This window comes from Lampetra fluviatilis, chromosome 42, assembly GCF_964198595.1.
Source record: "Lampetra fluviatilis chromosome 42, kcLamFluv1.1, whole genome shotgun sequence".
NCBI lineage: Eukaryota > Metazoa > Chordata > Hyperoartia > Petromyzontiformes > Petromyzontidae > Lampetra > Lampetra fluviatilis.
The window spans coordinates 3,344,205-3,466,975 of record NC_136316.1 but is presented as its reverse complement, the minus strand read 5'-3'; the positions used below and the strand labels follow the sequence as shown (position 1 = coordinate 3,466,975).

General features: G+C 50.4%; 2 protein-coding genes across 2 annotated transcripts; both read left to right on the top strand.

The window, feature by feature from the left end:
* Positions 1–28,620: 28,620 nt before the first annotated feature.
* Positions 28,621–37,138, top strand: LOC144946725 (RNA-binding protein Raly-like). The gene is made up of 3 exons (XM_078875854.1): positions 28,621–28,807; positions 31,627–31,789; positions 37,104–37,138. Exons 1-3 carry the CDS (start codon positions 28,703–28,705, stop codon positions 37,136–37,138), a joined length of 303 nt encoding a protein of 100 aa, XP_078731980.1. The 5' UTR covers positions 28,621–28,702.
* Positions 37,139–54,354: 17,216 nt separating this feature from the next.
* LOC144946654 (RNA-binding Raly-like protein) lies at positions 54,355–122,308 on the top strand. The gene is made up of 8 exons (XM_078875718.1): positions 54,355–54,560; positions 86,189–86,267; positions 94,987–95,037; positions 106,129–106,313; positions 107,722–107,835; positions 118,728–118,906; positions 119,430–119,483; positions 120,924–122,308. Exons 1-7 carry the CDS (start codon positions 54,524–54,526, stop codon positions 119,466–119,468), a joined length of 684 nt encoding a protein of 227 aa, XP_078731844.1. The 5' UTR covers positions 54,355–54,523; the 3' UTR covers positions 119,469–119,483; positions 120,924–122,308.
* The last annotated feature ends 463 nt before the right edge of the window (positions 122,309–122,771 follow it).

Sequence of the window (122,771 nt, the reverse complement as noted above, 5' to 3'; positions counted from 1 at the left end):
AACCGGTAATCTGGGTAAGTCGGAGAGAACACGTGGTTAGCACGCTCGGCTAGGACCCAGTCACACGAGTTCACGGCCAACACCGGTGGCGATTATCTGAACCGGTCCTGGGGCCTCCCCTAGGTCGGACTCAGCCTCAAACGAGTACCTGGGTGCGATGTGTAAATATCGCCACAAGGAAGGACAAAGGCGGCCGGGCGTGGGTGTTGGCCACTCCCTCCCCGCTCGTGTGCCGTGCCGGCCTTCGTAGGTGCTACTCGCTAACGGCACTTGCCCCTACAGTCTGCTACAGGCTATACGGGGGGATCTTTGTCCTTGGTTCGTGTTTTCGGCTGTGTGCTCGAGAAGCTCCCAAAGGGTGGTGGAGCGTAACGTCGGACATCGTGCGGTACAACACCCCCCCCCCCCTCACCTCCTCCCCCCACCACGAATTAAAAAAAAAACTCTTCGGATTTGTCACGGTAACTCCCGTGCATACGCTCCAAGATGAACGGACGCTCTGATGTCAATAGTCGTGTTGCTGTTTAGGAAGGGAGTAGGGGTGGGGAGTGGTGGGCTCAGCTGTCAGAGAAATGCGGCCAAATTGATCATCATCGAGCTCCCCCAAAGAGACTTGGCAATGGACGAACTGGCACTGCGAACGATTCAACCTGGCGGCCTGAGCTGATGACGTCACCGGCGTCTGTGACGTCGTCCCGCGACGTCACGCGTCCGCCTCCCAGCGTGTACGAGGATCGAATCAGCATCGGGATATTTGTATATTCTGGAGGAATCCGATGAGCTACGAAGCTTTTAATGTTTTTTTTTATTTTTACAGATGACCAGCGTGCTGATTGGAACGCCTCCTTGTCCTCTCGCGAGTCGAATTTGAATGCTTCAGACGCCGAAGGCGCTTTGCTGGAGAGCGTCTCGGACTCTGTTGCGTACGCACGATCTTTCTTGCCGTTTCAAATAAGAGAGAAGGTGAACATTCATTCCGAAGGACGCTCCTTCCACGGGGGTGGAGGGGGGGGGTGGACGAGTAAGTGTTGGGAGCGCGCGCAGTGAGTGGTTGAGTTAGTGAATGAGTGGGTGAGTGAGTTTTTATTTGGGAGTGAGCCAGTGGACGATTAGCTGAGTGCGTGAGTCTATTAGTGAGCTTGCGAATGAATGAGTGGGTGGGTGAGTGTGTGTGTGAGTTGCGTGGACGAGTGTGGGAGTGAGTGTGTGAGTGACCCAGCTGGTCAGTGAGTTAATGGTTAAGTGAGTGAGCAAGGTGAGCGGTTGAGTTAGTGAATGAGTGCGTGAGTGAGTTTGTTGGGGAGTGAACCAGTGTTGAGGTGCGTGAGTCGATTAGTGAGCTTGTGAATGAATGATTGGTGATGTGGGTGAGTGAGCCTGAATGATCATTGGAGCGGAGACATCACTGTTTCTTTTAAAAAAAATATCCACTTTTAACGCCGGCTGGCGGCTAGCGGTGGTGAAAAGTGGAGGTCTCCCCGTTTGCTCCGAGCGATCCCGTTCGCTATCTCTCAGCTCACTCTCCGCTCTCCACGCAAGCCTCTCCCTTCCCCACGATCACCACAATCCATGGGCAGATCGCCCCGTCTCGTCATTCGTTACCGCTGTACTTCCTGTCTTGCAGTGCCAATATGCTCGAGTCGCGGCCGCATCTTTGTGGCACCAATCTCTTACGATGTCGTCGTCACGCCATCCCCTGTTGGGTCTGTCTCTCTTTCCAGTTCCTTCCGTTTTTTTTTTCCCGAACGCTCCCTTTTCTCACAGCCGCACAAATTCGTAACACTTTCCTCCGCTCCTGCCCATCATTTCCACCTCTTGTCAGGCGCATTCATAAAAGTGTCATACTCCCAGCATAAATCATCGATATTACACATTTAAATTTCATGTCCCCATGGGAATATTCGGTCCCCCCCCCCACCTGCCCCCTTCCCCTTTCTGATGCTGTCAGGAATGCTGGGTGTGTGAAGACTGTGTGTGTGTGTCGACAGTGTGTGTGGTGTACACAGTGTGTGTGTGTACACGATGTGTGTGTGTACACTGTGTGTGTACACAGTGTGTGTGTGTACACTGTGTGTGTGTACACAGTGTGTGTGTGTGTGTACACAGTGTGTGTGCGTACACAGTGTGTGGGCGTACACAGTGTGTGTACACAGTGTGTGTGTGTACACTGTGTGTGTGTACACAGTGTGTGTGCGTACACAGTGTGTGTACACAGTGTGTGTGTACACTGTGTGTGTGTGTACACTGTGTGTGTACACAATGTGTGTGTACACTGTGTGCGTGTGTACACAGTGTGTGTGTACACAGTGTGTGTGTGTGTACACTGTGTATGTGTGTGTGTACACAAGGGCATGATGAAGCCTTCCCAGTGTCTCTCCGGTGCCGCCCATGTTCGAGCTTGTGCCCGCACGGCTCTCCGTGGCTGTCTCCGGATGGCACCGCGACTTGTTCGGCAACCGCGTCATACGTTTCGCGCCCACCGCCCTGGATAGCTTGTTCAGTTTCCCCCACGGAAGCTAGCTTGCGCATCAAGCATTCCCGTTCCCCGAAGAAGCTGGCCGTGGCAACGGGGCGAAACGTCGGCCGTCTCAACCCGATATTTGCACACAGCGGAGTTTTTTTTTCTGGAAGATTTGCTGGTTTATTTCAGGATGTTTCTGTTGCGCGTCGTCGCTTTAAGATGTTCTCTGTTCATATTTTGTTTGTTGCGGTTGCACCCGACTCAAGAGCCGCATGGCTCACAGGGCTATACCTAATAAATTACACTTGAAACTTGAAATTCTAGATTTGAAGCTTTCGTGACTGCAAGGATTCATATTCTTAGGGGGTTTTTTTCGGTAAAGTCACGTAGATAAGAAATTAAAATTAATAAAAGTAAAATAAAAAATTAAATAAAAATCACGACGTTTCGGAGGCAACACAAGCTTCCGTCTTCAGGTGGAACCGTCACAGCACGATAGCTGTATCAAGTGATACACTTGATACAGCTATCGTGCTGTGACTGTGATACACTTGATACAGCTATCGTGCTGTGACTGTTCCACCTGAAGACGGAAGCTTGTGTTGCCTCCGAAACGTCGTTATTTTTATTTTATTTTTATTTTACTTTTATTAATTTTAATTTCTTACCTACGTGACTTTATCGAAAAAAAAACCTAAGAATTTGAAATTTGAAACCCGAATGGGCGCCCGGTTTCGTCAGGACGTTAACTGCTCTTGCCCCGACAGTCTGCGAAAGGCTACTCGGGGGATCTTCGCCTTTGTTAACGCGCGCAGAAGCCATGAATTATGGCGTGTGAGGGAGGCTGGGGTGGGTGACGGGGTGAGAGAGGCGAGGCGAGGCGGTGGGAGTAAACAGAGAGACAGACGGACGGACAGACCGCGTGCTCTACAAGGCAAAGGTCAGCGGAGCCAGGTGCGTGGCTGGGAGCTGGCTGGGCCGATACGACCCCTCCCGGGCGGGAGACACGGGGAGTTCTTCACATCACAGAGCCCATCGGCGGACGTTAAGGGGGGTTGGGGGTTGACGGGGATGGGGGGGGGGCTCAGCCCAGAGAGTTGAGCGGCTCAGCTCCAAATCCTCGGCGCAGCCAATTATCCAAATGTGGAGATGCTCGGAGGAGGGAAAAAACGAAAAACTAAAAAGTTTGGAAGGAGATATTTTTTTTCCTTTTTTGTGTTAAAGGAAGAGAGGAATAAATTTCGTAAAGGATGTGACACAAAGAGGGAGAGGCAGAGAGTGATAGAGAAAGGACCGGTCGTGATTGTGAGCTCATGTCCCGAGTGTATACTCATCCGGTGCGTGCAAATAATTTAACTTAATGTTTTTTTTACTTTCTCTTTTTGTTTGTTTGTTTGTGTGGGTTAAGTGGAGTTTGGGTGGTGAACAAAAAAACTAAATGAATCCGCGGCCACGCGGGGTAAATATTTAAGAGCGGTTTATTGCTGGAAACGACGTCGTGTCGGAGGCGGTTTGAGTGAGTTAGCGCGATTGATTCTGACGCCTCACGTGGTGGCGTTGTGGTGCACGCGGTTCGTTTTTTTTTTGCGTGACTGGGATCGCTGGCGGAAGGAATCGTCGGAGGTTTATGAAGACGTGGCCGTTTTATTGCAAACCTCACGCGTTCGATGATTCATTTTAACGTGCACGCGCGCACACGCACGCGCGCACGTACAGGCGCGCACACGCACGCGCGCACGTACAGGCGCGCACACACGCACACACGCGCGCACAAACACGTGGTCAAAAGTGTTTGGCTGCTGCTCTACATTTCCACGCGCTAGGCCCACTTCGTTGGGTCATCATTTGTGATAGCCGGCTCGCTTCTGACAAAAAGGACAATAAAAGCTACAATTTTGCTCAGTTGGGGCTTCACCTGGTAAAAGAAACAAAGGTTGTTTAGTGATAATAATAATTACCGGGAAGGAGAGCCGTGGGGAAGGTTGCGGATCACAGCCAAGGAGGTCTTTGTCCGTTCACTGGAGAGCATTCGCATGCGCGGCGGCGCATGAGCAACCGCCTAGGAAATCCAGGCACGTAGCGGCCAGATGGATAAACAACTCAGGTGCTGCCAATTACCTTAAATTGAACACCCTTCAGCAGTACGTTGACTTTTGCGGTGTGAAGTATAAATTCGATGGCTGGCTGGCATGGGTGTACTACACAGGCGTGTGCATGTTTTATTTAGTTTAAAAGCGCAGTGTGGCGTGTTTTAAAATTCACAAGTTTATTGCTTCCATGTGCCGCCCCCACCCCTCCCAATTAAAATAAAATAAAAGCAGCAGCAGCACCTCCGATTAGCACGGTTGGTTACGTACAAGTGCCAAGTTCGACATACATACACATATACCTACTACACTTTACACTACATACTACACTACACTATTATACACTACACTATACACTACATACTACACTACACTATTGTACACTACACTATACACTACATACTTACACTACACTATTGTACACTATACACTACATACTACACTACACTATTATACACTACACTATACACTACATACTACACTACACTTATACACTACACTATACACTACATACTACACTACACTAGTATACACTACACTATACACTACATACTACACTACACTATTTTACACTACACTATACACTGCATACATGTATAGCTCAGTGGGCCTTGCCTGTTTACAATAAAAACTAATAGTTTAAGTTTGCGTTGTGTTCTGTCGAGTGAAATCCGGCTTCGTGGTCTCAGCAGCTCGCAATGTTGATCGTTGCGAAGTCAAATCTTGCTTGGGGGTTGACCCAAGCCCATCATCCCTCCGTTGGTGACTAAATCGAGAACCACTTCGTGCGGAAGTCAAGGGTTCTTGTTCAAATAAGAAGAAGTTTTACCCTTTCTGGCAATAAAACACGAGGTGTTAAGATGGTCAACACCAAATAGAAACATTTTGCATGGAATAAGCCAAAGTGCTCTGATAATATCTGCATTGTTTTTGAAACTGATGGGTTTACACCAGAGACGGCAGCCTGCTTCAGAGCCTAGTCTCACCACCAGTGTCAGACCAGAGGACGCCAAAATGCGAACAGCGCAAGGGCAATGCACAATCACAACATTTACAACTCGGTATGAGCAGCTACAAACTGGGACCCTTTTTTGCCAGTATCACAGTATAAACAAATACGAATAGGTTTTACCCTTTCTGGCAATAAAACAGGTGCGTTAAGGTGGTGTTCAAACACCAAATAGAAGAAACCTTTTCCAAATAATAAAGTTACTGCATTAAACACGCACGGTAGTTGTGGTGAACATGCAAACAAAACATGCTCTGATAAGATATGCGATGTTTGAGACAAAAGGTTGTTCAATGGGTAAACTCGCCTCCCCCACAGCGGAATAGCAGAATGTCAACCGCTGGTTGGAAGGCAGAAAATCACTTTGACTTTTTATTCTTGTCAGGCAAGTGGAAACTGGCTTTATTAATGGCAGCTGTGAAAATTTTATCCGATGTTTTATTTTATTTTGTTTCAATTACCTTGGTGATGGCGAGATTTATTGCAGGGCTACCCTGCTGTTCGACCACACCATGAGTGAGTGAGTGGGTGAGTGGGCAAGTGAGTGAGCGAGTGAGCGACTGAGTGAGGGACTGAGTGAGAAAGTGAGTGAACGAATGAGTGCGTACGTGTGGGTAAATCGGTTAACGAGTGAGCGTATGGGTGAGTGGGCAAATGAATGTTTGAGTATGTGAGTGAATCAATGAATTAATGCGTGAGCCAGTTTGTCAGGGAGTGAGCCAACGGGCGATTGGGCCAGTGAATGAGTGGATGGGTGGGTGAGCAAGTGGGTGGGTGGATGAATGAGTGGACGGATAGGCGAGTTAGTTAGATGTTTCTTGTTCATGTCTTATTGTTGTTATTGTTTGACTTGCATCCCACTGGGATTTTTGCACACAGCATTGATATACGGTGCTTTTTCTGGAAGACGTTGCTGTTTTTTTCCTGGATTTTGCTGTTTGCGCGTTGTCACTTTAAGATGTTTCTTGTTCATGTTTTTGTTTGTTGCGGTTGCACCCGATTCAAGAGCCACATGGCCCACAGGGCAATACTTAATAAATGAAATGAAATGAATTGAAGTTGACGGGAGTGATTGTGAATGAGTGAGTGGGTGGGTGGGTGAGTTAGTTGATGGGAGTGATTATGAATGAGTGAGTGAGTGGGTGGGTGAGTTAGTTGATGGGAGTGATTATGAATGAGTGAGTGGGTGGGTGGGTGAGTTAGTTGATGGGAGTGATTGTGAATGAGTGAGTGGGTGGGTGAGTGAGTTAGTTGATGGGAGTGATTGTGAGTGAGTGAATGGGTGTGTGGGTGGGTGAGTTAGTTGACGGGAGTGATTGTGAATGAGTGAGTGAGTGGGTGAGTTAGTTGACGGGAGTGATTGTGAATGAGTGAGTGGGTGGGTGGGTGAGTTAGTTGACGGGAGTGATTGTGAATGAGTGAGTGGGTGGGTGGGTGAGTTAGTTGATGGGAGTGATTGTGAATGAGTGAGTGGGTGGGTGGGTGAGTTAGTTGACGGGAGTGATTGTGAATGAGTGAGTGAGTGGGTGGGTGAGTTAGTTGATGAGAGTGATTGTGAATGAGTGGGTGGGTGGGTGAGTTGATGGGAGTGATTGTGAATGAGTGAGTGAGTGGGTGGGTAAACACCTCATCGTTATTCCAGAGGCGGCGTGTGCGTGGTAAACACCACGCACACCTGTCGCATTGCGTGCGCGTAAACCACAGCAACGAGCGAATCAGTGGGGGGGGGGGGGTGTTGGAGTTGACGGGGGAGGGAGGGAGGTGAGTGCAATTTACGACTTCAAGCAGACGCACCGTAAATGTTCACGCAATCGTTAAAATCGGGTGGCAAATGGGCCGAAACTCTATTTAACAAAAACAGACCTCCCCCCAAAGGAAAGCATTTACTGAAACAAAATATCGACGCTTATCCACTTTTGTTTTTTTGTTTTTTTTTTCTTTGCCGTGAGATGTCACAACAATAATTTGTTCAACATGTCCGGGAAGGCCTCCTCGATCTATGTTCTTACTTCTGTAGAGGAGGAGAGGAGAGTGGTGGCGTCGCGTGCGCTGTCCGGTGCGGTGACATCACGGGACGTGGGGTCGCGCGCGCTGGGCAGTGCACGTGACGTCACCCCTCCTAGGGTATTTAAAGGAGACCCCGTGACGTAAACGGGGTCACTGGAGGAACGGGGATAGTAGAAGGGGCAAAGAGGGAACCAGGGATAGTGAAATGTGTTAATAAACCCTGGCGGAAGCCCCTAACTCACCTCCGTCTCCGAGTACCTCCGTCTACTACTCAACAACTACTCAACACTTCCTTAAAAAAAAAACAGCACCTTGGAAGTGAAGACGCGTTGGCTATGATCGCTTTAATCTCCCCGACATTCCGTTCGCTTGGCCCCGATGTTGATTGTGTGGGGAAACAGCTGCCGTGCCACATTGAGGTGGATGAGCCAGATGATTGCATTTGGAGTAGCAGAGGGCATCGCTGCTGTGACGATGCCTCCTCCTTCGTATTTGTGTGCAGTAAAACCTTGGATTGCGAGCATAATTCGTTCCGGAAACGTGTTTGTAATCCAAAGCACTCGTATATCAAAGCACTCGTATATCAGTTGTGATCACGTGACGCTTGGCAGACAAAGCGTAAACACGTACTACTCGTATTGCAAGACCTCGCTCGTTTATCAAACTAATATTTTTTTTTTAAATTGCTCGTCTTGCAAAACACTCGCAGACCAAGTTACTCGCAATCCAAGGTTTCACTGTGCTTTGGTTTTGCTGCGCTTACCCCGCACCTCCGATTAGCGCGGTTGGCAATGCACGGTGCGAAAGAAGTTCAACATAGGTACATACTGCCCTTAGACTCAACACTGCTCATAGACTCAACACTGCTCATAGACTAACACTGCCCATAGACTCAACACTGCCCATAGACTCAACACTGCCCATAGACTCAACACTGCCCATAGACTCAACACTGCCCATAGACTCAACACTGCCCATAGACTCAACACTGCCCATAGACTCAACACTGTTCATAGACTAACACTGCCCATAGACTCAACACTGCCCTTAGACTCAACACTGCTCATAGACTCAACACTGTTCATAGACTAACACTGCCCATAGACTCAACACTGCCCATAGACTCATCACTACCCATAGACTCAACACTGCTCATAGACTAACACTGCCCATAGACTCAACACTGCCCATAGACTCAACACTGCTCATAGACTCAACACTGTTCATAGACTAACACTGCCCATAGACTCAACACTGCCCATAGACTAACACTACCCATAGACTCAACACTGCTCATAGACTAACACTGCCCATAGACTCAACACTGCCCATAGACTCAACACTGCCCATAGACTCAACACTACCCATAGACTCATCACTACCCATAGACTCAACACTGCCCATAGACTCAACACTACCCATAGACTAACACTACCCATAGACTCAACACTGCTCATAGACTAACACTGCCCATAAACTCAACACTGTCCATAGACTCAACACTGTCCATAGACTCAACACTGCTCATAGACTAACACTGCCCATAGACTCAACACTGTCCATAGACTCAACACTGCTCATAGACTAACACTGCCCATAGACTCAACACTACCCATAGACTCAACACTGCTCATAGACTAACATTGCCCATAGACTCAACACTGCCCATAGACTCAACACTGCCCATAGACTCAACACTGCCCATAGACTAACACTGCCCATAGACTCAACACTGCTCATAGACTAACACTGCCCATAGACTCAACACTGCCCATAGACTCAACACTGCTCATAGACTAACACTGCCCATAGACTCAACACTGCCCATAGACTCAACACTGCCCATAGACTCAACACTGCCCATAGACTCAACACTACCCATAGACTCAACACTACCCATAGACTCAACACTGCCCATAGACTCATCACTACCCATAGACTCAACACTGCTCATAGACTAACACTACCCATAGACTCAACACTACCCATAGACTCATCACTACCCATAGACTCAACACTACCCATAGACTAACACTACCCATAGACTCAACACTGCTCATAGACTAACACTGCCCATAAACTCAACACTGTCCATAGACTCAACACTGTCCATAGACTCAACACTGCTCATAGCCTAACACTGCCCATAGACTCAACACTGTCCATAGACTCAACACTGCTCATAGACTAACACTGCCCATAGACTCAACACTACCCATAGACTCAACACTGCTCATAGACTAACACTGCCCATAGACTCAACACTGCCCATAGACTCAACACTGCCCATAGACTCAACACTGCCCATAGACTCAACACTGCCCATAGACTAACACTGCCCATAGACTCAACACTGCTCATAGACTAACACTGCCCATAGACTCAACACTGCCCATAGACTCAACACTGTCCATAGACTCAACACTACCAATAGACTCAACACTGTCCATAGACTCAACACTGTCCATAGACTCAACACTACCAACAGACTCAACACTGTCCATAGACTCAACACTGCCCATAGACTCAACACTGCCCATAGACTCAACACTGCCCATAGACTCAACACTACCCATAGACTCAACACTGCCCATAGACTCCACACTACCCATAGACTCAACACTACTCATAGACTAACACTGCCCATAGACTCAACACTGTCCATAGACTCAACACTGCCCATAGACTCAACACTGCCCATAGACTCAACACTGCCCATAGACTCAACACTGCCCATAGACTCAACACTGCCCATAGACTCAACACTACCCATAGACTCAACACTGCCCATAGATTCAACACTACCCATAGACTCAACACTACCCATAGACTCAACACTGTCCATAGACTCAACACTGTCCATAGACTCAACACTACCCATAGACTCAACACTGTCCATAGACTCAACACTGCCCATAGACTCAACACTGTCCATAGACTCAACACTACCCATAGACTCAACACTGTCCATAGACTCAACACTGCCCATAGACTCAACACTGTCCATAGACTCAACACTACCCATTGACTCAACACTGCCCATAGACTCAACACTGTCCATAGACTCAACACTGTCCATAGACTCAACACTGTCCATAGACTCAACACTACCCATAGACTCAACACTGTCCATAGACTCAACACTGCCGATAGACTCAACACTGTCCATAGACTCAACACTGCCCATAGACCGAACACTACCCATAGACTCAACACTGCCCATAGACTCAACACTGCCCATAGACTCAACACTACTCATAGACTCAACACTGCCCATAGACTCAACACTACCCATAGACTCAACACTACTCATAGACTCAACACTGCCCATAGACTCAACACTACCCATAGACTCAACACTGTCCATAGACTCAACACTGTCCATAGACTCAACACTGTCCATAGACTCAACACTACCCATAGACTCAACACTACCCATAGACTCAACACTGTCCATAGACTCAACACTACCCATAGACTCAACACTGCCCATAGACTCAACACTACCCATAGACTCAACACTACTCATAGACTCAACACTACCCATAGACTCAACACTGCCCATAGACTCAACACTACCCATAGACTCAACACTACCCAAAGACTCAACACTGCCTATAGTCTCAACACTGTCCATAGACTCAACACTACCCATTGACTCAACACTGCCCATAGACTCAACACTGTCCATAGACTCAACACTGTCCATAGACTCAACACTGTCCATAGACTCAACACTACCCATAGACTCAACACTGTCCATAGACTCAACACTGCCGATAGACTCAACACTGTCCATAGACTCAACACTGCCCATAGACCGAACACTACCCATAGACTCAACACTGCCCATAGACTCAACACTGCCCATAGACTCAACACTACTCATAGACTCAACACTGCCCATAGACTCAACACTACCCATAGACTCAACACTACTCATAGACTCAACACTGCCCATAGACTCAACACTACCCATAGACTCAACACTGTCCATAGACTCAACACTGTCCATAGACTCAACACTGTCCATAGACTCAACACTACCCATAGACTCAACACTACCCATAGACTCAACACTGTCCATAGACTCAACACTACCCATAGACTCAACACTGCCCATAGACTCAACACTACCCATAGACTCAACACTACTCATAGACTCAACACTACCCATAGACTCAACACTGCCCATAGACTCAACACTACCCATAGACTCAACACTACCCAAAGACTCAACACTGCCTATAGTCTCAACACTAAACATCCGATAAACACGGTTGGCTACGTACGACGCGAAAGAAGTTCAACATACAGAGCTTTTAGCAGGCAAATATAGAATTGTCTGACGTTTCGAGCAATGGCTCTTCTTCAGAGCAGAGAGAAAATGTCAGTGGGAATCTGTATTTCCCCGCTCACTCCACTCTGATGAAGACCACTGCCGGATACATGAGATGAATATAAACGCCTCCTATTGTTAGTGAGTTCTGACAAACTTGGTACGCGCGTTTTATTTTTAAATCCTTTATATTAAGTTCACTTGCTTGCTTGCGCGCTTATGACCGTGCAAATCTTTTTGTCGTTTTTTAACCAACTTCCCGTGATCCAATCGAGCTGACATTTTGCACACAGACTCGTTATGCGTGACAATTTATTTTCGGGAATTTTTTTTTCCTAAATTTTCCACTTTTAAGGAAAAAAAAATTCATATTTAATTACCAATTGCTTAATGGTGGCAGGCAATCATCTGACCCATAGGTGGCAGCCATCTCAAGCCAGAGGACGAGAGGACTCTAGCCGCCACGCATATAAAGGATTTATAGTGAAAAACTTTTTTTTACGGGTTAATTTTTTATACATACGTATTTGAGAACCTGGCCTGATCGAGGCGTCGTATGTTCGACGCTCTGGTCTGCTTGACTTTGTTCTACTTATTTTTACTTTGACGTTTGTACGTTGAAGTTCGCTTGCACCGTACGTAGCCAAGCCTGCTGATCGGAGGTGCGGCGGGAGAAGGACCACAAACTCAGCACGACAATCACTGATGAAGATCTACTTCTACTTCGGCATCCAGCAGAGCCACGCCAAGTCGCACGACACCTTATTGGGAGGGTCCCGTTGTCACACGTGGGTTTTAATTCTATTTGTAAGATGTTTTCAGCCAATTAATGATCAGTCATTATTATTCCCCACGTGGGGAGAAAACTGGAGACACGCGGAGACATCCCCACGCGTTGTGCGAGGGGACAACGCTCGATCCCTGTACGAATGCAACGGACAGATGACGGTCGGCCCATTTGCCGTACTGCCCTTCTCCTGGCGAGCCAGGGAATTACAGCAACGCCTCGACGCTCACGGGCAGCGAGTTCCACGACATCCGTGTGTGATCCACCAACCATGGCTGCTGCCTCCACAATTGCTGGATATTAGACAGTCACGTGCAGCGCAGTGCTGGGGTAGAGGCCATGCAGAATTAATAAAGGTGCAGCCCTGCAATTGACTGCTCACGTCACTGCTGGCGGAAGGGGCCTCCTCTCGAAGGGAGCTCGAGAGAGCCCCTCTTTTAGAGGGTATCTGGCCTACTCTACCACAATATGGAACACTTGACGCCATCACGACATCTCTGTGTGGTCCACCAACCCTCGTTGCTTCCACACTACTGGATTACAGGCAACCACGTGCATAGCCTCCCCGCCCGGCTTCAATGAGGTGAGGGTTGATTGATTGCTCTGTATTGATTAATCGATCAGTATTGACTCTTACGTGCACGATACATGCATCGAAATGCATTTGTAAGAATCGATATATTTCCGTTTGTCTCTCTTGTTAATGGGGTTCACGTGACCCCTGCAGGCACTGGAGGCGCTACCATTCGCGGAAATGTTCATCGCGTCAATCGACTCTTGAATTGAATTGCAACCTCTATTGATGAGTGTTAGGTAAATGTGTGTGTGTGTGTGGCCACCCACTCCCACGTGTTCCGTGCCGGCCTTCAAAGACGCTCGCTAACAGCACTTACCCCACAAAGACGGTCAAGGTTACACGAGGGATCTTTGTCTTTGTCATCGTGTGGATGCCGTCGTGCGGTTACTGGCTATCACGCTGGAGATGTGGCAAGTTTCTTTAAACCCACCCATCACTGCCTCTGTCCACCCGGCAGTATTGAGTGGGTGTAACCACGGTTAAGTCCGCGTGGAAGAGTAGACCAAAGGCCCTCTACTGAACATCTGAAGAGCTCAGGCGCGCCCCGTAGCGGAGGTCCTTCCAACGGCAATTGCGTGAGCCAACAATTGCAGGGCTTTTCGATTTAAAGCTTTCGTGACTGCAGGGATTCATCTTCTTCTAGATTTGAAGCTTTCGTGACTGCAAGGATTCATATTCTTAGGTTTTTTCGGTAAAGTCACGTAGGTAAAAACATTAAAATTAATAAAAGTAAATTAAAATAACAATTACGACGTTTCCTTGATACAGCTGTCGTGGCTGTGACGGTTCCATCTGAAGACGGAAGCTTGTGTTGCCTCCGAAACGTCGTGATTTTTATTTTATTTTACTTTTATTAATGTTAATGTTTTTACCTACGTGACTTTACCGAAAAAACCTAAGAATATGAATATTCATCTTCTTGGTTCTTTCGGTAAAGTCACGTAGAAGGGAAATAATAAAATAATAAAAATAAAACATAATAAGATAATATTCTCACGACGTTTCGGTCACAACGCAAGCAGCCGTCCTCAGGTGGAGTGCTGTCTTTCCGACAGCTCTGTTTCTTCACCTGAGGACGGCTGTTTGTGTTGTGGCCGAAAACGTCGTGATAATTGTATTTTATTGTTTTATTTTTATTATTTTATTATTTCCCTTATACGTGACTTTACCGAAAGAACCAAGAAGATGAATTGCAGGGCTCTGCGCCTGTATCAGCTTTATAACGTCTCAGTAAAAATGCAAACGTTCACCCAACGTTATCCCAACGTTGGGCAAACATCGTTCTAGGTTTACTTCGGGTGCGTGTTGCAAAGACTCATATTCAAGAGGCTCCTGCTTTTTTGGGTGGGGGGGGGGGTGGTGGGGAGTGGGATTATTTGGCCGTTCCGTAATTTCTGCAGCTCGGCCCGGTTTGGGAATTCGCTGCAGCTATTGCACAATCATCATCATCATTAAGCAGCAAGCAAAACGATGGAAACAGCCTTCCGGCGACTGTGCGTGACGATGTGGTGGGTGGTCGCGTTTACGCATATTGCTTGCTTCCAGCAGCAGCAGCGGCAGCAACAGCAGCAGCAGCAGCTGCATCAGCAACAGCAGCAGTAGCAGCAGCAGCATCCCTGCCGTCGGAGCCTGCGGCGTGAACACGAATCGGTCCATCACTGTCATAAAAAAACCCACACGCGCGCCTCGCGAGAGGACGTCGTACGGAGTAGCATGCGTGATTTACAAGGTCCATTAAAGACTTTGAGGATGAGGAGGGGGCTGGGGCCATGGCGGGAGGGAGGGGGGCAGTGTTAGTGGGTAACGGGGCATGGTCGCTTAAAATCACAGCGCAGGTTTGTTTTGTCGGCTGCGATCGTAAATCAGTTGCGCGTTGCGGACCCACGGCCGCACACTTGGATCAAGTCAAGGAGCTGATGGCTCTTGAGCCACGTGGGTTGACCCGAAACAAACTGTGGTGAAATAAATAAAAATCGCCGGCAAGAATTACAGGAGGAGGTGTTAGGATGTGGAGAGATGTAATGTTATCTGCCTCGCCTGGTGTACAGGAGGCCGTGGGTCTGATCGCAATCCTGACGCCCGTTGTATATTTGGAGTTTGCATGACGGTGGCGTTGATGGTTCTGGTAGCGGTGACGGTGGTGGTGGCGGTGGTAGTGTAGCGGTTAGCGCGCTGCGCTACGAACCCGGCGACCCGAGCTCGATTCCCGCTCATGGCAAACACCGGTGACGATTATCTGAAACGGTCGTGGGTCTCCCCTAGGTCGACTCAGCCTCAAATTGGTACCTGGTGCGATGTGTAAACATCGGCACTGGAGAGACAAAGGCGGCCGGACGTGGTGTTGGCCACCCACCCCCTAGTGTGTCATGCCGGCCAGTGACGCTGACGGTGGCAGTGACGGTGGTGGTGGTGGTGGCGGTGATGGTGGTGGTAGTGACTGCGGTGGTGGTGACTGCGGTGGTAGCGGTGGTGGTGACGGCGGTGACGGTGGTGGCGGTGGTGGTGGTGGCGGTGGTGGTGGCGGTGGTGGCGGTGGTGGTGGCGGTGGTGGCGGTGACGGTGGCGGTGGTGGTGGTGATGGTGGTGGCGGTGGTGGTGGCGATGGTGGTGGCGGTGGCGGCGGTGGCGGTGGTGGCGGTGGTGGTGGTGGCTGTGCCCCAGATAGTCAAGCCACCCGTGCGGGCCCTCTCTGCCTTTCGGCTGCCGCTGGGTGTCACCTCCGATTAGACGGCCCTGTGTCGTCGGTAGATGCGTTGCAGGACACCGTGACACACAAAGATAAATGCCCTCCTGTGGTATTAATAGCGCCACACGCTCGAACTCTGAACAACGCGCGGGATCGGACAAGATGTGACATCGCAGATTCCTCGTATATAACATAAACGACAAGGGCAGAACCGGCCCTAGACCTTTGGGGGCCCTAAGCAAAATTTGGTTGGAGGCCCCTTTGATGTATGATTTTTTTCACCCCACTAGCTAGCAGTGACTCTAGGGGGCCCTCTGCTGGCCACGGGGCCCTTTGCATTTGCAAGGGTCGCTTAGTGGCTGGGCCGGCTCTGGACAAGGGTATTGAGACTCGGCGAGTATTTTTAAACAATTATTGTGGAGAGGTGGGAGCAACGCTGTCGCTCACTGTGCTGTTATTAACCCGGTGACCCGAGTTCGATGCCGAGCCCTGACCGGCATGGTGAAGTATGGTGATACTGTGAGGGGTGGTGGTGGGGGGGGTGCAATTGATCACCATCCAGATAATTACGAAATTCATTATATACTGTAGGTGTGCAGAGAAATACGGGGAGCGGTGGTGCAGCGGTTAGCGCGCTGCGCTACGAACTCGGCGACCCGGATTCGATTCCCGCTCACGGCAAACACCAGTGACGATTATCTGAACCTGTCGTGGGCCTCCCCGCAGCGACGCGCGGCGATGGCGTGGTGGGGCAGCTTCAGCCTCGCGGGGAGCGGGGGGGATGGCGCGGTGTGGCGTCTGCCAGGAGGGTTGATGGTGGTTACGGCGGCGTCCTTGATTGCTCCAGCAGGAATGCCTCCCTCCTCGTCGTCGTCACCTCCCCCACCCCCCGCTTCCACCAGAGCCCCGATATCCGGAGGAGAGAGAGGCCGCGGGCGCATTCGGCCGCGTGCTCTTTAGACACCCGGGGAACCGGGATCGATTCCTGCTCGCCGACACCGGTGATGATTGTCTGGACCGGTCCTGGGCCTCCCCTAAGTCGACTCAGCCTCAAATGAGTACCTGGTGCGGTGTAAAAAAAAACTTTGCCACTAGGGAGACAAAGGCGGCCCGGCGCGGTGGTGGCCACCCACCCCCTCGTGTGCCGTGCAGGCCTTCATAGGTGCTGCTCGCTAACAGCACTTTCCCCAACAGTCTGTGAATTCTATACGGGGGATCTTTGTCTTTGGCTCACCAACAGAGATCGTAAACAAAAACCCCACCTCATGCATTATTCAGGTCGCATGGGTTTTTTTGGTTATTTTATTTGTTACAGCCCCTTTGTGCGTCCACTCCTGGACGAAGGTGGGCTCACGTCGTGTCGATCGTCGGTGATTGTTTGGCCATACTTCTCCACGCTGGTCAATGCGGGTTGCTGGGCGAGGTGGGGGAAGAGCTTCGGCAGCCATCACTCGCCGTCACTGATGTTGACCCTGCATGGGAATCAAACTCAGGTGGCCTGGTTTGAAAGCGCAGTCCGCTGACAGACTGCGCCACCGCTCCAACGTTGCGTTTGCTGAAAACTCACTTCTTTAGAACTGCTTTTTGTGCTTAGTTTGTTGTCCTTCCCCAGCACCTCCAATTAGCACGGTTGGCTACGTACGGTGCGAAAGAAGTTCAACACACGTACATACTTCCCATGAATTAAAACTGCCCTTAGACTCAACACTGCCCATCGACTCAACACTACCCATAGACTCAACACTGCCCATAGACTCAAAACTGCCCATAGACTCAACACTGCCCTTAGACTCAACACTACCCATAGACTCAACACTGCCCATCGACTCAAAACTGCCCATAGACTCAACACTACCCTTAGACTCAACACTGCCCTTAGACTCAACACTACCCATAGACTCAACACTGCCCATCGACTCAAAACTGCCCATAGACTCAACACTGCCCTTAGACTCAACACTGCCCATCGACTCAAAACTGCCCATAGACTCAACACTACCCATAGACTCAACACTGCCCATCGACTCAAAACTACCCATAGACTCAACACTGCCCTTAGACTCAACACTGCCCTTAGACTCAACACTACCCATAGACTCAACACTGCCCATAGACTCAACACTGCCCATAGACTCAACACTACCCATCGACTTAATGAAAGTGAATTAATAAAGGTGTCCAGTTTGTAGGGGGGGGGTGGACTTGACCCCCCCCCCAAACTCCGCCCGTGGGGAGCCGTGTAGGAGTGCCCCCCTGTTGCGACCCCCACGGGGTCACTCGGCTTCTCAATTGCCCCCCAACCCTCCTCTCTCTCCTACCAAACTGCAAGGGGCAGTCGCCACTCCCCGCTATAAATCCGCTACAGGTGCGAGACCGTGGCCGGGGGGAGGCGTCCCGAGGACGATTTTCTTTTTGGGGGGGAGACGCTTCGATGCTCTTGAAGGCGGCGGTGATGGGCTGCACATTGCGAGCGTGCTGCGTGTCGTGTGGGTTACACTGCGTGCGAGCCTGCGAGTGGAGTGGGCCACGTGGTGTCGGGGAAGGTGGCTCTTAACCTTCGCTGCAGCCTTGGACCCCTTAAAAAAAATGTTTAATGCTCATAAATACTCAGGTTTGATGAAACAAAGTAATTCTAGATTTGAAGCTTTCGTGACTGCAATGATTCATACTCTTAAGTTTTTTTGGTAAAGTCACGTAGGTAAAATAAATAATAAATAATTAAAATAATAAAATAACTTCAATTATAAATCACGACAGTAAAACCACGTAGGCAAAAAAGAATAATAATATTTAATTAGTATTTACTTAAATTATAATATAAATAAAATAAGAAATCACAGTATTAATGTATCAATACAGTAAATTCAGCTGTGACGGTCCCACCTGATGACGGAGACTTGTGTTGCCTCCGAAACGTCGTGATTTATATTATTTTATTTCTATTATTATTTCTATTATTTTTTATTTTTATTATATATTTTTACCTACGTGACTTTACCGAAAAAACCTAAGAGTATGAAACAAAGTAAGTTGTTAAGTACCCTTGCTTCATTTGTGTGTCGGTGATTTACCTCCTAAACAAAATCTGTCTGTGTCTCGCACCCCCAGAAAGGGCATCTCGCAACCCCAGTAGGTGCAGCGTGCACTCCCAGGTTAACAAGAACCACCGGTGTAGTATGGTGTTGGTATCGAGTGGAGTGTCTTTGTGTGTACAGGCGTGGGGATGCGTTGCCTTTTCGCACTGTGGCACGAACCCAGGGAGCCGTGGCCGGGAAGGTGTCCGTTTAACGTTTTTCGAATGCCTCGGTGCTTTTCAAGCCGGTGTTGAGTTATGCTCAGCGAGTGTTGGTTTTTTTTAGAACTTTTTTCTCTCGTCTTCTTGAGATGAAAGCCACGCGGGTGATACGTTTCAGATTGCGAGCGTGCTGCGTGTAGGTATGTGCGAGCATGCGAATGGGTTGTCCACATGGTGTGTGGGGTTTAGGTTGCGAATATTTGGGTGCGTGCGTGTGGCCGTAAGCTCGCTGCGCTACGATACCGGCCACCCGAGTAAGATTTTTTTTATATTTGTGGACATGATAAGTGTGTATGAATGCAATATGTGGGAACGTGTTGCGTGCGTGGTATGAGTGTTTATGTGTTTGTGTGTGCGTATAGCGCTTGCAAAACGTGGAGCCCTTTAAATTAACATCTGCCCAGCTTGAAACACTCAGGCTGGCCTGCCTACGATCCATCCTGGGTTTAACCAGACAAGATTGTGTGAAGAGCTGGCGGGCTTATTTGGAAACAGTCCCACCAGTGAGCTCCACTGGCAGGCAAGGTTGGATTGGCCGTGTCATGTAGCCCGCATGCCCATGCGGCTCTGTTTGGCACGGCACCAGCTGCAGAGGAGATGGGATGATGTTGTACACAAGGATGTAGAGCTGATTAGACTTGCCGAATATTGGCACCAGCGGCATCAAGATGGGCCTCTGTGGGAAAGGTTTATTGAAGCATGCTACGAGGCAGTGCCAGGCTAGGGGCCGTCCATAAATGACGTCACGCACCTAGACGGGGGGGGGTCAGACATTTGTGATGATGTGTGACGAGGGGGGGGGGGGATTTTGAGAAATGTGACGTTACATAAAAATGCGCAACTTAAATAAATATAGAATTGTTATAACAACACTAATTGTTTTAACAACACTCCTACATCAGAGTGCAGTGCCACATTAAATACGCACTACAATGACAATAGTTTAAAGCGATTTGAAGCATGTTTTATTTTCAAAATGGAAATATGGTTTTGGGGCGGGGGGGGGGGCAGAGCTTTGTGACGTCATATTTGAGGGGGGGTCTGACTTTTTGTGACGCCGTGTGACGAGGGGGGGGGTCAAAAATCATACAAATTCGCGTGACGTCATTTATGGACGGCAAGGCCTACTGAGCTGTATAGCTTTTTCAGAAGCAACCTGGCCACAAATGATAGCTCAAATAAGTGGCTTATCATGTGGAAATGTATTGCAGCCAAATACTCTCTAAACGCATATTGATTCTAAATGTGGAGGGAAATGCTGGAGGACCCAGAGAAAAATCCACGCAGCCACAGAGAGAACATGCAAACTCCAAATATAGAATCGGGATCGAACCAACTACCTTCTGTATACCCGGCGAGACAGTTAACATCTCCTAGCCACCATGGCGCCGCATCTTAATCAGTCAACCCACGGCGCATGCTTATGTCCGATCACCCTAATAGGATGACACAAAACGTCGATTTTGCCTCCACTTCACAAGTCGCCGACGAAGACTTCTTTGCACGCAAGGGAAGATGTGGGGGTGGGGAAGAAGTGAAGGGGGGGGGGGTATAAAGGGCGGTGAGGCTCGAAGCCCCGAGGGAGTGGAGAGAGAGCGAGAGAGCAGAGCGAAAGGGACATCTAATGGCTCTTGACCTGTGAGCTGGGGGAGGATGGGGGGGGGCAGAATATTTAATCGCAAACGGTCATCGGCGCGAGAGGGGGGACTGCTGATTTACGGCGAAATGCAGAAAGGTCCCCGCATAAATCCACCCTCGTGCCGTTAAACTACATTTGTGCACTCTCTCCCCCTCCACTCTCACTCGCGTTCCCACTCTCGCTCCCGCTGTGCCGCTTGCCACTCGGAGAGAGGATTGGGGGTGGAGGGGGGAGGCCGGAGGTGCGAGGCGAGCGACGGCGATTTCTGGAATATTTTATGGGGGAGAGCGCTCGTGATTTATGCGCCCGTAGCTCCGCGGTGTTTGTGCACCCCCCCCCCCCGGTGGGGTGGTGGTTGGGGTGGTTGTGGCGGTGGTTGGGGTGGTGGTGGCGGTAGTTCGTGGTGGTGGTTGGGGTGTTAGTGGTGATGGTTGTGGCGGTGGTTGGTGATGTTGGTGGTGATGGTTGTGGCGGTGGTTGGGGTATTGGTGGTGATGGTTGTGGCGGTGGTTGGTGATGTTGGTGGTGATGGTTGTGGAGGTGGTTGGTGATGTTGGTGGTGATGGTTGTGGCGGTGGTTGGGGTATTGGTGGTGATGGTTGTGGCGGTGGTTGGGGTGTTAGTGGTGATGGTTGTGGCGGTGGTTGGGGTGTTGGTGGTGATGGTTGTGGTGGTGGTTGGTGATGTTGGTGGTGATGGTTGTGGTGGTGGTTGGGGTATTGGTGGTGATGGTTGTAGCGGTGGTTGGTGATGTTGGTGCTGATGGTTGTGGCGGTGGTTGGTGATGTTGGTGCTGATGGTTGTGGCAGTGGTTGGGGTGTTGGTGGTGATGGTTGTGGCGGTGGTTGGGGTGTTGGTGGTGATGGTTGTGATGGTGGTTGGTGATGTTGGTGGTGATGGTTGTGGCGGTGGTTGGTGATGTTGGTGGTGATGGTTGTGGCGGTGGTTGGGGTGTTGGTGGTGATGGTTGTGGGGGTGGTTGGGGGTATTGGTGGTGATGGTTGTGGCGGTGGTTGGTGATGTTGGTGGTGATGGTTGTGGCGGTGGTTGGTGATGTTGGTGGTGATGGTTGTGGCGGTGGTTGGGGTATTGGTGGTGATGGTTGTGGCGGTGGATGGTGATGTTGGTGGTGATGGTTGTGGCGGTGGTTGGTGATGTTGGTGGTGATCGTTGTGGCGGTGGTTGGGGTATTGGTGGTGATGGTTGTGGCGGTGGTTGGGGTGTTGGTGGTGATGGTTGTGGCGGTGGTTGGGGTGTTGGTGGTGATGGTTGTGGTGGTGGTTGGTGATGTTGGTGGTGATGGTTGTGGTGGTGGTTGGGGTATTGGTGGTGATGGTTGTGGCGGTGGTTGGGTATTGGTGGTGATGGTTGTGGCGGTGGTTGGTGATGTTGGTGGTGATGGTTGTGGAGGTGGTTGGTGATGTTGGTGGTGATGGTTGTGGCGGTGGTTGGGGTATTGGTGGTGATGGTTGTGGCGGTGGTTGGGGTGTTGGTGGTGATGGTTGTGGCGGTGGTTGGGGTGTTGGTGGTGATGGTTGTGGTGGTGGTTGGTGATGTTGGTGGTGATGGTTGTGGTGGTGGTTGGGGTATTGGTGGTGATGGTTGTAGCGGTGGTTGGTGATGTTGGTGCTGATGGTTGTGGCGGTGGTTGGTGATGTTGGTGCTGATGGTTGTGGCAGTGGTTGGGGTGTTGGTGGTGATGGTTGTGGCGGTGGTTGGGGTGTTGGTGGTGATGGTTGTGATGGTGGTTGGTGATGTTGGTGGTGATGGTTGTGGCGGTGGTTGGTGATGTTGGTGGTGATGGTTGTGGCGGTGGTTGGGGTGTTGGTGGTGATGGTTGTGGGGGTGGTTGGGGGTATTGGTGGTGATGGTTGTGGCGGTGGTTGGGGTTTTGGTGGTGATGGTTGTGGCGGTGGTTGGTGATGTTGGTGGTGATGGTTGTGGCGGTGGTTGGGGGTATTGGTGGTGATGGTTGTGGCGGTGATTGGTGATGTTGGTGGCAATGTTTGTGGAGGTGGTTGGGATGTTGGTGCTGATGGTTGTGACGGTGGTTGGGGTATTGGTGGTGATGGTTGTGGGGGTGGTTGGTGAAGTTGGTGGCGATGTTTGTGGAGGTGGTTGGGATGTTGGTGCTGATGGTTGTGGCGGTTGTTGGGGTGTTGGTGGTGATGGTTGTGGCGGTTGTTGGGGGTATTGGTGGTGATGGTTGTGGGAAGTGCTTGGCGGTGTTGTCGATGGTGACGGTGGCCGCGTGCCAACTGAACGAGTGGAGGCGGCGTGACCACGACAGAGAGTTGCTCAGCGTGCGTGGCTGCCCCCAGCGAGCGAGAAACCTCTCCCGAGCCCCCACCCCCACCACCCCGAGCACAGCTCCACGAGAGGGACACAACAATGAGAATCATTACTCGTACTGCAGGAATCCGATGAGCAATAAAGCTCTTTTTCACACATGTCCAGTCAACAAACCCAAAGGCGATCGAGTCAGGAGCGCTGGCCAACAAGGTCACGATATATCGCGATGAGACGATTATCGCAATATGGCTTTCCCATAACTCGATAATAATTTTTGTTCGTGTATTTTTTAAACTATACATGGCATTGATTTGTGCCCAAGTGCGATTCCAGTGCAGTGGGTAAATGTCACCTTAGCGTTCTCCTCTGAAGAGCTCAGCGTAAGCCTGCTTCAACACTTCGAATCGTTGTAACTTTTACAACCCATAACGCTTCTACCCTGAATGCTGCCAGTTATAGCGAAGTAGATTTTTCTTTAATAGCGTAACAATTACGAGAATTATTACGTCATTTAATCGCCATGCCGTCAAATCATCCGCAACAGTAAGCGTTTATTTCAAAATGAAAACGTACAGTTTTAAGTTCCTAGTGTATTATTAGTATGAATTCAAGTTGTATTTTGTCGTTGTGTGTATGTGTCTCGATGTCATTGTCTCGGTGTAATTCCACGCACGGCATCTCTCCGTGCTTTCATGCAGTTGGCACCGTGGCTGGGACCTACGAAAACTAAAAGGGCCCTACGAAAACACAAACTTTGACCGTGTTTTTTTGTTTTTGTTTGCATGCTACAATTTTTTTTACCAAGATATCTTCTCTAATAAATATATTTATATAGCAATGGTAGACACAGTGTATATACAAAGAGGCAGAGTCATGTCAATAGTTTTTTGTTTTGTTTCATAAGGTGAGAGAAATTAACACGGGAGATGAAACTTTGAGAGATTTTTGTTCGTTGCAAAAATGATCACCAGCATTTCCAAGTGGTGTTTTTGATCCCTCTCACAATCTCATTCTCAATCGAGCGTGGTGCACGGCGAGACAAGCGTCATCAATGAAGTTACCACTCAAAGGCCTGTCAAACAGAAGTGCCTCGCGGACTACAACAACTTTCAATCCGGCCCTGATTACGCGTAGCGCGATGTGCAGACAATGGGAGAGTGTGTGGGGGGGTCTCGTTATCAACGATCGGGCCCTTTGCCTCACTGCCAGGATCCTACCGCTGTCGGCCACTCACCGGTTCAGATAATCGTCAACGATGTTGATGTTTTTTGTTTTTTTGCCGTGAGCAGGAAATCTCGAACTCTGCTCGTCTCCCTCACTTGATACAGCTATCGTGATGTGACTGTTCCACCTGAAGACGGAAGCTTGTGTTGCCTCCGAAACGTCGTGATTTTTTATTTTACTTTTATTAATTTTATTTTTTTACCTACGTGACTTTACCGAAATTAACCTAAGAATCTGCTCGTCTCGTTTCGTAGCGCAGCGCGCTAACCGCTGCGCCACCGCTCCCCAAAACGCACCCCCCCCTCGCTCGCCACCGCCCCGCCCCCCTCCACACTCCGTTGGCCGCGAGCGCGAGGCGCTTCGATGCCGCGATCCTCGTCACGCGCCACCATGCGCGCTTTTATCTCGCTCCGCGCTGTCCCATGCTAAGTGGCGCCCTCGGCCCGGCGCTGGCGCGTGATGGTGATGGTGGCAGTTGGGGTGGTAGGGGTGGTAGGGGTGGGGGTTGTGGGGGTGGTGGGGGTGGGGGTTGTGGGGGTGGTGGGGGTGGGGGTTGTGGGGGTGGTGGGGGTGGGGGTTGTGGAGGTGGTAGGGGTGGGGGTTGTGGGGGTGGTGGGGGTGATGGTTGGCAGTGGGGGTGGTAGGGGTGGGGGTTGTGGGGGTTGTGGGGGTGGTGGGGGTGGGGGTTGTGGGGGTGATGGTGGCAGTGGGGGTGGTAGGGGTGGGGGTTGTGGGGGTGGTGGGGGTTGTGGGGGTTGTGGGGGTGATGGTGATGGTGGCAGTGGGGGTGGTAGGGGTGGGGGGGGTGGGGGTTGTGGGGGTGATGGTGATGGTGGCAGTGGGGGTTGTAGGGGTGGGGGTTGTAGGGGTGGTGGGGGTGGGGGTTGTGGAGGTGGTAGGGGTGGGGGTTGTGGGGGTGGTGGGGGTGGGGGTTGTGGGGGTGGTGGGGGTAGTGGTGGCAGTGGGGGTGGTAGGGGTGGTGGGGGTGGTGGGGGGGTGTTGGCCGCCACGGTGACGAGATGTTTACTACCTCGCCTGGTACGCAAGAGGTTGTCGGTTCGAGCCCGACCCCTGACGCCTGTTTATTTGGAGTTTGCGATTTTTCTCCGGGTCCTCCGACTTTTCTCTCCACATTTAGAATCAACGTGCGTTTAGAGTATTTGGTTGCTATGCATTTCCACGTGGTAAGCCACTTCGTTCAGCTATCATTTGTGGCCATATCGCATTTAATAAAAAGATATATATATAGGTCAGTGGGCCTTACCTGGTAAAATAAAATAAAAATAGTTTAGTTCGTAGTTTTAATTATCGCGCAGTGCTAAGAACCCGGCCACCCAAGTTCGACTCCCGATCACGCCCAACAATACCGGGGACGATTATTTGAACCGTTCCTGGGCCTCCCATCGGTCGACTCAGCCTCAAATGAGTCCCCAGTGTGGAGTGTAAACATCGCCACTTGGAAGACAAAGACGGCCGAGCGTGATGTTGACAGCCCTCCCCCTCGTGTGCCGTGGCGGCCTTCATATGTAGTACTCGCTCACTGCACTTGCCCCCAGAAAGTCCCCCGTACAGCTTTAACATACTTTTTGGGACACGTGCTGTTAGCGAGTAGAACCCATCAAGGCCGGCACGGCAAACGAGCGGATGGGTGGTCAACAGCACCACGCCCGCGGTGCCAACACACACAAGACAAAGATCCTCCGCATATCCTTAATAGACGTTTGAGCCAAGGGGCCGTCCATAAATGACGTCACACACCTAGTGGGGGGGTCAGACATTTGTGACGATGTGTGACGAGGGGGGGGGGGGTTGAGAAATGTGACGTCACATCAAAATGCGCTACTTTAAATAAATATAAACAACACGTTCTACTCAATTAAATAGACTTTGTAATAAATGTTTTCTCCTACAACATCAGAGTGCAGCGGCACATTAAATACGCACTACAATGACAATAGTTTAAAACGATTTGAAGCATGTTTTATTTTTTGTGGGGGGGGGGGGCAGAGCTTTGTGACGTCATATTTGAGGGGGGGTCTGACTTTTTATGACGTCGTGTGACGAAGGGGGGGGGGGGGTAAAAAATCGTCCAAAATCGCGTGACGTCATTTATGGACGGCCCCCAAGTACCTGCATAGGTGCTCACATAACAGCACTTGCCCTAACAGTCTGTTAAAGGATATATGGGGAGTCTTTGTCTTTGGCGGCGGTGGTGGTGGTGTAGGAGGAGGTGCGTGATGGACCTAACATCTTCTTGGTTCTTTCGGTAAAGTCACGTAGAAGGGAAGTAATAAAATTATAAAAATAAAACATAATAACATAATTCTCACGACGTTTCGGCCACAACGCAAGCAGCCGTCCTCAGGTGAAGAAATGTTTTATTTTTATTATTTTATTACTTCCCTTCTACGTGACTTTACCGAAAGAACCAAGAAGATGAATCCCTGCAGTCACGAAATCTTTAAAGGGACCTAACATCGTTGAGCAGGCGTTGGTCGGCGCGCTGGAAGAATGACACCGGGAGGTTATTTTAAGGACAGCGTGAGATATGGTTATGCGGTGGGGGGCAGGGCAGCGGGGTGGGGGTAGTGTTAGCTTTTGAACATATACTGTCAGAAATTATTTTGACTCAAAGCACGAATAATGAAAAATATTACGGAGTGTCGTTTCGTCATATTTAGTCACGTTCATGTGAACTCCCTCGCACGGGATGCAGGAGGTCGTGAGTTCGGTCCCGACACTGACGCCTGCTGTATACTTTGAGTTTGTGTGTGTCTCTCTCTCTCATCATCACCATCGCAGTGGCTATGAGATATTAACTCCCTCGCCTGGTACACAGGAGGTCGTGGGTTCGGTCCCGACCTTGACGCCTGCTGCTGTATATTTGTAGTGTTCGGTGTCTCTCTCTCTTTCTCTCTCTCATCATCATCGCAGTGGCTATGAGATGTTAACTCCCTCGCCTGGTATACAGGAGGTCGTCAGTTCGATCCCGACCACTGACGCCTGCTGCTGTATATTTGTAGTTTGCGTGTCTCTCTCTCCCCGTGGTCGCGTGGATTATTCTCCGGGTCCTCCGGTTGCCCCCTCCACATCTAGAGGCGACATCACCACGCGTCTAGAGTGTTTGGCTACAATACATGTCCACGCGATAAGCCACTTCGTTGGACGCTCAATCGTGGCCAGGTCGCTTTGTGAAAAAGAGATCTACGCAGCTCGGTGGGCCTAACCTGGCAAAATACGAAAAAGTAGCGAATCGGATTGTTAACAAAAAATTATTCGGATTCTATCACGAACGCTCGTCTCTCTCTCTGCTGCGAAGTAATGGCCAGAGCCCGAAACGTTGTCTGCTATATATTTGTTTACTTTTTCCGGCCGACGTGTTTGTCTTTGTTGTTGCTGTGCTGATGCAGCGAGGCCACGGATCTCCCGTGTAAGATAGCCGGGTAACCGGCTCAACGAGACCACCATCATCATCATCACCATCCGTGTAACAACATGGAATAAACTTAATACTGTTGCATGTGCTGAGTTTTTTCGTAAAAAAAACGAGTTGTTGGCCAAGTAATTCCAACAAATATTGGTCATTTGCAAAGAATGTAATTGTTTAACTTGACTGTGGATATTCTCCGTTGGCTGATTGTGTTTCGCTGATGTTTTTGTGACTGAGTTTCGTTCTTGTCTGTCTCCCCTCCACTCAACCACTCCTCTCTCATATCCTCGCTCCCCCCATTGTCTCCCCTCCACTCTGCCTTCCCTATCTCCCTCCATCACACTCCCACCATCACATCCCTCTAGCGACATCTCTCCATCACACTCCCACCATCACATCCCTCTAACCACATCTCTCCATCACACTCCCACCACCATCACATCCCTCTAACCACATCTCTCCATCACACTGCAACCATCACATCCTCACTGTCACATCTCTCCATCACACTCCCACCACCATCACATCCCTCTAACCACATCTCTCCATCACACTCCCACCACCATCACATCCCCACTGTCACATCTCTCCATCACACTCCCACCATCACATCCCTCTAACCACATCTCTCCATCACACTCCCACCATCATCACATCCCCACTGTCACATCTCTCCATCACACCCCTCTGGTGATCCCCCAGCAGTGGGGTAGCTGCTGACGGAGTTCACCCCCACCACGTGGTGGGGGGGGGGGAAGAGAGAGCACGGCGCGGAGAGGGCGAGGGGAGGCCTCGTCGGACAGGCGGGAGGGCAGCACCCTGGTGGGCGAGCGAGCCTGGCGTCAGTTCTACCGGGTGGGAGGGCAGCGATGGCGACGGCCGCCAGCAAGGCTCACGCGGGCAGCGTGACAAACCGCAGCGACCCGCGCTCTGTCAACTCCCGCGTCTTCATCGGGAACCTCAACACGGCCGAGGTGCGGATCCCGCGGCGACGAGGCGACGGGCAGGGTAGGGCAGGGTAGGGGGCCGGGACCGCCGAGGCGCTGACGCCCGGGTTTGGAATCCAGGGGACGCGGAGCCGCAGCGACAACTCCTCCGCTTGAGTGATGTCGCGTGGTGTGTTGGACTTCTTTCGCACCGTACGTAGCCAGCCGTGCTGATCGGAGGTGCGGGGGAAGGCCAACAAGGTGAACACGAAAATCGGTTCTGAAGCGAGTTTTAAAATCTAGATTTAAAAGTGCATTGCTTCCAGTAGCTTCCTAATATCAGAAGGAAGAGCGTTCCAGACGGCCACAGAAACGCCGTGGTGGTGGTGCTGCTGCTTTGTCCACGCGGGGTCGGTTTGGTGACCCCGGGGGCTCGGAGGTCAGACAGCCGAGCCGGTACGGCTGAGATCAGCTTCCAAACCGTGATGGGTTTTTGTATTTTAATTTTCGGAGCTGCTGGAATTGAGCCAAATTTAGTTCGAAAATGTTGCGAGTAGGCCCATCCCCCCTTACCAAAAAAGCCATGGAAAAAAGTGTCTTCATAAAAATGTATATAACACAATTTATTTATTTCTATTGTATTCATAGACAGTGTTTTTGTCCAGACATTGCTGGCTGGGCCAACATAAACTCTCTACACTTTCAAACTTAATTTGGCTAATTTCCAGCTCCGACAATTTAAACATGTTTTAGTTTTCGACTGTCATGTAATGACACTTATTCCCATATGCAGAGCAGATGGGGGGGGGGGAGTAGAAGGGGAAGTGCTGCCACTTTTATTCTTGATGGCCTGGAAGCCTCTTGACGAACGGACCCCAGAATTTTGACTCCCGATTCCGCGTGGGGCAATTCTCCAGCGTGAATAATAAGGGCACTGCACTGCTCTGCACTGCTCTGCAAGACGTACGTTAAAAAAAAAGAGCTTTACGACTTATCGGATTCCCCCGGTATGAATGAAGATTCTGAGATGATGCCGATAGCACAATTGTTGGGGTACATTCGGAGCAACATTTAAATAAGCGACACGTAACGCGTGCGCTGACTTCCTCTTTGTAAAGAGGCATGGACTCGTGCAGCGGACGTCTGGTGACGATCAGAGGTCGCAAACGGGTTTTGATTCCTTACCCGTACCCGTACCCGGCCGCACCAGGGTCGCAAACGGGTACCCGTACCCTACCCGATACCCGGCTACCCGTACCCGGCCGGGTATCGGGTAGGGTACGGGTACAGGCACCCGATTGCGACCTCTGGGATGAAGCCATGTTGCAGGTGCGGGTGGGTTGATTCTAGGAACTTGAATTGTGAGAAGAGACAAGACGTTGGGAAATGAGTGACAAACGGTTACTCACCAGTGACTCACGGTCTACCCGGCTACCAGTACCCGGCCGCACCAGGGTCGCAAACGGCTACCCGTATCCGTACCCGGCCGGGTACGGGTAGCCGGGTATCGGGTAGGGTACGGGTATCGGGTACCCGGTTGCGACCTCTGGTGACGATCGCTGCACGAGGTGGAAGTCCCTTGGGAATTCCAGTAATAGTTTGAAGGATGTTGCCACGACGCGCACGGTTTTCAACTTACGCGAGGCACAATCTTCCATCAGCAGGAAAAATGATACGGTTACTGTCCTCGGACACGTTTGGATGCACAGGAGAGATGGTGATGATGATGGAGTCTATGATGACGGCGGTGTTGGTTATGGTGATGAAAATGATGATGTTGACGGTGGCGATGATGATGATGAAAATGGTGGTGGTTATGATGGTGGTGGTGGTGATGATGATGGTGGTGGTGATGATGGTGGTTATGATAATGGTTGTTGTGATTACGGTGATGATGTCGATGGCAACAACAACAAAATAATAAAAACGATAAATAAACCAGCTCAGTTTGCATACAGTGCCAGATCCAATTTGGGTTTGGTGTGGGCGGGTGTCTTTGTGGGAACCACCCGCCCCTTAAGACCCTGAATATTATTATGATTATATTGATATTAAGCAGAGACAATACTTTACATGGAATATTTATTTTATACAAGTCGGACTCTCCAGACATGGAACCACACACACGACGCCACACAGCAACAACAATGATAACATCCGCCATTCGTCACGGAGTGGAGGTGACGTCACCACGGCGTTTGTGCCAGGCTAGGTGCACCTTGAGGCCACACACACACACTTGCAGATACGATACACTTAATTTATTTTAAAATGTAACAACAATTTCTAGGGGGAAAAAATACCGTGACAAAAGTGTAGGTTTAGTCGTGATGACTAATAAACACGCTGCTTTATTTTCAAGAATAACTTTATTTTTAGTTCACTTGGTGATACAGTAATCGTGCTGTGACGGTTCCACCTGAAGACGGAGGCTTGTGTTGCCTCCGAAACGTCGTGATTTTTATTTTATTTTAATTCTACTTTTATTAATTTTAATTTTTTACCTACGTGACTTTACCGAAAAAACCTAAGAATATAACTTAAGATACCATGTGTCACCAACATTACAAAAAATCTAAACCCAAACAATAAAGCACCACCGTGAACGCGGCAAACACAAAGCGTCACAGACGCAAGCGCGGCCACGTGACCAATCGAAACTTTTTAGCCACAAAACCACAAATCCCCGCAACGTCAAATAACAAACTCACAGCGGCGTAACCCCAAATCAAACCCGCGGCTAACTCTGCGGCCAAAGCACTGACCCCCCGCGGCAACGGACCGCAAAACAACGCGTGATGATGATGGAGTCTAACGTCCGGTCCCGAACGTCGCTTATCCAACGTTCACCGGCGGTTCGTCGGCAGCAGGTGTCGCGCTCGGAGGTGGAGGCTCTGTTCGCCGAGTACGGGCCCGTGCTGGGGGTGTCGCTGCACCGAGGCTACGCCTTCGTGCAGTACGGGGACGCGCGCAGCGCGCGGCTCGCCGTCTCCGCCGTCAACGGCCGCGTTCTCGCCGGGCAGACCCTGGGTACGACTCGCACACAGCCCCACCCCACCCACCATCCCTCCCTCCCTCCCTCCTCGCCCCCTCCACCCTCCCTACTCGCCCCTCCCCCCTCACCCTCCTCGCCCCCCCCACCCTCCCTCCTCGCCCCCCCCTCCATTCTCCTCGCACCCCCCCTTCCTCCTCACCCCTCCTCCCTCCTCGCCCCCCCCCTCTCCTTGCCCCCCCCCTCCTTGCCCCCCCCCTCCTCACGCCCCCCCCCCCCTCCTCACGCCCCCCCTCCTCGCCCCCCCCTCGCACCCCCCTCGCACCCACGCTCCTCTCCACCCACCATCCCTACTTGCCCCCCCTCCCTTCTCGTCCCCCCCTCACCCTCCTCGCCCCCCCTCCCTCCTCGCCCCACCCATCCCCCGCACCCCCCCTCCTCACGCGCAGCACCCCCTCCTCACACCCCCCCTCTCCTCACACCCCTCACCTCTTCGTGCTCATGGGCTCACACGTCTCTCCGCCTCCCCTCGTGACCTCCTCACGCCACCTACTGCCCCTCTATCTCACCCCACCTCGTCCCACCTCCGTCGTCGTCACCTCCTCCTCCTCCTAAACTCGTCCCTACCATCGCCACCACCACCAAGGCACCCTGCACTCACCACCACCACCGCACGACTCGCAGCCTCCTCGGCACAACAGCTGCGTGGCCCTGGCGGGCGGCGGGGATGGTGGAGCGGGGGGGGGGGGCTGGGGGAGTGGGGGAGCAGAGGGGGGGGCTGGGGGGGAGTGGGGGAGCAGTGGGGGGGTGGGGGAGCAGTGGGGGGTGGGGGAGCAGTGGGGGATTGGGGGAGCAGGGGGGGGCTGGGGGAGTGGGGGAGCAGTGGGGGGGTGGGGGAGCAGTGGGGGGTGGGGGAGCAGTGGGGGAGTGGGGGAGCAGAGGGGGGGGCTGGGGGGGGGTGGGGGAGCAGGGGGGGGCTGGGGGGAGTGGAGGAGCAGTGGGGGGCTGGGGGGGGGGAGCTGGAGGGCTGGAGGGGGTGGGGGGGGGGGCAGGAAGCGCTTGGGGGTGTGGACAGACTCGGTAATTAATGATCGCCCGCGCTCATTATGCAAATCGCGAGGCTGCCTGTCCCGCGAGTTGTTGCGTATTTTTTTTTTCTCAAATAAAAAATCATTTTGCGCGAACTGTAATATGTACTGGCCCGTCGGTCACGATCTATCCACTGCTGGGTAGCATAGTATAGCAATGCATTTCATGTCGCGGCACCGCCGTCTGATGCCGGCCTTCATAGACGCCGCTCGCTCACAGGCACTTGCCCCAAGTCCACTTCGGGCTGCACGGGGGACCTTTACCTGAAATCCACAACGTAGCCGCCGCGCAGCCAACGTGTGCCTGCTGATGAGAGGGCCGAGTGTCTAAACCGAGTGTCTGAACCGAGTGTCTGAACCGAGTGTCTGAACCGAGTGTCTAAACCGAGTGTCTAAACCGAGTGTCTAAACCGAGTGTCTAAACCGAGTGTCTGAACCGAGTGTCTGAACCGAGTGTCTAAACCGAGTGTCTAAACCGAGTGTCTAAACCGAGTGTCTAAACCGGCCCAGCAGTGTTGTTGCTCGTCTGGAGTAGACGCTGCGGGAAGTGTGGCAGTAGTCGGGTTCTGTGTGCACTGTCGTCAGCCTGCTTATGTCGCCGTGAATGCTGGTCGCCCAACCAAAGCACTATCCAGACTCAACCCCCTGCTTAGCTTAGCAGATCTGATGCAATCGTTGAGATTTGGTCACAGCAGTCATTTAATTAACGTCAAGCCCAAGAAATGAAATAAATGCATGATAACCACAGTTACTCTTTGGTTATTTCGGTAAAGTCGCGTAGGTATAAAACAAAATAAATCACGACGTTTCGGGCGCGACACAAGCGCCCGAAACGTCGTGATTTATTGTGTTTTATAACTAAGTGACTTTACCGAAAGAATCAAAGAGTATGGATTCCTGCAGTCACGAAAGCTTCAAATCAAGATATAACCACAGTTGCTGTTCGTTTTACACCACACGCGTCTCTGGTTAACGATAATAACAATGATACCATTTACTTAGACGGGAAAGTCTCGCTGAGTATAAAGAAATGTCTTCACGAGTTTCCTGCTACATTGGGACGTTGGACCATGAATTCCACCAATCGGAGTTGTGGCTTCACTTCATGACGAAACCCGGAGAACCCAGAGAAAAATCAGAAGCGCCGTACAGATAGATTCAAGAATACCACTGTTTGCTCACCACGCAGCCCAGGCGTACTACAAACATCTGCCTGCAATTCCCAGGTGGGCTCCCATGCAAGTGCCAAGCAAGGCTAAAACCCGATTAGCTTTCAAGATTCGCAAGGATCAGGTATAATCCGTTCTTGCGCTTGATGATTCTAAAACAACAACAACAACAACCAATAGCGAGGGGTGGAGTTCGGGAAACGGTGGACTTCCAGGTTCAGGTACCGTCCGTTCGCGACGTTGACGACGACCACGACGACCGCCACGACGACGATTCAGCGATGCGCGTTCCGTGTCGATGACCGACCGCGGCAGTCGTCGTTGTTGGACCAGAGGTCGCAAACGGGTTTTGATTCCTTACCCGTACCCGTACCCGGCCGCACCAGGGTTGCAATTGGGATACCCGTACCCGTACCCTACCCGATACCCGGCTACCCGTACCCGGCCGGGTACGGGTATCGGGTACCCGATTGCGACCTCTGGGATGAAGCCATGTTGCAGGCGCGGGTGGGTTGATTCTAGGAACTTGAATTGTGAGAAGAGACAAGACGTTGGGAAATGAGTGACAAACGGTTACTCACCAGTGACTCACGGTCTACCCGTACCCGGCCGCACCAGGGTAGCCGGGTATCGGGTAGGGTACGGGTATCGGGTACCCGATTGCAACCTCTGTGTTGGACCCTGGGCCCGACCGCCACGCGCGCGCACGATCGACCGCTGCCCTCTAGCGCCCGTGCCGCGTCGGCGCGCAGACAAACTCCGCGCGGAGTTTTCATCGTCAAACTCAAGCAGCGTTCCCCAACCTTTTTGGCACCAGGGACCGGTTTCGTGGAAGAAAATTTTTTCACGGAGCGGGGGGAAAGGGGGGTCATCAATGGGTCTTTCCCCCCTTTTCAAAGAAGCTCTGCAGCGACGTTTGTTTTTTACTCATTTTGGCTACTAGGGGTTAGCTTGTGGCAAGGCTGTAGCCATGAAGTCAACATGGGGGGGGGGACCAAATCTTCCAGGGGGTCTAGGGGTCCCCCATCCCCAGAAAAAATTAAAATTTTAAAACGAATTTCCTGCCTAAAATATTAAAAAATTCACCAACACATGGGATGGACTTTTAATTATTTTTTTACAATAATATCTAATAGTGTATTGTATTACATTGCTCTGTTTTTTTCTTTTTTACCTTTTCTTGTTTCATTGTATGCAATGGCAAAGATTAGGGATTAATTAAGTACAACCATAACCACAATCATATAAACATAAATCTATGCATTGTTTTATGAAGACAAGTCCAGATATTGTGGCCAAGGTTTAGCAAATTGTTGTTTTTATTTACATAGCATAGCAATTATTATGTTTTAAAAGTATTGCTTACAGCAATATATTGGGGGGGGGCATTTTCAGCATATTTGAATATTGGGGGGGATGTGTCCCCCCCTATATATATATAATAATTACGGCCTTGGCTTGTGGGCTTACCAACACTGTGACTGCTGAGACAATTGCGCAGTGCGGGAAAGAGGCGCGGATGGAAGTGGTGAATAATAAAACAATGGGGGTGGGTTCCACGCGCGGACTCACCGCTCTCACCTCCTGCTGCTGCTGTGCGGCCTGGTTCCTAACAGGCCACGGACCGGTACCGGTCCGCGGCCCGGGGGTTGGGGGCCCCTGATGTAGAGGACCATGGTCTTCATTGCAAGGCCCGCGAGCCCACTGGGCGGCACGTGGTGGCATTTATTTGCGCCCCCCCCCCCCAACAAAACACAAAAAGTGGTAACAACCCCCATCATCGTGCTGCTGTCAAACACCCCAGTGGTTTCAAATGTGTGGCGGCACTCACGCTAAGGATGTCTTATCCCCTCTGGAGGATCACACTGCGCAAGCAGTGGCTGTATGTGGACCCTACGCACTCGCGGATCTTCATGGTTACACGTGCAGGTGAGTGGTGGCGCAGCAATTAGCGCACCACTGCGCTTAGAGGACAGACCCAGGTGCGACGGGTCGACTGACTGAGATGACTGGCTGATGTACCATCTGTGCCCCCTACTATGCCAACTTGCTGTGCTTTAGCCACCCAGCGCTTCGTTCGTTGTTGTGAGCGTCGCTTCTCTGCCCTCCGTTGTTGCTGGAGTGCGACTGCCTCCAACTGCCCAGTAGCAGCGTCCTTCACGAGCCTCCTCCACAGAGGCCGATCTTGACACCGCTGATACCAGTCATCGGCAAGTCCACTCAGCTCCACATCCTCCTGTACCACATCACTCCATCTCTTCTCTAGCCCGTGCCGCGCCCGTTTAGCCCCCTCTATCCGGCCGAACAAAAGTTGTTTAGGCATGCGGTGGCTGGGCATGCGGGCTACATGACCCAGCCAATGCAGCCTTGCCTGCCGGAGGAGCTCACCGAAGGGACTTTGTCCAGATCTTTCAAGGATATGCGAGCTCCTCACACAATCCAGCCTGCAGGTTAAACCCAGGATGGATCGTAGGCAGGTCAGCCTAAATGTTTCTAACCGGCGAAGATGCTCCATTAGGGGGGGTCCACGTTTCGCAAGCGTAGAGAAGGTAGGGAATGACTGTGGCCGAGAAGACTCGTAGCTTCGTGCGGAGCGACAGACCAGGTAGCTTCTACACAGCGTTACGTAACCGATGAAAAGATAATGCCTCTCGACTGATTCGGAGTGAGACCTCTGCTCTCAAACCGGAGCCGGTCATGAGCACACTGCCCAGGTATGGGAAACTCTCCCCTCTCTCCACAACTGCCCTATCACCAATTGGGAGTTGTGGGGGTGGAGTGTCCGATGGTACAAAATACCCAGGCAGGTGCACAGACGCACACAAATACACACACACATAGACTCTTATCACACACACACACATGCACGCAACCCCACTCCCATCCACCAGATGGCACTGCGTCGCCGCTCCTAACACAAACGCGCTCGCGCGCCCAACGGCGTTCGCGCGATCTGCAATCACGATGTTAAATCATCGAGCATTCACGTGGGGACCGCTAGTCATTAACGTCACGTTCGTCTATGGAGACAAACTGACGACGGATTTTGACGACGCCTCGCACTCGTCACTGAGCCTACCCCGCGCTGTGCACAGCTCTGAGCGATGCGCCCCACCTTCTCCCAGTGTAAAAAAAAAAGTAACGTTGTCTCAACGTCGAGCCAACGTTGGCAGCACAACAGTTCCAACCGCATGCCAACGTCGGCCCAACGTCGTTGCGCGTTTACTGAGACGCGCAACACGTTTCAGCACGCCGCTCACCTTACAGTGGAGTGCTTCGATGTCGTCTGCAGTTTAATGTCCCCGTCGTTGAAATCATCGATGCAGCAGCAGCTCCGTCCGTCTGTCTGTGGCGGGGTCGGAGGTGGGGACGCGCCCCAACTCCCGTGAAGATTGTCCCATGCGAGCGAAACTCCGGCGTCAAGTTCTGACTCGATTTAGGAGCAGCCCTGCTGCAAAGCGGCCACGCAGAGCCGTCCCTAAGCAAAATTTGGTTGGAGGCCCCTTTGATGTATGATTTTTTTCACCCACTAGCTAGCAGTGACTCTAGGGGGCCCTCTGCTGGCCACGGGGCCCTTTGCAATTGCAAGGGTCGCTTAGTGGCTGGGCCGGCTCTGCGGCCACGATGATCGAAGGAATCGCGCAGAACGACACGCGCGGGGAACAATTCGAACGTTGCGACTTTGGGAATGAATTCTGGCATTGAGCGTCCCCGCACTCGCAAGTCGGACACGCTCGCAAGTTGGAGACACGCGCGTGGGAAACGTGCTACGTAATGTGACGGATAATTAGGCAGCTGGGAAGAACACAACGCCTGTATTTTAGTGCTCATCGATAATACGCTTCGGGTGGGTGGAAAGGCGCGGCGGTGGCTAGGAGATGTTAACTACCTCGCCTGGTATGCAGGAGGACGTGGGTTCGATCCCGACCCTGACGCCTGCTGTATGTTTGGAGTTTGAATGTTCTGCCCGTGGTCGCGTGGATTTCTGTTTTGGGTCCTCCACTTTTAGAATCAACGTCACGCGGTCAGAGTCATCGACTGCTGCTATAAATTTACACGCGATAAGCCGCTTCGTTGAGCTTTCATTTGTTTTCAGGTCGCTTCTGGAAAAAAAAATATCTACATAGCTCAGTGGGGCTTTACCTGGTAAGATGAAACAACGAGTTTCGTTTTGTTTAAACGATCGGCTTTGGGCAGAGGACTCACGGTGTGCCCTTAAGCCCTGAGCCTGAGCGTTGGAAATTGCGGTCGACCCGTCCCGTACGGCCACGGGGCAAAGTCGAGTTCCAGACAGTGGAGGCGACGTTCCTTTCCAAGGAGGTTGTCCTCGGAAGCCGCATCGCCAGCGGGGCAGGGTGCCTCGTTTTGCCTCGGAGCGTTGAGAGGGTTTGGGGGGTGCGATGGGTGGATGAGGATGCAAGGGCGCGGTACAGATGTTGTTAAACTCCCGCTGCCCGTGTGCCGGAGATAGCGCCGATGACGACGACGAAGACGACGACGATGATGGTGACGATGGTGACGATGGCGATGAAGCCACTGCCACCGCATTCCAGATCCTCAATCAATCCCCCCCCCCCGCCCGCTCCTCGCGCGCACGACACGGAATTCGTTCGTTAGCCTCCTGGGCACGGAGCCACGATACATCCACGATCCATTCACAATACATTCACAATCCATCCACAATACATTCACAATCTATTAACGATACATTCACGATCCATTCACAATACATTAACAATACATTCACAATATATTTACAATACATTCAGAATACATCCACGATCCATTCACGATCCATTCACAATCTATCAACAATACATTCACAATACATTCACAATACATTCACAATACATCCACAATACATTCACAATACATTCAGAATACATCTACGATCCATTCCACGATCTATTCACGACCCATTCACAATCCATCCAACAATCCTTCCCGCTGTCCCTGCGTCGATGCCATCATGAGGGCAATCATTCTGACTGTGAGGCCGGCCATTAACAATGACCCTCAGTCCACTGCTGGTCGCAGGCCCCTATCAGCGGCTGCGTAGGTCACGTGGGTCGTCCGACCATACTTCCCCACTCCGGTCATTGTGGCTTGGCCGATGACAGGATGGGAGCGGGGGGGGGGGTGGCCCAGGAACGGCGAATCATCAACATCGCATCGTCACTTTAAGATGTTTTCTTGCTCATGTTTTAGTTTTTTGTTTGTTGCAGTTGCACCCGATTCAAGAGCCGAATGGCTCACAGGGCTATGTTGCCTCCGAAACGTCGTGATTTTATTGTTTTTATTTTTTTTATTAATTTTAATTTCATTTTTCACCTACGTGACTTTACCGAAAGAACTAAGAGTATGAATCCTTGCAGTCACGAAAGCTTCAAATCTAGAATTATACCAAATGAATGAATGAAAATAAATGAAACTGAAATCGCTGGTGTCAGCCCTGCCCCTATATCGAACTCGGGTCCACGAACAACTCCACACCAAATGACGACCGTTGTCGCCCCGGTGAGAGAGAGAAGAGGGTGGAGGTGGGGGGGGGTTCAGCAGCCTCCCCCCCCACCACCACCACCTCCATCTCGTTACCACTTCGGTCACGCCGTCGCTCTGCCAGGCGGCGATGTAATTAATTCATGTAATTGCCGTAATGTTTTGCCCTTCAGCAGCGCGTCCCAGAAAGAACACCCCCCACCACCACCCACCACCCCGTTATTTAGGGGCTGGCGCTCGGTTCACAGCCTCGCGCACCGCAATTAGGAACGTGTCAACGTTATTTCAAGTTATTATATTGTTTTTATTATTGTTAATAATGTTTCGAGCCTTCGCTTACTCGTGCGGTGGGAACACAATGCCCCGTGTCCTTCATTTACAGCCGGGGGGAGAGACGCGCGCGTATTATCGCCTGCGATTTTACCATCATTATCAGCAGCAGCAGCGCCACCACTACCATCATCACCACCACCTTTACCACCGTCATTACCATCATCACCACAAGCATCATCACCCACACAAATTATCACGATCATCAACACCACCATCATCACCACCAATATCACCACCACCATCATCACCACCACCACCATCACCACCACCATCACCACCATCATCACCACCACCACCATCACAATCATCACCACCACCACCACCATCATCACCTCCACCATTATCACCACCACCATCATCATCACCACCTCCATCATCATCACCACCACCATCATCATCACCTCCACCATCATCACCTCCACCATCATCATCACCTCCACCATCACCACCACCACCATCATCACCTCCACCATCATCACCACCACCAACACCACCACCGCTGCCGCTGTTATCATCATCTTTTCGGTCATGTTCAATCCACTGCTGCGTGAAGGGTCTTACTTCACCGAGAGCAGTCGCCACCACCTCACTCATCCCGCGATTGTAACAATCCATCTGGTGCCTGCGCTTCAGCTGATTTGTCATCGCTTCATGTCGCGTCGTGGCAATCCGCGCCAGGAGCGTTCCGTCCTGGCATTTATATTCTCAGATACAGTACGGAATATCAGCAGAACATAGACATTGCTGTATTGATACAGTATATATATACACACTATGATCAAGCGGACAGAGTGCAAACGGATCCCAATGCTGAAACATAATCTGCATGTTACTCGATCGGCAGAGCCGTCCCCGAGGGGTACGGCGAATCGGGGCGACTGCCCCGGGCCCCGCGCTTTGGGGGGCCCCACGCGGCGTGATTTTCCCCGGGGCCCCGCACGGCCCTGTCGATTAGGATCACACGCAGCAGCCGGGCTACGTGTGTATGTTGACTTTGTTTGTACCGTACGTAGCCAACCGTGCTAATCGGAGGTACGGCGGAGGAGGGGTGGGGGGAACAACAAACAAAACGCAACAAAGCTGTTCTAAAGAAATGAGTTGCTCCATCGCGAGGGCTTAAAAGTGCATAGCCGCAGCGGCTTCCTATTGTTGTGGCGATGAACGCGTGGCTTGCCTGCGTGTGCCTACAGGGAGGGGGGGGGGTCAAGGTTTGACAGATTTTTTTGCGAACCTACTCCATGGATGTCCCCAAATCACGCGTCCAAGTTGATGTCTGTGAGCCATGCGGTCGCGCCCCAGTTCATCGCCGGCAGCGGTGTCACGGCGCAGCTGCTCAGGTTTCTTTGCTCTCTCTCGTACGCACTGCGCGTTGTGGGGTGTGTGGTCCTGGGCCTCACCTAGGTCGACTCAACCTCAAAATGAGTAAATATCGCCACGATATTTGATGCTTGGCTATGCACCCCCTCGCGTGCCGTGCCGGCCTTCATAGGTGCTCGCTAACAGCACTTGCCCCTACAGTCTGTTAAGGCTATATGGGGGATCTTTGTGTGTATAAATCAGCACGCAACGAGAGAACACTTTGTTGGTGTTCAAGCGGTCGTTTGATTGCTAAAATCACGCAGTGCTTTTGATGGGAACTCTCCTTGATGGGCGTCAAAAGAAAAGAAAAAAACGTGAAATCACGACCCGGAGAGCCGTTCGTAGAGACTGAGGCATGAACTCAGAGGGGATGCGTTCCCGATGCCGCCATTAAATCGGAACGATGTGAGAGTTAAAACCTCGGGGATCATCCGAAGCGTACGCAATGTTTTGGATCGTTTCTCTTAAAAATAAAACAAAAGAAACGGGATGTGACGTCACTGTTAAAACGTCGCATTCCGCTCTTTTGTCGCCTGAGCCCAGTGTCACGTGACATCGGGTGACGTCACTGCTGTCAGCACGTGGGCAGGTCGGCCAATCATCTCGGCGAGTCAACCCATGGCACCTGGGGTCTGTCCCGTGACCTCGTGCCACCTCGCGTGGCCTTTAAAGTGCACCTAGCCTGGCACAAGCGCCGCGAATAGTGCGTGGTGTTGTTGCTGTTGTGGCTGTTGTTGACAACCTCTTTCTCGTCGCACTCAGATCAATGTTGCGCACCACCGCGCACCAATCACAGTATTCCGCACAATGAAAGCGCCTCCGGTACGTACTTTATTTAAATGTTAAATTGCCCTCGCATCTTGCGTGGGGTGGAGGGGGGAGTGGAAAGCTTGACAACGGAATAATGTTTTGTTCAAATTCATGACCATACAATGTGTTTTTGCTTTTCATAAAAATATTCTGATCCTTATGAGACCTCCTTTACCAGTGGCAAAATATTGTAATAGATTTTTACCCTTACCAGTGGCAAAATATAGTAATAGGTTTTTTACCCTTTCAACATTGAAAGGGTAAAAAACCTGTTACTATATTTTGCCACTGGTAAAGGAGGTCTCATAGTGTAAATGCTTACCCCGAGCTCTCAATACTCTGATAGTGCGCTGTTTTTGAGTTGTGTGCCTTTTGGCGTCACCTGGTCCAACCCATGTGAGACTAGGCTCTAAGAAAAGCTGTCTCGGGTGTGGACCAATCAACTTCAAGGACAGTGCATATCATTATCAGAGTTGTTTCTTTATGTTTGCATTTTGACTACTTGTGTTGTGGTTATTACAAACATGATGCCTTGTATAAAGGTGTCAGTTTTTGCACCAGATAAAAGGGTAAACACCTATTACTATTCAGATCCTTATTAACTCGTCCCCGAGAATGAACGTTACTATTAACAGGCCGAGCCAGGCAGGGCGGCCCAGCCGCGGTCGGGATGAGCTGAGCTGAGGCTGCCTGGCTGCCGCTTGCATCGCTCATCCGTTTGCGTGGGACGCTTCGTGTGATTTCCCTCGTCGGCCGCCGTGCCTTAACGGCGGTAGGAGAGAGAAGAGACTTTTGACTTTTAAACAACTTTTATTGCCGCCAGCAGCAACAGCACTGGAGGCGATTCCGATACGAAATACACAAAGTCATCAGCAAACAAATAACCAACACGATACATCCACGCGCTGTGGCGCTAAATGCACCGCGCACAACACGAAAGAAAAGCCACGTGGTGGTGGTCATCGCGCACGCCACGGTGACAAGCGAGCGCTTCAGAAGGTTAACACGAGGGCGCCGTCCACGCTGGTACAGAGAGGAGCTTGTCCGGCCCCCCAGCGTTCGAAGAAGACGCGCTGCACATCACCGACATGTGTGTGGTACGCGTGCTCCAGCCGGAGCCGCGCCTTGAGCAGGCCCCTGAACACTGGAGACACAGAGCAGCCGTCAGTGTCACCTTCCAGCATGTTTTTTCTCATCTTATACACCGCCATCTTCGCCTGAGCACAGGCGAAGTTGGCGAGGTCATGGCGCTTGTTAGCCAGGTAAGGCACCACCCCATATACGAAGCTGCTGTTGTAGAAGGGCACCCCCAGTTTCCTGAAGATGTTCCCCAAAAGGATAATAAGAAGAAAACAAAAAAAACAGAAGAGAGAGGACGGAGAGAGAAGAGAGAGTGACAGAGAGAGTGAGCGAGAGGTGGGGGTTTACATAAAGCAAAGTTTAAAAATGTAAAAAAAAAAATACGAAATGATGAACGAAGCACAGTGCCGACTACACCGAGCATCTTCTTGTTTCCACTGATCGTAAAAAAAAAGCGAGAAGAGAGGAGGGCGAGGAAGGAGAGAGATAAGAGAGCGAGAAAAGAGAAAGAGAGAGGAGAGAGAGAGAGAAAAATCCCATTCCGTGGAGGCTCTTGAAGTTGACTTTGTGACGTCCGGCGTGCAGCTACGGAAGCGGTGGCATCACCGATCGCAGAACGCCCCGGAGAGGGGTGGGGGGTGTAGCTTGTTACCGGAGCGCGGTCAATGAACCCGTTCGTGCCCGCTCGGAGGGGGTGGGGGGTGGTGGTGCGGTGGCGTTACCAAACGTCCCTATTTGTTTTCATTCATCCCCCCCCCTCTCTCTCCCCCTCCTTTGTCATAATTATAATTTTCAAAAATTACTTGGGAGCGCTGCATAAGCACAACGAACAAACACGTCAACACGTCCAACGATTAGCACGGTTGGTTATGTACGGTGCGAAAGAAGTTTAGCAGACATGCAACCAGAGGTCGCAAACGGGTTTTTATTCCTTACCCGTACCCGTACCCGGCCGCACCAGGGTCGCAAACGGCTACGGCTACCCGTACCCGTACCCGGCCGGGTACAGGTAGCCGGGTATCGGGTAGGGTACGGGTATCGTGTACCCGGTTGCGACCTCTGCACGCAACGTACATAACAATGGCCTGCAACGAAAATATGACGTTTCGAGCAGAGCCCCCTTTTTCATGGCAGTGAGAATATATGTAATGGGGTAAGTTAATTTAAGTTACTTATCCTATAAATTGCAGGGGACGCTTTAAAGACAATCAGAATTCCCTCCGGCGTGAAGAAAGGCAGTGAATGTTGATCCTATTAGGGCAGTGAATGTTGTTCCTGTTAGGGCAGTGTATGTTGATCCTATTAGGGCAGTGAATGTTGTTCCTGTTAGGGCAGTGTATGTTGATCCTATTAGGGCAGTGAATGTTGTTCCTATTAGGGCAGTGAATGTTATTCCTATTAGGGCAGTGAATGTTGATCCTATTAGGGCAGTGAATGGTGTTCCTATTAGGGCAGTGAATGTTGTTCCTATTAGGGCAGTGAATGTTGTTCCTGTTAGGGCAGTATATGTTGATCCTATTAGGGCAGTGAATGGTGTTCCTATTAGGGCAGTGAATGTTGTTCCTATTAGGGCAGTGAATGTTAATCCTATTAGGGCAGTGAATGTTAATCCTATTAGGGCAGTGTTGCTGACAAATGCGTTCCCGTTGTTTGTTATCTGGGTTTTTCTCAGCCTCGTCCGCCCTTTGAGAGGGAGCGGTCCTGGGAAATGTCCCTCTGGTTTAGTTTTTGTTCTGTCGTTTGCATCATAAAATAAAACCCACTCCACGTGGTTCCATTGGCACGGATCTCATACACATCCTGGCCTGTTTGCCTAATAGTTCAATTACTTTCCCTTTTAACTGTGTGACATTTTCTCTCACCTCGTTGTACTATGCGTAATTACGAGGTAATTCAACCGCGACAACATGTTTTACAGGACATTGCATTTCATGTTGGTATATATTTATACGGTAGTTTTGATTCTTGTTTTATTTCTCTCGCCGTAAATATCCGTCAATTGCCATTCGGTTGACCCGGGTCACTCATGCAAATGAGACTCATCCTGGTCTCCTGCGTTTTCACCTGGTCACAACAAAATCAACTTGAAACTTTAATTCACTCATTATCTCACTCAATCAGTTAACCACTCACCCATCATCTCACTCAACCGCTCATTCATTCACTCATTATCTCACTCAATCAGTTAACCACTCACCCACCATCTCACTCACCACCTCATTCACTCACTCATTATCTCACTCAATCAGTTAACCACTCACCCATCATCTCACTCAACCGCTCATTCATTCACTCATTATCTCACTCAATCAGTTTACCACTCACCCACCATCTCACTCACCACCTCATTCACTCACTCATTATCTCACTCAATCAGTTAACCACTCACCCACCATCTCACTCAACCGCTCATTCATTCACTCAATCACTATCTCACTCATCCACTCAATCGTCCACCCTCTCACTCATCCACTCATTAATTATTCGCTCACTCACCATCTCGCTCACCCATTCATTTGCTCACCCACCAAATCACGTATTTAACTCACTCTTTCAAGTGACCGCTTATCATCGTCTCCTTGACTTCCCACCTTGATGAAGAGAAATACACTCGAACCAAATTCATTGGTCACCTCTTCCCACCATCATCATATGTTCTTCATCTCCCCGTGAAGTGTCTCTGGTGAATTTGTTTGTGTGTCGGAGGTGGGCCAGCCCAGCTGGAGGTGGCCCTAAACCGATTGAACTCGGCGGATCGGTTGGAAAAGCGAGGGATTAAAGATTAAACTTTCGGTGGTGCAAGTCGTATATATATGAAACCAAAAGGGGAGGAAACTTAATTTTTAAAAATGCCCTGAAGGATCGCGGGAGAAATTACATTTACTCAATTGGGAATCCTAAAAAAAAACACAACGTATCCACGAGGTGGCCTTATCACATGGCGTTAAAATCATATTTGGGTTTCTTTCTTGTGTCCATGGGCCACAGTTTAACTGCAGCGAAGTCCTCCCAAGGATTTCCGTGTCGTATATACAGTGCCGTGCTCTCATGGCAGGCATTACGGCGGAGTTCTTGTGAGCTGCTGAGAAGCCAGGGGCAGCGCAAGATGTATTGGTATTCTGAGTGTGCTACCGGCAGTTGGGTTAGGAAATGACATCGCCTTAATAGATTAATTTTAAATGGGGCTCTTAAAGGTGTGATTAGAGTTGAGGCTCGGAAATTATGGCAGTTTTCATTATCACTCTGTACGCAAGTTTGCGTGTGTCTCTCTCTCTCGCTCTCTCGGCCTGTGTTTGTGTGGATGGGGAGCGATAGTGGATCGGTGAGCACGCTGCGGTGCAAACCCGGCAAGATTGTTGCGCTCTGTAAACATCGCGACCAGGGAGACAAAGGCGGCCGGGCGTGGTGCTGCCCACAAAGCTCATCGTGTGCCGTGTCGGCCTTCATAGGTGCTTGCTAACATCACTGGCCCCAACAGTCTGTTAAGGCTGCACGGTGGGTCTGCGTCTTTGTTTGTGATTATGTGGGTCTCTAATCCCCATAGGGGCCGTCATAAATGACGTCACGTACCTGGGGGAGGGGGGTCAGACATTTGTAACGATGTGTGACGAGAGGGGGGGGGTTGAGAAATGTGACGTCACATCAAAATGCGCAACTTTAAATAAATATAGACAACACGTTCTACTTAATTAAATAGACTTTTAAATAAATGTTTTCTCCTACCGCATTAGAGTGCAGCGGCACATTAAATACGCACGACAATGACAATAGTTTAAAGCGATTTGAAGCATGTTTTATTTGTGACGTCGTATTTGAGGGGGGGGGGGGTCTGACTTTTTGTGACGCCGTGTGACGAGGGTGGGGGGGGGTAAAAAATCTTCCCAAATCGCGTGACGTCATTTATGGACGACCCCATAGCCCTTATAATTGCATCTTTATGCCTCTTCCCAACACAAGCCCAAACCATCAAAGTCTCGCTCCCATGACCTCGAGAATATTTGCGACCCTTGCTGAACAATATTCTCACTTGTTAAGTTTAATCTTTTCCCGTCGAGATAGTGCCAACATCCAGGGCTTCTAATCTCACTCAACATCGTCCCGGGCCTCCCGGAGACTGGAGTAAGGTGTCACGTGACGAAGCAGCAGCAGTGCCGGATTTAGGCCTGAGCTGAGTAAGCTACAAGCGTAGGGCCTCACATTGACGGGGGCATCTAAATACGAAACAATGGTACTAAGTTTCAAGTGTTACATAATCGGTTGAAAAATAAAGGAGATAGGGGGTGGGGGAAAGTACTCTAAAACGTCATTAGACCTCCTTTGCCAGTACCAAAATATAATAATAGAGTTTTCTCCTTTTTTCTGGCAACAAAACTAAAACCTTTTTACGAGGATTCATGTCTGCATTAACCACAATACTTGCAGTCAAAATGCAAACAAAAAACACACTATGATAATATATGCATTGTCCTTGAAACTGATTGGTCCACACCAAGGGACGGCTTTCTTTTGAGCCTCGTCCCTATTGGTGCTCGGCCAGAGGACGCCTTGATAGTGCATTGTCTTCGAGCTGTAACGCGTTGTGGTTAATGCAGACATGAATCCTTGTAAAAAAAAATGCAGTTTTGTTGCCAGAAAAAATGGGAAAACCCTATTATTATTACTCTATAACGGTTATTTAAATTCTGATAAGACAACAAATATACAGGCATTCCTCGAGCTACGAACCCTAAGCTTGACATGTATGTATGTTGAACTTCTTTCGCACCGTACGTAGCCAACCGTGCGAATCGGAGGTGCGGGGGAAGGACAACAAACTAAACACAAAACGCAGTTCTAAACAAATTAGTTTCAATCGAGATTTCAAAGTGCTTCCTCATAGAGTGGTAATAATGATAACATCCTCGCCAAAGAAATGTGCGATTTCAAATCACTAATACTGTGGCAGCGTGCAATGTGACCCGTGAAATGCTTTTGAAAAAGCGGTTGGCACACTCGAAAAGGTTGGGAAGCGATGCTCTAGAGAAATATATATATATTTTTTAATATCAAAGAGCCATTGATAGAATTCTTTTCTGGCCCGGCTCCCCTCCTTGACGCCCCCCTTCCCCCCGAACCCACCGCACCCACAGTCAGATCTCGTCCGCTTTGATTCAGTTGGCACGCGCCAAATTCTTTTGACAATTTTTCCGTGCGAAGTCAACGTCGGTCGCATGATGGGCAATAAAAAAAAAGCATGGGGGTGTGGAGGCGTTGGGTACTCCTCCTCGCAGGAGTCTTGGTAATGAGAATCTTCGCTTTTCATGCCGAGATAAATGTCCATCACACCGTGTTGGCACAGTAGGGGGTACAGCTGGTGGTGCATCTACCGGTCATCTCAGTCAGTCAACCCATGGCACCTGCTGGGTCTGTCCCGAGACCTCCTGCACCTAGCCTGGCACAGTAGGGGGTACAGCTGGTGGTGCATCTCCCGGTCATCTCAGTCAGTCAACCCATTGCACCTGCTGGGTCTGTCTCGAGACATCCTGCTGCACCTAGCCTGGCACAGTAGGGGGTACAGCTGGTGGTGCATCTACCGGTCATCTCAGTCAATCAACCCATGGCACCTGCTGGGTCTATCCCGAGACCTCCTGCACCTAGCCTGGCACAGTAGGGGGTACAGCTGGTGGTGCATCTCCCGGTCATCTCAGTCAGTCAACCCATGGCACCTGCTGGGTCTGTCTCGAGACATCCTGCTGCACCTAGCCTGGCACAGTAGGGGGTACAGCTGGTGGTGCATCTCCCGGTCATCTCAGTCAGTCAACCCATGGCACCTACTGGGTCTGTCTCGAGACCTCCTGCACCTATCCTGGCACAGTAGGGGGGTACAGCTGGTGGTGCATCTACCGGTCATCTCAGTCAGTCAACCCATGGCACCTGCTGGGTCTGTCTCGAGACCTCCTGCACCTAGCCTGGCACAGTAGGGGGTACAGCTGGTGGTGCATCTATTGGTCATCTCAGTCAGTCAACCCATGGCACCTGCTGGGTCTGTCCCGAGAGCTCCTGCACCTAGCCTGGCACAGTAGGGGGTACAGCTGATGGTGCATCTACGGGTCATCTGGGTCAGTCAACCCATGGCGTCCGCTGTGTCTGTCCCGAGACCTCCTGTCAGCGAGCTCAACGACACTTCACGTGGCCTCAGAGTGCACCTAGCCTGGCACAGGCGCCGTGGTGACGTCCCCGTCACTTCTTGACGACTGGTGGGGTGTTGGTATTAGTTTTTATTTCGTCTCTAAGCTTTCAAGTCCGCCGTGGACGTTTAGATCCTGAGCAGTGACTCCCACCCAGAGGCATTGGCTCGTGAGGGTTTGCATTTTTGTTTTTTAATTCTCCTGACAAATGTTTTTGCATCTTCTCCTTAGACCACCGATGATGAAGATGATCACGATATTGATCATGACGATAATGAACTGATGATGACAATGATATCGATAATGGTTAGGAAATATATTGATAGGAACCATTACAATGGTATTGCTGATAATTATAGCGGTAATATTGATAATGATTAGGATGTGAAATTGATCATTATCATTACACTGACAATGATGATAACGATGGCGATGATGACCATAATGATGATAATCTTGATGATGATAATGTTAATGAAGTCGATGATGTGGATGATGATGATCATGATGATCATGATGATGATGACCAAATTGATGATAACGACAACGTCGATGACAGTGATATTGACAATGATGAACACCACGATCACGATGATATTGATCATGATAACAATTGTGACGACGATGGTATTGATAATGACGACGATTGCTCGTGTTGCCATCGAAACGTCGTGATATTTTTCTTATTTACCTATCTACGTGGCTTTACCGAACGACCCATAGAATATATGGTAACTCTCGTGACGATGGTGGTATTGATAATGTTAACGATTGTGATGACGATGGTATTGATAATGATGACGACAATGACGATGGTATTGATGTTAATGATTGTGATGACGATGGTGTTGATGTTAATGATTGTGATGACGATGGTATTGATGTTAATGATTGTGATGACGATGGTATTGATAATGATGACGACGATGACGATGGTATTGACAATGTTAACGATTGTGATGACAATGGTATTGATAATGATGACGACGATGATGACTATGATATTGATCATGACGACGATGATCACGATGGTATTGATGATTGTGATGACGATGGTATTGACAATGTTAACGATTGTGACGACGATGATGACGATGGTATTGATAATGACGACGATGATGACGATGGTATTGACAATGTGAACGATTGTGATGACGATGGTATTGATAATGATGACGACGATGATGACTATGATATTGATAATGATGACGATGATGACGATGGTATTGATAATGACGATGGTAACAGCGATGGTATCAGGGCTGTGCGACGCACGATCTGTCGCCTCGAATTGAATCTGACACTTTCTACTCCGTGGTCTGTTCAAGCGTGGACATTTGAAACGCAGATTTTTCATTAATTTCTTCATTTATTGCTCTTTTATTTCCTAACAAAAAAAAATAACGGAGAAGAATTGAGAAATGTCACGAAATTAGATTTTCAAACCCGAGGGCAATTTGTATTAACACTGGCGATACCTTCATAAAACGTTGTGAAACTATTAAGATGAACGGTATTTGCGTACAGCATAACACACGTGAAATATAGGATTGACACGCAATTTTGAAGATAAAAAAATGCAGGGTTTTTCTCTCTATCCCTTCTACGCGGTTTCGGTCTGTGCGATTTCGCGATGTGTATGCGGCTAAACCTCTTTCTACCCATACATTCGCAAAAAGATACAAACACGCACAGATACACACTGCAATACACACAGAGAGATACACAGAGATACAACACATTTTGTGTGTACTGTGTGTGCTCCTCGGCAGACAGCTGCCTCACTCACAACGATACACATACGCAGAGATACACACACACACAGAGATACACACACAGAGAGATACACAGACGGAGATTCAACATTGTGTGTCTGCGTACTGTGTGCGCTACTCGGCAGGCAGATCAGAATCTTTATTTAGATCAAGGCAGCTGCCTCCTCGTGCAGTCTCGCTTTTGTCTTTTTTTTTTTAAAACGCATCTACTACTTCCACTCAGTGCCGGATTATCCGAGTAGCAAAATTAGCTGCTACATATGTAGTAGCTACATGTGTAGTAGCTACTTGTGTAGTAGCTACATGTGTAGTAGCTACATGTGTAGTAGCTACATGTGTAGAAGCTACATGTGTAGTAGCTACATATGTAGCTACTACACATGTAGCTACGGGCCCCGCACTTTCAAGGGCCTCGCGCTGAACGCTTTCAAACTCTCAGTTCAGTGATTCTGCACTTGAATATTGACTTAAAGCTTTCGTGACTGCAGGAATTCATATTTTTTGGGTCTTTCAGTAAAGTCACGTAGATAGGTTCAAAGAAAATAACCAAAAACTACGACCGCTTGTGTTGCGATCGAAACGTCGTAGTTTTTTCTTATTTTCTTTTAACCTATCTACGTGACTTTACCTAAAGACCCAAAGGATATTCTGCACTTGCTCTATTACTATAGTACTACACCGCATTCAACTTTTACGAACGGTCCTGTGTTAAGGTCAGCGATTTGTCGTATTATCCGGCTGTATAGCAAATGAAAAAATACATTTACTTCACAATGCAAGTAAAACATTCGTGTTTAAATATTTACGTGTTTTTTTCTATTTATATATACAGGCCCCGCACTAGCTTAGTCCGGCACTGCTACCACGACCACGAACTGCCGCGTAGAGCGAGGGAAGCCCTGCAGTTGTGAATGCCAGCGAGGCTCAGCAGCGAAGGCAGAGTGTTGGAGCACGCGAGCCGCGGTCTGTGAATCGACGGAGCAAGGAGGGGCACCGTGTGGGGGTTGGTTACGTGATTGATGGTCCGGCTCTGGGTTAGCTCGAGTGACCAAGAAGCTTCATTATACTCGGTGCAGGTGGCTGCAACCCTCCCCAGCGCCCCTGTCACTTTGGAATTATTACGAGCTTGACTACCCGGCTTCGCCCGGGACTTGGATTCACCACGCCCGGCCGCCTTTGTCTCCCCAGTGGCGATGTTCACACACAACAGCAGTTACTCGTTTGAGGCTGAGTCGACCTAGGGGAGGGCCCAGGATCGGTTCAAATAATCGGTGGTGGCCGTGAGCGGGAATCGAACTCGGGTCGCCGGGTTCGTAGCGCAACGCGCTAACCACTACACTTCAATGTGTTATGCTTTCACATGCGCGGGTCACATGACAGATTTGACGTCACAGCTCACTTGCCGTGCAAAAAAAAAAAATGCATTATTGAGCTCCCCCCCCCCCCACAAAAAAAACAAGTGCATTTTGATCATTGTGCATGGTGTACAGTCTGGAAAGTACCCACATGGCAATTTTCAAGTTTGTTGCATGTCGGGAAGTACGCTAAATATTTAGAAAACACATTCACAAATTTCCCTTCTATATATATAGATAGATGTGCAAGAGTTGCAGTACCCGTGGCTTTGTCCGCCAGGCGGCGCCACCACTCCTAGCAGGTGGGGTGGTGGTTGTTTGTTCGTTGTAACGGTGAAAAAGTTCGCTGCTGTTTTATTGTCACCGCGACCACGTGTCACACACACACGTGGGGCGTGCACGTGGCTGGTCATCGATATCATCGGTTGCCCCCCCTCCCCCGGATTTCTACCAGTCAGAAAGAGCCCCCCCCCCCCACTCTTGATCTTACAATAAGAAGTGATCGAGTCTTCGACGTGTGTCTCCTGTCCATCCTGCACGTCAGTCGTTTTCCCCAAATATTCTGTGCAGGCCACCGCTTCCGGTGGTTGGCATTACGACGTCATCTTGACGAGTGCCGCTACGGTGCCGCAGGGCATCTCGGGAGATGGCCCTGCGTGGTTTGCTTCTCTTGACAAGTGCATTGTTGGCAGTGCCGGATTATCCCAGGAACACAAGTAGCTACTACACATGTAGTAGCTACGGGCCCCGCACTTTCAAGGGCTAAACGCTTTCAAGCTATCAATTCCGGTTCAGTGATTCTGCGCTTGCTCTATTACCATAGTACTATACCGCCTTCAACTTTTATGAACGACTGGGTGTTTAAGGTTAGCGATTTGTCTTACGATCCGGCTATATAGCCAATGAAAAAATACAATTACTTTACTATGCAAGTTAAACATGTACGTGTTTTAATATGTTTTTTTATTTATTTAGGGCCCCTTGATAACATCATGCTACAGGCCCCGCTTCGTCCGGCACTGATTGTTGGGTTGATGTCCAGAATCCTGCCCACGCTTTCACGAGAGAGTTGCATCGTCCGAAACTCGCCCTGCCTCCCGTCCGTGTTCAGGCTCCGCCGTGTGGGCCATTTGGAATTGGTGGCCAGATGCGAGGGTGATTCTTCGCCGGCTCGAGTTCAATGTTTGAGACTCACCGACAGACCGCACGCGAAGATGCCTTCAAATGAGAAATGTGTTCAGTGTTCCAACGCCAAACAGTGTCGGTTGTTCACAGTTGGGGCTGCTCGGCATGATGCCCGACGTTCCGAACCGCGTGCCACGTGCCGCGAGATTATTCAATTCAATTCCTTTGAAGAAGCCACCCCCCCCCCCCCGGCACGTAGAGCGAAACGTTGGACATCGCACCAAGGGAAACGCAGTACATTCCTAAAAGACGTACATCGGAGAGCTAAGTATTCCAAAATATTGGAGAATATTCCTGCTTCAGGGCAAAGAGAGAGCAGGCCAGCAGACCATATGAATATTGGAAATATTGGTGTAATTATTTGGTGAAAGACCCCCCCAAAAAACCACCGTGTCAATGATCGAGTAATGGAATTACAGCACGGAACATTTACCCTACTTAAGATATCGAATTTCACTATCACGAAGCCTCCGCTTTGACATGTAGCTGCGTCCCAATGTGCTTGCACGGCATCTTTAGCAGCACACGCTGAGGGTCCCAATTCTACGCGTGGCATGCGTAATCTGTCTGCATTGTGGGCGTAATTCCGTTACTGCGGAATTGTCCATTGGGTATAATTCCGTGGGGACGGGGGGGGGGCTTGACTCGCCACTGCTTCCCTGCTTTGACAAAAAAAAAGTATTCTCAGATCCACGACCCAATTCCCCACTACCTCCCCCCACTCACCCGCCGCTTGGAGCCACCTCGAGTTGGTACGACCCGTTCTCATATAAGGAGCTGTCAGCTAAGCGGCTCTTTCTGCTTCGTCCTCGGAGCGGCAGCGGCGAAATCTTTCAGCGGTTCCTTGAGCGAGCGAGAGCGAGAGCGATTTGTGTTGTCGTAGTCGCTTTTGCTTTTCCACTCCGCACGTGAGAGACCCACTCCGGCGTCCAAGCTGGATTTCTACCGAGGCATGGCGATGTACAAGGGCAGGCGTAATCACTACCGCTGTGAGTAGAGTGCAACTCGCTGTCACTCAAGTCTCGCTTCTGTTATGGATAACGATGTAGTTAGTCATAATAATAATAACACATTTGCACTCTTCATTCACGGATCACAGAGCGATGTACACAATTTGCTTTAAACAAAAAAAAAACTAGCGTTCAGTGTTAATCATTTACTCAAGTCCCGCTTCTGTTATGGATAACGATGTAGTTAGTCATAATAATAGTAACACATTTGCACACCTCATCCACAGATCACAGAGCGCTTTACAAAATTTGCTTTTAAAAGAAAAACTAGCGTTCAGTGTTAATCATTGTCACAATCATCCTCATCTTCAGTCGTGGTCAATCCACTGCTGGATGAATTCCTCCCCGAGCCGTCGGCGCCTCCGTCAGCGCTTACCTGCACCCGATCCTAATTTCGCCGCTTCGTCTCCCCCCCCCCGCCCCCCAACAGACGTGCCAATCTCTCTCGGAAGCGTTCCATTCCTCAGCTGCCACGCCGTTGTCATTCTCGACCATCGGCGTGTCTTCGAGCCGTGGCCGCGTCCTGCCAAAGCCACACTTTTGCTTAAGAGTTTGGACGTTGCCATTGACCTGCGGCCGTTCTCGAATCCACGCGTTCCTCTCCCTTGTCTCCCTGTGTAATCCGCACGCACGCGTCGGTGGTTAGATCAGCATCACCATTCGCGTCTTTTTGGCTGGCCACTGAGCCGAGGCGGTCATCACATCGCGCGCTTACGCACGCGCTTCTGCGGCCGTCTGGAACGCTCTTGCTTTCGACATTACGAAGTCGACGGAGCTATGCCACTTTCAAATCATCGAGATTGACGAACTCGTGTTTTTGTGAGAACTGCGTGTTGTGTTTAGTTTGTGTCGTCCTTCCCCCGCACCTCCGATTAGCGCGGTTGGCTACGTGCGGTGCGACAGAAGTTCAACGCACGTTCGTGATTAGTTCACCGTGTTACGCTCTTCGACGCGTTCGTTCGCCACGACGTCCGACGTTCCGCTCCGCGAGCTGGGACCTTCTTCACGTGGCCGAATGGCGCGGGCAGTGAGTGGGGCGGCACGCGATTCGGCTCACGAAGCTCCCGGCCGCCGCGGCGCGAAACGTCGGACGTCGTGGCGAACGACACCACGGGTACAACCCCCGATAACGCATCGGTGGAGCTAAAACAGCGCAACTGCGATAACGTCCCAATAGGTGCACAGAGAGGTCCCAGACGTGCACACAGCCACGCGATTCACCCTCTCGCCTCTTGCGGTCAATGCTGCTTTTTTATTTCTTCGTCTTAGCTCCAATTTTTTGGCACAGAACGTTTGTCTAAAATTGCACGGTGTATTATTGTCACCACTACTACTATATCTTTTGAGTTAACGAGTGGTGGCGCCAGTGGTTAGCGCGCTGTGCTCTGAAGCCAGCGACCCGAGTACGACAACATCAGTGAAACCTGGGTCACCCCCCCCCCCGCCCCGACCTTTACCAACGTGGTGAAGTATGGTCAAACAAATCATGAATTCTGCAGCGATAACACGACACGAGGAGGCTTTAGTCGTCCGTCCGTCCGTTCAGTCCCGCTGTGCTTTTAATTCTAGATTTGAAGCTTTCGTGACTGCAAGGATTCATACTCATTTTTTTCGGTAAAGTCACGTAGGTAAAAAAAAAATGAAATTAAAATTAATTAAAATAAAACAATAAAAATAACGACGTTTCGGAGGCAACACAAGTCTCCGTCATCAGGTGGGACCGTCACAGCCAGATTTGCTGTATCAAGGGAGGCTGCCCGTGTGGTATCGGTGACTTAGGTTAAGACTATTCCTCCTCTTTCTCTCCCTCCCCTTCCTCGTCTTCTTCTTCCTGTCTATCTACTCCTCCTCGCCTGGCTGATAGCAGTACAGCACTCATTCGGTCAAAGGTTGACAAAGAAGGTGGGCAGACAGATGTAACGACACGCGGCACTGGTGAGCAATTAGCTGCGCGGCTCATTGCGCCCCCACCCAAAATAACGCGACTCACCGATGTGCAGTGGATTATGACAGAGGGCTGTAAATTGTAATCACTTTACGCTTTCAGATTCTTTATGAGCTCCCCAACCCCCCCTCCCTCCTCCCAACCACCCCCGGTCCCGTGGTATATAATTGCGCTACGGTGGCGAGATGTTAACTACCTCGCCTGGTATGCAGTAGGTCGTAGGTCTGATCCCGACCCTGACGCCTGCTGCTGTATATTTGCATTTTTCCTGTCTTTCTCTCTCTCTCTCTCCCCGTGGTCGCGTGGATTTTTCTCCGGGTCCTCCGTTTTTTCCCTCCACATTTAGACTCGACATCACGCGTTTAAGGTTATTTGGCTGCTCTGAATGACCCACGTGATAAGCCCACTTCCGTTGAGCAATCACTCGTGGCCAACTGAAAAACAGAGCTACACAGCTCAGCGCGCCTTACCTGGTCCAATAAAAATATATAAAAAGTTTAGTTGTTTTTTTGTTGTAGTTTTCTCCCTCCCCGTATAAATGCTCACGTCCCACGGCGTGGTCTCCACTCGGCTGGGTCAGCGGAGTTCAATTCATATTCTTAGGTTTTTTCGGTAAAGTCACGTAGGTAAAACATTTACATTTAAATTAATAAAAATAAAATAAAAAATAAAATAAAAAATAAAATAAAAAATCACGACGTTTCGGAGGCAACACAAGCTTCTGCCTCCGAAACGTCGTGATTTTTATTTTATTTGTATTTTACTTTTATTAATTTTACATTTTTACCTACGTGACTTTACCGAAAAAAACCTAAGAATATGAATCCTTGCAGTTACGAAAGCTTCAAATCTAGGAGTTCAATTCCCCAACGCGCCACCACCCCACCTGGGTGTGGTCCCCGCCTCGCGGAGTTTCCGTTCCTGTCTCGAGCGGCGATCGGCGTTGCCGCGCCGTGGCTCGCGCGTTGTGTCGGAATGAAAACGTGAAGAAGGAAGAAGAAAAAAAAACGACCAAAAGATTCTCTCTCCGAGCCCGAGTCTCCAACCCCCGCTCGGACGAGCGCGTCTCTGCGCGGAAACCTTCCTTGGCACGAGCGCTGCAGCTCGCTCGCTCGCACACGCCGCGTCTCGTGGGCGCTTCGGAGTTCAAGACCCCACCGAAGACGACGCTCCTAGTTGTATAAAGCTGCCGTCGAGGTGGAATGATGATGAGGGTAAAGGGTTGCTCGTCGTGGTGGCTCAACAGTTAGCGTGGGGGGCTGGAACCCCCCCTCCCCCCCCCCCATCTCAGGTGTGAGAAGTTGCTGGGTTCGACCCCATCTCCTGGTTCGACCCCATCTCCTGGTTCGACCCCATATCCCGGTCCGACTGCATCTCCCGGTTCTATCCCATCTCCTGGTCCGTTCCCATCTCCCGGTTCGATCCCATCTCCTGGTCCGTTCCCATCTCCTGGTCCGATCTCATCTCTTGGTCTGATCCCATCTCCTGGTTTGATCCCATCTCCTGGTTCGATCCCATCTCCTGGTTCGACCCCATCTCCTGATCCGATCTCATCTCTTGGTCCGATCCCATCTCCCGGTCCGACCCCATCTCCCAGGTCCGATCTTCTGGCGTGGACGTTGAAACGGGGGGCATGGGGATTGTCTCCAATTCTGTTCGAGGCCTCTCGTTGTCCACCCAGCGCTAGGCACGGGGTGGCTCCACCAGAGCCACATTGGATCGGCAGTTGGGGCAAGGCGCGGGCAATTGCCACCTCTTCGGAGGCAATCCGGCCAGCGTGGAAGAGTAGGCCGAAGCAGGAGGAGGATTTCTCCACAACTTCTGGCTCTCCGCCTGATGAGGCTGGTTGTTGTTATTACGTCACGGTACTCGAATTGTAAATGTTGTGGGTTTACTCTCCAACACCCCGGTTAGTGCTCGACTGGTAAATAATTTGCACGTTTTGTTCACGTGACCAACCTTACTAATTGGCTGTATCGGGTGGTGGCAAGTTTAACAACACATTTATATTTACACGACCTAACCTAAAAAAAAAAACCTCTTATACCTACTATAATTACCCAGGAATATCTGTCCTTAACGCTCGTGACGTCACTCCACATCGACCAGCCCCCCTCATTAATATTCATGAGCAGGTGACGTCCTCCAAATGGGCACCCCCCCCCCCCCATTCATAATAATTAGCGGCTGACGTCACTCCACATGGGGGGGGCGAGGCGCCTCCTCCCCCCTCCTCGGCGTCAACTCACAACCCTCGCTACAAAGGCAGAATCCTCACGTCACGTGATCTCCGTAGCGCTGTTGAGACATCGAAGTAAAAAGGACGTCGTGATGAACAAGGGATTATAACCTTAAAATGAGATAGGTCTGTGTCACCGCGCCCTTACAAATTGCACACGAATTGATGCAATATCACGTCGCGGTCTGCTTTTCGCTTGCAAGTTTCAGATTTACTGCAATACACCCGTCCTTGTGACAGACAAAAGGCTCGTGGATAATATCGGTCGCGAAAGGCGGCGTGTTAAACAGACGAGGCTAAGTTGCTCGCAAGAGACACTCTCTAGAGTAGTGACTAAGCGGTGCAGTCCAGAGTTCGCTTGGACTGAATCAGTGCCTGTTGACATTTTTTACACTTTCCCAGAAGACCATTGGGCCGATGGATTGTGTAAGAAACACTTATATATTTATTTACGTGTTCTATTGCGGAGAGACGGACTTTACGAGAAGTCGAACCCCCGGTGCCCTGACTTCAGTTCCAGCGCCGAGCGACATCTGTGACCTTGTCAATGGTGACCCACGCACGACCCCCCCCCCCCCCCCCGCTGCACAAACCCGCGCTGACCAAAAAGGGTGAAGTATGGTCAAACAGCCGCCGTGACTTCACACGGTGTGTGGGGGGGGAGCTCTTGCTCCAGAAGTGGGTTAATAAAGGGCGGTACGTTATTATTATTATTTTAAAAAAATTTGCTCGTGACATAAGCAAACAAATTGATGCGCACAAAACATCTGCAGAATGAGTATTCACTCGCATTATAATTAAAAATATGTAAACAACAAATATTTCGCTATTTACATTTTAAAAAATGTTGTTGACCGTGGTGTGAAAGCCAAATACACAAACTTCATGGCACTAAACCTCAACCTGCTGCAATACAATTCCAGGTATTCATAATTGGTATTGCCCTAACATTCATCCAGCAGTAGATAGATGATGATCATCGTCGTCATCATCATCATCATTACGATGGGCATTCAGTGCGATGGTAGTAACGTCAATTATTTACAGACAAGGGAAGCCTCAACGGAGTCTCAAGACGCATTCTTCAGCAGGGCTCCGCGGTGGCTATGAGATGTTAACTACCTCGCCTGGTATACAGGACGTTGTGCCTTTGATCCCAACCCTGACGCCTGCTGCTCTATATTTGGAGTGTGCATGTTCTCCCCGTGGTCGCGTGGATTTTTCTCCGGGTCCTCCGGGTTTTCCCTCCGCATTTATAATCGACGTCACGCGTTTAGAGTATTTAGCTGCTATAAATATCCACACGTGATAAGCCACTTCGTTAAGCTATCATTTATATAGCTTATATATATATATTTTTTCGTTTTTATTTTATTCTTTTGCACCACCGTTAACCGCCATCGTTGTTTTTAGATATCTTATTCGAGATTTACCGAGGCGCTTTACGGCAATTATATATTTTTTTCTTACGTAGGATAATCACGATTTGAAATGAAGATTTGGGGTTATTGTAAGTGGCGGTGTAGTTTCAATGAGAGGTACAACGTTAGGGATTGACAAGGAGGGGTATGTTGGGACAGGCCTGGTCGTAGCTGGGGTATGGGGGGTGGGGGGCGACAGAAAGCTGGGGGGCTGAAGAGTAACGAAGCATCGTTGCATTGGGAAGACAAAGGGGGTCGTGAAGGGACAGCAGCTAGGGAGGGGGAAGGGCAGAGGCTGTTGTCAGATTAGCGTCGGGATTCTTGAATCAGACGGCCGTTTGTAAACGCCCCGGGGAGTGATGCGGGATCGGAGATTCATGACGACCTTTTCGGGGACGGTGCCATGAATTCGCACTTAATCCTAAGCCCGGTTTGAGAGGCAAAATAATTCTCTTGACGCTGACAAAAGGGTGAAAAAGGTTGAAGCTTATGGAAATGTAAGAAGCCGCATTGGCAGTGGTTGTGCGTGCGTGCGTGCATGTGAGCGGTGGCGCAGCGGTTAGCGCACTGCACTACGAAGCCGGCGTCGAGAGTTCGATTCTCGCTCGCGGCCAACACCGGTGACGATTATCTGAACCGGTCCTGGGCCTCTCCCTAGGTCGACTCAGCCTCAAATGAGTTACCTGTTGCTGCGGTGTGTAAAAATTGCCACCGGGGAGACAAAGGCGGCCGGGCGTGGTGCTGTAAGAATCGGCGGGGCACCTTTCTCGTGAGTGCAGTGCGGCCCAATTGTGAGACTACCGCTGGATGAGAGTCTCCCACAATGCCGTGCGAGCCGTGGGTGGTTTTTTAATTTTTAACCATACTTCACCGCACCGGTCAGTGCGGAGTGGTGAGGGGGGGGAGTAATGATGCCGTGCGGGACCGGTAAATGATGTCTCATCGCCCGCCACCGCTGATGTTAGTCTCAGAATCTCAAAATCTTGATTTGGACCCGAGGAAGAAATCCGATGAGCTACGAAGCTCGTTTGCACAGATGTCCCAGGTGTGGGCGGGTCAGCGAGTTACAACAACAACAACAAAACCAACGATAGGAGTGCACAGTAGAGTAAAATGGTAAGTGAGTCACTAAACATGAAATAAAAGTAGCCTCGCAAAAATAATAACAATATCAATAACGCCGCGTGCCAGTGACCGTTCCAACTCTCCGCCCCGGTTTAACTTCGCCAGTAAAAGTCAGGTCCACGCCGTGACGGCGGCGTGGCCTTGTTTGACGAACGCGTCGGGTTCCAAAAAACCGCTTAAGGACAACGAATCGACCGGTTAGTTGCTTCGAGCGGCTTGACGGCTGCCCGGGTTTGTTGAGGCCGCCGCGGTCACCGTGAGCTGGGAAATCAGGAGCACGGGAGCTTGAGGTGTGCGTTCAAGTTCAAGTTCATGTTTTTATTAGGTATAGCCCTGTGAGACATTCGGCTCTTGAATCGGGTGCAACCGCAACAAACAACAAACAAAAAACTAAAACATTGAACAAAAAAACATCTTAAAGTGAATATGTGACTGAGTGCAAACAGAAAATCCAAGAAAAGACAACAAAATATTGCAGAAAAAGCACCGTACACCAACGCTGTGTGCAGAAATCCCAGTTGGATGCAAGTCAAACAACAACAACTACAAGACAACTTAGATTAAGGCCATCAGTCTAACTCTGTACTACAACAAACAAACATGTCTAAACCAATACACTTTTCGAAATCACCAAAATAAAGCCATGAAAGCAATGAAACAGTGATCATAGGAACGGTGACGGAATTTTCACAATAAATGACATAAGCAACATGCGTGGGCTGAACGCGGCGTTCATCGAAATAGGGAGCGAGTTCGGCTTCCTCCGAGAGAGCATTCCAGACGGCTGCTTCAGCAGCTGTGGTATACAGGAGGTCGTGGGTTCGATCCCGACTCTGACCCCTGTATATTTGGAGTTTGCGTGCTCTCCCCGTGGTCGTGTGGATTTTTCTCCAGGAATCGAACTCGGGTCGCCGGGTTTCGTAGCGCAGCGCGCTAACCGCTGCCACTACCGCTCCACACACACACACACACGTACCTGCATTTGTGTTTTTACGCACACACACACACCTCGTATTGTAGATATATATACAGACAAGTTCGTGCGTTCTCCATTTCAATTAAAGCGTTCTCTGGGAGGACAGACTACCGCTCCACACACACACACACGTACATGCATTTGTGTGTTTACGCACACACACACACACACACCTCGTATTGTAGATATATATACAGACAAGTTCGTGCGTTCTCCATTTCAATTAAAGCGTTTTCTGGGAGGACAGACATCGCTCGCCGTTGTAAAGTGGACATCTATAAACCTCGCGGAGGAGGCATCACGAGCTGTCAGCCAGGCCATTTCATTACCGCGCGCTAGCTCCCACCGACCGGGAGGACGGCAAACAATTTATTAAAAACACTCCGCTCCACTTTATAGGTGATGGTAAAGACTGGTAGTGGTGGCAGTGGTGGTGATTTGGTAATGGTCATGGTGATGTCGACTGGTGGTAGCGGTAGCGGTGGTGATGGTAGAGACTGGTAGTTGTGGTGATATAGAGACTGGTAGTGGTAGTGGTGGTGATGGTAGAGACTGGTGGTGGTGATGGTAGAGACTGGTAGTGGTGGTGGTGATGGTAGAGACTGGTGGTTGTGGTGATATAGAGACTGGTAGTGGTAGTGGTGGTGATGGTAGAGACTGGTGGTGGTGATGGTAGAGACTGGTAGTGGTGGTGGTGATGGTAGAGACTGGTAGTGGTGGTGGTGGTGATGGAGCTGGCGTTGGTGGTGGTGCCTAGGGACTGAGCTGTGGTTTCCCTTGCCGCGCGAAAGCCGCCGGCGGCTTTGAGACAACGGGAGAGGCGGCGTGATGCATTCATTCGTTAAAATCACAATCGCTAAGCGCAGTGCCCCGTAGTTGCAACAACGCCCAGGGGCCGCCAGCAACAGTCTCGCACCGCTCGCGATGCGACGCGTTGCTCACGTTGAGCGAGGCTATCGGGATAACGGGGTCCAGCCGCGCTCCCCGAGCGAAACTCGGCCGCTGAATCTCCACGGCGGCTTTCGGGCTGTCGTCGGGAGGGCCGGGTGCTGTTAGCGAGCTCCTGTTGGAGGCTGGCGTGGTGCACGAGAGGCTGGTGCGGCCCGACCCATGGTTGGCCGGCCGGCCGTCGCGTCCCCCAGTGGCGATGTTCACGCCCCGTAACCAGCCACGCATTTTGAGGCTGAGTCGACCTAGCGGGGGCCAGGGAACCGGGTTCAGATATTCGTCACTACTTGGCGTTGTTTTGTGAGCGGGAATGGAAGCTGGGGTCGCGCCTCCGATGTTAGCACGGTTGGATACGTGCGGTGCGAAAGAAGTTCAACATTCATACGGGGACAAAGATTCACAGACTCTTGGGGCACACACAAGCGCACACATACTGTAGGGTCAAGTGCTGTTAGTGAGCATCTATGAAGGCCGGAACGATACACGAGGGGGTGGGTGGCCAGCACCACGCACGACCGCCTTTGTCTCTCCAGTGGCGATGTTTCCACACCGCACCAGGTACTCATTTTAGGCTGAGTCGACCTAGGGCAGGGGTCGGCAACCTGCGGCTCCGGAGCCGCATGCGGCTCTTTTGAACCTTGACCGCGGCTCCGGGGCGGATGCTAGCGAGGGGAGGAGGCGCACTGTGACACCTGCTCTGGCGTTGCCGCTGCTGACAGGTCGCCGCTCCGCTCCACACTGCCCGCCCGGTGACAGGCAATAACGTTGCCGTTGCTTTGTCACATGTTTGGAAGAAGTAAAAACCTTCCTGGGCAGCAAAGAGCTCACCTTTGCTGAGCTGGAACAGCCAGAGTGGCTGGAAAAATTACATTTTATGGTAGACATGACAGCACATCTAAACACGCTAAATACAACCCTTCAGGGGAAAGGAGGCACAGCCCTGCACATGCTGGAGGAGGTTTTGGCATTCGAGCGCAAGTTGACAGTGTTTGTCAAAGATTTACAGAGAGGTACACTGTCTCACTTTCCCTCTTTGAGAGAGTTCAAACAAAGTCATGATACGATACATTTGGAATATTTCAAGTCTGCAATCACCACAATGCAAAGTTCGTTTGGGAAACGATTCTGTGAGTTCAGAGAGGAAAAAACGACATTATCCTTCCCTGTCACTCCCCTGGCGATCGATCCATCCCTATTGAATATGACTGCATTTGCAGGTGTAAGTCAACCTGATCTTGAGATGGAACTGGCCGATATAGCCGACAAAGATATATGGGTGTCCAAGTTCAAATGCTTGACCGCTACTCTTGAGGATGTTGCCCGTCAGAAGGCCATTCTGGCTCAGAATCATAAATGGAGTGATATTGAAAACCTTCCCAAACAGGACAAACTTGTATTCGAAACATGGAATGCCATCCCCAACACTTATATAAACATGAAAAAGTATGCATTTGGAGTCCTGTCGATCTTCGGCTCCACATATGTATGTGAGCAGGTCTTCTCCAACATGAACTATATTAAAAACAAACATCGATCACGCCTCACAGATGACAGCTTGCAAGCCTGTGTGAAAATGAAGGTGACGTCTTACAGCCCTGATGTGCAGACACTGTGCACTGAGGTTCAGGAGCAAAAATCCCATTAACCAGGTAATTTAGCTATTAATTTGCAAAAATATATTTTACATTGTTAAGTGAAAAAGTCCTTTTTTTATTCAGATTGACAGCTGACTGCACGATCCTGTATATAGCAATAAGGTAAGAAACAATATATGCAGTGTTATATTTGTTTTAAATGTTGCAATGGTTTTGCGGCTCCCAGTTTATTTTTTCCTTCGGAAACGGGTCCAAGTGGCTCTTTATGTCTTAAAGGTTGCAGACCCCTGACCTAGGGGAAGCCCAGGACCGGTTCAGACAATCGTCACTGGTGTTGGCCGTGAGCAGGAATCGAACCCGGGTCGCCGGGTTCATAGCGCAGCGCGCTAACCGCTCCACCACCGCTCCACACGAAAGCACACACACACAGACGACCAATCCACTTAAAATTCCACTCCTCATAGTTACCGCAGGTGAAAGGCTCTGCCGAAGGAATTAATCTGCCCAAATGGATCGCGGCGCTCCCCCCCCAAAAAAAAACAACACGTCTCGCGGACGGCGATAAATCGGTGGCGTGCCGGGGCGGTGCTCGCGAGCGGTCGTGACCGCGTGTTTAACCCCGAGTCGGTGACCACGTTGTTGTCGCCCTCGCCCGGCCACGCAGGCGATCGTGGGTTCGATGCCTCGACAGTGACGATGCGTGTGATGTGTATTTGTGGTTCGCGTGCACGCTCTCGCTCTCGCTCTCTCTCTCGCTCGCCCCGTGGTGGCCGCGTGGATGTGTTCTCCGGGATCCTACGGTTCCCAACTCCACATTTAGAAACATCACGCGTTTAGATTATTATAAATAAAAAAAATCGCGCGTGCGATGATGATATCGGCCACTTCGATGACGAGCTGCCGTCACGTGCGGCCAACGCTCGATAGGCTTCAGCTGGTAACGTGAAATCAGTTTGGTTTGTCGTTCGGAACCCGCTGACCGCTCGTTATGAGATGACCCTTGACCTGCTGCCACCCATCGGTTCCAACCCCGCAACAACGCGAGTCACGGACACCGCGTTCGGCGGCTGATCCCCTTTGCGGCTAATCCCCGCGAGGCCGCATCGGTGATCGATGCGATCTTCATTCAACGCGAAGGTCTCACCGCGGCGGTGAATTGCCGAGTCTCGACGGGCACCTGGGCAGGGTCACGGTTACCACACCGGGCTTAGCGATCCGGAGGTCGCCGGTTCGAAAGCATCTCCGGGCGTGGCAGTTGAAAGGATGGTGCCAGTGTTGATGATAAAAACACGCGTTCGGAGTATTTGGCTGCGATACATTTCCACGCGATGATAAGCCGCTTCGTTGGGCTATCATTTGCGGCCAGGTCGCTTCTGAAAAAGAGCTATAGCTCAGTGGGCCGTACCTGGTCTATAAAAAAAAATTGTTACATTTTTATTAAATCTCCCTTCTGCAGTTGGTCAATCTGCAGATCGGGTGTGGTGGGGTAAAGCGTGGGTACACGTACCTCGTCCAAAACGTCTGACCAGCTTGTAAGAGTAGGCCAAATGCCATCGAAAGGGGCTGTCTGGAGCTCTCTTTGCAAGGGCACTGGTGTCAGTATCGGCTAGAATTTGCAGCGTCGCATGTTTAGATTTTTTCCCTTTACTATCCGTACAATATTACATTGTCGATACTCAATTAAAGTGTCTCGATTTTTTTTTTGTTTTTAGAAAGAGTTTTTAATTCGCGCTACGGGCGGCTAAGGACAACGGCGTGAGACGTATCGTTAACTGTGCATGTGGTAGGAATGCCATGGTTAATCCGTTAATCCATTACGAAACGCAGCAAAAAAAAACACTCTGGGGGAAATGCATCGGAGGGTTGTTCGTAGCTTTAAGTTCCAGTGAAGTTTGCGTCAAAACTCACTGTGGCTCGCTAGTCAGTGACCCGCTGAGCCGTGCCCGCAGAGACAATTGGTTCAAAACTGGGGTTTAGCCACCCGTGTTTGTCCAGCGGGTTCTCAAATGTAGAGATTTGGTCGTCTCAGCCCAGCACGGAAACAAATGCACACACAAAATATCGCGCGTGCTTTTTTGTTGCGTGATGAATTTCAGCAATGAGAGAAAAAAAAATATTGTATTTTAATTTGGGTTAATTCCCACGTGACGAAGCATCTCTACAAAAGCAGAGCGCATGATCGAGTGTGGATAAGACTGTCACTGGAGCTATGCGTTTTTAAAATCTACATTGAAAACTAATTTCTTCAGGACTGCTTTTCGTGTTTAGATTATTTCCCCCCCCCACCCCCACGCACCTCCGATTAGCACGGTTGGCTACGCACGGTGCGAAAGAAGTTCAACACGCATACATACTGACCATAGACTAACACTACCCATAGACTCAACACTGCCCATAGAATAACACTGCCCATAGACTCAACACTACACATAGACTCAACACTACCCATAGACTCAACACTACCCATAGACTCAACACTACACATAGACTCAACACTGCCCATAGACTAACACTACCCATAGACTCAACACTGCCCATAGACTAACACTACCCATAGACTCAACACTACACATAGACTCAACACTGCCCATAGACTAACACTACCCATAGACTCAACACTGACCATAGACTAACACTGCCCATAGACTAACACTACCCATAGACTCAACACTACCCATAGACTCAACACTACCCATAGACTAACACTACCCATAGACTCAACACTACACATAGACTCAACACTGCCCATAGACTCAACACTACCCATAGACTAACACTACCGATACACTCAACGCTACCCATAGACTAACACTGCCCATAGACTCAACGCTACACATAGACTCAACACTGACCATAGACTAACACTGCCCATAGACTAACACTACCCATAGACTCAACACTACCCATAGAGTCTATGGGCAGTGTTAGTCTCTGGGTAGTGTTAGTCTATGGCATAGACTAACACTACCCAGAGACTAACACTGCCCATAGACTCAACACTGCCCATAGACTAACACTACCCATAGACTCAACACTACCCATAGACTAACACTGCCCATAGACTAACACTACCCATAGACTCAACACTACCCATAGACTAACACTACCCAGAGACTAACACTACCCATAGACTCAACACTACCCATAGACTCAACACTGCCCATAGACTAACACTACCCATAGACTCAACACTACCCATAGACTCAACATTGCCCATAGACTCAACACTGCCCATAGACTAACACTACCCATAGACTCAACACTACCCATAGACTAACACTACCCATAGACTCAACACTGCCCATAGACTAACACTACCCATAGACTCAACACTACACATAGACTCAACACTGCCCATAGACTAACACTACCCATAGACTCAACACTGACCATAGACTAACACTGCCCATAGACTAACACTACCCATAGACTCAACACTACCCATAGACTCAACACTACCCATAGACTAACACTACCCATAGACTCAACACTACACATAGACTCAACACTGCCCATAGACTCAACACTACCCATAGACTAACACTACCGATACACTCAACGCTACCCATAGACTAACACTGCCCATAGACTCAACGCTACACATAGACTCAACACTGACCATAGACTAACACTGCCCATAGACTAACACTACCCATAGACTCAACACTACCCATAGACTAACACTACCCAGAGACTAACACTGCCCATAGACTCAACACTGCCCATAGACTAACATTACCCATAGACTCAACACTACCCATAGACTAACACTGCCCATAGACTAACACTACCCATAGACTCAACACTACCCATAGACTAACACTGCTCATAGACTCAACACTACCCATAGACTCAACACTACCCATAGACTAACACTGCTCATAGACTAACACTACCCATAGACTCAACACTACCCATAGACTCAACACTACCCATAGACTCAACACTACCCATAGACTAACACTGCTCATAGACTAACACTACCCATAGACTCAACACTACCCATAGACTAACACTACCCATAGACTCAACACTACCCATAGACTCAACACTACCCATAGACTTAACACTGCCCATAGACTCAACACTACCCATAGACTAACACTACCCATAGACTCAACACTCCCATAGACTACCCCTGCCCATAGACTCAACACTGCACCATAGACTCAACACTACCCATAGACTAACACTGCCCATAGACTCAACACTGCCCAAAGACTCAACACTACCCATAGACTCAACACTACCCATAGACTCAACACTACCCATAGACTCAACACTACCCATAGACTCAACACTACCCATAGACTCAACACTGCTCATAGACTCAACACTACCCATAGACTCAACACTACCCATAGACTCAACACTACCCATAGACTCAACACTACCCATAGACTCAACACTACCCATAGACTAACACTACCCATAGACTAACACTGCCCATAGACTAACACTACCCATAGACTAACACTGCCCATAGACTCAACACTGCTCATAGACTCAACACTGCCCATAGACTCAACACTGCCCATAGACTCAACACTGCACCTCCGATGAGCACGGTTGGCTACGTACGGCGCAAAAGAAGTTCAACACACGTACTCTAAATGTTCTTGGAGGTAGTTCTGCGATATCTCCTTCTGCGGGCCGTTCCCTGTCGCCCGAGGCGACGGCGCTGTCCTCGATGCGAGAGTTTTTCCGATCGGACAGATTTGTCTCGGGCGACTCGTCGCCAATCGTGCGGTGGAAGCAGAAATAAGAAAGAGGCAACAACAAATCCTTCCAGAGATGCAGCAGAGTATCTGTAGATTGCAAAGATAAATCAGTCATTGTGCTTGCTGGATAAACACAGGGACATCGTGATTGCTCGGAGCTGTGTGTGTCTGTGTGTGTGTTAATGTGTGTGTGTTTGTGTATCTGTGTGTGTGTCTGTGTGTCTGTTAGTGTGTGTGTGTCTGTGTGTCTGTTAGTGTGTGTCTGTGTGTCTGTTAGTGTGTGTGTCTGCGTGTCTGTTAGTGTGTGTGTGTCTGTTAATGTGTGTGTCTGTGTGTCTGTTAGTGTGTGTCTGTGTGTGTGTGTCTGTTAGTGTGTGTGTCTGTTAGTGTGTGTGTGTCTGTGTGTGTGTTAATGTGTGTGTGTTTGTGTATCTGTGTGTGTGTCTGTGTGTCTGTTAGTGTGTGTGTGTCTGTGTGTCTGTTAGTGTGTGTGTGTCTGTGTGTCTGTTAGTGTGTGTGTCTGTTAATGTGTGTGTCTGTGTGTCTGTTAGTGTGTGTGTGTGTCTGTGTGTGTGTCTGTTAGTGTGTGTGTGTCTGTTAGTGTGTGTGTGTCTGTGTGTCTATGTGTGTATGTGCTTGAGCGGTCGTGTAGCGGTTTGCGCTACGCTGCGCTACGAACCTGGCGACCCAGGTTCGATTCCCGCTCACGACCAACACCGGTGACGATTGTTTGAACCGGTCTAGGGCCTGCCCTAGGTCGACTCGGCCTCGAATGAGTAACCTGGCGCGGTGCGTAAACATCGCCACTTGGGAGACAAACGCGGCCGGGCTTTGGTATCGGCCACCCACCGCCTCGTGTGCCGTGCCGGCCTTCATAGGTGCTCGCTAACAGCACTTGCCCCAACAGTCTGTTCAGGCTACACGGGGGGGGGGGGGGGATCTTCGTCCACGGGGTGCCGCGATGGCACCTCGCCTGGCAATCTGCGAGACGCAGAGCGGCGCGCGCGTCGCGTCGAGAGGGGAAACGCTCGGAGGAAGCCGTCGCTCGCAACGCCATCGCCTAGCGAGCGAGAGAGAGAGCGAGATTGCTCGCGATAATGGACCGCGTCTCCACGGCGGTGAAAGTGGCCCGCGGAGTTCCGATTGCCACAGCCCCCGGGCGGTGGCCGTGGCGGCGGTGGTTGGCAATGGGAGTCGAGGAGGAGGAAGAAGAAAAAAAAAGGTCGTTACGGCCCCGGTTGCTACGGAGTATCCAATTCTGGCAATTTTCCGCGTCGCGCATCTCATTTTCCTGAGGAGCGGTTCCATTAGAGGAGTGCACCGCGTGCCCTTCACAGTGGCTCGCTCGAAGCGGCCGGTCGCCCCCGGGCTCCGCTCTCTCTCGCTCTCTCTCTCTCTCGTTATTTTGACGACGCTAAAACAATCGTGGCGAAGACTTTTTTTTTTTTGGCCACTTCGTGGTTTTAATTTTTTTTCTCTCGCCAATGATCGGGAGTCGCGCATTTTCTTGTTTTTTTTTGCTTTTGCGGAATCTGTTTTCATCGCGGGGTGCTCGTGCGTGTTTCGACGAGTGCGAATGAGACTTTGCGGTGATACAACGTCTCCTGGCGCGGTAGTCCGCTGCCTTGACCAGCCGAATGTGACATCGTGGTTGTTCCTCTGCATCGAACATCAGCGGCCGTACGGACGAAGGGGACGGCAAAGAAGGAGAGACCAAGCAGGCGAAGATGAAAACGATGGAGATTGCTACGCTTCGAATAAAATGAAACTTCTCAGGTCGTGCTCCGGCTCACGACATTTTTTGTCGGATGCGCGAAAAAAAAAAGAGAGAAAATCCCTTCGCAATCGTTGAGCGGGGAGGTCGGACAGAGGAATGACCGAGCAGGAATCGAACTCGGATCCCTAAGCCCCCTTTCAAAGAGCTCCCGTGGTTTCATGGCCTGGAATTTGAGACCTCCAAAATTGGCTGCGCGGGTGTCTCGGGGGGGGGGGGGGTTGTCAATATCCCACCCCCCATCCCCCGTCGTGTCCGTCAGGTGTGTTCTGGGCCAAACGCGCACGCAGAGATCAATTCCAGTGGGGATTTCAAAGAACAAAATGTAACGGAGATCTCCCCCCCCCCCTCCAATGGGAATATCAGAAATGTATTTTACAATCCGGTCGGATTGTTCTGGGATCTTTCTTTTATTTCCCTACAGGCTGCCTGTCGGTTATTTTATATATATGAGAAAAATATTTTAATAAATACAAAAATGTCCTTGAAAGGCTGGGTGGGAATGAGGTTGGACCGTTGTGGTCTGGGATTGCAAAACAAACCCGACGACCCTGAAAAATAATAGCAATCATAATAGCAATAATAATAGCAATAATAATAGCAATAATAATAGCAATAATAATAGCAATAATAATAGCAATAATAATAGCAATAATAATAGCAATAATAATAGCAATAATAATAGCAATAATAATAGCAATATGTGAAATAACCAGTCCCCCCCCACCACCATCACCACCACCACCCCCCTAGGCGTCACCGCTCGGCAGAAACGCAACAACACGGCGACTATAGAGGCGCGTTCGGAAGGTCAGTCGTGAAACAATATCGTTCAATAATTAAATGACATCAACGTCGCTGCCTTGTTTCCGTGTGGCGGGCGGGCGGGCGGGCTGGGTGTGGGGAATGGGGGAGTCTCAGCCGACGCTACCACGGTGGTGGAGTGGACGGCGCTCACCGGAACTCACGAGCCAAAGTCGCACCGGTTCGATTCCATCCCCCGGCGGTTCGGCAGCATGAACCGAGAGCACGCGTTTCTTACATCCACCACCCCTCCATCCCCCCCGACCCCCATTTCCCCCACTCCCCAGCCCCTCCCCCCTCACTAATACCGCCGCCTCTGTCCAACCTGGGCAGCGTGGGTGGGTTCGTCGGCAGAGTTTGTCGCGAGCGGCGGGGCAACGTGTGGCCACTGAGACCTCTCGTGCGAGTCGCGCGTGAAAGGGGATGCCAAACAATAGCCCCAGGGGGGAGGGGCCTCCAGAGAGCTCCCCGCCCCCCCCACCCCCACGTGGTTGTGGTGGAGGCAGTGAATGCAGTGGTTGTGTTGGAGGCAGTGGTTGTGGTGGTTGTAGTGGTTGTGGTGGAGGTAGTGGTTGTGGTGGAGGTAGTGGTTGTGGTGGTTGTGGTGGTTGTAGTGGTTGTGGTGGAGGTAGTGGTTGTGGTGGTTGTAATGGTTGTGGTGGAGGTAGTGGTTGTGGTGGTTGTAATGGTTGTGGTGGAGGTAGTGGTTGTGGTGGTTGTAGTGGTTGTGGTGGAGGTAGTAGAGGTAGTGGTTGTAGTGGTTGTGGTGGAGGTATTGGTTGTGGTGGTTGTAGTGGTTGTGGTGGAGGTAGTGGTTGTGGTGGTTGTAGTGGTTGTGGTGGAGGTATTGGTTGTGGTGGTTGTAGTGGTTGTGGTGGAGGTAGTGGAAGTAGTGGTTGTGGTGGAGGTAGTGGTTGTGGTGGTTGTAGTGGTTGTAGTGGTTGTGGTGGAGGTAGTGGTTGTGGTGGTTGTAGTGGTTGTGATGGTTGTGGTGGAGGTATTTGACACAGTCGAGGTAGTTGGAGGCTCTTCCACCAGCGGTGGCGATGAGCAAAGAATATATAAGTGGAGACGTTTTCGCGAAATGTTTTTTTGATTTCGAGAAATGTAGCGGAGAAGACCTAAGAGAGAGAGCGAGAGAATGGCTTGTCGACAACAGTTGACATTGGTGCCAGCAAGATGCGCCACTCCTTGATCATCTTGGCACGAGAGACAGAGAGGACAGGTGGAAACAAACAACGTGCAGTACGGGCGATCTGCCCCGTGGATCGTGATGATGGTGATGATGATATTTGATGAAATTCCGGCAAACGTAGATTTTTTTTTTTTAAATACGTTTACAAACTTTTTGCGATTCATCTCGTTGAAGCAATAAGCTGGTTTTTCGAAATCGTCCCTGGCTCTTAGAGGCCACTTTGCCGCAACGCCAAGCGCTGTTGTTTAACCTTCGGCGTGCAGTGAGCGGCGTTAAGAGACTCGTGAATGCTCGCTGGCTCGCTTTTACTCGCTCGCACGCGGTTATTGATTTATGAAGTTTTAACAAAGGATGCGTTGCTTGCGCCGCAGCAACAACAACACACACGAAAAAAATTGAACCCAACACGGCGTGTTTGTTTTTATTTTTATTTTTTAAGCCTCGAGTGTTTTGAAATAACGCAGCGTTGCAACGGTCGCATTATCACTGCCGGTCTTCAGAGGCGTTGCGACAATAAATCAACGTCTGTTCCAAGTGCCCTGCCCATCTGTCGCCGGCTCTATTGAACAACACACACCGAAGCCGCTGTGCGTTCATCATTCACCGTTGCCTTCGTCCCGCGGAGTAATTTATGAAAGCTTGCGGTGCGGTGCGGGGTGGGGCGTTGGTAAACGCGTTTTGGAGGAACAAATAATGTACTCCATTAACCCTTCCCCCCTCCCCCCTTGCCTCGAGCGCTCGCGAGCGTTTGCAGGTCGACGCATTGTACGGGAAAAGGTCCTCCCTGTGTTTTGGACGATAACGATGGTGGTGGCGGTGGTGGTGCACGTGCATCTGGAATGCAAATTCCAAGCGCGCTTCTCTCCACGTTTGTTTCGTGAGCTTTGCAAGATTTCTCAGCATTTGTGTCTTTTTTTCTTGTTCACGAGTGCCCATGTTTCAGACCGGCTACGGGTACATCGGTGCGTCGGTGATTTATTTACGTTAAAAGTGCTTTGCACCACTGCTCATCGCGGCAGACGCAGCAGCGTCACCGTCATACTTCGCATGGCTTTAATTGCTGTTAGCAGAAAGGCCTTCACTAAACGGCGCCCTAGAGAACCCCTTCTGGAGGATTTCTTGGCCTGCTCCTCCACACTGGCTCTCTGTTTTTACTCCACCGAGCGTAAACCTCACCGAGCGTCTGGCCGCGGTGTTACCACCCCAGCCCTCCTCCCCTCCAAACTCGTGCCGCCAGGCGGGGAGCGGATTTTAGAAACCTGCGACGTCGTTTCAGCTGCCGCGCCGGGAGATCAAATCGAATCGGCCACCTACGTGTGGCAAGTCCGACGTTCCAAACGTGACACCCGCGGCAGCCTCTCCTAGTCAGACACAAAACGAATTTTATCTCGATCGGGAATCGGGGGAGGAGGTCCAATGACGCCTTCCACAAAGTGCCCGTTCCGTGTCCTTTATTGGGAATATTGTCTGCGAACCGAAAACAAGCGAAGCCTTTCTCCGGAGATTATGGCATTGGTACGGTGCTGTAGCAAATGTACAGTAAAGGTCCTCCTTAATTTGGAGCTTTCGTGAATGCAGGAATTACCCTTTGGTTCTTTCGGTATAGTCACGTATAGAGAGAAAATAATACATATAATAAATATATATTATAATAAGTATTTAATTGATTATTTTCTCTTTATACGTGACTTTACCGAAAGAACCAAAGAGTAGTCAAGGTCCTGTGGAGGATTGAGAATGCCCTTATTGTGTTATTGGCAATACCCCCATCCGGAGGCTATCTAACCCCCCCCCCCTCTGTTCCCCAAATAATCATGTAGCGTAACATATATGTAAAAAAAAGGATCGATATTATCACCCTGGAAATTTGAACAAATCCTCAAGGAACCCGAAAGGAAGCCTCGTGGAAGCCCAGTAGGGGTTCTAAATCCCTGCTGGGATTTCGGCAGACTTCCTGAATCCTGTCGGGATATTTTTCAGCAACATCATCCTGGCCGCTGGAATCGTTCAATCGTTTTTCAGGAGGCACGAGTGCCAATCTCATCCTCGGCTGCGACTACCGCTGCTACAAAATTCATAAAATAATGAACGGTTAAAAAGGTGACATCTCTTCGTCAGTGCTGTTCTTATTTTACTCCTTGTCCATTTTTTTTCTCCGCAATGGTATACCGAGTGTTACCATCTTGCATTGTGACCCATATCTCATTGTTACCTACCTTGCATTGTTACCCATATTTCATTGTTACCCATATTGCCTTGTGACCCATATTTCATTGTTTACCCATCTTTCATTGTTACCCATATTTCATTGTTTACCCATATTTCATTGTTACCCATATTTCATTGTTACCCATATTTCATTGTTACTCATATTTCATTTTGACCCATGTTTAATTGTTAACCATCTTTCAATGTTACCCATATTTCATTGCTTACCCATCTTTCATTGTTACCCATATTTCATTGTTTAACCATATTTCATTGTTACCCATATTGCCTTGTGACCCATATTTCATTGTTATCCATCTTTCATTGTTACCCATCTTTCATTGTTACCCATCTTTCATTGTTACCCATCTTTCATTGTTATCCATATTTCATTGTTTAACCATTCTCTTTTTGTTACCCATGTTTAATGATTTCCTATATATTTCATTGTTTACCCATCTTTCATTATTACCCATCTTTCATTGTTACCCATACTTCATTGTTACTCATCTTTCATTGTTACCCATATTTCATTGTTACCCATATTCCATTGTTACCCATATTTCATTGTTTACCCATCTTTCATTGTTACCCATCTTTCATTGTTACCCATATTTCATTGTTTACCCATCTTTCATTGTTACCCATATTTCATTGTTACCCATCTTTCAATGTTACCCATCTTTCATCATTACCCATCTTTCATTGTTGCCCATCTTGCACGAGAAGAAGTGTCCGTTGGGAACCCTCGCAGAACTGTGCAACCCTTCGCGTTGTCGGAACAACGGCCCGTGCAAGCGGATATCACAGAGTTACCTCCTGAACTGAACATGCCCTTTCAGTGACCTCCGGTCCACACACGGTCGGAGGCAGCACTTTGAGACCCACTCTGTGGACAGAGGCGGGGAGACAACAGCACGAACACCCGGGGAAGTGAGTTCCCAGACTGTGGAGGCAGCAATGAGGTCTTTTTTTTCGTAAAAAGGTTTCTGTTTGGTGTTTTAACATCTTAACACAACTGTGTTATTGCCTCAACCTTCATTTGAAGCTTTCGTGACTGCAGGAATCCATACTCTTTGGTGCTTTCGGTAAAGTCACGTGGTTAGAAATAAATTAAAATAAAACAAATCACGACGTTTCGACCGCAAACACAAGCGGTCGTCGTCAGGCGATCGAAACGTCGTGATTTGTTTGATTTTATTTTATTTCTAACTACGTGACTTTACCGAAAGAACCAAAGAGTATGTTTAATTGCCTATTCTTATATTTTTATGCTGGCAAGGGAGGTCCCATGAGGCAAATATCCCAAGATTAGTATTTGTGGCCGGGTCGCTTCTGAAAAAAGAAGCTAATAACTCAGTGGGCTTCACGTGGTAAAATAAACAGGGCGGTGTTCAGGAGGTAACTCTGTGATATCCGCTTCTACGAGCCGTTCTCCGACAACGCGAAGGGTTAGTTAATGTAGTATTTGTCTGTGATGTGTTTACGTTTCCCATAATGGCGCTCTCATCGCGTGTTCTGACCAACACCCTTACTGGCCATCTGTGAAAAATTACTTCTATGGCACATCGGATTCCTCTCCAGCATAAATAAAGATTCCGATTCTGAGCCATGGCTCTTGAGTGTCGTTGAAGCTTTCCTGAGCAGAATAACAATACCACAAACTCAACGCAGTCAATAACGACCCGATTTGAAGAGGGAAATTACGTACGATTTGTTACATTTTTGCCAACGGCCCTTCTTCACAGCTGACATATCAGTGCACTGTATATATGTTTGGTCAATGTCTATAGTCTCTCCTGCTATGAAAACCGATTGCTCGAAAACATCACCTATCATATTGTTTTTTATATTCTCCCCCCCCCCGCCCCACTTGTGGGGCCGACAGTGTTATTGACGGATGTTGTTGTTGTTGTTGTTGTTTGCTTGTCCACCATTCGCCAAAGCAGCAGGGGCAGTAGCGGTAGCGTCAGCATCATCACAAACATTAAAGTTGTTCTGAGTGAAACAAAAACATATCTGCTCGCGACTCCCTGCCGAGTGGGGTTGTAGACGAGGGTGGGGTGAGGAAGTGGGTGAGTGCGTGGTGAGGATGTGGGTGAGGATGTGGGTGATGGCGTGGGTGAGGAAGTGGGTGAGGAAGTGGGTGAGGATGTGGGTGATGGCGTGGGTGAGGAAGTGGGTGACGATGTGGGTGAGGATGTGGGTGATGGCGTGGGTGAGGAAGTGGGTGAGGACGTGAGTGAGGATGTGGGTGAGGGCGTGGGTGAGGACGTGGGTGATGGCGTGGGTGAGGAAGTGGGTGAGGACGTGAGTGAGGATGTGGGTGAGTGTGTGGGTGAGGACGTGGGTGAGGGTGGGGGCCTGGGTGAGGATGTGGGTGACGATGTGGGTGAGTGTGTGAGTGAGTGTGTGGTGAGGAAGTGGGTGAGGAAGTGGGTGAGGATGTGGGTGAGGGTGGGGGCCTGGGTGAGGATGTGGGTGACGATGTGGGTGAGTGTGTGAGTGAGTGTGTGGTGAGGAAGTGGGTGAGGAAGTGGGTGAGGATGTGGGTGAGGGTGGGGGCCTGGGTGAGGATGTGGGTGACGATGTGGGTGAGTGTGTGAGTGAGTGTGTGGTGAGGAAGTGGGTGAGGAAGTGGGTGAGGATGTGGGTGAGGGTGGGGGCCTGGGTGAGGATGTGGGTGACGATGTGGGTGAATGTGTGAGTGAGTGTGTGGTGAGGAAGTGGGTGAGGAAGTGGGTGAGGATGTGGGTGAGGGTGAGGGCGTGGGTGAGGATGTGGGTGACGATGTGGGTGAGTGTGTGGGTGAGTGTGTGGTGAGGAAGTGGGTGAGGATGTGGGTGATGGCGTGGGTTAGGATGTGGGTGAGGATGTGGGTGAGGGCGTGGGTGAGGATGTGGGTGAGTGTGTGGGTGAGGGCGTGGGTGAGGATGTGGGTGAGGGCGTGGGTGAGTGTGTGGGTGAGGGCGTGGGTGAGGATGTGGGTGAGGGCGTGGGTGAGGATGTGGGTGAGTGTGTGGGTGAGGGCGTGGGTGAGGATTGTGGGTGAGTGCGTGGGTGAGTGTGTGGGTGAGGGCGTGGGTGAGTGTGTGGTGAGGAAGTGGGTGAGGATGTGGGTGAGGATGTGGGTAGTTTGAAAGGCGTTCGCAAAGTTTATGGCCACGGAAGCACACGAGAACAAAGTGTAACTCAGGGGATAGCCGCCTGCCACAGCCGAGCGGCTGCGGAGAGAAGATTACGGGCGATCGTCAACTTTGGCGGCGCGATAACGCAGTCGGTGCCCAATCCATTTGAAGCGTAAGTTTAGAAAATATATCATAAGGTGACCCTAGCAAAGTTATACATAATAGAGTTTTTTGTTGTTGTTGTTGGGCGGGGTGGTGGACCGCGGAGGACGTGAGGGTTGGATCGCTTAAATGTAAAATGTGTCGTGAAACCCACCACCACCTGACACGGTTTGTCGCGCAAACAAAAAAACGTGACAAAATTTGACCTTGACGGGCGACTTGACGGGCCGACGCAAATGACCTTGAGCGTTTGGAGAAATCGCCACCTTCACGATCATCCTCGTCATGGTAAATTCACTGCTGGATGGAGGCCTCTCCCCCCCCCCCCCCGGATCTGTCGCTCGACTACTGGAACATCCGTGACGACCGTGTCCAGTAGTCATCTCTCGACTGCTGGGCGCTTGTGAAAAATAGCTTCATAGTTTCGATTTAAAGCTTTCGTGACTGCAGGGATTCATCTTCTTGGTTCTTTCGGTAAAGTCACGTAGAAGGGAAATAATAAAATAATAAAAATAAAACATAATAAAATAATTAAATTTCGATTTAAAGCTTTCGTGAATGCAGGGATTCATCTTCTTGGTTCTTTCGGTAAAGTCACGTAGAAGGGAAGTAATAAAATAATAAAAATAAAACATAATAAAATAATTATCACGACGTTTCGGCCACAACAATTCAGACTCTGTCTACTTGACGGACCTGTTCTCCACCTGAGGACGGCTGCTTGCGTTGTGGCCGAAACGTCGTGAGAATTATTTTATTATGTTTTATTTTTATTATTTTATTACTTCCCTTCTACGTGACTTTACCGAAAGAACCAAGAAAATAGCTTCATAGCTCATCGGATTCCTCCAGGAGAAATACGCATCCCCGATCCCCGTGCCGCAATGCGTTCCTATGAATCTGGTGATGCAACGGATTCGTCGATGGGAAATAGATTCCGTTTACATGGGTTACTTTAGACTCATGCACTTCGATAATTGACTGGACAGCGCTTTAAAAATGTAATTAGGCTAAGTAACTGATGTACGTTAATTGTACGGCAAAGTTGCGTCTAGGCGAGTGAAGTGAACAGCATGGTGGTACATGCGTGAATGGCTCGTTCAAAGTTCGTGTAAATACATTATCAGCCATGGTCAATCCACTGCTGAATGAAAGCCTTGCCAGGCCGTCGGCCTTTCTCCGTGTTACGGCAGTGTTCATGCTCCGCTTGGCGCCTCCGCACGAGCTGATTTACATCGCTCCATCTCCATGCCGGACGTGCTCCTCGATGCGTTCCAGTCCGTGGCCGCCACTCGGTTAGAATTGTTGATGGCAATTTTTTTTTTCGCCGTATAATCACGTTCGATTCATTCATTCAATTCGATTGGCAATGCTTGCGAGACGTACATTGAATTAGTGTGCGGGAACACGCGCATCGATTATTTATGGTTTATGCAAATCGTATGCTAATTATACCAAAACGTTACATCTCGGCTAATGGTGCGGACACAATTGAACGCGTGATAATGGGTTATTTACAATGTATGCAAATCGCATGCTAATCGTATGCCGACGATACTTTTCGGCGAACGCGGCTGATCACAGTTGTAGCGTACAAACATTAACGACAGACGAAGATGGCAACTCATCGTCGTCGTCGTCCATGATCGATCCACTGCTGGATGAAGCCTCCGCTACATTCTTCACGATCCTGTGATGCAAAGATCCACGCGGAAGCCGCACGAGAAGTGATCTCACCGCTGGGTCAAGACGAGACAAAGTAGGATGGATTTTTTTGTTAAATATCCTGGGAGCGGGGGGGGGTGCAATGTTCCACGCGTGCTCATTTTTAGCCTTGATCAGGAGCGGCGTTGCAGTGGAAACCAGTGGCCTGAGTTCGATTCCTGGCCATGCCATAGCCCCCTCTCCTCCCTCCCTCCCAGCGCTGCTTGTGTCCATCCAGCAGTAGACAATGTATTGGGTTCACCAGAGGCCGTGCACGGTGGGGTAAAGTGCGGGTCCTCCCACTCTGGCCAATTTGGAAGAGTAGACCAAATGCCCCCCCCCCCCCCCGAGAAATCTTCTCTACGAGTAGCACCTAATGAAAGCTGGCACGGCACACGAGGGGGTGGGTTGGCCAGCAATCCCGCCGGCCGCCTTTGTCTCCCTATTGGCGACGATTACACACCGCACCCGGTACTCATTTGAGACCGAGTCGACCTAGGGGAGGCCCAGGACCGCTTCAGATAATCGTCACCCGTCTTGGCGGCCGTGAGCGGGGGGGATCGAACATCGGGTGGCCGGGTTCGTAGCGCAGCCCTAACGGAGGCACCTAACCCGCAGTGTCCTCCTCTCTTCTGGAATTCCGAATCGCTTTGCGTGCCCTTGCCGCGTGAAAGGCCCCCTTCCCAGAACCTCTCCGCGCCGCGCACCATCCACCCCGCGCATGGGTTCGTTGTCCCGTCCGTCGCCGGGATGAGACGCCTACTGAACTGACAAATTACTTCTCACTCCAAGGCTTTCTCATGATTTCTACTCTCACAGCTGAGTGTACCGCCACCAAATCACGTGGATACTTCAATTTTGAAAGTCTCTTTTTTTTCCTTTATACATTTTTCATAAATATAAAACATCGCCGCCCCCCCCCCCTCTCTGCCTCCCCCCTGCCCCCCAACACGCTGCCGTGGGATGATTGTTCGTCAGACTGCACTTGCAATGCTGAAGGTGGCCGCTTCGATTCTATTTCCTTGCCGCGGCAGTCAAAATCATGGCGCGAATTTTTTAGTTTTTAATCCACCCTCTGGCCTCCTTTCCACCCAGTCGGACGAACGAGTCTCACCGGCAGTTCGCCTGTGAACCGGCGCCACCTCTTCCGAGACGTCTGGCCAATGTGGAAGAGTAGGCCAAATACCCATTCAGAGGCGGGCGGCTGTTTACAGCTCGCGGTCGTTGAAGCTCTTTCACCAGCGGTGGCGTGAGCAGGCAATTGCACGGTCTGCATTTATTCCATTTTACGCAATGCAAGTTTTTTTTGTGAACAGAAATTACAAATACATTTGCCAAACGATTTAAAATTCAACTTTCCAAACCCATGTCCATCCCCTCCTACATAAATAACCGCACCGTGTATATTGTATATTAATCTTGTTATGGAGCGCACCTGACCGAAAATCATTCTTGGCTTCAAGAGCCCACTTTGCTGAAATGCTACAGCTGGTGGCACCTTTGTCTTTAAACGAGTCCCTGTATTTTTTTTCTTGATGCGGCAGTTAATCCAATATAAGGCCGAGGCTGTCACACGCACTGCTCCTTGAGGATTCTCTTCCGCAGCAGCTCAGACAGAGCAAACTAAATTAATCAATGAACGTGCTCCTTTCATTGTTTTCTTCTTATTTTTTTTTCACCCGACTTTCACAAAAGCTATCCCTTGATTTCGACGATTGTTATCATTGTCATAAATAGTCGGCCGTTTCAATTTTCAGATAATCTTTTTACCCGCAGTACAATCACTGCAATCAGAGGATTTAAAGTATAATGGCATGCACGTGCATGCCATTGTTATGTATGCGTTTGTTATGTGTGCGTTCGGATGAACGTGTGTGTGTGTGCGCGCGTGTCTCATTGTGCGTGTCGCTGTGGTTGGAGAGGGCAGTAGTGGAGCGGTTAGCGCTACGCTGCGCTACGAACCCGGCGACCCGAGTTCGATTCCCGCTCACGGCCACCAACACCAGTGACGATTATCCGAACCGATCATGGGCCTCTCCTAGGTAGACTCGGCTTCAAATGAGCACCTGGTGCGATGCGTAAATGTTGCCACGAGGGAGACAAAGGCGGCCGGGCGTGGTGCTGGCTCACCCACCCTCTCGTGCCGACCTTCAGAGATCCTGCTCGCACACAGGACTTGCCCCAACAGTCTGTTAATGCTATAAGGGGGAAGAACGGCCTTTGTCTCTGGGTTGCGGCAGTGTAGTTGCTATCGCACTGCGCTACGCACACGGCCAACATCGGTGGTGAGATATCTGAACCGGTACTGGGCGTCTCCTAGGTCGACTTGGCCTCAAATGAGTACCTGGTGCGGCGTGTGAACATCAGCGGTGGGGAGACAAAGGCGGCCGGGCGCGATGTTGGCCACCCACTACGATCACTTACCCTCCACAGTCTGTCAAAGGCTACATGGGGGATCTTCGTCTGTGCTTGCGTGTGTATGTATTCGTTCGTGTGAGCCACACGCAAAAAAAAAAACAATTTAGATGGCAGGATTATTTTAAAGGCAAAACAAACCCAAAAAAAATCCACGTGCAGTGTTTGATTAAGATACGCGATTTCATTTGGATACGTTTAATTAGGACCGCGATAACAATCCCACGGAATCGAATGGTTCCCCCATCATCACGCCAGCTTCACGATTCAGCAAAATCCCGACTTCCCTTTTTAGGGGGGCTGCCGAGTATTTGCCGACCCGTTTCGCCTTTCGGGGGGGGGGGGGGGTCCCGTAGAAGTCTGTTACGTGCAGAGTGGACCTGAAGTCAGGACGCACGCAATCTTTATCGTAACGCATCGCGTAGGGTGATTTAATCTAGCAAATGTTCGAGCCGACTGCAATTTAATATTCATGCATGATGGATGAATTCTCGTTCGACAATGTCGGGCTTGCTTTAAGGGCACATGCGTTCTATTTGAACGTTCGTCAATTATGCTTTACGTCTCAATTCATTCACAAATGTTCCTTGCTGGTGCAGTTTTGAAAAAAACGACAGTTGTGAGGTGTGCGTACGTTGAACTTATTTCGCACCGTACGTAGCCAACCATGCTAATCGGAAGTGCGGGCGAAGGACAACAAACTAAACACAACAATAAGTTCTACAAAAATTAGTTGACAACTCTAGATTTAAAAGTGCGTTGCTCAAGTGGCTTCCTAATACCCACACGGGAAGAAGACGTATATATTAATCATGAAAATAGATAAAATATTTACTTAGAAAATAACAATGAATATTTTTTTTATTAATACCAGTGTTAAGATAAATGTAAGGACACTTGTGTGTCGCGGGTAAAAAGGTGCCGAAATGAATTTTCTCCGCATGGTTTCCCGGCTCACCACTCTCCGTGACCGGGTGAGGAGCTCGGTTAACCGGGGGGAGCCTCAGAGTCGAGCAGAGGTCGCAATCGGGTACCTGATACCCGTACCCTACCCGATACCCGGCTACCCGTACCCAGCCGGGTACGGGTACCCATTTGCGACCCTGGTGCGGCCGGGTACGGGTAAGGAATCAAAACCCGTTTGCGACCTCTGGAGTCGAGCCGCTGCTGTTCCTCTGGATCGAGAGGAGCCGGTTGAGGTGGCTCGGGCACCTGGTAAAGGATGCCCGTTTCGTAGACTCCCCCTGGAACTCTAGCGGGCAGCAGCAGCAGCAGCAACGTCCCACTGGGCGAAGACCCCGGGGCCGGCCCAGGACACGCTGCTGCTGCTGCTGGTGGGACTGTGTCGCTCGGCTGGCCTGGGAACGCGTGGGAATTCCCCAGCAAGAGCTAGAGTTTGTGTGTTGTAGTGTAGTGTGGAGTAGTGTAGTGTGTAGTGTAGTGTGTAGTGTATTGTGTAGTGTAGTGTATAGTATTGTAGTGTATAGTAGTGTAGTGTGTAGTGTATAGTGTATAGTATAGTAGTGTAGTGTATAGTAGTGTAGTGTATAGTGTAGTGTATAGTGTAGTGTATAGTGTAGTGTATAGTAGTGTATAGTAGTGTAGTGTGTAGTGTAGTGTATAGTGTAGTGTATGTATAGTGTAGTGTATAGTAGTGTAGTGTATAGTAGTGTAGTGTATAGTAGTGTAGTGTATAATAGTGCCGTGTGTAGTAGTGTATAGTAGTGTAGTGTATAGTAGTGTATTGTATAGTTGTGTAGTAGTGTATAGTAGTGTAGTGTATAGTGTAGTGTATAGTAGTGTAGTGTGTAGTAGTGTAGTGTGTAGTGTATAGTGTATAGTAGTGTATAGTCGTGTAGTGTATAGTGTAGTGTATAGTAGTGTAGTGTATAATAGTGTAGTGTATAGTAGTGTAGTGTGTAGTAGTGTATAGTCGTGTAGTGTATAGTGTATTGTATAGTAGTGTAGTGTATAGTAGTGTAGTGCATAGTAGTGTAGTATGGTAGTGTATTGTGTAGTGTAGTGTGTAGTAGTGTATAGTGCAAGTGTATAGTAGTGTATAATAGTGTAGTGTGTAGTAGTGTATAGTGGTGTAGGGCTGGAGTCTGTCACCAAAGAAAGGGGAGTCTGGACCGCCCGACTCAACATGCTATCCCCGCGACCTTCACCAGTTCAAGCGGATTCAGAAACCAACCAACGAAATTGTGTGTCCTGACTTTTGGGCCACCCTGTATATTAAACGGGGCGCTGGTGTGAATGGCCGTGTGGTGCAGAGGTCAGACGCCGCCGTGTCGGCACCGCTGAGATACCGGGATGAGTTTCTGCATTTGGGTGATTTTAAACCGGCGACTCAAAGTTGTATCGAGTTGGTGATCTCAGCCCAGGCCACCAATGGCTCCACAGATATTTTATCGCGTTGAGTGCTTTTACCACTTAATCCCGTTAGATTACAACTTTCGAAAAATAATTCGATCAAATTGGGTTTGACTTGGCGTGCGACGAACTTTTACGCACAGCAGAAGCGACACGGCCAGGGGAAAATGCATCGGTCGTTGGAGCGCGGGTGACCGGCAAGCGTGGTTCGCTCACTGGCGCACTCAACCCCGACAACCTGAGTTCAATTGCCAACCACGGCTAACGTCATCGGTGAGCGATCTGTGAACCAGTTCTGCCCCAACCAGGACGTAGCAGCATGGCTTGGTACCTCTGTGAGATGTTAACTACCTCGCCTGGTATACAGGAGGTTGTGGGTGTGATCCCGACTCTGATGCCTGCTGTATATTTGTAGTTCTGCGTGTCTCTCTTTCCGTGGTCGCGTGAAATTTTCTCCGGGTCCTCCGTTTTTTTTCCCTCCACATTTAGAAACGTGCGCTTAGATTAATTATTTGTCTGCTATATATTTCCACATGACGATGAGCCACTTCGTTGGGCTATCATCTGCGGCCAGGTCGCTTCTGAACAAGAGTGACATCGCTCAGTGGGGCCTTACCTGGTGAAATAAAAATAACAATTTAAATAATTTTACTTAGTTAAACGAAATAAATAAATATTCTGACTGTGATTGTGTCCACCTCTCCGTCTCCCACTCCTATCTCCACAGGACATCTGTGAACACTTTCTGGGACATCGGTGAAAACATAACTTCGGAAGCTCCGGTATAAATACACCCTATCTGATTCATGTAAATCTCCCTCTCCGTCTCTCTCTCTCGCTCTCTGTGTGCGTGTCCGTGTGGTTCTTCTGACAGACATCAACATGGCCGGGGAGCCAAAGCCAAACCGCCACAAGCCAGGAGGCGGCAAGAGGGCAGCCGCTGCACTCTACGGGTAAAGCCGACGTCACTGTCATCGCCACCACCACAACCACCATCATCAGTGTCACACTGGGGCCGGTTAACTTTGGAGCGACGGATTTGAATCACGCCACGGCCGCGGCTGATGTTTGAACGTGCGGATGATCCCGTTTGTCCGATTCCTTTTTTAAAATCTAAAATGAAAATAAGTGCTTGGGTTTGGCCACAGCGGTGAGTGCAGCAAGGACCACTCATCTTCTCAGCGGTGCTACGGCTCGATATACATCTAAACATCCACTCTCTCTCTCTCTCTCCTGCCTGTCTTCTGTTCACTCCATTCCCTCCCCCTGCGTTTCTATTTGTTCACAGATACACAACAAATGGGGGCTGCAGGAGTCCCATCTAAATTCTTGCGATTGCGTCGATCCCGTTTCGCCTTGTTTCGTTATTTCTGAGCGTTGTTGAAGACGCGAAATGCAATGCTTTAAAGGAGCTTATTTTTATTTAAAAAAAAATCACACCCACAATTGCCGCAGAGGAGCGGCTGTTTTGGATGGCCTGCCCCAGAGGCCCCAGTGACCTCTTGTCCCGTGGTCGTGACGCGGCTCATCCTTGAAGGGTGACGCGGCTCAAGCGAGAGAATGAAGTGTCTCGAACGCACCTTGAACTTCTTGCGCGCCGTGCGTAGCCAACGGCAGAGGTCGCAACCGGGTACCCGATACCCGTACCCTACCCGATACCCAGCTACCCGTACCCGGCCGGGTACGGGTACCCGTTTGCGACCCTGGTGCGGCCGGGTACGGGTACGGGTAGGCCGTGAGTCACTGGTGAGTAACCGTTTGTCACTCATTTCGGGTAGGGTACGGAAACGGGTAGGGAACGGGTACCCGTACCCGGCCGGGTACGGGTACGGGTACCCATTTGCGACCCTGGTGTGGCCGGGTACGAGTAAGGAATCAAAACCCGTTTGCGACCTCTGGCGAACGGTGCTCATCGGAGGTTGCGGGGGAACTTGACGCCTCGCCGCGCAATCGGCGATGAAGCAAGTGGGGGAGGGAGGAATACGACGAGAAAATTAAAACGCAGCAAACAGTCAGCGGTGTCCCGAAAGCTTCGTAGCGACCTCCCCCTTCCCCCAATCCACTCCGACTCGCAAATAGCGGAGCGGCTCCCTAGCAAATTTCAAAAAAACAAATCCACCCCCCCCCCCCAAAAAAAAAGAGACCACGTGACTCGCAACCCCCGCACGTAGCGTCATAGGCAAGTAACGAAGCGCTCGCCGTGTAAGTCGCCCGTTTAAACGAAGAGGAAAAACGCCGCTCGTCGTGGCTCGAATACGATAAACATAACGACAAGAAGATGAGACGTTACCGTCTCGCGAGCGACACGCGGCGTTAAATGAGGGAAATCGTGCGGCCGCCGCCCTGTGATTAATGTTAACGGCTGGAGCTCGGTCCGGGCCAGAGCACCCAACGATTTGTAACCCCGTGAGTCATGGGCCAGTAACAGCAGCAGCGCAGTAATTTCCGTGGATACAGATAAGCCACTGAGCCATTCCACAACCGCCACCACTAACCACCACTAACCACAACGACCCCGCCACGATGCGCTTTGTGAATAATACGGGGGTGGCTTTATTTTGTTGTCTTTTAAAAAATGCTGAGCAGACCGGCAACTTACAGCAGAGCCGCATGTGTAATGGATAAGCGTTAAGACGTTTTAATTGGGCGATGGTGTGTAACAAAAAAACTAAAAAACCTAGTGGAGGAAAACTAAGGTGATGACCACGGATTTCCCAAGTGTGGGGCAGTGAGTCGGAAAAACATGGAAAGAGAAATGACGTGGCCTGCAGTGTGGTGAGTGGGTGGGTGAGTGCGCTGGTGAGTGAGCTGATGAGTCAGCTGGTGAGTCAGCTGGTGAGTCAACTGGTGAGTGAGCTGGTGAGTGAGCTGGTGAGTCAGCTGATGAGTGAGCTGGTGAGTGAACTGGTGAGTGGGCTGGTGAGTGGGCTGGTGAGTGATCTGGTGAGTGAGTTGGTGAGTGAGCTGGTGAGTGAACTGGTGAGTGAGCTGCTGAGTGGGCTGGTGAGTGAGTTGGTGAGTGAACTGGTGAGTGAGCTGGTGAGTGATCTGGTGAGTGGGCTGGTGAGTGGGCTGGTGAGTGAGCTGGTGAGTGAGCTGGTGAGTCAGCTGAAGATGAGTTTGTGAGTAAGTTGTTGGTTTGGGTGTATGCATGTTGAACTTCTTTCGCACCGTACGTAGCCAGGTGGGTGAGTGAGTGAGTGTGTGGAGTTGGGGGGAGTGTGAGTTCGTGGGTAATATTTTTTTAGCAAATTAGTAGTCGCCAGAGCTGCGTCCCGACGCGTGGCGCGCGCGGGGAGCAGCCCCCCCCCTCACCCCCCCCTCACCCCCCCCCTCACCCCCTCCCCCTGCACAGCCCCGGGAAGTAATTTGGCGGCGGAGTGAGAGGTTGGCTCTTTGTGAAATAATGAGTTAACCCCGCGTGCGCGCGTGGTGGAGCCTGTGTGTGCCGTCACGCACAGGACGACGGGACGCAGAGTCCGACCGAACTCTTACCCCCAGCACGTCGCGGTTACATCACCACCGCCACCACCACCACCACCGCCGCCACCACCACCACCACCACTACCACCGCCACCACCACCGCCTCCACTGCCACCGCCGCCACCACCACCGTCGCCGCCACCACAACCACCGCCACCACCACCGCCACCACCACCGCCGCCTCCACTGCCACGATTGCTCCCGCGAGTCGCCGGTAGCAAACCGCGCAAGTCCCTTTCCCTTGAGTGAGTGTGGCAGCTGCTGCAGGGTGGGCATTGGTGGTGCCACGGTGACGAGATGTTAACTACCTCGCTTGGTATACGGGAGGTTCGTGGGTTTGATCCCGACGCCCCCGTATAATTGTGAGTTTGCATGTTCTCCCTGTGGCCGCAAGGATTTCTCTACAGGTCCTCCAGTTTTTTTTTTCCTTCCACGTTTAGAAACACGAGTTTCGAGAGTGTTTGGCTTCTGTGAATTTGCACTTGATAAGCCACTTCGTTGAGCTATAATATGTGTCCAGGTCGCTTCTGAAAAAGAACTACACAGCACAGCGGGGGCCTTACCTGGTGAAATAAAATAAAAATAGATTAAGTTTAGTTTAGCAATGACACATTTTCATTGCCACCGCCACCACTGCCGCTGCTGCAATTCGCCGGTAGAAATCCGCGGAAGTTCCTCGCCTGTGTTTTTTTAAGTGAGAGGGCAGATGCGGTAAGGAAGGAATTTTGTAACGATGGCCCTGTGGAGAGGGATGCGGCAGAGACATCGACTTGTAGTTTGATAACTCGTTTTCCACCGCGGGTGTCATGATAAAACCGGATGGAATTTTGTGCCAAAGTTGACAAAGGAAGTCCCGTATTGGCGTTATAAAAAAAAACATTATCCCTTGATACAGTAAATTTAGCTGTGACGGTCCCACCTGATGACGGAGACTTGTGTTGCCTCCGAAACGTCGTGATTTATTATTTTATTTATATTATTATCTCTATTATTTTATTATTTATTTTTTACCTACGTGACTTTACCGAAAAAACCTGGAGTAAAAAAACATTCTCCGTTCGTGGATACATTGAACAGCAGACATCTTACAACAACAAAAGAGTCAAAAAACACGTGAGCGGTCATTTTGATTCGGCACTCGCCAGATCATGGAGACGGCTGATGCCGCTGCTGTTGCCGATGTATTCAACTTTCGATTTAAAGCTTTCGTGACTACAGGGATTCATCTTCTTGGTTCTTTCGGTAAAGTCACGTAAAAGGGAAATAATAAAATAATAACAAATAATACATAATAAAATAATTAAATTTCGATTTAAAGCTTTCGTGACTGCAGGGATTCATCTTCTTGGTTCTTTCGGTAAAGTCACGTAGAAGGGAAATAATAAAATAATAAAAATTAAACATAATAAAATAATTCTCACGACGTTTCGGCCACAACGCAAGCAGCCGTCCTCAGGTGAAGAACAGGTCTGTCGGGAAAACAGCGTCTTCACCTGAGGACGGCTGCTTGCGTTGTGGCTGAAACGTCGTGAGAATTATTTTATTATGTTTTATTGTTATTATTTTATTATTTCCCTTCTACGTGATTTTACCGAAAGAACCAAGAAGATGTATTCAACGTTTGACACCGGGACTCGGAGAGAAGGAACTCGCAGACAGAATTCGCTCCGCCGGTCGTATCATCGTCTTCCCCGGTCGGTCGGCGGGGGCGACGGTGCTGACGGGGTTGGAGGCTGGGGCGACTCGAACGCCGATCCACCGCCTCCCCACCACCCCATGATGATGCTGCTGCCGCTGCTGATATGAGGCCGTGTTAACGATGACTGTGATTGATGAGTCACTACGCTCATTAGGGCCGTTGACAAAACATCCCCAATGTAGCAGGAACTCTCCTTGCAGCAATTCTTGAGACTCAGCGAGGCTGTTCCCCGTAAATAAGACGGCATTATTACTTTCACATTGAACATTCGTCAATCATCTTCATCATCATCATCATCGGCGAACTTCGCGCTTCTGCGATGTTCACGGTCCACTCGGCAAGCTGCACGTGAGACGATCTCATCAGCCGCGTCCCCTCGGCAGCCGCGCGCCCCCACCCCCAGCACCCCCCCCCCCCCCCAGAACCACCACCACCACCCCCAGCACCACCACCACCACCCCCAGCACCCCCCCCCCACCCCCAGCACCCCCCCCCCCCCAGAACCACCACCACCACCCCCAGCACCACCACCACCCCCACCACCCCCAGCACCACCACCCCCAGCACCACCACCACCCCCACCACCCCCAGCACCACCACTCCCAGCACCACCACCACCACCCCCACTACCCACAGCACCACCACCACCCCCACCACCCCCAGCACCACCACCACCCCCACCACCCCCACCACCCCCAGCACCACCACCACCCCCACCACCCCCAGCACCACCACCACCACCACCCCACCACCACCCCCACCACCCCCAGCACCACCACCACCCCCAGCACCACCACCCCCAGCACCACCACCACCCCCAGCACCACCACCCCCAGCACCACCACCACCATCCCCAGCACCACCACCACCCCCAGCACCACCACAACCCCCAGCACCACCACAACGCCCAGCACCACCACCCCAGCACCACCACCACCCCCAGCACCACCACCACCCCCAGCACCACCACCACCTCAGCACCACCACCACCCCCAGCACCACCACCACCACCCCCCCCCCCCAGCACCACCACCACCTCAGCACCACCACCACCTCAGCACCACCCCCAGCACCACCACCCCCCCCCCCCAGCACCACCACCACCTCAGCACCACCACCACCCCCAGCACCACCACCACCCCCAGCACCACCACCACCCCCAGCACCACCACCACCTCAGCACCACCACCACCCCCAGCACCACCACCACCACCCCCCCCCCCCAGCACCACCACCACCTCAGCACCACCACCACCTCAGCACCACTCCCAGCACTACCACCACCCCCACCACCACCCCCAGCACCACCACCCCCCCCCCCCCAGCACCACCACCACCTCAGCACCACCACCACCCCCAGCACCACCACCACCCCCAACACCACCACCACCACCTCAGCACCACCACCACCCCCAGCACCACCACCACCCGCAGCACCACCACCACCACCTCAGCACCACCACCCCCTGTGCGCTCGACAGCTGGCGCCGGGCCGCACGCGCCAGCACGAGAGTGATTCTTCACTCGAGTGAGCAGCGATTGTGCGCGGCTCGCGTCCTGGCGTAACGACGAGCGCGCCGTGGGGGTGGTGGTGGTGGTGCTGGGAGTGGTGGTGGGAGGAAGGTGGTGCTGGGGGTGGTGGTGCTGGGGGGGTGGTGGTGGTGGTGGTGAGGGTGGTGGGGGGGGGTGGGGGGGGTGCAGGGTGAGTTTGGGAAGGAGCAGTGACGCACGCGACACGTGTGTGTAAGCCGTAGAGGGGGGGGGAGAAGGGGGGTGTGGGGGGCACGGCAGTATAGAGAGACTGGGGGGGGGGGCACGGCGATATGGAGACACTGGACGGATGAACGCGTGAACGATTTTCTTCGCAAGCGGCAGCCGCGCCGCGCGCGATCGCCGGATGCAGAACGAGCAGCGAACGACACGAACAGACCCCCCGCTGCGTGTTCACGAGCCACCTCCGTTTTTCTACGGCGCGCGATATCCAATTGAGGTGCAAACATTCCCAGCGCTGCTGCGCAACAAACATCCTTCAGGCCAGATGCCGCCTCGAGCAGGAGGAGCTCCCGAGTGGAGGAGTCCCTTTTGTCGCGGCAGTGGCGCTCGCGGGGCAATTGCAGGGGCCGCCCCTTTACCTTTGTGCAATGCAAGTCACGAGGTGGCCCTGCGTGCCCCACACTATAACAAAGACAAAGAACACCCGTATAGCCTGTAACAGACTGTTGAGGGCAAGTGCTGTTCGCAAGCCCGGCACGTGCACACGAGGGGGTGGGTGGCCAGCACCACGCCGGGCCGCCTTTGTTCCCCTAGTGGCGATGTTTACGTATCGCACCATGTTACTCATTTGAGGCTGAGTCTACCTAACGGGAGGCCCAGGACCGGTTCAGATAATCGTCACTGGTGTTGGCCTTGAGCGGGAATCGAACTCGGGTCGCCAGTTTCGTAGCGCAGCACGCTAACCGCTACACTTACGCACATAAACACACACACACGTAGCTATATAGACTTAAACTAAACTCTTCTTATTTTACCAGGTGAAGCCCACGGAGCTATGTAGTAGCTCCTTTTCAGAAGCGAACTAGGGCCACAAATGATAGCTCGAAAAAGTGGCTTATCGTCGTGTGGAAATCTAAAGCAGCAGCCAAATACGCTGAGCGCGTGATGTTGATTCTAAATGTGGAGGGGGAAACCGGAGGACCCGGAGAAAATTTTAAGTGACCACAGAGATAGAGAGAGAGAGACACCGCAAACTCCAAATATACAGCAGCAGGCGTCAGGGTTGGGATCGAACCCACGACCTCCTGTATACCAGGCGAGGTAGTTAACATCTCCTAGCCACCGCGATGATGATGAGAGAGAGAGACACCGCAGCCTCCAAATACACAGCAGGCGTCAGGGTCGGGATCAAACCCACGACCTCCTGTACACCAGGCGAGGTAGTTAACATCTCACCACCGCAGCGCGCCTTTTTAACGAAGTGATAGAGAGAACACGCGCCACTCAGTTCCTGAAGAAGCTCCCAGCGCGTGGAGCGAAACGTCGGACGTCATGCAGAACAGCGGAGTCCGCCCGTGCACCCGACTTAATACTATTAGAGGGTTTTTAAATCGCTGGTGTTATTATAAAAAAGTTAAGTCTACAGCAGCAAACCAAGGAACCTTGAAGAACTTAAACATCGTATTGTTGTTAGTGCTGTGTCATCACCATTCCTTAAAGCTGCGTTACAAAATATGTTTTCAGAGTTTGAACGCGGAATTAGATTAATTATAGTGAATAATGGACCACATGTAGAAGTTTATTTCTAATTTGAGAATATCTAATTAATACCATACAAAAAAAATAAACTTAAACTTATTCCTATTACATGTATTCATATTACATTTACGTCAGTATCTCGAATAACAATAAAAACGATTAAATGTTATTTTTGGCATTTTCGTTTTCGGACACCCTATACATTATACATACACGGCAGCTGTGAATACGTCATTATCTCGTGGATTTGACGCATTATAAGTTGGCTCAGCTCCTGGCCGTGCTGTTTGGGCTGTGTTGGACTGCGCGAAGTTCGTCCGAGTAATTGGTACGAGCCGTGATCCGTCATACGAACTATGTACACGGTGCCCTTATAATCGAGTCGTGGGCTCACCCTGTGGATTGGCTTGTGTCTAATGGGACAGGCTTGTAATTTTCTCTCTCCCCTTCTCCTATACATGATGCTATTAGAATCGAGTCGTGGGCTCACTGTGTGGATTGGCTTGTGTCTAATGGGACAGGCTTGTAATTTTCTCTCTCCCCTTCTCCAATATATGATGCCCTTATAATCGAGTCGTGGGCTCACCCTGTGGATTGGCTTGTGTCTAATGGGACAGGCTTGTAATTTTCTCTCTCCCCTTCTCCTATACATGATGCTATTAGAATCGAGTCGTGGGCTCACTGTGTGGATTGGCTTGTGTCTAATGGGACAGGCTTGTAATTTTCTCTCTCCCCTTCTCCAATATATGATGCCCTTATAATCGAGTCATGGGCTCACTGTGTGGATTGGCTTGTGTCTAATGGGACAGGCTTGTAATTGTGTTCTCTCCCCGTCTCCAATACATGATGCCATTAGAATCGAATCGTGGGCTCACTGTGTGGATTGGCTTGTGTCTAATGGGACAGGCTTGTGATTTTCTCTCTCCCCTTCTCCAATACATGATGCCATTAGAATCGAGTCGTGGGCTCACTGTGTGGATTGGCTTGTGTCTAATGGGACAGGCTTGTAATTTTCTCTCTCTCCTTCTCCAATACATGATGCCATTAGAATCGAGTCGTGGGCTCACTGTGTGGATTGGCTTGTGTCTAATGGGACAGGCTTGTAATTGTGTTCTCTCCCCCCTTCTCCAATACATGATGCCATTAGAATCGAATCGTGGGCTCACTGTGTGGATTGGCTTGTGTCTAATGGGACAGGCTTGTAATCTTGTTCTCCCTCCCCCCTTCTCCATTTGCAGGAGCAGCTTTGATTTTGACTACGACTACTACCGAGAGGATTTCTACAATCGGTGAGAAATCAACGCGGCCGTGAATGTGCAGACTCGAGGGCAGACTATCCTACGGGCGAGCTGATCCGACACTTACCTGACACGGCTCTTCAGACGCTCACGGCTCAAATCTCCATTCAACCAAGCTCTTGACAAAAGGCATTGGTTTATGAAGCAAAGAGGGTGATGATGGGGGTAGAGTGAGATGAGAGGGGAGAGGTAGGAGAGTACGTGGAGGGGAGTAGAGTGAGATGAGATGGGAGAGGTAGGAGAGTGCGTCGAGGGGAGTAGAGTGAGATGAGAGGGGAGAGGCAGGAGAGTGCGTGGAGGGGAGTAGAGCGAGATGAGAGGGGAGAGGTAGGAGAGTGCGTCGAGGGGAGTAGAGTGAGATGAGAGGGGAGAGGCAGGAGAGTGCGTGGAGGGGAGTAGAGTGAGATGAGAGGGGAGAGGTAGGAGAGTGCGTGGAGGGGAGTAGAGTGAGATGAGAGGGGAGAGGTAGGAGAGTGCGTGGAGGGGAGTAGAGTGAGATGAGAGGGGAGAGGTAGGAGAGTGCGTGGAGGGGAGTAGAGTGAGATGAGAGGGGAGAGGTAGGAGAGTGCGTGGAGGGGAGTCGAGTGAGATGAGAAGGGAGAGGGAGGCATTCGCCTGTCTTTGGAAGACCTTGAAATTGGCCAAACATTCCAATGCGGGACCCTGCTGAATTAGAGTCAACTGCTGGCTAATTGACAGCATGCATGCATGTATGTGCGGCTATCATTACGCTCCATCATCCATGCTAAATATATATTCTCACATTTGCACTTCGGCGACCCTGTTGTACGTGTGGAGTATTTTCGGCCGCCGATGCTTCCAGATCGCCGCGCGTTCACAGCCGTCTCATCATCATCAGCAGCCCCTCGTTTTGTTTTCTTTCTCCAAAATAAGCATAAAGGTGCAGCCCTGCAATTTCTTGCCGGCAGAAGGGTTTCCATGAGAGAGAGCGATGGAGAGAGGGAGAGGGAGCTTTCAGGAGGAAATCTTGGGGGGGGGGGGTGCATTTGGCCTCCTCTATGGCAGGAGCATTTGGAGACGCCAGCGTTCCTCGCCGAGGAAATTACTTTAATGGCGAGCAATCTTCCCCGCGAGATGCTTGCGTCCTGCGGAGTCGCTCGACGCTTTTGTTTTTCTCGAGAGCGGTGGCGCAGCTGTTTGCGCAACCGCGCTACCAAAACGGGCTCCAGGGTGGCTAGGAGATGTTAACTACCTCGCCTGGTATACAGGAGATCGTGGGTTCGATCTCGACCCTGACGCCTGCTGCTGTATATTTGGAGTTTGCGTGTCTCTCTCTCATCATCATCACGGTGGCTAGGAGATGTTTACTACCTCGCCCGGTATACAGGAGATCTTGGGTTCGATCTCGACCCTGACGCCTGCTGCTGTATATTTGGAGTTTGCGTGTCTCTCTCTCTCCCCGTGGTCGCGTGGATTTTTCTCCGGGTCCTCCAGTTGTTCCCTCCACATTTAGACTCAACGTGAGTTTAGAGTATTTGGCTGCTCTACATCCACACGTGATACGCCGCTTCGTTGCGCTATCACAAATGATGAGTGTCAAGTGAACAAGAGTTACATAGTTCGGTGGGGCCTTAGCTGGCAACATACAAATGGTAAAAAATGATATTCCCAGCCACGGCTAATTCAGTGGCATGTGATGTCTGAAAACCGGTCCTGGCCTCCCACCCCCCCTCCGCTTCGTCAACCCAACACGGACCAGCGTAGTGAAGTATGGTCAAACGACCACCGTGCCCGACGAGGCGTGGGTAGGCCTTCATCCAGCAACGGATCGATAGAGGCGCTGTAAGCTATCATCCCCATTACAATGACGGTGTATAATTATAATGACACGTGGCAGATTTCCGTCGGGGGGAAAAAAAACGCAGATGGTGACAAAGTCGGTGCAACGGGAAAAAATGAAAAGTGCACAAAGAAGCGTGGAGGCGCAACGCACGCTGGGGGAATGACGCGGAGGGAGACACGGTGAGAGTAGTGGCAAGAGAACGTCTTGGTGTGGCACTCCAGGAGATTGCTAGCGGAGGAGCCGAGATTCAAAATATATCACGGGTGGACGGGGTGTGTGTATGTATGTCGATGTGAGTCTATGGTTGGACTTTTTCGCACCGTACGTTGCCGACCGTGCTAATCAGAGGTGCAGTGTTGAGTCTATGGGCAGTGTTGAGTCTATGGGTAGTGTTAAGTCTATGGGCAGTATTGAGTCTATGGGCAGTGTTGAGTCTATGGGTAGTGTTAATCTATGGGCAGTGTTGAGTCTATGGGCAGTGTTGAGTCTATGGGCAGAGTTGAGTCTATGGGCAGAGTTGAGTCTATGGGTAGTGTTAATCTATGGGCAGTGTTGAGTCTATGGGTAGTGTTAATCTATGGACAGTGTTGAGTCTATGGGTAGTGTTAGTCTATAGGCAGAGTTGAGTCTATGGGTAGTGTTAGTCTATGGGCAGTGTTGAATATATGGGCAGAGTTGAGTCTATGGGTAGTGTTAATCTATGGGCAGTGTTGAGTCTATGGGTAGTGTTAATCTATGGACAGTGTTGAGTCTATGGGTAGTGTTAATCTATGGGCAGAGTTGAGTCTATAGGTAGTGTTAATCTATGGACAGAGTTGAGTCTATAGGCAGTGTTAATCTATGGGTAGCAGTGTGTATGTATGTTTGACTTCTTCGCATCGTGCGTAGCCAACTGTGCTAATCGGAGGGGCGGTGTGTGGGCGGTCGACCCAAAGGCGACCCTGCCCCGGCCGGCACGGGCGAAGCGTTCCCAACGCGCTCGCCCTTTGCGGAGAGCGACGCTGCATGCAACGCAGAGGTGGGGAAATCGCTTCGGCCGACTGATCGGAACGTTTTGTCATTCCTGAGATAATCGTGCAATAAATGGTCTCCCCAGTGCATTAGCAGAAATTAAGCAATTATATTAGCACTGGTGCCGGATGAAATTGTTCTGAATGTGTGTGGGTTTTTTTTTAATCTCTCTTAAGGCCGTTGCTGAAATTGGCTGATGTTTCACGTGAGCGAGAGGAAATAGGCCGCTATTTCTTTTGGGCGCCTGGCAAATACTGATGTTGTTTGTTGTTCTTGTGTTAGCGCAATACATATTTGCTCGTTTGTTTATTCATTCCGGGACAGCCACGCTGAGTCTCAAAGATTAGAAGATTATTTTTTTCAGGAAGGTCCCGCTACATTGGGATGTATTGCCAACACCAATTAAGTTGTGTGGGTGGGTAGGAGGGAGGTGGGGGGGGTGTTTTAGCAATGAGAGGAAACCGGAGAACCCCATCAGAGGAAACTCACGTGGGACAGGTGGGGAAAACCATACAAAAAGGCTCGTATTCTTTCAATAGCGTATCCCTCTACTACTTCCTGCCCTCATCCTTAAACCCTTCACCATCCTCCCCTTTTCCCTTCCTAACCTCGCCCCTCCCTTTCCCTATCATCACCCATCCTTGCCATCTAGTACCCCTACCCCCCAACACTCAAACCCCATCGCATTTCTCCATCAGACGATATTAATGTACAATTTATCACTTTCATGGTGGGGTTTGTGTGTCCCAACGACCCTCAGACGTACGTCGCCTGGAGCCGTGTACTCCCGGTAGGGTCTCCCTTGGCGAACAGGTCCGATGGGGAGATTCCAGAAAAATAACGGGCCAAAAAAATCCTCTCGCGAATGATTAAACAATACAAACATCACACTCCTGGAGTCAGGCCTGGGGGGGTGGTGGTCGCAAGCAAGCGCCTAGTGGGCGGGTGACCCACGCAACCCGGTCGGGCCCAGGCTCGAAACAGCCTCGTGGCACCATACTGTGGGCCCACCACCACCCGCAAGACAAAGTGTGAGTGGCAGGTGCGATGTCGGTGTGGCAGGGAGTGGGATGGTCATACTCTTAGTTCCTCGTAGTGTCGTGCTGGAGTCTGTCTCCAGGGAACGGGAGGTCTGGACAGCCTTACTCAACACGCTGACACTGCGACCATCACCAGGACAAGCGGACTGAAATGGAGAAACGAACGCTTTGACAAAAGCGCTATTGTCTAAAATCCTAGATAAGATAATACGAAATTTTCTTTTTTTTAAACACAACGCGGAAAGGCGCCCCTGGTCTGGAATCAAACCCAGGCGCTTTCTCGCCGTGATGCGCGAGTTCTTACGGCGTTGACGATGGCGCGCGCACGCGGAGAATGGGAGATGTGTCTGCGTGCACGTTTACGGCCGACGACGTATTTGGTAACACAATAAACGAAAGATATCTCGCTCTCTCTCTCCTCCATGCATCAGTGCCCTCTCTTCCTCCCACCTGCCCCCCTCCCACCTCCCCAATGCCAACTATCAAACCCAAACTGCGGGGAGCTGTAAACTATAAACTATTAAACAAAAACATATTTTATTTCATTTTACTGGGTGAGGCCCCACTGAGCTATACATCACTTTTTCAGAAGCGACCTGGCTATCACAGAGTATAGCTCAACGAAGTGGTGCACCACGTGGAAATGTATAGCAGCAGCCAAACACTCTAAACGCGTGATGTTGAGTCTAAATGTGGAGGAAAAAAACAGAGGACCCGGAGAAAAATCCACGCGACCACCGGGAGAGAGAGAGACACACACGCAAACTCCAAATATACAGCTGGCGTCAGGGTCGGGATCGTAGCCACGACCTCCTGTGTACCGGGCGAGGTAGTAAACATCTCCTAGCCACCGTGGCCAATCGGCGTTGCCACCTCTTGAGTTAGGTAATGGTACAGACTCATCACGGTGAGGGGGGGGGAAGGTGAATTTATTTCCATTGCAGTCTGACGCTCACCCTTGCCCCGTGTTAATTCATCAGCGCACATCAACAATAGTTTTTTTTTTCTACACATCCTGTCAGCCACAGAGCCTTTCTTATTGTGGTTCATAATTTTCATTATTTGTTCAGTAGAAGCAAACTCTGTATCGGTTTTGACGTAGTGTCTCATCATCGTCATCATCATCAGCAGCAAGAGTCCAGACTCGCTTGAACCAATTCTAGCGACTTGCCAGACGTTGCGGGCACGTGACTCTCTCTGGTTTGTTGCAAAACCCCACTGACCAGCGTGGTGAAGTATGGTCAAACAACGGCCCCGTAACGAGCGTGGGGGGGAGGCCTTAACGCAGCAGTGGATTGACAACGGGCGATGAGCGAAAGTGCGAACAATGATCATGATGTACGTAGCGTTTACGACCCACGGTGAAGGGTCCTTCCACACGCGGTTGTACTGCGTGTGTGTTGAATTTCTTTCGCACCGTACGTAGCCAACCGCGCTAATCGGAGGTGCCAGGGATGGACAACAAACGAAATACAAAAAGTAGTTTTAAAGAAATTAGTCCATCAATCTAGATGATGATTTCAAAGTTCACTGCTCCAGTGGTTTCATAACATCGGAAGGAAGAGCGTTCCAGACGGCCGCGGAAGCGCGTCTGGAAAGCGGCGTTCGATGCGGTGACCACCACCTTTGTTCGATGGCTGAGCCAAAATCCGCTGCTGCTGCTGCGTCGTGGATGAGCACCGGAGTTCACGCGATGATGGATTTTGCAAATCTAGCTCGCTCGCGATCAGCCCGATACCCCCCCCCCCCACTCGGATACCCCCCCCCGCCTCGCCCAGACCCCCATGCACTCTATCCCAGCCTACACGTGCGCAAAGCGTGGGCGCGCACTTAACCCGGCGTGCTGCTCGTAAATTGAAAGCCGAGCAGCAGCCTCGTAGACGCGAGAGCATCGCCTCTCTGGGAAGGAGTGCCGCGTGTTTAATGGCCGAGAGAGCATCGAGGCCATTCGGCTACGCGGGGGTCACCATGAAATGAGACTGCGCCAAGCCGCAGGATGTTCCCCGGTGGTGCAGCCCTCAAAGCACAGCGCTCCGGCGCGCTGTCCGGTCGTGCAGTCGCGTAGAAGTTGTTCGCCACGAAGTTCGACGTTTGGCACCATGTGCCGGCAGCTTCTTCGGGGAATGAATGGGAAGGAAGCTCTCTGATTTTGTGAAAGGGTAAAAAGCTCACGGCGCGTGCAGCGAAATGCTGGGCACCTTCTGGGAGCAGAACGATACAATGCTGCGGTGTGTTCTGGGAACAGAACGATACAATGCTGCGGTGTGTTCTGGGAACAGAACGATACAATGCTGCGGTGTGTTCTGGGAACAGAACGATACAATGCTGCGGTGTGTTCTGGGAGCAGAACGATACAATGCTGCGGTGTGTTCTGGGAGCAGAACGATACAATGCTGCGGTGTGTTCTGGGAGCAGAACGATACAATGCTGCGGTGTGTTCTGGGAGCAGAACGATACAATGCTGCGGTGTGTTCTGGGAACAGAACGATACAATGCTGCGGTGTGTTCTGGGAGCAGAACGATACAATGCTGCGGTGTGTTCTGGGAGCAGAACGATACAATGCTGCGGTGTGTTCTGGGAGCAGAACGATACAATGCTGCGGTGTGTTCTGGGAACAGAACGATACAATGCTGCGGTGTGTTCTGGGAACAGAACGATACAATGCTGCGGTGTGTTCTGGGAACAGAACGATACAATGCTGCGGTGTGTTCTGGGAACAGAACGATACAATGCTGCGGTGTGTTCTGGGAGCAGAACGATACAATGCTGCGGTGTGTTCTGGGAGCAGAACGATACAATGCTGCGGTGTGTCCTGGGAACAGAACGATACAATGCTGCGGTGTGTTCTGGGAACAGAACGATACAATGCTGCGGTGTGTTCTGGGAACAGAACGATACAATGCTGCGGTGTGTTCTAGGAACAGAACGATACAATGCTGCGGTGGGGTCTAGGAACAGAACGATACAATGCTGCGGTGGGGTCTAGGAACAGAACGGTTCAATGCTTGCGGTGCGTTCTAAGGTCGAACCGTGCGTGTGCTCCTCGGCACGACGACCGACGTTTCGCTCCACGTGCCGGGAGCTTTTTCGGGCGCATAATTCAGAACGAATAGCTGCATTTGGGTCCTGAGGAGGCTCCCATAATGTGGAGCGAAACGTCAGACGTCGCGCCAAACAACGCGCGCTACTACGACCCGAACCGAACACCAAATCGGAGCGCTCCGGATGCTGAGTGCCGCAAACGTTGCTTAGGCCTTCCCAAGGGGTGCCGTTTTTAAGTTTTGTTAGCACAAATGTTTGCACGTATATGTATGTTGAACTTCTTTCACACCGTACGTAGCCACCCGCGCTAATCGGAGGTGCGAGCACGGGTGTCATAGGTCAACAAATGCGGCGTGGCCAATGACGGAGAGCAATGATTATTATTATCGTACGGCAAATTAAAGCTCGCGCGCGCATTGAACTGAGCCAGGTTACGGGAGAATGTTGACGTGAGGCTAATGGGAGGAAAGTTCCAAAGCGAACAAGCACGTTTGTCTAACTGAGCAAGGCTATTGGGACTCGAGGGAATTGAGCGGGGCAAGTGCGAAGCAAGCGGAATGGCGTTGAAGTTGCTGGGTTCTGCAGAGCGGTGGTTGAACACTGGACGGGTGAGAGTGTGAAAGAGTCGGTTTTAGTGGAACAAACGCGTGACATGGGCGGAGGCATCGAGGCACAACGTCGATCAGAACAATAAGTAGTGGCGATACAGGAGTGACAAGGGACTGACTGTACGGCAGTAAGAGAATCACAACTCCGTTCGCACAGGCGCAGCAAGCAGCCGAACTGCTCGATGATGCATTCTACGACACACGTGATTTAAGAGGTACATGAACTATTCACAATTTTTTTTTTTACCAGGTGAGGCCCCACTGAGCTGCGTTATCTCTTGTTCAGAAGCGACCTGGCTGTCACAGATGATAGCTCAACGAAGTGGCCTATCATCACGTGCGCGTTTATAGCAGCCACATTACTATGAACTCACGTTGATTCTAAATGTGGAGGGAAAAAACTGGAGGACCCGGAGAAAAATTCACGCGACCACGGGGAGAGAGACACACACAAACTCCAAATATACACAGCAGACGTCAGGGTCGGAATCGGACCTACGACCTCCTGTATACAAGGCGAGGTTGTTAACATCTCATAGCTACCGTGATGATGATGAGAGAGACACACAAACTCCAAATATGCAGCAGGCGTCAGGGTCGGGATCGAACCCACGATCTCCTGTATACCGGGAGAGGTAGTTAACATATCATAGCTACCGTGATGATGATGAGAGAGAGACACGCAAACTCCAAATATACAGCAGGCATCAGGGTCGTGGAGGATAACCCTATACAGGTGGGATGACGGGGTGGGGGGCGGGCTACGTGAGCCCACGCGCCGGGTGCGGCGAACAGAGGTGGTTAATTGGCGAGCCGTCGAGTCCCGGCGCTAATTGGCACACCTGGCGTGGGTAAGAGTCTAAAAGTTTCCCGGACTGGCAGGAGAGTGGCTCCCGGGGACAGCCAGCTTAGCCAGCCTTCACCGCTGCATCCCTATCAACAGCAGCAGCAGCAACAACAACAACAACCGCCACTAAGTGGCGGTGACGCCACCACGGCGCTTTGGCAAGGCGAGGAGCACTTTGGGGCCACGTGAAGTGTCGATGATTTGCTGCTGACAGGTCACAGGTCAGATCCTGCTTCCACGGGTTCACGGAGATAACTGGCAGATGCACCACCTGTGTCCCCCTACTGTGCCAAACTTGCACCGTTTTAGCCGCCCGGTGCTTCGGTCGTTGTTGTGAGCGTGGCACCTCCGCTATTGCTGGAGGGCGACTGCCTCCCGACTGCCCAGTAGCGGCGTCCTTCACGAGCCTCCTCCTCCACAGAGGCCGACCTTGACACCGCTGGTCCACCCAGCCCCACATCCTCCTGTACCACATCAGCTCCGTCTCTTCTCCAGCACCTATCATCACCACCACCATCACAGCCACAACAACAACAACCCACGCACCTTATTTCCCTCCTTCCTCCTCGATTGTTTATATTTTTTTCTGGAACTCTCTTGCGCCCGAGCGGTACACAATTGTAAGAAATAATTTGCGTTTCGCGACGGCGGCGGTGAGTCTCGCGGTTTCGCTCGCGGTCCGCGTTTCCCATTGTTCGGGAAGGCGCGCTCCCTCCGTTTTGTTTGGTTCACTCGGCACGCGAAGAAGGCGAGCAGGAGATTTACATTTAAATTAGGGGCGGCTCGGCCCTCCGCCGTGTTTGCACGCAGCGCGTCTGTGTGCGTCTGCCCGCGCGCGTGTGTGTGTGTATGTACGTGGGTTGTGTGTGTGTGTGTACGTGGGGTGTGTGTGTGTGTGTACGTGGGGTGTGTGCGTCTGCGCGCGCGCGCGTGTGTGTGTGTGTATGTACGTGGGTTGTGTGTGTGTACGTGGGATGTGTGTGTACCTGGCGTGTGTTTGTGTGTGTACGTGGGGAGCGGTGGTGAAGCGGTTAGCGCGCTGCGCTACGAACCTGGCGACCCGAGTTCGATTCCGGCTCACGGCCAACACCAGTGACGATTATATGAACCGGTCTTGGGTCTCCCCTGGGTCGACTCAGCCTCAAATGACTACCTGGTGCGGTGTGTAAACATCGACACTGCGGAGACAAAGGCGGCCGGGCGTGGTGTTGGCCACCCACCCCCTCGTGTGCCGTGCCGGCCTTCGGTGTTGGCTAACAGCACTCGCCCCAACAGTCTGTTAAGGCTGCCTCGCAGGCGGGGGAGATAACGCCTCGGCCAAATAAATGAGCATGTCGCAAATAAGTCTATGAAAGATATTGTCTAAGAAGGGTCATCGCCAGAAACGTTGTTATTAGATATTAATGTTTTCTTAGTGTTGTTTTGTCGTTCACGGTTGACAATGCTAATAATCCCGGAACTACAATTAAAACTTACATAACGTGTTTCACAAGTCGTCTCAAGGTGTCGTAGATTCCAGGAATTGTTTTATCCCAAAAACGCAACTTATTAAATTAATATTTTTTTTAAAAATCATTGAAAAGGGGTTATTTTAAATATGTCAGTGTGTTCACACCAAAAACACATTTACGAATTAATATATATTTTAAAGATAATAAATAGATTTCTAGATTTAATTTAACAACATTCTTTAACTCAAGAGTATCTTATGCACGTGGTGTGTACCACTTATATGCGGGTACCGCCATTCCAAAGAAGCATATTCTGCCTATTAATATTGGCTTTGTTAATTGGATGAGGTTAAAGGTGCAACCCTGCAATTGCTTTGCTCACACTGTGCATCGGTTAACCCCCCGCCCCCCACCTCGCATCTGAATAAATGAGTGCACCACAATTTCGATTTAAAGCTTTCGTGACTGCAGGGATTCATCTTCTTGGTTCTTTCGGTAAAGTCACGTAGAATTGAAATAATAAAATAAATTATTTTATTATTTTTACTTTTATTATTTCAATTCTACGTGACTTTACCGAAAGAAACAAGAAGAGTGCACCACAGTTAGTCGTCACACGTGGTGGGGTAAAGTATGGGTACTCACACCTCCGTTCAAAACGTCTTGCGATGCGCATTTTAGAAGCGCTCTCCTCTCTCTCTCTTGAGTTCCCTCTCGTAGTGGAGTCCGTTCCGCCAGCGGGTGGTGTAAGCCGGCAGTTTGCGGGGCTGCGCCCCTATCACAAAGGGCTTCGTAACGGCCACGTGCGGCATCACTGCGCTGGAGGCTGCTGTTAAACGCCACGGTGGCGAGGAGAGATGTTAACTACCTCGCCCGGTATACAGGAGGCAGTGGGCTCGATCCCCACCCTGACGCCTGCTGTATATTTGGAGTTTGCGTGTTTCTCTCCCCGTGGCCGCGTGGATTTCGCTGCAGGTCCTCCGGTTTTCCCCTCCACATTTAGAATCAACGTCACGCGTTTCCAGCATTTGCCTGCCGTAAATGTCCGCGTGATGGGCCACTTCTCTGAGCTAACATCTGTGGCCAGGTCGCTTCTGAATGAGAGCTACAGTCCACAGCTCAGCAGGGGCATTACCTGGTAAAATAAATAGAAAAATGTTGCTTACATTTTTTTCATCAAGTCGCCGCATTCGGCTCGCTCGGTAAGCTCTCGCCGGGTTTGACGGTTGCTGCTGCCGCCGTTGTTAAAGCCGCTGCGTCCGTCCGCCGCCCCGCCAGGCTTTACGAGTTCCCCGTGCGGGCACCGCCACCGCCGCTGCCGCCGCTGCCGCCGCTGGCCCTGCTGCCGGCCAAGCGGCCCCGCATCTCGGCGCCGGCTCCGCCACGCCGGGGCAAGGGCGGCTTCCCCATGAAGGGCGGCCCACGCTCCACCATCACTGGCACCGCGGCCCCCGCACCAAAACGTGAGCACCCCCACCCCTCCCACCGCTCCCTCCCCCCTCCCTCGCAACCCCCACCCCCCTGGCCCCCAGCAGCAAGCGCTGTCTTTCTTTCTCTCTTTGTCGACGCAGCAGATGCTTGGCCGATCAGTTGGTCAGTCGGTCGGTCATCCGATCTATGAAACTATTTTTAAATCCTTTATATTAAGTTCACTTGCTTGTGCGCTTACGACCGTGCAAATATTTCGGTCGTTTTTTAACCCACTTCCCGCGATCCAATCGAGCTGACATTTTGCACACAGACTCGTTGTGCGTGACTATTTATTTTCGTGAAAATTTTTTTCCAAAATTTTCAACATTTTAGGAAAAAAAATTGTATATTTAATTACCAATTGCTTAATGGTGGCAGCCATCTCAAGCCAGATGACGAGAGGACTCTAGCCGCCACGCATATAAAGGATTTATAGTGAAAAACTTTGTTTTTACGGGTTAATTTTTTATTTTACCGGGTAAGGCCCCACTGAGCTGCTATAGATCTTTTTCAGAAGCTACCTGGCTATCACATATGGTAGCTCAACGGAGTGGCTCATCGCGTGGAAATGTATAACAGACAAATATTCTTAACGCACGTTGATTCTTAATGTGGAGGGAAAAACTGGTGGGCCCGGAGAAAAATCCACGCCACCAACGGTGAGAGAGACACGCAAACTCCCAAATATACAGCAGGTGTCAGGGTCGGGATTGAACCCACGATCTCCTGCATACCAGGCGCGAGAGATCATATCTCGCCACCGTGGCACAATCGGACGGTCGGTCCGTCGATTGCTCGATTGGTCCTGCTCACTTTCCAGGAAGCCAAACCACACGGAGTGCAAGCGGCTGGGTGGTGGGTGGCAGTGTGAGTTTCTACCCCTTTGTTTGCTGACACGCTGCTTGAGCCACGCCTGGGCTGTGCCAAGCTAGCTCAGCACGGGTCCAAAAGAGGCGTGCTGGGCTTGTTTTTTCCACGGCAGAAGCCCGTGCCGTGCCGTTGGTGGCGTCACACGCAAATGAGCGCTCCAATCGGTCCAGCCCCTGTGCCAGATTCCGATGTCTTGTGAGGCCTGGCGCATCACGGTTTTGTTTTATTCCACGGCTCGAACCGGCAAATATCCCGGTGGGGAAACCGCCCGTCAGAGCTCGCAAACGGGTTTTGATTCCTTACCCATACCCGTACCCGGATGCACCAGGGTCGCAAATGGGTACCCGTACCCTTACCCGGCCGGGTACGGGTAGCCGGGTATCGGGTAGGGGTATTGGGTACCCGGTTGCGACTTCTGCCGCTTGTGCCGCGAGTGCGCCGTGCCTCGCCGTCGGTACAAATGGTGTCTGAGTAATCCCTGCCGTGGCCTCCCTGCTGCTTCTCTCTCTCTCTGTCGCGCGCCTCTGGCAGTGCGGGCCCTGAGTCTGCAGGCCATCAAGGGGGAGCTGCGGCAGGTGAAGTTCCGCATCGATTCGCTCCTGGAGAATCTGGAGAAGATCGAGAAGGAGCAGAGACCTCAGAACGGTGGGTTTGGTTCGCGCGTGGCCGACTCCGAAAGGCGACGCAAAAAACTAAACTCGCGATAAACGAGGCAAACAGAAAAAAGTAATATTTAAAAATACTTTTTTTAAAACGCGCTTTAATGAAATGTACCGTACGAGTAATGGAAGAACTCCACGACTCCAGGAAGTGGCCCCGAAGCTTGCCATAACGTAAGGGACTGTGGTGATTTACAGCCAGCGTGAGTTGAGCGTGGACTATTAGACCCAAGCCGAAACATAAGATATACAAAGATTGCTTAAATATATATATTATTTTTAATGATAGAATATAGTATTGTCATCAGCGTGACATACGTATACCAAGTTTGCAGTCGATACGACATTGGGAAGTGGGTTAAAATTGAGTTACAAGAATTGAGGATACAACAGACAGAGTGAGTTAAATAAAAGCGTGTAAAAAAAACGACGTTTCGAATTCACCACGGGTAATCGGTTCTCGTGTTCGCCGTGCGTGCATCGGATTGCGATTGCGAGGATTGGATTTGATCCTCGATGAAAATGGGATGCTGATGTTATGTTGATGCGCACCCCCCACCTCCCCCATTTACGGATGAATCCGAAAATCTGGCCTCGTTACGGAATGTATGATTGTCCCAGAAATATTGACATCACAAAGCGACGTGTGTCACAAAGGCATATTACGTGAGCAGGATGGAAGTGATTCGAAGCAGATGTGAAATTGGCATCCCTACATCATGTTTAGTTTTTGTTTTATCTCCGTAAATATAAAGCGTAATCGTTCATACACAGACGAGCGCGAAGGTGGCGGCCAGGAGGCGAGTCAATTGCCCAAGTTTTACGGTCCTCTCCACATTAAGATGTTTTCAGCCAATCACACACGTGGGAGAAAACCGGAGCAGCCCCGAGAAAACCAACGCATGTGAGGGTGGAAACACGCGATCCCAATGGAGAAGGAACTTGATGATATTAGTCCTCACTTCACCGCACGTACCGCCTTCTCCTGGCGAGCCAGAGTACGGTTTCCTCCTCGGTGCCCGACGGGAATGGAGTTTCGCAACGTTTTGTGCGACCCACCAACTCCTCGTCCTCCACAGCGCTGGATTTACAGGCGTGCGTAGCCGCCACCACCGCCACCCGGCTGCACTGACGAGCATTGGTGAGAGTATGGAGAAACAATTGGAGCCACACAGCGTTGAGAGACCTTCATCCGACGGTGGATTATCAAATACAAATGTGATGGCGACTTGGACGCAATTGTCTTGAGATGGTTTCTTTAGTGCTCACACTCGAACAGGCGGAGACCCCCACTGCAACATCCCCGAGTCTCCCACGCAACTCTCCCTTATACACGGTCCGAGGCCACGCCCCTATTCCCGAACCTTCTCGCTGGTTCTAGACCGCTCGCTCCACCGGCAGACTCCACCGTCCTCTTCCGTCACCTGGTCACGCTCCAATTCACGATCATTCCCGTAGCCACCAGTCCACTCGCACTGCAGGCTGACTCCCCTGTCATTACTTCCCGTGGCCACTAGTCCACTCGCACTGCAGGCTGACTCCCCTGTCATTACCTCCCGTGGTCACTAGTCCACTCGCACTGCAGGCTGACTCCCCTGTCATTACCTCCCGTGGCCACTAGTCCACTCGCACTGCAGGCTGACTCCCCTGTCATCACCTCCCGTGGCCACTAGTCCATTCGCACAGTAGGTTGACTCAACTGTCATTACACATATATTATATATATTTTTTATTCATATCTTATTTTGAGCTACACAATTTAAGGAGCAGCGAAATCAGTGGAAGTCCACGTCCAGCAGCGTATTAATCATGGCACATGATGAGGATACATTAAAAGTGCCCATAGAAATCGTAATCATCTTTTTTTCTTTTTGTTTAAAGGAGACTTGGGATTTAAGCCGGTGTACGCACGTGAAAGAAAAAGCTTTCAATCTTCGTCTCTCTCCGTTGGATAGAATTACGACACGACGTCGTCGCCTTTTTTTATGCTCAGCAACTCCAGGAGACGAAACGAAAAGAGTTCGCTCGCAAACAAGAACATTCATTGTGAAAGCATATTTAAATTGAAAGGCCTCCTGGTGGTTTTGTGTTCTTTTGAAGGTGGCGTGCGCGTGCGTGCGTGCGTGCATGTGCGCGTGTGTTTTTTGTTAACCGCTATCGTAGAGGCTAGCGAGGGGAGCGGTTGCGGTTATTGATGCTGCTCACGGCCAACACCAGTGACGATTATCTGAACCGGTCCTGGGCCTCCCCTAGGTCGACTCAGCCTCAAATGAGTACCTGGTGCGGTGTGTAGTAAACATCGCCACGAGGGAGACAAAGGCGGCCGGGCGTTGGTGCTGGCCACTCGCCCCCTCGTGTGCCGTCCAGGCCTTCGTAGGCGCTGCTCGCTAACAGCACTTTGCCCCCAAACAGTCTGTCACAGGCTATACGGGTATCTTTGTCTTTGTTTGTTTTTTACCATTTCTCAGTTCATTGCGAGAGGTTCAAGCGACCCCTTTAAATTTCCTGTCAATCTTTTACGGGGGAAACACGAGGCCCTCGGGCGACGCTGATTAAACGGCTGTCATTTCATCGATTTCATTTCTTAATGATGATTTTTTTTTCATTTTTGACCCCCCCCCCCCCCACCACCGTTTGAAAAATGGACACGGCCGGCTTGCCCGTTTGGTCATTTTTCTTTCGCCCCAACAACAACAACAACAACGCGCCCGGCTCTCTCTCTCCCGCACGATTGCCTGCCCTCCCCATAGTCCATAGCCACACCTGAAGGGGGGAAAAAATTCATTTTTTTTTTACCGTAAACGATTAGGATCGTATGACTGTGGACAGAAATTGCTATGTTTATTCCCACCAATGACCTCTGTGGCATTTTGTGCTGAAATCAATAGGAGCCAAATTTGTTTAAAAAATATGTATGCATTGGTGTGTTCTGCCGGAGTGGCCTGCCCTTGTTGATTTACCTTGGCGTAGCTTGTTGTTGTTGTAATACTGACTATAGATACGCAGAGGCACGGACCTCTGTCAGCCTCCTGCATGCGCAAGAGGCATGTGCCGCAGTGTGAGATTGTAACGTCAATTCTGGAATTCCGGAATTAATAAATACAATTTAAAAAGAAACAAAAATTAACAAGTGAAGGGACTGCCATTGGCAGTGGGCTGCAAGCACGAATTAGAAAAAAAATCAACTCGCCACATTCCTCGCGAATACCACCGCTGCGCAGGCAAACATAAAATAGGCCGACGTTTCAGGCATTGACCCATCATCAGTGTCCATTGTCTAAAAGAGAGTACTAATGTGCAAAAGGCCCATTTCCCAAACCATCTAATATATATAACACGAGAGCGTCAATGACCTCGGATATAGTGCGGCTGCGAAAGAGGCTCTCCATCCAAACATACGACAGATATAAATCGAGATATAGCGAGTTATTGTTATTCTTGGTTCTTTCGGTAAAGTCACGTAGAAGGGAAATAATAAAATAATACAAATATAAAACAATAAAAATTCTCACGACGTTTCGACTGCAACACAAGCAATCATCATCAGGTGTGAAATCCACAGCAAGAATTTTTTTTTAAAGTGGCGGTTTTTCCCTTCTACGTGGCATTACCGAACGATCCAATAATATTAATCCCTGCAGTCACGAAAGCTTTAAATCAAAATTTTAGTTATTGTTGTTTGTCAATAATGCTTCTATACTCCTTGGATAGATAAATGCAATTGCTCGTTCGTAACAAATGTGAAAACATTCTAATTCAATGTATGAATATGAATTACAAATTTGAAATTCTAAACACCCCGCAAAGAGATGTATTTTCTATTATTCGAAGAAAGCAGAAGAGAAGATGAAAGAGGGAGAACTGAGAGAGAGAGAGGGGAGAGTGGAATAAAAATGCCCATACGTTTCGTCCAAACGAACACAATATCGTCAGGAAATTGGATTTCTAATGCGCCATTCTCAGACACACACACACGAACGCGCTCAGTTTGCGTCGGGGTGTAACGATCAGCGCAGACAAACGCGCTTTGTCCGGCCTGAAGCAAATAATCCCCCCATGCCCACCCCTCGGCATGATGATGTTATCAACAAAGCATGGCGTTGTGGGTAGAAAACTGGTATTGTGTGAAAACCCCACCCGTTCGTGCTTCGTTGTGCCACAGCGTCAAGGTTTTTGTTGACTTTTCTAACAATTAGTTTTTTCCCCTTTTGGCGTCATCTGGTCCAACCCATGTGAGACTAGGCTCTAAGGAATACTGTCTCGGGTGTGGACTAATCAACTTCAAGGACAGTGCATACATTATCAGAGTTGTGTTTTTCGTTTGCATTATGACTGCAGGTATTGTGGTCTATGCAAACATGACTCCTTGTAAAAAAAGGTGTCAGTTTTGTTGCCAGATAGAAGGGTAAAAAAAATAATTATCAATTCGTTTTTAATTATTTTAGCAGGTAAAGCCCCACTGAACAGCTCTTTGTTCAGGATCGTCCTGGCCATCGCACACGATCGCCCGACGAGAGGCGGCTGATGATCGTGTGGAAATTCACAGCGGCCGAATACTCCGAACGCACGTTTCATTGCGATCCCGAATCGGTGTCGCGGAAAGTACGACATCGTTGATTCATTGACGAGTGCGCATAGCACACCGCCGGTGTGCCGCGTCGCATTTGTCGTGGTTGAGCCGTTTGCGCTGTCGCTGCAGGGGCCCGGCACTTCGAGCGATGCGATCTCCTCGAGTGAGAGGAGATGGAGAGAGAGAGAGAGAGAAATGGCAGAGAGACCGACTGACTCGCAGTTGGAGAGTTCGCGCTTGGAATACTTCGGGTCGGCGGAGGTGGGGGTGGGGGTACATTTTCACCGCAGTTGACGTTATGAATAGGTTGACATCAGCGGATACATTGAATTGCAGATTATGCCTCGAAAGGTCAAAATTATGTACGGTCCTAACGGGCCGTTGCGCAGGTTGTCGCAGGTGTGCTCCACAGCTGTCTGCCATTCGATTTCGGGCAGTGAGCGCGTGTTGCTAATCCGATTGGCGCCCGACGTTTTTCGCCCTGGTGCTTTTGAAGGAAGAAGTTCCCGGCGCAGTGGTTTTTTTTCCACAGCTGTACGGAATGCGAACGACTCCTTGCTTCCAATGATAGACAAAGATAAAGATGCCCCGTGTAGCCTCAACAGACTCTTGGGGCAAGTGCTGTTAGCGAGTAGCACGTATGAGGGCCAGCGTAGCACACGATGGAGGGGTGGGTGGGCAACACCACACTCGACCGCCTTTGTCTCCCCAGTGGCGATGTTTACACATTGCACCAGGTACCCATTTGAGGCCGCGTCAACCTAGGAGAGGCCCACAACCGGCTCAGATATGAGTCAACCGCGACACCACTGCTTCACAATGATAGACACACACGCACAAGCTCGGTATGCCATGCAAGTCAGCAATGAACCTTTGATATATGTGTATACCGTATATCAATACACACACGTGTGTGTGTGTGTGGCATGATCGAATTCCCGGTTCTCATAAGCTCCCATGAAATATAATAAAACGGTGAGCCATTAGGCACAAAGCACCATGCAGCCCCAGTCTAATAACATTTTTTTTTCTATAATCGAGGCACAAAGGAATTTCCCAAGCAGCCCCGGAGTAATGAGGCAAGGAATAACATTCTCCAGAGCCGTGCCGGTCATTACCGCTGCCCCATGCGTGGTTCGCTGTGCATTTTGGGTCGTAAAATGTGGGCAAAGGTGGAGCCCTGCAGTGGCCCGATTGCATTCCATGCTGGCAGAAGGATCTTCACTCGGACGAGCTCTAGAAAGGCCCCCACCTTCCAGAGGAGTTACTTGGGTCGCCTCTCCCACGATGGCGAGACGCCTTAGAAGTAACGGGAGTATACACCCACATTGAACTCCACTGCACGTGACCTGCTGATGGATTTGGGTGGACGGAGGTGGCTGAGCGGATTTAAGAAATTGCCACGCCGTGAGATCAAATCAAATAATCTTTCGAGTAAATCGGTCATTTCTGAGTGACTTATAATATTTGGCAAAATATGGACCGTACTGTTTTTCGTCCACTATGCAACAGACGGAGTTTAGCTTCGGTTGGCCAGCTTTTCTTCCCCTTCAGTTCCGACGACGTACGTGCATATCGTCAAATCGAAACCGGAAGAAAAACGAAAATAAAGTCACTTTATCGGTACCGAGGCTCCCACAAGGCCAAGCGGGGAGGGGCGTGTGGCCCATATTGTTGCCAGCTATCATAGAGTTGCGGTCGTGTCACTGTGGCTCTATGCGGTGAGTAGCAACGTCTTTAAAAACAACGGCGTTACTACGCCTCCTCTAAAAAAATTGAATCAACGCCGAGCCGCTTGCGAGTTCCCGAGATTCAGAGGTTAACGGGACCCGCACCCCGCAACTTGCATTTGCCTCTGAACGGGAAAGGGTTAACCAGGGTCGGTCGCCGGCTCGAACTGCATCACGCTTGCAATGGCACAGGGCAAGCGCGCTGGTCTTTGGGCCGTGTCACCGTCCCATGAACGTCGCTGGAACACACTGGGGCCAGCAGGGCCCGTGGGCCGAAGGACAGTAAATTACATTTTATTTTGTTTTGGCAGCAAAACAGACATCCACGTATTTTATTTCTTATTTATCACGTCGGTTTGAGATGCCGAATAGCGCAGTGTCTCTTTTTCGGTGTTTATTATTTCAGTTATTTTCTTCTCTTCACCGTTTTTTTTTAAATATATATTTCGTTATTTGATGTAACTTTTTTTCTCCCCCCACAATTGTGTTTACTCGCGAGAGCTGCTGATATTGCCGCCTTCATTTCTCACCGTTGCGACGAAAACAAATTGACGGCCGAAAGACGCAATTTTCACTGCGGCGACAAAAACACTTCTCACGCGTAAATCCACATTACCCCGGCGATTCTTAGAAACAAAACAAAAAAATAGGGTGCTTCGTAGCCACTGAAATCACATTTTAATTACATTTGTTGTTGTTTAAAGTGCCAATTTTGAAACTTTGCAGCGAAAGTCGGCGAGCGTGTGACCCTTGCAGGAGACATCCTTGGATGCTGACGCTCGTTTTGTTCGGTGGTGCCAATAGATTATTCATTTCTGTGGCCGATTTAAAATATTACATCGTGTCAATTTATCCCTTTGCCCGTCCGAGGACCCTTCACTGGTATAACAAAAAAAAACTGCTAAATTAAAACTGCTAAATTCACGATGAGACGAACCACGGTACTTTAACAACACCAGTGCCCAGGTCTGTTTCGCGTTTGCAGTCGAGAGCTGCCCGATTCGATTCGTTTTAAGTTATTGACATTTCATTGATTATCCTTTTGATTCACCAGTGAATCATCAGATAATTATAATTGTTCAATCTTGAAGCTTTCGTGACTGCAGGAATCCATACTCTTCGGTTATAAATCACGACGTTTCGATCGCAACACAAGCGGTCGTCCTCAGGCGGAACAAAAATTGTTGTTATGATTTCAACTTGGAACGTGCGCAGTGTCCATTCGCTCGCTCTAGAACAGAGGGAATCATTCGGAGGCGTGAGGAACCACAGACGGGCTGGATGGCAGCCAGGCGTTTTGAATCGACGCCAAAAAATGCCCAAACTCAGCAGTCCTCCATATATTAAGGCGTTATCGGCCGTGTGAGTGGAACCCGGAAAACCCGGCAAAAAAACCAAGCATGCGGTGAGCAAACACTCGATACCGCACGGACAGAACGGGTCGAGTCAAACGTTTTTTGCGGCACTGACTTCTCCCACTCGACGCCCACAATGCATTGTCACAGGGCGCCTCACAGATGGACACATTAAAAGCGCAGTTAACGTTACGATCAATACGCCCGTCGCGTGCGACGGCGTCGTCGCTGGCAGATTGGGCGCGCGTCCTGCAAGGCCGAACCTTTTAGCGCTGGTTTTTTGTTGTTGTTGATCAGCCGTGTTTTGGGCAAGCCTTTTGATGAGTGTGGCCCGGTCTTAAATGGGGCGACGGAACTTTCACGCTCAAATTGCACTCATTTTGGATCGTATTTTTAAAAAACGTCCTCACGGCGCTAAAGCGTTCGCGCTTATTCAACCCTCAGCCGCAAAGCGTAATGAGAACTAAATTAAGATTGAGAACAACTCGTCTGTAATGTGAAGGGAATCATTTTGCATGGTTACCTGTTGTTTTATTATTATTATTTGTTTCCTGCTGATACAGCAGCTCCTCTCGATTGCCAAACTGCTCAACACGAAGAAAAGTAAATCCAAGCCTTTTTTGGGTCGGCAATTTAATCTTCCGTGCAAAAAGTGGGTTAGCCTTCAGCTGCGATGCAGTCTGCTTAATGGCCTAGTCAATTAAGCATCTGAAATTATTTAAATTACACGGTCGTGTAGCTGTTTTTATGTTTGCTATTCTCACAGTTTTTTTTCCTCCACTTTCGCCCCAGTTGTGCTTCGGAATCATTTTAATGAGACAAATCATCCACTCAGAACCCCAAGGTCAAGCACAAATGTATTTATATATATACATCCTGTTATATTATCCTGAATTTGTTCAACTGGCATTGTGTCTTGAGACAAAGCAATCATTTGGCACGCTAGCAGAGTAGTGGATAAGCCCTTGTTTATAAATTCGGCCCGTGGAAAATTTTAAATATCACACAGGAAGCCATACATCTGTTGTTTTTGTTTTTCGAAAGGCAGCTTGACATGTCACCACATATTCACGCCGGAGGTGGCTGTACTTCTCCCACACTTGGCAAACTGAGATTCGTAAATGTTCGCAGGTGGCATTTCGCCAAATCAAGTGGCGGATCAAATTGAATGTGGCCAGAGTGGTCATCGGTGACCAGGAGCTGGACTTGTAGTTGACGGGCGGTAACGTATCGTCGACCGTCTAAGTGCTAAGGGGCCGTCCATAAATGACGTCACGCACCTAGGGGGGGGGGGGGTCAGACATTTGTGACGATGTGTGATGGAGGGGGGGGGTTGAGAAATGTGACGTCACATCAAAATGCGCAACTTAAAATAAATATAAACAACACGTTCTACTTAATTAAATAGACTTTTTAATGTTTCCTCCTACAACATCAGAGTGCAGCGCCACATTAAATACGCCCTACAATGACAATAGTTTAAAGCGATTTGAAACATGTTTTAATTTACTTTGTGGGGGGGGGGGGGGGCAGAGCTTTGTGACGTCATGTTTGAAGGGGAGGGGGGTCTGACTTTTTGTGACGCCGTGTGACGAAGGGGGGAGGTTCGTCAAAAATCATCCGAAACCGCGTGACGTCATTTATGGACGGCCCATAAGCAGGTGGTCATTCCAGTCCCCCCCACCCGCATCCCCGCCCCCCACACTGCACACACACCAACTCACACCGAAACTAGCAACAACAATTAAAAACATCTTCTTGGTTCTTTCGGTAAAGTCACGTAGAAGATACATAATACAATAATAAAAATAATAAAATAATATCATAATATAATAAAATATTTTATTATGTTTTATTTTTATTATTTTATTATTTCTCTTCTACGTGACTTTACCGAAAGAACCAATAATATGAATCCCTGCAGTCACGAAAGCTTTAAATCGAAAATTAAAAACATTTTCTCGCAAAACACTTTGCCAGAGCAACTCGCCACAAATCCTCCGACTCTCTGGGATGTGACGCGGACATCGTTGTGCAGATTCAGAAGCGAGTCCGGGTTTGTGTGTTGAGGCTCCCGGATCAGTTTCGTTGTTTTTTTTCCCGTCTGTGCGATTCTCGGAGAATTGTCTCGTGTGTTACGGCACCGCGTGTTGAACTTCTGTCGCACCGTACCTCGCCAACCGCGCTCATCGGAGGTGCTAGCTCAGAAGGCGACGCGGTGGCCACAGATCGAATCCCATCCTCGGCTTTCGTCGGTAGCGCGTTGACATGTGAACAGGTCCTGGGGCAACGCAACCCGTTCAGCAACCCGCGTCGACCCAGCGTGGCGAAGTAGGCTCAACAGAATCTCCACGTGCAGCGCATTTGATACAAGGGTTGTAGAAGGTCTCTTTCGCGACGTACAGCGAGATTGTGTTTCGTAACTTTCCGCTGTCGAGTGTTTCGGCAACACTGCTGCCCGCTCACCTCGTTCACGATCCCCGTGCGCGCGGGCAGATGAGCGGTGGTGCAGCGGTTAGCGCGCTGCGTTGCGAACCCGGCGGCCCGAGTTCGATTACCCGCTCACGGCCAACACCAGTGACGATTATCTGAACCGGTCCTGGGCGTCCAACAGGGTCGACTCGGCCTCAAATAAGAACCTGGCGCGGTGTGATGGGGAGCGGTAGTGTAGCGGTTAGCGCGCTGCGCTATGAACCTGGCGACCCGGGTTCGATTCCCGCTCACGGCCAACACCAGTGACGATTATCTGAACCGGTCCTGGGCCTCCCCTAGGTCGACTCAGCCTTAAATGAGTACCTGGTGCGGTGTGTAAACATCGCCACTGGGGAGACAAAGTCGGTCGGGCGTGGTGCTGGCCACCCACCCCCTCGTGTACCGTTCCGGCCTTCATAGGTGCTCGCTAACAGCACTTGCCCCTACAGTCTATTAAGGCTATACGGGGGATCTTTGTTATCTTTGTACGTGCGCGTATGTGGGTGCGCGTTTGTGTGCGTGTGTATGTGCGCGTGTGAGTGCGTGCGTGTGTGTGTGTGCGCGTGTGTGTGTGCGCGTGTGTGTGTGTGCACGTGTTGCCGCGTGTGTGTGTGTGCGCGTATGCACATGTCCGTATGTGTGCGTATGTGTGTGTGCGCGTGTGTGTGTGTGCGTGTGTGTGTGCGCGTGTGTGCGTACGTGCGCATGTGCGCGTGTGCATGCGCGTGTGTGCGCGTGTGCGTGCGAGCAGGGCTGTCGTGTAGCTCCTCCTCCGCGGGAGCCGCCTCCGCCGCCGGCACCGCTGGGGCCTCCAAGCTCGCGGACGCGCCGGCGGCAGCGCGCAGCGACGGCGACGCCGCGAACTCGGCGGTCGCGGAGGGAGAGGACCACGGCCTCGCCGAGCCTCGCTCCTCCGGGGAGCAGCGCCTGGTGCGGTGACGCGCGGCTCCTCATTTATGGACGACCCCTATCAAGTCCGTGTTGCGATGCGCTGCCAAAGAATGTTTTTTTTTACAAAAGTTTGCAGCTTCTGCGAGTTAATTGTCAGCGGTAGTTTTTTTCTTTAATTCTTTTTCACGCCAGCGCCTTTACATCGCGCGCCGTTCTGATTTGCGCTCCTTAATTGTTTCCACGACACCGCTGACGATTATCCGAACGTCTCCTGAGCCTCCCCTAGGTCGACTCAGCATTAACCGAGCGCCCGGTGCGTCATGGCAAACGTCGGCGATGGGGGGGGGGGGGCAAAAGTGGCCGGGCGTGGTGCTGCCCAGCCACCGGCCACGTGTACCATAATCAAACCTTCATCGATTGCTCGCTAACGGCACTTTTCCCACCCCACCCCGACCCCCCCAAAACAGGCTGCCGTGGGCGAACCTTTTTCCTTCGTATATTTTGTCCACGCTTGCATTTGCTAATCGTTACCCTATTTTTGTTTTACATCTCCTCCTCGCAGACGAACAGCCACACATGCGACCAGGATGGAATACAGTGACCGCTGCGATTCCGGGTAAACGGATCACGTCCGATTCATTGCATTCGTTAATGAATCACCGCGTATACGTTATAGTTCACTACCCCCCCCCCCCACCCCCGCGCACGCGTGCAATGCATTTGTATGCACAGCTATGAACAGCAGAAGTGGCAGCTGAAGGCAAATGCCACATGGCCTCGTCGTGCCTGCCATGCCAATCAAAGTTTCCAGTTTCCTCCGCTGATCTAATAGGACGCGACTGGTACATTTTTGACACCTGTCGGCGGCGTTTCAACATTAAACGGCCATCGTAGACGGTGTAGGATTATGTGTTAAGGGCCCCGCGCTAAATGCTTGAAAGCTATCAATTCCGGTTCAGTGATTCTGCACTTGCTCTATTGCTATAGCACTATACCGCCTTCAGCTTTTATGAACGACCGGGTGTTTAATGTTAGCGATTTGTTTCATTATCTGGCTGTATAGCAAATGAAAAAATACAATTACTTTACTATGCAAGTAAAAAATGTGTGTTTTAATATTTGTGGGGTTGTTTTTAGCTAGCGCCCCTTTATATAACAAATGCTACAGGCCCCGCACTAGCTTAAGCCGGCACTGCACGTAGTGACATCTTCTACGGAGGCGCGGTGGGTGGCATGGAAAATGAGGGGGGGAGGGGCGCAAGGAAGGGGGCAACCTCTACAGGGAGGGAGGGTCGGCTGATGGTTTGTGTCCAGCGAGTATGTGTCAATTAGACTCGCGCGCACACACACTTGCGTGTGTGTGCACACGTGTGTGTGTGTGTGCGCACGTGTTTGGGGGGGGGTGTAGCGGTTAGCGCGCTGCGTTTCCCCGGTGACCCGAGTTTGATTCCCACTCACGGTCCTGCGCCTCCCCTAGGTCGACTCGGCCTCAAATGAGTACTCGGTGCGGTGTGTAAACACTACCATGCCTGACCGCCTTTGTCTCCCCGGTGGTTGAGTTTACACACCGCACTAGATAGTCATTTGAGTTTTAAAGAAATTAGCTTTTCAATCCAGATTATTTAAAAGTGCATCGCTCCAGTGGCTTCCTAATATCGGAAGGAAGAGCGTTCCAGACGGCCGCGGAAGCGCATCTGAGAGCGCGCGATGCGGCGTCCGTCTTTGTTCGATCGGCAGCCAAAAAAGCCGCTGCTTAAAACGACGGTGCCGTCGTTACATTCCTTAATCAACCTCTTACTCTGCGCTCAAAGGTGTTGTTTGTTTTGGGGGTCGTGCCACGGTCGTTGGGCAACATCGTCCGCAGTTTTCGCTGCGAGAAGCTCTGGCGCAGCCGTACGGCGAGCGCTAAAGCGGCCGGAGCGAACGGCCGCTGTGTCGTCTGCGATCGACAGTAAAAAAAAAGTGTCTCTCCCCGAGGTGAAACGGGAACGCGTTCTGACTGACTGCCGCTCGCTCGCGTGTCCAACTTATTTTTTCTTTTGTACTTCCCTTACAGATCCGCGCCCGAGGTTCACGATTTTCCGGCGCAAGACCTGGGGGGGTTGGGGGGCACGTCGCCAATGGAAAACGTCGATGACTCGGCGCAAAATACCACCACGTGACTAGGCCCCAATAGAAAAAAGCAGACATTGACGTAAAAAAATAAGATGAACTACAGCAGCAACAAGATACACGAATAAAACAAAGATTTTTTTTGAGTCGTAAAAACAATAACTTGATAGAATTACTTTCTTACAGAAGGAGGCACAGTTTTTTTTTATTACATTCTAAATTGTTTTTCTTACGGTTTTGACAACTGTAGTCTCAACATTGTGTGTGTGTGTGATGTCTTTAGAATTGTGTTAACATTTCCACGGGTTATTTTCTTCATTCCAGGCGCCACAAAGCTCTATCCACATCCTTTAGCCTTTTTTTTTTAAGGGAATAATAATTCTTCACCTCCGTACGCAACACTTTTTACACCGGCCGCACCCGAACCACACCAGCACGAGGCAACCAACACATTGAAATGCCAGCCTCACAAAAGAGACATCTGCAATCTGGTTCGGTGGCCAAGCAGGGCCAGGGGCGGGGCTAATGACGTGTGCAAGTGCGTGAGACGTCAGTCAAGTACAACTCAGAATTAATAAAGGTTTTGCTTTCTTTCTTTGGGGGTGGGGTGGGGGGTTAGATCACGTAAATATAAATCCGTGTCGTTAAACCCGCCACCACCCGTGCACACATTTACAACAATTGTAAATGTTTTGGAGTAACAGTCCTCAAGCACGCCTGTGGTGCTGGAGTAGCAAATAATTGGCACGTTTTTGTTTATGTGACAAACCTTACTAATTGGCTGTGTGGTCGGGTGGTGGCGGTTTTAATGACACATGTTATTTTTAAAGTACCTAACCCAAAAAAAAAACACTTTATTATTAATAATATTGCTCGCCAAAGCCCTACTACTACTACGTTTTAAACAACACGGAAAGGCGTCGAGTGCCCGTTCAACGCACGTGTTCTCTGCGGCATGGCTCGGCTTCTGCAGTGGAAAAAAATAATTATGCCTGTGCCAGGCTAGTTTGCCAAAGGGCCCTGGAATGGCTCGGTTGTGCAGTGGAAAAGAACATGCTGGCAGCACCAAACTCACTTGGCAGTGTCCTGGCATGGCTCGGTTGTGCAGTGGAAAAACCATGCTGGCTGCACCAGGCTAGTTTGGCAGGGACCCTGGCATGGCTCGGATATGCAGTGGAAAAATATGGTATTAGTTGGGTTTCATTCATGACTATGTGCGACTTGTGTGTGTGTGTGCTGTATTTGAAACATACCCACCACGTATTTATAACCTTTCATAACGACGATGATATAAACAACTTATAATAAAAACAAACGTGAACAATAAAACACGAGTGATTTTGATTGCGTTTTTATTTGGTATTTTGACACGGGAGTGTGCGTTTCATTAAGTGTGTACTTTTTTTTTGGGGGGGGGGGGGGTGGCAGCAATTTGTGAACACACACAAGTACATCGTCTGAGCTAAAACGATTACATTTCAGTTTTCAGTGTGAGGGCAAAGAGTCGGTGGTGAAGCGGTTAGCCCAAGACGTTTTGAAGCGAGTGACCCGAGTTTGATTCCCGTCCACGGTTACCATCAGTGGGGAAGTGAAATGTGAATCAGAACCATCCCTCGCCCTCCCCCCCCAACTTTTCACCAATCCGCATTGACCAGGCGTGGTGAAGTATGGTCAAATAACCCACATAACAGACATGCCGTGGATAGGCCATTGGATTAATCAAGGGCTGTGCATTTCTCATTTTCATTTGTTTATTTAAGCTCAGATTATTGTAAAAATTACGAACGATGTG

What these genes read in the sequence shown, in the direction of transcription:
- LOC144946725 (XM_078875854.1), top strand. Translation starts at nt 28,703, where the DNA reads ATGGCGACGGCCGCCAGCAAGGCTCACGCGGGCAGCGTGACAAACCGC. An exon ending in GGAACCTCAACACGGCCGAG is followed by an intron (nt 28,808 to 31,626) that starts GTGCGGATCCCG and finishes GTTCGTCGGCAG; the next exon opens with CAGGTGTCGCGCTCGGAGGT. An exon ending in TCTCGCCGGGCAGACCCTGG is followed by an intron (nt 31,790 to 37,103) that starts GTACGACTCGCA and finishes CGCTGTGCACAG; the next exon opens with CTCTGAGCGATGCGCCCCAC.
- LOC144946654 (XM_078875718.1), top strand. Translation starts at nt 54,524, where the DNA reads ATGGCGATGTACAAGGGCAGGCGTAATCACTACCGCT. An exon ending in CAGGCGTAATCACTACCGCT is followed by an intron (nt 54,561 to 86,188) that starts GTGAGTAGAGTG and finishes TTCTTCTGACAG; the next exon opens with ACATCAACATGGCCGGGGAG. An exon ending in CGAGAGGATTTCTACAATCG is followed by an intron (nt 95,038 to 106,128) that starts GTGAGAAATCAA and finishes CCGCCCCGCCAG; the next exon opens with GCTTTACGAGTTCCCCGTGC.